At 43.3% G+C, this 144,179-nt stretch overlaps 3 protein-coding genes across 5 annotated transcripts; 2 read left to right on the top strand and 1 right to left on the bottom strand.

Moving 5' to 3' along the window:
• Positions 1-3,035: 3,035 nt before the first annotated feature.
• On the top strand, positions 3,036-74,713 carry LOC120030587 (TBC1 domain family member 14-like). Of its 3 annotated transcripts, XM_038976011.1 has the most exons (14): positions 3,036-3,071; positions 3,436-3,589; positions 9,166-9,958; positions 33,439-33,562; positions 50,868-50,995; positions 61,900-61,982; positions 64,737-64,961; positions 67,167-67,250; positions 67,539-67,633; positions 69,148-69,219; positions 70,543-70,671; positions 70,907-71,016; positions 71,765-72,023; positions 72,409-74,713. In XM_038976011.1, exons 2-14 carry the CDS (start codon positions 3,547-3,549, stop codon positions 72,454-72,456), a joined length of 2,193 nt encoding a protein of 730 aa, XP_038831939.1. In that variant the 5' UTR covers positions 3,036-3,071; positions 3,436-3,546; the 3' UTR covers positions 72,457-74,713. The 3 variants fall into 3 exon arrangements, with proteins under 3 accessions (XP_038831939.1, XP_038831937.1, XP_038831940.1); XM_038976009.1 differs by having other exon boundaries at positions 3,053-3,589; XM_038976012.1 differs by lacking the exons at positions 3,036-3,071; positions 3,436-3,589; positions 9,166-9,958; positions 33,439-33,562 and adding an exon at positions 40,302-40,827.
• Positions 74,714-97,359: 22,646 nt separating this feature from the next.
• On the top strand, positions 97,360-102,838 carry LOC120030336 (transcriptional adapter 2-beta-like). The gene is made up of 2 exons (XM_038975710.1): positions 97,360-97,666; positions 98,206-102,838. Exons 1-2 carry the CDS (start codon positions 97,397-97,399, stop codon positions 99,409-99,411), a joined length of 1,476 nt encoding a protein of 491 aa, XP_038831638.1. The 5' UTR covers positions 97,360-97,396; the 3' UTR covers positions 99,412-102,838.
• A 145-nt stretch (positions 102,839-102,983) lies between these two features.
• LOC120030337 (grpE protein homolog 1, mitochondrial-like) lies at positions 102,984-106,175 on the bottom strand. The gene is made up of 4 exons (XM_038975711.1): positions 106,055-106,175; positions 105,233-105,377; positions 104,530-104,611; positions 102,984-104,315 (listed from the first exon to the last, which is right to left on the bottom strand). The coding sequence occupies exons 1-4, from the start codon at positions 106,120-106,122 to the stop codon at positions 103,963-103,965; spliced, it is 648 nt and encodes a 215-aa protein (XP_038831639.1). The 5' UTR covers positions 106,123-106,175; the 3' UTR covers positions 102,984-103,962.
• Between the last annotated feature and the right edge of the window lie 38,004 nt (positions 106,176-144,179).

A 144,179-nucleotide genomic window follows, 5' to 3' on the forward strand; every position in this document is an offset into this window, starting at 1 on the left:
CTTTGCAAAAAATATTCTCATATCTCTACAGAGGCACCGATTTGGTGCAATCAAAATCAACTCCATAGTACAAACAATTGGTGCTATGAATAACTGTTGCAATTTCGATATTGTGAGCCGTGATCTGTAGATCCTGTAGTTTTGTTTTTTTGAGGCAGAGTGGAAGGATATTTGAGAGAAAAAAATAAGAGCAAAATAATTGACTGCTGATGGTTCTCACTTTATGTGGGCTTGGTTTTTATTTTAAGAACTAGTAAGTTTTTATTTTAACTAGTAAGTTAACTGGCCTGTAATAACAATTGAAGTAAATAGTTACAGGTATTTGATTTAGATATTGTTATCAGGTGGCAACAAATTCAGACGAATACAAGAATATAGTATCACTATGCTCATTGGACTGTAAAGTCTACAGCAGAAGCAGGATATTAAAGGCAATAAATAAAAAATTTATGCTGACACTACTTAACTGAAAAGTGTAATATAAAAGAGGAAAAGGTGATCAACCAAAAATAACATAATTCCACCGAAGTACAAAAATATTTCATTTTTATTTAGAGGTGTGTTTTACTTTCATTTTTGGTTTACAGAAGCCTGTATCCAGAAATGTCTCACTTTTTTATGTGTGCGTACGTGTGTCTGCATTGAACACGTACAGACATTGGTTCAAAATGACATTGTGTGCTAGAACTTTACCAAGAGAAATGCAAAACATATTTGTGCCCCTAACCCTCTAAGTGCACAAACTAAGTTTAAATCGAGGCCCTAAGATGTTGGATCGATTGTTTTTGTGACCTGTGCATTGACTATTAAATCCTGAGTTAACTCACATCTTTAGACTAAATGCATTGTGCGTTGTGCATATCTTTATATCCCTGCAGGGGGTTATTTCAGGTGTTTGTTTCCTTCCTTCCCTTTCAAAATATTAGTCCATATACCGTTTTTTGGGGGGCAAGAACTGGGTGAATGTTTTCGCCCTCAGAAGACTTAGGAATTGAAGCACAGGCAACACATGTTTGTTACCATGCCTCCATGTACTCTTGGGATGCATTCGTTGTGCAGTCCAAAATGTCTGCCAACAACATGTGCACAAACGGGTTTAAATGCACTGTCACAAGGCACAGTGTGTCTCCATTGTGAGCACTGTCATTGATCCTAGGTTTTTACTATTCATAGACCTCTTAATGGACAGTGGTATCTTGAGTTGGTTTGGCAAAGTCAATAGCAAACTGTTTCAATTTGCCAGGGCCTCAGTGTCTGCCCCATAATTTGATGTTTGTTCTTCACTTGTGTTAAATCGATCGAAACGTGAATGAAAGACTGCTCAGAAAACGTCAGGCTGCTTTCAATTCTTTATTTTATTTAGACAGTTGTCAGTCACTCAGGAATACTTAAATACTAAACATTTGTTTTTAAAGTAGGTGCAAAACAATGTGGCAGTGCATCAGAACTTTCATTCAAGCATTAATTTATTACTGAAACTTTATTTGAGCAAAAAATTGACAGGTGTTTATTAATCCCAAGATTTGTACAGAGTTAATTGTACAGCACTTAGTTTTAGAGCTAACTTTTGAAGCTGGCCGAGCAATTTGAGATTGCATAAGTAATGTGAGGATGACCTTTTCATGGCCCTCGGTCATATGCAATATCTTGGCGCATGTAAACTTAAACATTTAAGTGTATGTGGAGGAAATTCACTGTTCATTTAGCATGAAAAGTTATTTTTGAGTGAGGGAGAGCTGAAAAAATAAAGACCCAACCGTTATGGAGTGTCTTTCAAATAAGAGCAGCATGCCAACATCACACGTCATCTCTAAGTGGAATAAATAAAACAAAACCGGTTTTAATTATATAAAATAAGTACAGGTGAGGGTAAAGTGATAATAAAAATAGAAAAATTGTGAGTGTGGATTTGAGACTGAGTCACAATGCACTTAAATAGATGCATTTCCTTCAAACTCCCATGTATTTTCCTTTATGTTCTTCCATGGTAAGGTTTTGTTTATATATTGAGAAGAAAAAAGTTTGGTGAGAAAAATGCATCAAGTGAGAGTATGCATTTGAAACTACATTGAAAAGGTTTAACAAATTGAGTTTTGATTGTACTGTGGTCTGAAGAACATAGCAAATCCAGCACTGAAAACCAGACTTTTCCTTGTCTCTTCATTTCCACTAGATGACACCCTCCCATCCCAGCTCATCCCATACCTTACTCCCTCATCCTTCTCCCAACTGTGGTTGTATTGTTCTAATTTCATGTACACCCCGAGTAAATAATTTTTTTCATTGGAGTTTTTTTAAACATCTAATAAAGGTATAAAGTAAATCACCTCCGGTTCTGTTCATGTCTTATTTGCACCATGTTCGCTGTACTTAAGGATGCATTGCCATGAGTTCAGTGTTATAATTAATGGGCATAATAGTTGTAGAGAATATCAATATAGAGCATTTGATATCAGTGTAAAGATACACTTTCACAAGGAGGCAGTATAATGCAGAAATTAGTCTCCTTCCTGGCTCCACATTGAAACCAGAGGGCAGATACGATCTGCTACATACAGATACAATAGTCCTAATAAATAGTACAGCCTTGTCACCTGTATATGGTCAAATATATTGAAACTACTTTTATTTGCTCTTGAATTGCTGGAATGAAATATACACTTTTTACATTATTTGGTCACAGGAAAGTGATTATGACTTTAAATTCTGCATATGTGGAGATTGAGTGAAAATAATGGAAAACCCCACATTGCATTACAGCAGCTAAGTGTCACAATATAAATGCATAGAACACCATCTGTTTTCATTGTCATCTGGCGTCCTAGTTTAACATCTAACAAGGACTCAATTTACCATAAGGTTCAACTTACCATAAGGTTCCTGGACAAGTTGACCACATTGAAACTCTTGTCCTGTTTGTGATGGGGACATTGGATGGAGACAATGAGACGATTATTCACGCCTTGGCGGCTGACAGGTGAATTCATCGACGCTGTCGTTTTCTTGGCTCGATTACATTGCGCTCAATTCGGTAAGTTTATTTTAAAATGGCTGCGGAAGCACCGAGACAGGTATGTTATTACAAAGACTGGATAAACTTACCTAGTGTCTTTTCATAGAATTTGAACCAATCCAGATTGTGTAGTTATTTAATGCTCTGTTGTAACATTTGAACAACACTATCGGCTTGAATGAAGGAAAGGGGAAGCGTATAGAACTGACGTAGCGTATCATTTGAGACGTTGGCAATCGCGTGAGCGAGTCGTTTGCCAAGTTGACATGATTGGCATTTGTGGCACTTTTAAGCCACCAAAATGACATATTCGTACGGCTTGTACTTTTACCTATCACTGCTGAATGACACGTTGTGTGTGTGTGTCAATGAGTCCTAAAAGCGTACTTAACAGACACTTTCCTCTGTAAACAAACACCAAGCTATGCTTAGAGCGGAGGTGAGGATAAGTAAGTTGCAGCAACGTATCATCATGGACCGATCGAGAAGCCGACAGCAACCGGCCCCGTCGACAGCCCACCTGTAGCATCAACATGGCACATTCCACGGAGGGGACCAAAAATCGGAGAGGAAGTGGTAGGTAGACTGTCGTTTTTGGCATTTGCTTTATGCTAGTAGTGGAGCTGGAGCAACAGGTGGATGATATGTAAATCAGTAGCCTATTTATTCATAATGACATTATTGCCTATGGCACAATGCTGCGCTGGCAATGAAAGTGCAGTTGCAAATGATTAGAAACTCATAGTGATTGCCACTCCTTGACACTCAATGGTGATGTATTGAACTTAATAAATTGTGGTTGGAAGAAGCTAATTGTGTTTCCCTCTAGTGATAGTCTAACTCAACAGTAGCGGTGCGTGGTTAAAATCACTGAGGAAGCCAAGCCAGTGAAGAATCCATATTACAACCTATGTTACGCTAATTGCGTTGTTGGCTCTATAACCCATTCGTTCATATGCCAGCGTGATATAAAATAAGCCGTGACAACAAAAAAGAGAACAGTCACACAATGACGGAATCAATTCAACTACACATATGTTTGTTTCATCACAACTGGAGACCAACATCTGTACGGTGAACTCCACAGAGAAGATATTGCATGTAACAAACAGTTATATGACCTGCAACATGGTCAAGCAAGTTCATGTTTTCAACAGTTTATTAACAACTATTGATTTAGAACCACAGATTTATCACAAGTCAGCACAAAGACAACAGGAGTACTGCACTGCCCCTACTATTTCAGCACCATTTCAACTTAAACATTTTAAACATAATCAAATCAACAAGGCTACACTTAGTTTAATACACTGGAAACAAACTGAAAGATACCGAAAACAATTAAGTCCAATCAATGTTGCCAAATATCATGTGGCTGTACATGGTACTGATTTCTGTGTGTGTGTGCGCATGCATGCACAGAGGTGATTATTTTTTATTTTTTTGACTCGCCCTACTTGTAGACTACTTGAATGCTAATGCCATCCTCTTTTGTGTTGGCAAACTGTCTATGGCGCTGTCATACAGTACGTTTTTAGTTTTTGTTGTCGTAGGCTAGCAAGCATTTTAGCTCGGTAGCCTAACTTCATCGCATGGGCAACAATGAACCAGCTAAGTTAGCTAGCTAGTTAATGTGAGCCTAAAAGGGCTAGGCTACATATTGAACTTCAATCGTCTCAGGCCAATGGCACAACATTCATTAATGGTTAGATCAGAACTGGTGTCATAATCATTGGCCTGTACAGAGAATTAAGTCAAAACCACAAGCCAAATCCCCATCTCCATCCATGGCTTAGGAAAGGCCTGATTTAGCATGCTAGTGTAACGGATGTGAAATGGCTAGCTAGTTAGCGGGTACGCAACCCGCTAGTTAGCGGGTACGCAACCCGGATCACTGGTTGCTGCGGAAAAGGAGGAGGTTGAAAGGGGGGTGAGTGTAACGGATGTGAAATGGCTAGCTAGTTAGCGGGTACGCGCTAATAGCATTTCAATCGGTTACGTCACTTGCTCTGAGACCTGAAGTAGGGTTTCCCCTTGCTCTGCAAGGGCCGCGGCTTTTGTGGAGCGATGGGTAACGATGCCTCGTGGGCGACCGTTGTTGATGTGTGCAGAGGGTCCCTGGTTCGCGCCCGGGTCGGGGCGAGGGGACGTACTAAAGTTATACTGTTACACTAGCTACTGCAGGACATCAACACAAGCAAACCAGAAACAAAAATGACATTTTGCTTAAAATGTGATTTGATTGGTGTGAAGCCAAATCCAAACTAGCCACCCTTGGGGGGGGGGGGGGGGTAGTTTTGCTGAACCAGGACAACCCAAAGTTGAGCTCAGTTCAACGCTGATTGGCAATATTTCTTTACAATTGTTTTATCAAGGGAGGCCAAATGTTTGCTGACATCAATCAATCAAATGCTATGGCAGCAACATGTCATACTATTTCAGTCCAGACAGCATAAGATACATAGGCTACACATATTGCGACAGAGGGGTGCTGTTTCCCTCACTCTGATTATTTATCCACTGAGATTCAGCCAATGGCGAATTTACTGTAAAATATAAAAACACAAAGAGACGAAAGATACATTATTTTATATATACAGTACCAGTCAAACGTTTGGACACACCTACTCATTCCAGGATTGTTTAAAAATGTGTACTATTTTCTACATTGTAGAATAATAGTGAAGACATCAGAACTATGAAATAACACATGGAATCATGTAGAAACCCCAAAAAGTAGCCACACATTGCCTTGAAGACAGCTTTGCACACTCTTGGGCATTCTCTCAACCAGCTTTGAGGAAGTCACCTGGAATGCATTTCAATTAACAGGTGTGCCTTGTTAAAAGTTAATTTGTGGAATTTCTTTCCTTCTAAATGCGTTTGAGCCAATCAGTTGTGTTGTGAGAAGGTAGGGGTGGTATACAGAAAATGGCCCTATTTGGCAAAAGACCAAGTCCAAATTATGACAAGAACAGCTCAAATAAGCAAAGAGAATCAACAGTCCATCTTTACTTTAAGACATGAGGGTCAGTCACTATGGAACATTTCAAGAAGTTTGAAAGTTTCTTCAAAGGCAGTCGCAAAAACCATCAAGCGCTATGATGAAACTGGCTCTCATGAGGACTGCCACAGGAAAGGAAGACCCAGAGTTACCTCTGCTGCAGAGGATACGTTCATTAGAGTTACCAGCCTCAGAAATTTCAGCCCAAATAAATGCTTCCCAGAGTTCAAGTAACAGACGCATCTCATCTACTGTTCAGAGGAGACTGTGTGAATCAGGCCTTCATGGTCGAATTGCTGCAAAGAAACCACTACTAAAGGACACCAATAATAAGAAGAGACTTGCTTGGGCCAAGAAACACGAGCAATGGACATTAGACCTGTGGAAATCTGTCCTTTGGTCTGAATTTGAGATTTTTGGTTCCATCCACTGTGTCTTGTGAGACGCAGAGTAGGTGAACAGATGATCTCTGCATGTGTGGTTCCCACTGTGAAGCATGGAGTAGGAGGTGTGGGGGTGCTTTGCTGGTGACACTGTCAATTATTTATTTAGAATTAAATAATACCACAGCATTCTGCAGTGATACGCCATCCCTTCTGGTTTGCGCTTAGTGGGACTATCATTTGTTTTTCAACAGGACAATAACCCAATACATCTCCAGGCTGTGTAAGGGCTATTTGACCAAGAGCGAGAGTGATGGAGTGCTGCATCAGATGGCCTGGCCTCCACAATCACCCGACCTCAACCCAATTGAGATGGTTTGGGATGAGTTGGACCGTAGAGTGAAGAAAAAGCAGCCAACAAGTGCTCAGCAAATGTGGGAACTCCTTCAAGACTGTTGGAAAAGCATTCCAGGTGAAGCTGGTTGAGAGAATGCCAATGTAAAGCTGTCATCAAGGCAAAGGGTGGCTACTTTGAAGCATCTCAAATATAAAATATATTTTGATTTGTTTACCACTTTTGGTTACTACATGATTCCATATGTGTTATTTCATAGTTTTGATGTCTTCACTATTCTACAATGTAGAAAATAGTACAAATAAAGAAAAACCCCTTGAATGAGTAGGTGTTTACAATCCTTTGACTGGTACTGTATATATTATTTTATTAGTCAAATATTTTGGGATATCCCCTGGCATCCATGAATACACACCACTGTAACGCAACATGAGTTTCTAGTCATTACATCTCCAGCAATAATGAGAACAATGCAATTTTGCACTAGGTATGAGTGTCCAGGGTGTGTTGAGAGGTGTGATGCAGGATTCACACTTGTCAAAGTGAACAGGCCTAGACTCATTCCGCTCCACTCAGTCTTCAGTCTGTGTCCAGCATTGTCATCTTCAGTTCAGTCGCGTTGTCTGTATTATGCGTACACGGAATCCCTTTTACACTGGTACGTTTTGTTATTACACCATTTTGTTCTCTCTCTTTCTCTCTAGTAGAGGTGCTTTGATATATCACAGAGAGGAAGTGTAGTATCTAGTCTTTATTACCTTAAGCATTGTTGTTTGTGTAGCCTAGTCGTTGATAGTGGTCTTCTCTATGCAATGTGAAATGTGTCCATGCCTTTCCCGCGACGCTAAACCAAACACAGGAAACAGACTCGGCTTGTACTACTTTCAGGAACTATGGCAATCATTCACATACCGACCAGGAGTAGAAATTGCCAAACGCATGACATCTTAACAAAAATACTACTATGAGGAGATGAAGACAAAATGCAGTGTCATTTCAGCTTCTTACCAAATACAGATTACGCTTGACATGTTATTTTAATTCCTATAAAAATGTTTTACCACTCGTCCGACTCAGTGGTTTCCAGGCTGGGAGACAAACCATTATCACGATAAATGATAGCATCCGTTGCCATGACAACATTGATTCATTTTCTTTCTGCCAGGTGTGAGGTTTAGATATTAAAAGAAGCATGTGCTTCATTAGCACAGTGACAACCTGTCTGTCGATCTCGCTCTGCTTTCTTCTGTCTCTCCCCGCTCCTTGTTTCCAGCCTGTCTTGGGGCCAAGTCCAACTGAGACTCACATGACAAACTCTTGATCAGGTTAAAGCTGACCGGGGCTTTAGGTCAGTTTAGTCAGTGGGAAACTGCTATTATTAAGGAATTTTATTTAGTTCTCAGTCATATGTACAGTCAGTAGTCTATTGTTTTTGTCAGATAATCTTTATTTTCTCATACTATGTTTTTCCCTTTTTCTTGTAGCGCTTGGTGACAAGTATTGTGCCAGGGGCAGTATATCTATCACCCCCCCACCCGGCGGCAGCATAGTGTCTCTTCCAGTTCTGCTCAGGAGATGTTAAACTTGTGGGAACTGATCTTTTAATCACAGTTTCCTTCAGATCCACACAATGACACTGACTGCACTCTGCCGCTTTACACTGTACTTTTAGTTTTACTGTGGTAGAAAATAGGTTTTTAGAAGCTTGTCAATCCAATCCAATTTTTAAAGCACTTTCAAAGCAATTTCTCCCAATTTAACATAATTTCCCTCATCTTCTAATTCAGATTCCCCTGAATTATAAAATGGGGGGAGTGTCTGACACATCTCTCCGAGGGGTCTTCTCTCCTGGACCTCAACAGTAAGACCCCTTGTAGCCTAGACTCCGATGTACAGTCTTCGCTTATTTGTTGCTGTCCAGGCAGGAACACAGTACAGGAGGTCCGTTCAGATTTCAGGCTGCGTTTTGGGTTTCAGTTTCAGCCTGGTTACTGGCCGGATCCTCTTTCACTTCCCTGTATGTTTCTGCTCCATTGTTACTGTTATTTGATGGCCTGGCCAATGGGGAGGTGGGTTCTGAGTCAGAGTGATTTGTCAGCAGAGAACCTAATCTCCGTCCTAGTCCTACTTTTCCTCAGTAGTTAGGTTCCGGAGCATGACTTTCTTGCTCTGCTGACCTGTCAAACCAAAGTTGGTCCAGTAAATTAAACTGTATGCTAATGTTGTTTGAAAAACGTCACGTCGAAGGACAATATGAATGGAATTTTTAAATGTCTATATGCGAAAACATTTGTGCCTGGCCATTTAGAGGCCATCCAGACAACCATCACTCTACTATATGACATTATCACTAGTAGGAGACTCTCGTCTCCTAACAGCTCTGTTTCAATTAATTCCTTGTTCATTCCAGGTGCGGCTGGAGGAACCATAATGAAGAATGGCATGGTCAGCATAGACCCCGTTTCCACAGCACAACCAAGCCCAGACCTCCACAACCACCATGAGCACAACAACCCCCCCCTCACCCAGCACTCCCTGCCCAGTTATAAGGCCTCCGCCCTGCACTACGGCAGCCCTCAGCGGGGCCATGATGACCAGGACTGCAACAGCCTGGCCTCCCAGGACTCTGGCATCCCCACCCTGGAGATCAACCACCCCGAGCACATCCACGCCCACCCACACCCAGGAGAGAGTGGCCTTACCCTGGGGTTGAACCATCACGACCAGGGCCCCGCTACCCTCTCTCTGGACCAGTTTGGAGACAGCACTGGCCTCCGCAAGTCTTCCACCTTCCCCCGCAGCAGCTACGACTTGGTGCGCCTCTTCAGCCCCGCCCCCAGGTCCAGCGCTGGTGTGGGAGTCGTCGCGATGGGGATGAGTGGCGTGGGAGGCAGAGCCCTGAACCGCAGCGACGACATCTCGGTGTGCAGCGTGTCGAGTCTGAGCACGGAGCTCTCTGCCACGCTGTCGGCGTCCAACGAGGACATCCTGGACTTCATGGTCACCTCCGACTCCAGCGCCATCGTCACCATGGAGACTGACGATGGCGGCAGCGCCCACTTCTCAGACGTGGCGCTGTCGTTGTCGCCAGGCGGTGATATCGGCGGGGGTCTGCGGAGTCCGCGGCGGAGACACATGGATCCGGGGGCAGAGGATGAGGGCAAGCCCAAGATGCTGGGGCCACTGGCTAGCTTCTTCAACAGGTAAGATTAAATCTGTCTACACAGTGAAGGTTATCACTATGTGATCTTGACAGTCTTTTTGGGTCAGTGTGCGTAAACCAATTTTCAACGCAAATCCCGCTTTGACATAGTGCACTGTTTTTAGAAAGAAATTTGAGTTACACATGACAGATGTAGATAGGATTCAGTGCTTACAGTAAACACATGCCCCATATTTTCTGTACAGCTACACCACATTATTGAAAAACATTGCTCAAGCTTACTGTGCAAACTTCAAAAAGCTCACTCACACCTCTCCACACACGCAGAGTCGGGTACCGTCAACTTGCCTGCCCTGTGTCCAGTATAGTCTAGGCCAGGGGTGTCTCACATTTAGCTCCCTGCGCTAGCCTATATCCCCAGTAACCTTATTGGTACCCTTGCACAATCTCGGTACTCAAACAGTCACCAGTTATGTTTGAGTGCGTGTAGTTGCTCGTGTGTGCGGTACGTCTGTCCATCGGTCCACAAACACTCACCAGGGCTTGGATGAACAGTGTGCAGACCTACCAACATGCATGCATTTTGCGTACCTATTACGCAATTCTCTGTCCGTGTACGAGATTCGACTTAAAAGTACGCAGAAATAAATAGGGCCTGATTTTTTTATATATATATTTTTGAATGTATATATATTTTTTTACAACATTTTAATAAAAAATAAATCCACTGAGTAAATCTAACATCCCGACTCTCGAGCTGCAGCAACACACAGACATGTACGGAGTTTGTGTCAACGGACATGGAGATGAATACATCATTATTCGATGTAGCTACCCGGTGTCTGCCCCTCCCGTTTGTTGTGATGCTGAGTTTCCTGACTGTCAGCTGTACGTAAACACATGGACAAATCCCTTTTCGACTCCCAAGTGTTGTGGAAAGGTAAACACCAATTGTTTCAAGATAACGTTAGCCAACATAAGATGGACATTCAGTGGGCTCTAAAGAGCCAGCAGTTCACTCGCATTTACTTTTGAAAGAAATGAAATGCAAATACGAAAAATAACTGGTCGCATTTGTTCGAGTGTATATATTTAAATCTGCGTCCCATTAGTTGTATTTTCCACGTAACATTACGAGGATCACGCAACTTGATAGACTAACAGTAATTATGATCCACGTTACACAAAGCATTACATGTGTATATATAATCAAAAATAAATCTAAACATCTTGGCATTAAATGGAGTCGGGAGTTTAGAAGTCTGCGTGATGAAGAATGAATAAGTGTCCGGTGTTAGCTATAGAGGCAATGCTTCTAAAAATGTCTTTGCACTAGATTTGAGATTGTATGCGCTGCAAAGAAATACAATATGCACCTTTTACATAGACTGAAACACCGGACTCTTCCAGCGAACAGCGTTCAGATTCCCTTTGCGGTAGCCTACTTAAGCGTTATTTTAAATTTTTTTAGTGTTGATTAGGAACCGTGTCAATAAACCAATACTTGTGTGCTGGCGCTAGTGATTGGCCCTGTTTGAGAGGTGACAAGCGTTCCTTTACTATAGAGACTAAACTTGGGGGCATGTGCCAAGAAACACGTTATAGATAATTATCTCCATATCTCCAATTATCTCTGTGCTAATTCCACAAAACATTTATTTTATATGTTCTGTATCAGTATGAATATTTTATTTATGTTTTGTAAATACCATTTTTAGAGGACTGAATTGAACTCGGTGTGATTCATAATGTTTGTCTAATGCATGTGCGCATGAAAAAAGTAAGCGTACAGTAGGTCCCATGCAATAAGAAAATTAGCAGGTAATTTTGCAAATGATTGTTATTGCAGCTAGTCAGTAAAGCTATGTCAGACGGTGAGAGTGAGGAGACTGCGGGAAACAGACAGAGCAGCAGTAACCCCGACCCGCAAAAAAAGCGGAGTACACACGCCTCAGAAGTTCCATTCCTAAATGGAACGCTGTCAGTAAAGTATTCCAACCTTATATAGACTTGATTTGGTACAATTCTATAATTGTGATCCGACTCACAAACTGCGCTCGCACGAGCGTGGGGGGGGGGGGGGACCCCAATTTGGCACATGCTATGCACACGAGTTGAATCTCCAATTTGCCACGTGCGTCTGGTACTCTAAAAAGTTGGACGGGGTTGGCAAGTCTGAGTGTCTATGTTTTGGCTTCGTGTATTTCGGGATCTTAGAGGGGACGTTATAGTTTCCTCTGTAGTAAAACCCACACACCTTCTCACACATCATCCTGTGATACCATCTTTTGACACAGACACACAAAAAGTGCATATACACACCAGGGTTAATGTGATTTTAATTGGACATTTGAGAAATTTACTGGTCATCCATATGCATTGGGTGCGTAACCCATTAGGGTGTCTGCCCACGCAGCCAGCGGCATCAATTAACAAGGGTTATTGACCAAATGAGCCACATTTACAGGCCTTTAACAGCCTATAACAAATTTGAAAGACACTATTCCTGTTTCGATTAGGGTTGAATATTTGCTGGTGTCTTACAAATGTTCCATCCCGAGATTAAATCACTTTTCTGCCTGGTAACACGGTATTTCTCGGCAAAACCGGAAGTGTCATTCAAAGCATAGAAATAGGCCTATGTCTGGATACTAAATGAGCCTGATGAGCCATACATTTAATGCGTTTCATGAGCCCTATATGAAAGACATTTGAATGATTCCAAGCCCAAATGATTGTGCCGCTATCCAGTACATATACACTACAAAAGTATGTGGACACCTGCTCGTCAAACATCTCATTCCAATCATGGGCATTAATATGGAGTTGGTCCCCCCTTTGCTGCTATAATAGCCTCCACTCTTCTGGGAAGGCTTTCCACTAGATGTCAGAACATTGCTGCGGGGACTTGCTTCCATTCAGCCTCGAGCATTAGTGCGGTCCGGCACTGATGTTGGGCGTTTAGGCCTGGCTCGCAGTCGGTGTTCCAATTAATCCCAAAAGTGTTCGATGGGGTTGAGGTCAGGGCTCTGTGCAGGCCAGTCAAGTTCTTCCACACAGATCTCGACAAACCATTTCTGTATGGACACAATAACAGCACTTTACAGTTGACCGGGGCAGCTCTAGCAGGGCAGATATTTGACGAACTGACTTGTTGGAAAGGTTGCATCCTATGACAGTACCATGTTGAAAATCACTGAGTTCTTCAGTATAGGCCATTCTACTTCCAACATTTCTCTATGGAGATGCATGGCTGTGTGCTTGATTTTATAGACCTTTCAGCAACGGGTGTGGCTGAAATAGCCAAATTCCCTACCTTGAATGGTTGTCCACATACTATTGGCCATGTAGTGTATGATATCGGCTACAGCACATTACAGTAGGTAAAACAGAAAAGCCTGTAGATGTAGCTAGCTATATGCTCTCTTGGCTAAATCAATTCAACTAGCTCCAGTAAGCTAATCTTTTTGAGTGTGGACCGTATTATTGTATTATATGGACTGGAATTATGCACATCGTTCAAACCATAAAACCGGGAGAGAAAATGCTGTTCTGGTGCAGTAGGACTGGGCGATATACCGTATTTTACGATATACTGGTATTTATGCGCTGACTGGTTTGGGTTTTTACTTTACCTTCTAGACTGGTATTTAAATGTTCGGTTTGTTAAATGTAATACGCCATGTGTAACCTCCATTTTTATAGTTTACTTCGCTACTTCAGTCTGCTTTCTCTCCCTCTCTCTCCATGCCCCTTTCCACACAGGCCTAGCCCCACCCCCTGTCAATCACTCAAGGAGCACATTTGTTGTTCCTCGACCAAGAGACACTTGCGTACAGTCTGCATGGTCAATGCAGCACATGCAACAATGTTGTTTCCACTTGGCTTCTTAGGATAAATCCACTAGTGGTCTATAATTACACTATTAGTTTGTGTTTCTTACCTCTGCAAACAGCTAGTTTGTATTTTCTTAGCAAGTTTAGCCTAAATCTTGATCGCCTTTTAATGCTAATCACTAGTTAGCTAACTAGCTAATAAATGTACTGAGTCAGAGCAAACGTTATTAGCTATATAGCGTGATAATACCAGTGATGGTGTATACCTAAATCGGCATGTTTGTGCATCAGTATCTTCTAAGTCAAAGAGGAATGCGCTAAGCAAAAATGTTAGCTATGTGAAGTAGCTAAGAGAACATTAAATGTAGCCAAAGATTATAGGGGTCCCCTAGGAAACACATTGGTTCCTACCCGGTCACAATAACTCCCTGGCATTTTCATTCGTTGTCATGTCAAACAACACTATTCAAAGTGGCCACTATTATATTCTAACTATAGAATTTGAATAATCATTACATTTCCATGCAAGTCAAAATCACAATTGTAACATTTGGAGAAAAATAAGGCCTAGATTGTTTGCGCATAATGTGCCGCTCTACGTGGCAGTCTGGAAATGATCGCAAATGAGATATTGAACAATTCAACCAAAAATTATTTAACAGTATTAAACAATAAGAATGGAGAAAGACCCATTTAAAATTACTTAATGTTTGTGTTGCCACCCTAGGTTCACGCACTACTCATACACACCTGGCGCTGACAGAGATCCATCAAATGTATTTATAAAGCCTTTTTTACATCAGCTTATGTCAAAGTGCAATACAGAAATGCAGCCTAAAACCCCAAACATCAAGCAACGTAGAAGCACGGTGGCTAGGAAAAACTCCCTAGAAAGGCAGGAACCTAGAGATGAACCAGGCTCTGAGGAGTGGCGGCCTCTTCTGGTTGTGCCGGGTGGAGATTATAACAGTACATGGCCAAGATGTTCAAACGTTCACAGATGACCAGCAGTGTCAAATAATAATAATCACAGTACTTGTAGATGGTGCAACAGGTCAGCACCTCAGGAGTAAATGCCAGTTGGCTTTTCATAGCCGATCATTCAGAGTTTGAAACAGCAGGTGCGGTAGCGAGTCGAAAACAGCAGGTACAGGACAAGGTAGCACGTCCGGTGAACAGGTCAGGGTTCCATAGCCGCATGCAGAACAGTTGAAACTGGAGAAGAGCTTTGTTTCTTGGGACCTAGAACTAGCATCTCTGTTTTGTCCGAGTTTAAAAGTAAAACATTTGCCGCCATCCACTTCCTTATGTCTTCCAGGGAGGGCAATTTTGGGGCTTCACCATGTTTCATTGAAATGTACAGCTGTGTATTGTCCGCGTAGCAGTGAAAGTTAACGTTATATTTCGAATTAATATATAGTGAAAACAATAGAGGTCCTAAAACTGAACTTTGAGGAACACCGAAACTTTACAGTTGATTTGTCAGTGGACAAACCATCCACTGAGACAAACTGATATTTTTCCGACAGATAAGATCTAAACCAGGCCAGAACTTTTCCGTGTAGACCAATTTGGGTTTCCAATCTCTCCAAAAGAATGTGGTGATCGATGGTATCAAAGCAGCACTAAGGTCTAGGAGCACGAGGACAGATGCAGTGCCTTGATCTGACACCATTTAAAAGGTAATTTACCACCTTCACGAGTGAGGTCTCAGTACTATGACGGGGTCTAAAGCCACACTGAAGCGTTTCGTATACGGTGTTTGACTTCAGGAAGGCGTTGAGTTGCTTTTTCAATTTCTTTGAGAGGAATGGGAGATTTGATATAGCCTGTTTTTTTTATTTATTGTTTTAAAAAAAATGTTTCTCTGTCAAGGTTTGGCTTTTTCAAAAGAGGCTTTATTACTGCCACTTTTAGTGAGTTTGGTACACATCCGGAGGATAGGAAGGCATTTATTATGTCCAACATAGGAGTGCCAAGCACAGGAAGCAGCTCTTTCAGTAGTTTAGTTGGAATAGGGTCCAGTATGCAGCTTGGAGGTTTAGAGGCCATTACTATTTTCATCAATGTGTCGAGATATAGTATATAAAAAAAATTGGTTGCCTCGTTTCGAGTCCTTAGGAAAGTATGCAGTGTATTTATTTTTTAATGTATTATTTCTTACAAGAATTTCGCTACACTCACATTAACATCTGCTAACTATGTGTATGTGACCAATAAAATGTTGATTTGAAGCAAATTTAGAACTTTTATGATTCAAAAACATAAAGTACTGTCAAATAACATCATACCGTCTCAAAACATTTTTTATACTGTGATATGATATTTTGGCCATATTGCCCAGCCCTAACATGCGGCCTACAAAGTTACAAGTATAGCCTAGCGAATTAGCCTCTCTTCACGAAGATTGAATGGTTTTGGGTCTGCATAAATAACTGCATTAGCCTACCGCCATCACACGTTTGCTCTGCTTTCAAACTACCCTTTGAGTTATCAGCAAACAAGAGCTTGCGTCCCTCTTTGAATAGTCTATTGGTATAAGAAATGTTATAAAAAAAAATGTTTTTACGTCCAGCAAGCTTTTGTAGTATAGCTTTTCCTACATGGGACTCCAAGAGCTAAGGAGCGTTTTCAAGGAGGCCAGCGGAGCACAGGTGTGTGTTAGAAGCTTATTATGCATAACCAATCATTAATTAGTTAAGTTTAAGTCTAATACTGCATTGCATTTATTGTCTGAAAGGGGTAGGGGTACATCTCTCATGTATTCAGACACCTTCACTTTTTCCACATTTTGTTACATTACAGCCTTATTCTAAAATGGATTACATTTTTTCTTCATCAATCTACACACAATACCCACTAATGACAAAGCGAGAACAGGTTTTTCAACGTTCTTGCAAATGTATTACAAATAAGAAAACATACCTTATTTACTTAAGTATTCAGACCCATTGCTATGAGACTCGAAATTGAGCTCAGGTGCATCCTGTTTCCATTGATCATCCTTGATGTTTTTACAGCTTGATTGGAGTCCACCTGTGGTAAATTCAATTGATTGGACATCATTTTGTAAGGCACACATCTGTCTATATTAGGTCTCACAGAGTAAAAACCAAGCCATGAGGTCGAAGGAATTGTCCTTCGCGCTCCAAGACAGGATTGATCTGGGGGAGGGTACCAATTGTTTTTTGCAGCATTGAAGGTCCCCAAGAACACACTGGCCTCCATCATTCTTAAATGGAGAATTTTGGAATCACCAAGACTTCTTAGAACTGAAGCCCCCTCCATCTGTGCAGAGGTAATTTAAAATACCGTACCCCCTGGGTCTCTATTTTTAACTGCTATACAGCCAGGACACTTCAATTGTAAATGACCTCAATCAGAAACAATATTGTTGCTTTGATCACATCAGAAGATATCCTCCTCAGAATCTCCAAAATACAACAGCCACAGATCGACTTTATTTGGACGTCGTAAAGGACCATTCACCGAAATTGAAAAGATATATGGCTATCTAACATCCTCCTTTTCCACGTGGACAGACACTTGCTAGTTAGCTGGGATTTTATACAAGGAATCTGCTTCCTGAAAAAAGCTTCTCTCAAGTGGGTGACACCTACTTTTGTTGCACTGCTGCTTGGATTCCACCTGGCGATCTGTAAACCGTCTGCCCTGGCCTGTCTCCCCCTGTCTGGTGCAGGTACCCTCGCCACACTCCCCACCAGCATACACGCACTGTTGGGGCGAGTGGCTCTGAACTTACAATGGCTAGCCCCAAGTTGTTATATTTTTTTGCTTGTGCTTTATGCTATTTGCCTCATGACTCCTGCGTGCTTTGTTGACTATGAACTTGCTTGTTTACCCAACTGTTGGAAAGACTGTTTGTTCCCACATTCGGGACTCTGACTCTCTATATTCATGTTACCTGATGAAATTGGTTGAAGTCCTAGTTTGTAATGGTTAGTGCCAGTAGATTGCAGAAGGGTTCACATACAGTTCAGGGCGCTGTTTCGCTCTGATGCTTTCTCCTGTGAGATACATAATGGCGGACGGAAGACAGGGTGGTGCGGCAGATGCCCGCTTCTCATACGAATGCCAGCGATACTCACCGGAGTGGAAAGCAGTTGATGGCCTCGTCCACTGATCGTCGCCGCCGTGGAAGTGGGTGAGTGCTGGTTTCTCTCGACTCACCCGGCTCCAGGATAGATTTTGACTCTTCAAACATACCCAAGTCGCTATATGCGATCCCTGACTCTACTTCTGGTACGTAAGCTGTTTTAATTAGTTCCCCGCATCCAGTGCAGGCGGGAGGGATTGTTAATTGCGCTACCGAACTGCCCCTAATCAAAACGAAACAAAACGGCCTAAACCCAGCCGTCAGAAAACACAGAAAATGTAACTTTCTTCAATGTGTCAATCACTCTCGAGTCATCTGGGACCCATGAGCTAAGCTCAAGGGACTACTAGGGGGGCACTTGAACATTCGTAGTGTCATTCCAAAAAGTGATCAAATTCAACATCTACTCAGACTCCAACCAAGAGACATGGCTCCATAAAAACTCCATATGCTGCTTTGATTGTGCCTGGCTACAATGTTTTCAGGAGAGACAGGATTGATGTAAACAAATTGAGTGGTCATGTGATAATTAACTAGAATGTAGTGGCCTGAACGTTACACTGTCTCCCCAAATGTCTTTTACCCTTATTGGAATGTATAGACCACCTTCCACCAAAAGTGTGTTTTGATCAGTTTAATAACATGCTTAGGGAATGTGATTTTGGGAAAGAGGTCATCTTAATGGGAGATTTTAATATTAATTATGAAGACAAGTCTTGTAGGAAAACCCTCAAACTGATCACTAATACCTTTGACCTTACACAGCTAGTTAAAGGGCCAACCATGGTGACTTGTTGCTCTAAAACACAGATTGATTTGGTGTTCAGTAATAAACCAGAGAGAGTGACTAAATCATTCAATATGGTTACTGGGCTATCTGATCATAATCTGACACTTATAGCCAGAAAGCTGTCTAAGAGCAGGTTTAACCTCTCTACTGTTAGAAAGCCGGATCAACTAAGAATACCTAAGAGTGAATAAAACTATTTTGAAAACGCAATTTTACCTTTCTCTCCCAGGGGGTTCCGCTTGCGGAACACCCACAACATTCCGCTGAAAAGGCAGCGTGCGAAATTCAAAAATATTTTTTCGAAATATGTAACTTTCACACATTAACAAGTCCATTACAGCAAGTGAAAGATAAACATCTTGTTAATCTACCCATCGTGTCCGATTTTTAAAATGTTTTACAGCGAAAACACAACATATATTTGTTAGATCACCACCAAATCCAAAAAACACAGCCATTTTTCCCAGCCAAAGATAGTCACAAAAGCAGAAATAGAGATAAAATTAATCACTAACCTTTGATAATCTTCATCAGATGACACTCATAGGACATCATGTTACACAATACATTTATGTTTTGTTCGATAATGTGCATATTTATATCCACAAATCTCGGTTTACATTGGCGCCATGTTCAGAAATGCTTCCAAAATATCCGGAGTAATTACAGAGAGCCACGTCAAATAACAGAAATACTCATCATAAACTTTGATGAAAGATACATGTTTTACATGTAATTAAAGATACACGTGTTCTTAATGCAACTGCTGTGTCAGATTTTTTTATTTTTTGGGGGGAAAAAGCACACCATGCAATAATCTGAGACGGCGCTCAGAAATACACAACATTTCTCCACCATGTTGGAGTCAACAGAAATACGAAATTGCATCATAAATATTCCCTTACCTTTGATGATCTTTCATCAGAATGCAGTGCCAGGAATCCTAGTTCCACAATAAATCGTTGTTTTGTTCGATAATGTCCATTAGTAGTGTCCAATTAGCTACTTTTGCGAGCACGTTTAGTTCACATGTCCAAACGCTGGCACCGGTCCAGGCGAACTCGGACGAAAACTTCAAAAAGTTATATTCCAGGTCGAATAAACTGGTCAAATTAAGTAGAGAATCAATCTTCAGGATGTTGTTATCATATATATCCAAAAACGTTCCAACCGGAGCATTCGTTTTTGTCTACAGAGTAATGGAACACATGGCCATATCATGACTAGCGCGCGTGACCAGGAACTAGCATTCTGCCAGACCACTGACTCAAATAGCTGCCATCCGGCCCCACATCACACTAGAGGCTTCATTCCATGTTCTACTGACTGTTGACATCTTGTGGAAGGAGTAGGAAGTGCGAACAGATCCATATCTTACTGGGATGTGAATACACGATGAGTTTAACATCAACCAGCCCCAGAATTTCCACTTCCTGTTTGGAAGTTTGCCTGCCATATGAGTTCTGTTATACTTCAGAAACTTCAGAGTGTTTTCTATCCAATAGTAATAATAATATGCATATATTAGCATCTGGGACAGAGTAGGAGGCACTCCACAGAAACGGCCAACTGCTTTCTTCCGGAAAATGTGAAGTCCAAGATGGACAAAGGGGGTGTTGTTGGGGCTGTGTTTCTGGACCTAATGAAGGCTTTTGATACTGTTAACCATGAGATTCTCATCACAAAATTGTCCAAGTTCAACTTTTCCCCCGATACCTTGAGATGGATGAAATCATACCTTGAAGGCAGAACTCTGTGTGTCAGAGTGAGCAATGAGCTGTCGCCCACTCTTAGCTATGATGTGGGCGTGCCCCAAGGGTCAATACTGGGGCCCCTCCTGTTCAGCCTGTACATTAATGATCTGCCTTCTGTCTGTACTGGGTCTGAAGTTCAAATGTATGCCGATAATACAGTGATATATGTGCATGCAAAGAGCAAACAACAAGCTGCACAAGAACTCACTACTGTAATGGTCCAGGTTACAAAGTGGCTCAATGACTCGTGTTTGCATCTCAATGTGAAAAAAACTGTTCGCATGTTCTTCACAAAGAGGGCAACAGATGCTACTGAGCCAGATGTCTAGGTGTCAGGGGAGAAGCTCCAGGTGGTATCTGATTTTAAGTACCTTGGCATCATACTTGATTCCAACCTCTCTTTTAAAAAGCATGTGAAACAGGTCATTCAGATAACCAAATTCAACCTAGCTAATTTCCGATTTATACGAAATTGTTTGACTACAGAGGTAGCAAAACTGTACTTCAAATCTATGATACTCCCCCACTTAACATACTACTTGACTAGTTGGGCCCAAGCTTGCTGTACAACATTATTAAAACCCATTCAGTCTGTCTACAAACAGACTCTCAAAGTGCTTGATAGGAAGCCCAATAGCCATCATCACAGTTACATCCTCAGAAAGCATGAGCTCCTGAGTTGGGGAAATCTTGTGCAATACACCGACGCATGTCTTGTATTCAAGATCCTAAATGGCCTGGCTCCCCGTCCACTCAGTATTTTTGTTAAACAGAAAACCCAAACATATGGCAGCAGATCCACAAGGTCTGCCATGAGAGGTGACTGTATAGTTCCCTTAATAAGGAAAAGTACCTTTAGTAAATCCGGTTTCTCTGTGAGAGCTTCCCATGTCTGGAATACACTGCCATCAGACACACATAACTGCACCACATATCACACTTTCACAAAATGCATGAAGACATGGCTAAAGGTCAATCAGATTTGGGAACATAATCCCTAGCTGTGTATTGCCGCTTTCCATGTTGTCTGTAGCTTGTGAGGTGTGGAAACACTTTGTTGCTTTTTTTTGTCTTGCTGCTTTTTGTTCTATGTTGCTCTGTCTGTATGCTACGTCTTGCTTGTCCTATGTTGCTCTGCGTGTGCTCACTGCTCAATGATTGTCTATATTGTAATTGTTTTTAATAACCTGCCCAGGGACTGCGGTTGAAAATTAGCCGGCTGGCTAAAACCGTCACTTTTACGGAAACATTAATTAATGTGCACTGTCCCTGTAAAAATAAAATAAACTCAAACTCAAATTGAGGGACAATAGGATCTTGTTGCCATCTAATGGACATTCAAATGTTATAAATCAACACTGCACAGCTCTCCCTGTCCTCTGCTGTGCCCTGATTGTATTACTGCTGATTATATCTGGAAATGTTTATGTTCACCCTGGCCCGTCTACTGTTGCTAGCCCCAATTCTGATTTGTGCTCTGATATCTGCTTCACTGATTTCTGCCCTCGTAAAAGCCTGGGTTTTCTGCATGTTAACACTAGAAGCTAGACCCTTTTATTATTTAAGGTTGCAGCCCCTATCATCGCCATGCCTATCTCAGACCTTTTTTAACCTGTCTCCTCTCTGGGGAGGTTCGCATTTGCATGGAAGGCACACACTGTGCATTCTTTATTTAAAGGGGGAGATCAAGCCGATCCTAACTGTTATAGGCCGATTTCTATTTTGTTGGAAAAATTTGTCAATAATCAACTGACTGGCTTTCTTGAGGTCAATAGTATTCTCTTGGGTAACCAATCTGGTTTCAGCTCAGGTTATGGATGTGTCACTGCAATCTTAAAAGGTCCTCAATGATGTCACCATTGCCCTTGATTCTAAGCAATGTTGTGATGCTATTTTTATTGACTTGGCCAAAGCTTTTGATACGGTAGACCATTCCATTCTTGTGAGCTGGCTAAGGAGTAATGGTGTCGGAGGAGTCTTTGGCCTGGTTTGCTAACTACCTCTCTCAAAGAGTGCAGTGTATAAAGTCAGAACATCTGCGGTCTCAGCCACTGCCTGTCACCAAGGGAGTACCCCAAGGCTCGATCCTAGGTCCCACTCTCTTCTCAATTTACATCAACAACATAGCTCAAGCAGTAGGAAGCTCTCTCATCCATTTATATGCAGATGATTGTCTTATACTCAGCTGGCCTCTCCCTGCATTCTGTGTTAAAAGCTCTTCAACAAAGCTTTCTTAGTGTCCAAGCTTTCTCTACCCTTAACCTTATTCTGAACACCTCCAAAACAAAGGTGATGTCGTTTGGTAAGAAGAATGACCTTCTTCCCATCGGTGTGATTACTATCTCTTTGAGGGTTAGATTCAGATGACCATGCTAGACTACGGAGACGTATTTTATAGATTGGCAGGTAAGGGTGCTCTCGAGCGGCTAGTGTTCTTTACCATTCAGCCATCACTGCACTCTATACCCGTCGCAACACCCACTGGTTGATGCTTATTTATAAAGCCCTCTTAGGCCTCACTCCCCCCTATCTGAGATATCTACTGCAGCCCTCATCCTCCACATACAACACCCGTTCTGCCAGTCACATTGTGTTAAAGGTCCCCAAAGCACACACATCCCTGGGTCGCTCCTCTTTTCAGTTCGCTGCAGCTAGCGACTGGAACGAGCTGCAACAAACACTCAAACTGGACAGTTATCTACATTTCTTCATGCAAAGACTCAATCATGGACACTCTTACTGACAGTTGTGGCTGTTTCACGTGATGTATTGTTGTCTCTACCTTCTTGCCCTTTGTGCTGTTGTCTGTGCCCATTTAATATTTGTACCATGTTTTGTGCTGCTGCCATGTTGTTGTCATGCTGTGTTGTCTTATTTCTCTCTTTTATGTATTGTTGTGGTGTGTCTCTTGTCGTGATGTATGTTTTGTCAAATTTTAATCCCAGCCCACGCAGGAGACCTTTTGGTAGGCCGTCATTGAATATAAGAATTTGTTCTTAACTGACTTGCCTAGTTAAACTAAATAAACTGAGCAATTGGGGGAGAAGGGCCTTGGTCAGGGAGGTGACCAAGAAACCAATGTTCACTCTGACAGAGCTCCAGAGTTCCTCTGTGAAGATGGGAGAACCTGCCAGAAGGACAACCATCTCTGCAGCACTCCACCAATCAGGCCTTTATGGTGTTGTTGCCAAATGGAAGCCCCTCAGTAAAAGGCACATGACAGCCCACTTGGAGTTTGCCAAAACGCACCTAAAGGGCTCTGACCATGGGAAACAAGTTTTTCTGGTCTGATGAAACCAAGATTGATCTCTTTGGATGGAATGCCAAGCTTCACGTTTGGAGGAAACCAGGCACCGCTCATCACATGGCCAATACCATCCCTAGGGTGAAGCATGGTGGTGGCAGCATCATGCTGTGGGGAAGTTTTTCAGCGGCAGGGACAGGGAGACTGGTCAGGATCAGGGGAAACATGAACGGAGCAAAGTACCGAGATATCCATGATGAAAACAACATGCTCCAGAGCGCTCAGGATGTCGGACTGGGGTGAAGGTTCACCTTTCAACAGGACAACAACCCTAAGCACACAGCCAAGACAACGCATTGGCTTTGGGGAAGTTTTTATTTTTACTTTATTTTATTCCGGTAAAACGCCTTACAACAGCCCATAGATAACAATAACCTAGCAAATTACATAGTTTGTCACTCAACTAATAAAGCCTGATATATATATCTCAAGCCATTTTAGCATTTGAATGCTGAAGGTGCTGCACAGATGTGCAGGACCAGGCTGCCTACCTCGCCTTGGGCACAGTGCACAGTTTGACTAGGCTACTGATATTGCCTGGGGTTGTTTGGCATGCAAAATGACTTGTACACTTGCATTTTAAACATTTTAATCCGGGGGGGAGGGGGGGGGGCGATGCGTAGCGGTGAATCGTTAAATCCCTATCTACTACAATATTAAAATTTGTCCATACGGAGGACATTCCCCTTGTATACTTTTCGCTATAGGCATACTTTCTAACTTTCGTTTTACTTAAATGAAAAAAGACCTCTATCCTTGCAATCAACAGTAACCTAGGCCAAGGCTCCTCGCTCCCGCGCTCTCTCTCCTCAGCAGCAGGCGCATTATGGATGATGACCATTGTAAAAAAAAATTTCTTCTGTCGAACGAACAGCTGACTGACCACCACACATATAATATAATGAGGGGGTGTGATTTGATGGGCGTGTTTCTCGGGTGTGTCCTAGCCACCACCAAGACGCACAGATCTGTCAGTACCTTGGCTGCAGCTGTCCGTCCCCCCCCCCCCCCCCCCCCCCCCCCCCCACACACACTCAAACACAACAAACAAACCTCTTGCAGGTTGAGTTCAATAACTACAGGCAGATGTTTGGTGAGATGTATACAGACGTTCATTTTATGTTATGATTAAACCAGTACAGTTAGCTCTGACACCTGTGGTGACTTCTAACCTTCAAACGTAACATTTGTTGACTAAGATGGCTGAATTTTCCCTGCCACCACCCTCCCTCTGTTCCTCGCTCTGCCTGGTGAGTCCCATGTTCCATGGACTCGATGGATTCAATCTTTTCAAACACACTACCGGTCCAAAGGTTTAGAACACCTACTCATTCAAGGGTTTTTCTTTATTTTGACTATTTTCTACATTGTAGAATAATAGTGAAGACATCAAAACTATGAAATAACACATGGAATCATGTAGTAACCAAAAAAGTGTTAAACAAATCAAAATATATTTAAGATTCTTCAAATAGCCACCCTTTGCCTTGATGACAGCTTTGCACACTCTTGGTATTTTCTCAACCAGCTTCACCTTAAATGCTTTTCCAACTGTCTTGAAGGAGTTCCCACATTTGCTGAGCACTTGTTGGCTGCTTTTCCTTCACTCTGCGGCCCGACTCATCCCAAACCATTTCAATTTAACACTTTTTTTTTTGTTGCTTACTACATGATTGAACTCAAATGTTTTGACCTTTTTGACCAGGTCCAATGTCACCAACCTGATTTTAAAGTGTCCTTCCTGTTCCATTTATAGGAATGCTCACAGCGAGGGTATGTCTGCGTGATGAATGCTGCCTTGCTGGTCTTCTCTATGGTGAATGTTCGGCTGCAAAGTGGACATCCTCTAGAACACATATGTCAGAGTCAAGGGCCACATCCGGCCCGCGAGAAGGTTTTTTACGGCCCCTGGGATGATCTTGATTTATTATTAGAACCGGCCCGCAGACCGCAGCAAGCCGGCAGCCCGCAGATCTTTTACACGCACCAATACTACATTTCCCACAATGCAACGGTGACGCACCGAGCAGTAGGCTGCTTCACACAGAAAATTTGAGCCACTTTCCCAGCTGCCAGACCATGAAAGAGAAGCTCTCTACCAGTGCGTTCCCGAGCGCACAGTTGGCTGATAAAATAGGTATGCTTGCCGCTGACTTTCGACGCCGATTTGCTGACTTTGAAGCACAAAAAAGCAGGTTGGAACTGCTCGGTAACCCATTTGCTGTTGACGTGGAAAGCTCACCACCAAACCTCCAAATGGAGTTGATTGACCTCCAATGCAATGATGCACTGAGGGCAAAATATGCGGCAGTGGGTGCTGCGGAGTTCGCCCGTTTCCTCCCCGACACAATGCCCCAGCTGCGCATCCAGGCTGCTCAAACGTTGTCTATGTTTGGCAGCACATACCTGTGTGAACAACTGTTTTCTTTGATGAACCTGAACAAAACATCACACAGAAGTCGACTTACTGCTGAACACCTCCACTCAATTCTGAGGATTTCCTCAGCTCAGAGCCTTACCCCGAACATTGATGAACTTGTGGAAAAGATGGGACACCACCAAGTATCACCCTCAACCTCAAACAAGTGAACATTACTGTGCAATCACATATTTAGAGTTTTTACTCAGTTCAAGTTTAAAAGTTAAAGTTTAATATTTGTTTTCACTGCATGTTACTTCTCCTTAAACAAAGTGTTGTTTTTGATTAATAGATTTTTGCACTTTATTTTATTGTATTTCAATCCAATTATATTTTAAAAATATTTCAGTTGAGTGGATGATAGAAAATTGCTATTATTGTTTTTTTCTTTGAAGTAAATTTAGCCCACTTTTGCTAAAATAGAAAATATAGGCTACTGATGGTGCCTTGAATACCGGTTTCTTTCATTTAATGTTCATGTTATGGGGATTTTTATATAAAGGAAATTTGTCTTTTGTGTCTGTTGAAAATTAAAGATTACTGACAGAGCCATAAGAAAATATTGCTTTATTTATCTGATCATATTGGAATATATTTGTTAGGTTTTCAGTAGGTTCAATTAGGTTCACTAGACTATATGCGTCATTTAAAAATTTTTCAATGAACATTCGAACAGTCCGGCCCTCGGCTTGTAGCTAAATTTTTTATTTGGCCCTCCGTCCATTTGACTTTGACACCCCTGCTATAGAACAACTGCAGCAGGCAATCCTCATAAACAATGTACTTCCTCATCTTATGAGGTGGTGTTGACTGGAAGGGCCTGTGACAGGGTGAAATAATAGACAGCCAAGTGGTAAATTGCATTTTGTTATAAAGAACGGACAAATCTTTTTGATAATGTACTGCACAACCAAATTGACTCTGGTGCTTGGTTTGGTAATTAACCTACTAGTTTATCACACTGGGTGTTTTTTCAATGCAACTTCTCATCACACACATTACCGTTGATGAAGCCATTCGTGTCATCAGGGCAGAAACGCTGGTCAAGCTCATTTTAGGTTGTCACTAGTTACCAAGTCATCAACCTGCCTATTTCTACAAATTATCTTCTTAAAATGTGATTTTAAACCTAACTGGTCATTTTGACTAACCTTAAATTAAGATCAAAAAGCATTTTTTTTTTTTTCATTAATGTTTATGATATAGCCAGACTGTGGGCTGTGGTAACTAGTGAAAACCCTAATTCTATGCTTTACAGATGTAGACTAACTTTAGCTCCAGATTGGATTAGATTGGCTTGCTTGCCTTGCTGGCGTTATCAAATGATAGTCACATAACCAACAGTATCTAGACCAGTGGTCACCAACATTTTCCAAATCAAAATCACTTTTGCAGTCAAAAAGCAAGCTGAGACCTGTGTCAGATTTCAAAAAAACTTTACGTAAAAAGGGCACCATGCAATAATCTGAGACGGCGCTCAAAAATAACAATTTCTCCTCTATGTTGGAGTCAACAGAAATACGAAATTACATCATAAATATTCCCTTACCTTTGATCATCTTCTTCAGAATGCACTCCCAGGAATCCTAGTTGTTTTTTTTCGATAATGTCCATTACTTATGTCTAAGTAGCTACTTTTGCTAGCATGTTTAGTGCACATGCCCAAACGCTCGCGCAGATGCAGGCGAACTCGGACGAGATCTTCAAAAAGTTATATAACAGGTCGAATAAACTGGTCAAACTAAGTAGAGACTCAATCTTCAGGATGTTGTTATCATATATATCCAATAACGTTCCAACCGGAGCATTCCTTCATGTCTGTAGAAGTTATGGAACGCAAGGCGATATCATGAGGAAAGCGCATGACCAGGAACTGGCATTCTGCCAGACCAATGACTGAAACACCTCCCATCCGGCCCCACATCACACTAGATGCTTCATTCCACGTTCTACAGACTGTTGACATCTAGTGAAAGGCGTAGGAAGTGCAAACAGATCCATATCTTACAGGGAATTGAATAGGCGATGAGTTGAATATTGACAGTCTCAGAATTCTCACTTCCTGTTTGGATTTTTTCTCAGGTTTTTGCCTGCCATATGAGTTCTGTTATACTCACAGACATCATTCAAACAGTTTTAGAAACTTCAGAGTGTTTTCTATCCAATAGTAATAATAATATGCATATATTAGCATCTGGGACAGAGTAGGAGGCAGTTCACTATGGGCACGCAATTCATCCAAAAGTGAAAATGCTGCCCCCTATCATAAAGAAGTTAAGTGACACAAAATCGCAATTTTAATGAATTTTAAAATGTGTGTTACAGTAAAGGGATGTGAATACTTTCTGAAGACACTATAATGTTAGCTAAACGGTTAGCATCACCATTTGCCAGTTAGCACAACATGGCTAGCCTGTAGCTGGCTAGCTTGCCTCGCTAGCATTATCAAATGGTAATGTTACATAACCAGCAGTATATAGACAATACACAATACACACGTATGAGGTACGACCTAAGTACATTTTAATGAGGTAGCTACGCTAATGTTAGCTAGCCTGCCTCACTTTATCAAAAGACTGACTATGATGTCAATCGCCACATTCTTATCGGCAGACTCGACAGCCTTGGTTTCCCTAACTGCCTGTGTATATTTGTTCCTAACTTCCCTGAAAAGTTGCATATCACGGGGGCTGTTCGATGCTAATGCAGAACGCCACAGGATGTTTTTGTGCTGGTCAAGGGCAGACAGGTCTGGAGTGAACCAATGACTATATCTCCTAGTTTCATTTTTTAAAAATTGGGCATGCTTATTTAAGATGGTGAGGAAGGCACTTTTAAAGAATAACCAGGCATCATCTACTGACGGGATGAGGTCAATGTCATTCCAGGATACCCCGGCCAGGTCGATTAGAAAGGCCTGCTCACAGAAGTGTGTTAGGGAGTGTTTGACAGTGATGAGGGGTGGTTGTTTGGTCGCAGACCCATTACGGATGCAGGCAATGAGGCAGTGATCGCTGAGATCTTGATTGAAAAGAGCAGAGCTGTATTTGGAGGGCGAGTTAGTTAGGATGACATCTATGAGGGTGCCCGTGTTTACAGATTTGTACCTGGTAGGTTCATTGATCATTTGTGTGATATTGAGGGCATCAAGCTTGGATTGTAGGATGGCCGGGGTGTTAAGCATGTCCCAGTTTAGGTCATCTAGTAGCACGAGCTCTGAAGATAGATGGGGGGGGGGGCCAATCAATTCACATATGGTATCGAGGGCACAGCTGGGGGCAACAGTGAGAGACTTGTTTCTGGAAAGGTGAATTTTTAGAAGTAGAAGCTCGAATTGTTTGGGTACAGACTTGGATAGTAATACAGAACTCTGCAGGCTATCTTTGCAGTAGATTGTAACACCACCCCCTTTGGCAGTTCTATCTTGGCGGAAAATGTTATAGTTAGCGATGGAGATTTCAGGGTTTTTGGTGGTTTTCCTAAACCAGGATTCAGACACGGCTAAGACATCCAGGCTAGCAGAGTGTGCTAAAGCAGTGAGTAAGACAAACTTAAAGCGTAGGATTCTAATGTTAACATGCATGAAACCAAGGCTTTTACGGTTACAGAAGTCAACAAATGAGAGCACCTGGGGAGTGGAGCTAGGCACTGCAGGACCTGGATTAACCTAAACATCACCAGAGGAGAAGTAGGATAAGGGTACGGCTGAATGCTATTAGAACTGGCCGTCTAGCACGTTCGGAACAGAGAGTAAAAGGAGCAGGTTTCTGGGCACGATAGCATAGATTCAAGGCATAGTGTACAGACAAAGGTAATGTAGGATGTAAGTACATTGGAGGTAAACCTAGGCATTGAGTAATGATGAGAGAGATATAGTCTCGAGAGACGTTTAAACCAGGTGATGTCATCGCATATGTAGGAGGTGGGACAACATGGTTGGTTAAGGCATATTGAGCAGGGCTAGAGGCTCTACAGTGAAATAAGACAGTAATCACTAACCAGGACAGTAATGGACGAGGCATATTGATATTTGAGAGAGGCATGCGTAGCCAACTGAACATATGGGTCCAGTGAGTGGTTGGGCTGACTGGGGGACATGCTGGTGCAGGTTACACAGTGTCATAACATGCCATGTTACCACAGCGTCCAATATTGCAACTGGGTGGGCTCACTGGACCCAGAATGGTCATCAGAAAAGGTCAGGCAGATCACAGAAAATGATCATGGACCTTTACTGGGACTACTGGAGTTTGACCTATTTCTCGAAGGCGGAGAATGTTCAGGTTCAGACACTGCCTGGAGCTTCTATATAGCCTGGCTACCTAACTAGACAGTGAGGTCAAACAATGGCGACTGGCAACTGCAGTGGTCGATCTGGTTAACAAGGCTAGCTTTTATAGACACACTTTCAGAAATTCCCCCTTTCTCATTGTAGATTTGTTTCTGAGATTTAGCCTAATAGTTTTGAGACTCAAAATGACTGGTGCCAATGGTAATCTCTGTCTATGCCTCTTTTCCTCTGAGTTTTTCCTCACATCATCCACTTCAATGCTTTTTCCCCCCCTCCTGCCTTCTGAGAAATAGCAGGTCACTTATTTTATTTCCCATTAAGGAGATCTGAATGTCATTGTCGGTTACTTTGAACTGGCTTTCAGGCTTTGAGTTCTGTTTTCAGGCTTTGAGTTCTGTTTGTATCGTGCAGTATCTTGACAGTGTGCTTTGAAGCAGAGCCCGTAGAAACCCAGACTAACAAGTCATTGGCCAGTTTCTGGTCTCGGTCTTTTTGGTCCTAGCAACCATTAGACAGGCACAAGTGTACACACACCTAGACACTTGGATAGACTGTAGAAGTCGGGCCACATTTTTCAATGGGAAGATGCAAGCCTCGGCCCTGTATCTCAGTCAATCTACTATCTGTGTTTTTGAAGGAATTCGAGATGGGTTCCATGGGGGTGAGTGGGTCAAGGGATATGGGTCATAATGGTCATGTCAAACAGCAGTCCCTCTCTGACCACTGACCTGTATCCTCCAGAGTCTCTCTGTTGAGATTCGGGTGTAACTCACTCTGTGGTTTTAATTCAATAATACGTACACTACAGTTGGCAGCTGTGTGTCTCTTTGTTGCTCTGTGTGAGTGACAGGGAGCAGGTATTAACGATCTGTTGGTCAAAAGGCAGGCCGTAGACTGTTTTCATGATGCGGTCAATGGGGTTCCAAAAAGCCATATGCTTTGTGTTACAGTACATTTTAAGGTGGCCTGACATTACTTTTCCACAGTAAAGATGCTTCATACTGTATAGCTAGTGAATTTAGGATTCTGTAATCCAGTGAGATTGTTACATTTTACCCTTTGCCGTGGCCGTTTATGCTCATAGTACCTTTCCAAATATTCACACATTTTCCCTTTTTTAAAAGGAATTGTGTCAACAAAAAAGTCATTGGATAAGCCAATATCCTGTGCCATAGTGTCTTATCCCGAATTGCTTTGCACTCTGTAAATCCAGTGATTCGAAAGGTTCCGCTTCCCTAACGATAGTAACCTTATGGATTGCGTAGCACTTAGGCTAGTAGTAGAAATAGAAGCTTACTCCGCTGGAAAGCAGGAAATGAGCTGGCTAGCGTCATTAAATGTATCCGCCTGTTACGTCACCTCTATTAACGATGAGGAAGTTGGCCCGTTTATCAGATGGTGTTTATTCATGCTTTTTCACTCTCTCTTCAAGTTTTTAATTGAAGCCATCCATTGTCTCTTTGTGAATCCTGCACCATAGCCTGTCTTGATGGAGAAATGAATACAGTATCCCCATCTGAAAGGGAATGCAGACCATGTGAAAGAGATGGCCACGTTCATTATTATACCCATTTCGCATTCGGTTCTAAACATCATCCGCCCAAGCTAAACATACTGTTCCGACTGTCTTTGTGTTAGCCTATTAGAGCAGCGTCTAGTTGGTACCACAAACTGTTGTCCAATGGAACATGTGAAAACGTTTCCTCTGTTGAATAAGACACATTTTCGGTAAATGGTTAACCAGTAATGTTGATCCCTGTTTCACGTACAGAGATCAAATCCCATTTTATTTGTATCTTGCGCCGAATACAACAGTACAGTTGTTGGGTTCTAAATTTGAGTAATTAACTCATGGACACTAGAGAAGCTTAACCAAGTTTACTTCTTCCCGAAGGGTCTATACAGCTGTAATTCAGACACACACATGGTTTCCCCCGTTGTAGTATTCATACCCCACCTTGGGTGGAGTCTCCTCCTTATCGCTAAACATGGCATCATTATTGCTGGGCAGTGTGCTATGTGACATGATCCTTCAACGGTTTCTCCCCTTATCAGTACTGCCACATGTGATCGTGTTCCCTGCACTCAGCCCCTCCCAAGCTTCATTATGGCACCCCTCATGTCTCTTTTGGTACTAATGTTCCTATACTTCTGAGTATAACAATGTTCAAAGTTTATCCTAGAATCCAACACCGTGAAACGCTTACTTACAAGCCCTTAACCAACAATGGAGTTAAGAACATTTTTACTAAATACACAAAAAAATGTAATAACACAATAGTGATAACAATAACCGAGTCGATGGCGGTACAGTTTGCTTTAAAGCTGAACTCGATGGTGAAACTGCCACGTCCATTGGGATGTTACAACAACAAATAAGTTACTCCAAACAACAAACACGTTTTTTTTTTCTTCCCTTCAGACGTCATTGCACGCGCGATAGAACAGCAGAATATAATAAGAGGATATCATTTTATATCATTTTTTTTGTAACCATGCTGCTTGACGCACCTCGCCTCTGTTCTGTCTACAAAATAATAACAGTAACAAAGGTGCTGGAGCGGACAGTGGCGCTGCTTCCCCTAATGCAGATTCCATCTTTAATGCCAAACCCATTGATTATTACATTCTTCGCTGTGCTCTTTCTAGCCTACTTTATTCCGAGGTGGTATTTTAAATTGAAGTGTAGCCCAGCGCTCTGTCCCTGGCCTGTACTGCTCCACTTTTCACATGATTGGGTCTTTAACTGCCAACCGGCTCGTGGTGTGGCTTTGTGTTTAAATCTGTGAATTCCGCTTGTGCGCTTATCTCATGGACACACGCCGGCCAGCGTTTGTATTGTTGCTGTTCTCCGCCTCGGGTGACTTAGTGAAGGGAGCCAGTGTGTGTTCAGCTTTGGCTCTGGGTTTTAAATGTCTTAATTTACATGTTCTCACTCACTCACACTATCTTTCTCTGTCCCTCACTATTCTCTCTCTCTCCCCTTCCCTCTCTTGCTCCCTCTCTCAGGAGTCTGTTTGTCAAGAAAGTGAAGGACACTCGGCCGGTGGAGCAGAAAGACCCGGGCTGGAAGCTGTTTGGGAAAGTCCTCCCTAGAGACTGCTCAGTGAAACACCCCCAGAAAATACAGAAGGTACGCACGAGCACACACACACACACACACACACTCACACAGATAGAGAAAACAGACCACGCTGCTCGACGTTAACGCTTGTCCTCTAGTCCGGGACAAGTAAAAAAAGAATTGGCGGACAAGAAGATTATAGATTTAAGTTGTCCAAATGGACAAGTAAAAAAAAATCACATCACAATATCAAACAATTACTTCGATCATAATTGGATCAGAGAGGCCAACATTGGAATAATATTCAAATGAATGACATACTTATAAGCAAAACTCCGGTCATGTTTTTTTAATTTGTATTTGATAGGATCCCCATTAGCCGGCGCCAATGGCGACAGCTAGTCTTACTGGGGTCCGACACATAACGAAAAATACATTACAGACAAAAGAGTTTACATACATTTAAACATTAACATGTAGTGTGTGTTTGCATCTATCATTTACACACACGTCAGTACATCCTTTAAAAGTTACGAGCTTATGCTGCTACCGTTTGTGGTAGATGGTGGCATTCTGTCATTGCACCACACTATCACAACGGGGAGTTGATCTATTGGTAGTTGGTAGTCTAAACTCTAGCATTTAATGGAGGCGTTTTTAATCTGAGAGTCTCTCCTCTGGCACTAGAGTCGTGCATCAGGCAACAACAACAACAACTGTCAGTGGTCCTGGAGTTAAGAGAGAACATGGGTAAATACAGTGGGGGAATTTCACTTGACATGTGGACTGACGATTTTAGAAAAATAGGCACGGTGGGCTTTTGATTTCTCTCACACTAAAAACAGAAATAAATTATTCTAAATAACAAACTGGCTTTATTAACAAATTAGTAAGAATGTCTCACCCCATGTTCAAGAATGGCCTTTTCCCCTTTCAGATTACAATCGCTCACTTTCGGTTATTTGAAACGAAATCATCTCCAAAATATATACACTGCTCAAAAAAATAAAGGGAACACTTAAACAACACAATGTAACTCCAAGTCAATCACACTTCTGTGAAATCAAACTGTCCACTTAGGAAGCAACACTGATTGACAATAAATTTCACATGCTGTTGTGCAAATGGAATAGACAAAAGGTGGAAATTATAGGCAATTAGCAAGACACCCCCAATAAAGGAGTGATTCTGCAGGTGGTGACCACAGACCACTTCTCAGTTCCTATGCTTCCTGGCTGATGTTTTGGTCACTTTTGAATGCTGGCGGTGCTCTCACTCTAGTGGTAGCATGAGACGGAGTCTACAACCCACACAAGTGGCTCAGGTAGTGCAGCTCATCCAGGATGGCACATCAATGCGAGCTGTGGCAAGAAGGTTTGCTGTGTCTGTCAGCGTAGTGTCCAGAGCATGGAGGCGCTACCAGGAGACAGGCCAGTACATCAGGAGACGTGGAGGAGGCCGTAGGAGGGCAACAACCCAGCAACAGGACCGCTACCTCCGCCTTTGAGCAGGAGGAGCACTGCCAGAGCCCTGCAAAATGACCTCCAGCAGGCCACAAATGTGCAACAAATGAGGCAAGTGGAAGGGGGGAAAAGTAAGGAACTTCTTTGTTGGCCCTGGAGGCCTTTTGAAAACATGTTTTCACAAACGCTATTAGCAGGACAATAGACATGATGTGGTCCAAAAAACACCTCCCTGACATAGGGTCCAGCATATCTCTTGATGATATCATTGAATGTCTTGCCAGCTTTGATCCATGCCTGGGCCTGCATAGCGTGAAGTTCATATTGAATAACAAGATGAGTGTTATAAGCTTTATTTTTCCATATCTAGCTAACAGTGGTTGGCTAGCTCAAAGTATTTTAGTGGTGTGTGCATTGTATCTGTACCATTCCATAGCCTACATTGCATATGAAGTGTGACTGGCTCGTCTGTGGATGTTACTGAGAAAATGCCCTCCTTTTTATTTATTTTTGTTGCCTCTGCTCTCGCGCATTCTGATTGGCCTAAAGTTAAGTTTTTGGCTACTGATGAGCTTTGCTATTCTACATGTAGAAACGGTAGGTTCGAACCGCTTTTGTTCTTGCAAGAGAAGGAACGGCCTCCCACTGTGATAAGTACCTTTTCAGCAGTCTATGGGCAGTGAGATTCTTGGTGTGTTTCACGGTTCAAAGCACTGTGGGGTGAACGGTGAAAAGAAACCACAAGCTGCTTTTGGTTCTAATCATGCGAGGGTGATGGAGGACACTGAAATATGACTTGTCATATTACAGTAGTAGCCAGTCTCTTGACCCAATGTCAAAGGTTGTATCTCGCTCTCTCTCTCTGTAATCTCTCCTTTGCTTCTTCTAGGGTTGAATACTGTATTTGTACGTGTGTCTGTGTGTGGGTGGTTGACGTTTTAAGCATGAAAAATAGATTTTTGTGGTATGATACTGAAGTCTGAATATTTGAAATGTATGTTATCATTAAAACAAATGCCACATTTTATGAACTGTTTCATACAGTTGAGCATTGAATTTGACAAACCTTTTCTAAATCCACAAAACTACTAGTGGGGCATGCGGAGATCACTTGCCACATGTTCCATTATGATTTTTATGTTTTCCCGTGGTGAAAAACATTTCATTCTCCAATTTCAATTGTCACACCAAAGGACATGTCACACCATAGGATGAAAGAAGTAGTCAGTTAAAAATAGATGGCAAATAGGGGGGGGAGTATGTTATATTTGAGGTTCTTCAAAGTAGCCACCCTTTGCCTTGATGGCAGCTTTGCACACTCTTGGTATTCTTTCAACCAGCTTCATGAGGAATGCTTTTCCAACAGTCTTGAAGGAGTTCCCACGTATGCTGAGCACTTGTTGGCTGCTTTTTCTTCACTCTATGGTCCAACTCATCCCAAACCATCTCAACTGGGTTGAGGTCGGGTGATTGTGGAGGCTAGGTCATCTGATACAGCACCATCACTCTCCTTGGTCAAATAGCCCTTACACAGCCTGGAGGTGTGTTGGGTCATTGTCCTGTTGAAAAACAAATGTTAGTCCCACTAAGCGCAAACCAGATGGGTTGGTGTACCGCTGCAGAATGCTGTGGTAGCCATGCTGGTTAAGTGTGCCTTAAATTCTAAATAAATCACAGACCGTGTCACCAGAATAGCACCCCCCCACTATCACACCTCCTCCTCCATGCTTCACAGTGGGAACCACACATGCAGAGATCATCCGTTCACCTACTCTGCGTCTCACAAAGACCCGGTGGTTGAAACCAAAAATGTCAAATTTGGAGTCATCAGACCAAAAGACATATTTCCACCGGTCTAATGTCCATTGCTCGTGTTTCTTGGTCCAAGCAAGTCTCTTCTTATTGGTGTCCTTTAGTAGTGGTTTCTTTGCAGCAATTTGACCATGAAGGCCTGATTTTATGCAGTCTCCACTGAACAGTTGATGTTGAGATGTGTCTGTTACTTGAACTCTGTGAAGCATTTATTTGGGCTACAATCTGAGGTGCAGGTAACTCTAATGAACTTATCCTCTGCAGCAGAGGTAAGTCTGGGTCTTCCTTTCCTGTGGCGGTCCTCATGAGAGCCAGTTTCATCATAGCGCTTTTTGCGACTGCACTTGAAGAAACTTTAAAAGTTCTTGAAATTTTCCGGATTGACTGACCATGTCTTAAAGTAATGATGGACTGTCGTTTCTCTTTGCTTATTTGAGCTGTTCTTGCCATAATATTGACTTATCCCTATTTGGTAAAATACCATCTTCTGTATTTCACCCCTACCTTCTCACAACACAACTGATTGGCTCAAACACATTAAGAAGGAAAGAAAAATCCACAAATGAACTTTTAACAAGGCACACCTGTTAATTTAAATGAATTCCAGGTGAATTCCTCATGAAGCTGGTTGAGAGAATGCCAAGAGTGTGCAAAGCTGTCATCAAGGCAAAGGGTGGCTACTTTGAAGAATCTCAAAATATATTGTTTAACACTTTTTTGGGTTACTATATGATTCCATAGTTTTGATGTCTTCACTGTTATTCTACAATGTAGAAATTAGTGAGTAGGTGTGTCCAAACTTTTGACTTTTCAAAAATTTGGGGTCACTTAGAATGTTCCTTGTTTTTTAAAGAAAATCACTTTTGTTTTGTCCATTAAAATAACATCAAATTGATCAGAAATACAGTATAGATATTTTTAATGTTGTAAATGACTATTGTAGCTGGAAACGGTTGATTTTATAATGGAATATCTACATAGGCGTAGAGGCCCATTATCAGTAACCACCACTCCTATGTTCCAATGGCACATTGTGTTAGCTAATCCAAGTTTATCCTTTTAAAAGGCTAATTGATCATTAGAAAACCCTTTTGCAATTATGTTAGCACAGCTAAAAACTGTTGTGCTCATTAAAGAAGCAATAAAACTGTCCTTTAGATTAGTTGAGTATCTGGAGCATCAGCATTTGTGGGTTCCATTACAGGCTCAAAATGTCCAGAAACAAAGACCTTTTTTCTGAAACTCATCAGTCTATTCTTGTTCTGAGAAATGAAGGCTATTCAATGTGAGAAATTGCCAAGAAACTGAAGATATCGTACAACACTGTGTACTACTCCCTTAACTTCTCGGATAGGGGGCAGCATTTTCACGTTTGGATGAAAAGCGTGCCCAGAGTAAACTGCCTCCTACTCAGTCCCAGATGCTAATATATGCATATTATTATTAGTATTGGATAGAAAACACTCTGAAGTATCTAAAACTGTTTGAATCATGTCTGACTATAACAGAACTTATTTGGCAGGCAAAACCCAGAGGACAAACCATTCAGATTTTTTTTTTTTTTTGAAGTCACTCTCTTTTCAATGGGTTTCATTGGGAATCCAGATTTCTAAGGGACCTTCCTGCAGTTCCTATCGCTTCCACTGGATGTCAACAGTCTTTAGAAATTGGTTGAGGTTTTTCCTTTGAGAAATGAAGAAGTAGCCATGTTCAGAATGAGGCTCCAGTGAAATGTACTGTTTGTTAGAGGCCCGTGACCAGAAAGCATGCTACACATTGTTTTCCTCCGGTATTGAACACAGATCATCCCGTCTTCAATTTGATGAATTATTTACGTTAAAAAATACCTAAAGTTGTATTACAAAAGTAGTTTGAAATGTTTGGACAAAGCTTACAGGTAACTTTTGAGATATTTTGTAGTCACGTCGTGCAAGTTGGAACCGGTGTTTTTCTGGATCAAACGCGCCAAATAAATGGACATTTTGGATATATATCGATGGAATTAATCGAACAAAAGGACCATTTGTGATGTTTATGGGACATATTGGAGTGCCAACAGAAGAAGCTCGTCAAAGGTAAGGCATGAATTATATCTTTATTTCTGCGTTTTGTGTCGCGCTGGGAGTGCTGAAATATGATGGTCTGTGATTGTTAGCTGGGGTGCTATCCTCAGATAATAGCATTGTTTGCTTTCGCCGTAAAGCATTTTTGAAATCTGACACGTTGGCTGGATTCACAAGTGTAGCTTTAATTTGGTATATTGAATGTGTGATTTCATGAAAGTTAAATTTTTATAGTAATTTATTTGAATTTGGCGCTCTGCATTTTCACTGGATGTTGGCCACACGCTACCGTCCCACATTTCCCAGAGAGGTTAACAGAACAGCGCAAACGGGCTCTAACCAGAATAGAAAGAGGGGTGGGAGGCCCCAGTGCACAACTGAGCAAGAGGACAAGTACATTAGTGTCTAGTTTGAGAACAAAAACTTCTCGGGTTGACTGTTTGCCTTTAGGAACAAAGCTTTACTATTAGCTGGTGGGTCTGAGTTGACCCAGGTTTGAAATTGTACCACTTTCCTGCTTTAAGTTTGACCATAATTTGCCATCATTGTATCCAACTCCTGTGATAGTGTGAACTATGAGGTGACATCATTACCTGGGGTCCTCCAATTTAAAGAGGCCAAAGAGTCACTTGACTACAACTATAGGCCACTATCCACCATTCGATCCTTTCAGTGGGTGTGGACAGAAATTGGAGTCCTCCTGCTAGCCAGGTGAGCTCTGTATATCTACCCCAGACAGCCTCTCCCCCGTTAACCCAATCTAGCCTTAGGCATTCTCATCTCCTGCGGTGGTAACCTTATCCCTGGTGCCTGGTCTCAGATGGCTATATTTTCAGCACCTGCCTGGAAGCCATTGTCTCGCCATGGCAAGCCCTGCCTGGTGACAGGGGGTGGGCGAGGACTCCGTGGACAAGGACTAATGAGTTTCTGTTTTATTAGTCTACTGCTGTATTTATTCTGCTTTATTGCGCTGTCACACTATAGGCTGTAATTCAACTCTCGAGCTTTACTTTTCTAATTCTCAGCGTTCCGGTGTTGTAAGTCAGGATATTTCTCTTGGTAATATGTCTGAGGGGCGGTGAAGCCTACGTGTTCATTTTCATCCCCCAGACACAGTCACTGGTTGCCTGCAGGAAAGGTTATTTATTCACAACCAGCAGTGGTTGATACAAATTTAAACACGCATGAACATTCTTGGTTAATTCAGACTGATGTAGTTCACTCTGTAAACAATATTCCCAGATGGAGTGTTCTGTATTGTCCTGGATTTCCTGTATGTTTCATAGCCCTCCTTGTCCCACCGGTACCTAGCTGTCAATCACCTGGGAGTCAGCCAATCCCTGTTCCCCCTTTATCTCTGGGCCGCCCTCCTCTGAGGCTAGACAGAGTTGCTGGACACGGGAGAACTGGCTATAATTTGAGAGGGAGAGAGCGAGGAGGAATGAAATGGAGAGGGGGAGAAGAGCGAGAGGGAAAAAAAAGCTCCACACAGCACATGACCCAAGGCATCGCTGTTAGAGCGCCGAGAAGATGGATTGTTATAGCAGAGAGGAGGATTGGATGAGAAATGGATCCTGTATCAATTAATCTGGGATTAATTAGAGTGCCTGGCTGGGCACAGGAGATTAGTGTGCTCCTTTTCAGCGCAGCGACGGGGAACAATAGAGCACACGGCAGTGCTGATTTGCCGACACACACACACACACACTGAAAAGAGAGATCGGATCCTCTGTGTTCTGCACTGACGCGTGGCCTCTCAGTGTAGCGTCATTGTGCGTGCTGGGAAGGAGAGAAGCAAGGAGGGAGGGGAGTGAGAGAGAGCGGTAATCATGCTGCCGCTGACGGGGTGTGTCCCATCGCTGTCCCCCTGACCTCTTCATCCTCGTCCTCTGTGTGGGCTGTAGCCGGGCCAACGGGAGCAGCCATGACGGTTTGTGAAGTTTAGCCCCCCCCCCCGGGTTGGTCTGGGTGTCTTTACGGAACTGCAGCGCTCATGGTGAGTGCGCCGGCGTGTGTGTGTGTGTGTGTCAGCTCGAGGGTGAGGGGGCGAGCGCAGCAGTCTACCGTCTCTCAACTCTCTCTCTTCGTCTCTTTCCCCGTCTGACAGTAGGATAAATTATGGAGTAGAAAGAGACCTCGTCTCTCTTAGGTGAAGAAGTATGTGTGTCGTTTATTTTTAAAGCTTCTGCTGACCGATCTTCCTGTATTAGACATGTCCAGCGGTGTGTTCATTGAAATACGACCTGTCTGTGAAATGCAACAGCATTGTCTTTTTTCTGCAAACTCATGTTTTCCCTGTAGGAAGTGTCTGGTGTTTGTCTATTCGCCCTCTCTGTGGTCCGTGGGAAGGCATGACACGTGAAAAGTGCTGAAATATTCAGCTCCAGTGCGGCTCAGGAATGCCAAGCTGGGAGCGTGGTCTCTGCGTTCCCTGCTAAAAAGTGTGTCGAGGGGTTTCCTTGTTATTTGTCTCTCCCCAACTGAAGAGAAATAAAGCAGATTAATTTCAGAGGAAGGTTGGGCGTGTTTTTTTCAGTCAGTGTTTGACGACTCTGCAGTACCTTTATCATGTTCATAGCTCTCAATTTTAGCTCTCAGCTGACACAATTCTGCATGCAGCTCTGTGGGTTGTAGACAGTGATTGCTGGTCAAAATATTGTCAGCCCTTTTGTCAGTCCATTACATCATTGACACAAAGGGTCTTTTGTTGTTTTTCTCTCTCGACTCTGTTTATAAAGAGGGAAGACTGTCATTTCATGATGTCCTCTTTTAAACAGTAGCTATAGCTCACCGATAGGTGTGTTTTAGGTTGTGATTTGATAGGATGATTATTGTCTTGCTGTTTACTGTCTGTGTGTTGACTGTCACTGTCTCGGCTCAGACTGGCCATGCCTACCTCTTGGGTGTCGGTCTGGATTGATGTTCTGCTCCTTTGGGAGAGGCCGAGTGCTCTCTTCGGTTTTCACAAATGGCAAACAGCCCACAGACAGAGACCACTCTGACACACACGCACACCCTCTGGGTCTCTCTAACCTCTCTCTTCATGGGAGTAGGAAGGAAAATGTAGAGTGCTCAAGCCTGACCCAGTGCAGTAAATGGCCTGCATGTGCACTAGACTAGGGGATGTTGAACTCAATGAAAAGTAGTGGATTGGAAGGAAGTTCTGCTGCTGTAGTCTTTTTCATGGTTGCACAAAAACCCTTAATTTGTATTACTCTGTCCTGTGTAGTAGTAGACTATTACAATAACTTTATTGATCTCCTTTTTTTGCTAGATAACGTTAGTCAGCGCTAGTTGGTTGTACCTCCTTTTTCTCAATTTTAGCTAACATGTTTTCGACACTTACTTCCATGATTGATCAAAACTCATGTTATGTTGTCTCTCTGCAGCAGACGTATAGTGAGCAATATGTTTGGAACATCAAATTGCAAATAAAACTGCAGTATCGAATCACAATACCTATAGAATCATGAGAATTGCAATACATATCGTATCGGAACCTACGTCTTTTGATAGTATCGTATCGTGAGGCCCCTATCAATTTCCAGCCCTAGTAACCACTAGACCCTGTACTGTCTGTTTTGCTTATTGCTAGTGATGCACCGATATGACATTTTTGGCCGTTACCGATATCCAATATTTTCCTTTCTAAAAAAAAAAAAAAAACAATACCAATAACCGATATAAAACAATTGCGGCCTTTTAGGCATTCTAGTACAGTTAAATAGTTAACACACACACATGGATGCAGCGGTCTAAGGCACGGCATCTCAGTGTAAGAGGCGTCACTACAGTCCCTGGTTCGAATCCAGGCTTTATCACATCCTGCCGTGATTGGGAGTCCCATACGGCAGCACACAATTGGCCCAGCGTCGTGCTGGCCGTTATTGTAAATAAGAATTGAACTGACTTGCCTAGTTAAATAAAGGTTACACACACACCACTGACCAAAACGTTATTTTGTTGGCATTTACCTATGTCCCCATTACCAGTAAAACATAATCCAAATCTATTTCTTTCACTTACTTGCTGTGCTGTTTCGTTCAGTTTCATTCTCAACCAGGATTTCTATGGAACGCCATTTGGGTTTTTGCTATGGAATGCCGTTTGGGTCTTTGCGTGTCATAAAATAAACAATGACCAGTAGATAACACTATTTGACGTGTCAAATAAGCTTGTTGACCAATCAGGACCTGCACGTCACATAATCATGTAACACGTTCATACATTTTCTACATAGTGTAATCAATGTGTAATAACTATCACTTGTATTTCATGTCACAACGATTCATCGATACGTATGCTATGATGCCGGTAAAGTTGTCTCGCACACCTACAGTGCTGGTCATAAAAATAAAAAGCTAGCTAGCTCATGGATGCAATCAATGTTCTTCCCAAAAAAGCATATCAAAACATCTGTTTCAGTAGCAATAGTTAGTTAGGTCGCTAACTAATATATAACTAGGTGTCATCTAAAATAACCCTAATTCATAAGACAGTTCTTATTTGATTAATGGTGGTCGGACCCATCTATGTGAAGCTAGCCACAATAAGGATTAGCCGCAATAGTGGACTTGGCGGTTAGCCTTCAAAATAAAAGTATGGCATAATTCTACTGTTTGTATTAATTTGCATCACTGTCAATTGCATACTTTTAATTTGAAGGCAAACCGCAAATTCTACTATTGTGGCTATCTTCACAACACATAACCAAGTTCGGTTGAACCTCACTAGCCAGATGAAGCTAGCTGGCTGCTTATAACGTTAGTTTTGGGCAACAGGGTTAATTAGCTGGCTAGCTATTTATTGTCATGAACTGAAGCTCAATTTCAATAGGCGAACAACAAGTGGATTCCTAGCTAATACTTACTCACAAGGATTCCTAAATCATTGCTAAGAATAATGAAAATGACTGCAGTTTCTACTGGTCATTGTTTCCAGGCTGGTTGTTTTGGAGCTAGCTAGGTACCAAGCTAAAGCTAGCTACCCCAGATGTTGCGGTTGAACAAATTATGCTTTATTACCAACGCGGTATTGTAAACACATCGTTTGTGGCCGACGTTTGCTTGTTTGCAGACTTTTTTTGTACAGCTTTGACAGTGCTACTGTATCTTTTTTTTATACACAGACTCAAACGGCGTTCCATAGTATGTATGTATGTCGTGAAGCTAATAGCATTGAAGCTATTACTGTGTAACTCCGGTAGGGCAACATCTTAAAAATAGCTCACTTTGTAGTGTGTACCGGTGCTCGACCAGTCGGCGAAAGCCAACATCACCCACGACATAGAACGGTTGACTGCCAAGGGCAATGAATTCCATTATTTTTACTTTAAAGGATTTTGCCTTTTTGAGTTGTCTCGCTGAAATTTTCTTACTCTTTCAAATGACTGCTCGACTTGTTGACTGCTCGCTCCACACAGCAGACATTGTGGGCTAGGTTAGGAATGCTGTGTTGCGCAAAGTTTTACGGGATGTCATTATATCCTGTACCTACGTTTATATAGGTATGCACGTCAGCTTTGACATCGGTTTTGCACATTTAAACTAGACATCGGCTAATACCAATGTTGGCATTTTTAGCTAATATCGTCCGATACCGATATGTTCACCGGTATATCGTGCATCCCTACTTATTGCTTAGTTTCTCCTTGTCTAATTGCCATCACTCAGAACACTGAGCCATGGAACCAGGCAGACTGGCCAGGCATGCAAACAGACACAGAGAGCCACCTACATCATCAGGAAATGAGAGAAAGTTAATAACCATAGATCTGAAACCTTGGCGTAATGATGCATGTTCCCTGGAGACAGGTAACCCGGGGATACCGTTGCCACCTGAGCCTCTAAAAGTGCTAAAGCCAGTCTCCCTATAGGATTTCATGATTACCGTTATGACATCCTAGCTGTAGCAGTGAAATGCTAGACCAGGCTAATTCAACAGCACAAAGAGCAGAGCTTGTTAGTTCATTGTGATTGTGTTAGCTGAAACGCTAAGCTAGGCTATTCCAGTAGAGAGCAGAACAATATGTTTGGTAAATGTGTTGTTGTTTACTATGGTCCTAATCAGAGATAATGTGCTTAGCTTTTCTCTCAGCCTGTGAGTGGTGAGAGAGCAGAAGTGGAAGGAATTCATTTTTTATATTTTTATTTACAATGAAGACCTACCCCGGCCAAACCCGGACGACGCTGGGCCAATAGTGCGCCACTCTACGGGACTCCCAATCACAACAGGATGTGATCTTCCCTCTTTCTCTCACTCACGGCTTGAATTTCATTTCACCTTGCTAGTGGCACCTGCAATGCCGCTGAAGAGGTGTCAGATTTCAACCCCCCCCCTTCTCCCTCTTCTGCTCTCCTCCTCCCATTCTCTCAGTAGTGCAGGCTCACGGCTTCTCCCCCATCCCCTGGCTAGCAGGCAAGGCTTCCTCCCTAGTTGCCGACAGAACTCAAGGAGAGATGGAGAGAGATTTGTGACTCCCTTTTCTCAGTGGTCCCTTTTCTCCCCCCCCCCTTTCTCTGTCTCCTCTCTCTCCTTTCAATCAGTCACCACTGTGTAGTACCAACTGTCTCTTCTGAGCAGCCCTGTGCTCTGAGCAGCCCTACCTCTCTGCAGCCACAGACTTAGTGCTGTGAAAAAGTATTTGCCCCCTTTCAAATGTTCTCTACTTTTGCATATTTTGATACTGAATGTTATGAGATCTTAAACCTAATATTAAAGGGAACCTGAGTGAACAAATAACACAACAATGACATACATATTTCATAAACAAAGTTATTCAACACCCAATGCCCCTGTGTGAAAAAGTATTTGCCCCCTTACACTCAATAACTGGTTGTGCCACCTTTAGCTGCAATGACTCCAACCAAATGCTTCCTGAAGTTTTGGATCAGTCTCTCACATTGCTGTGGAGGAATTTTGGCCCACTCATCCATGCAGAACTGCTTTTACTCAGCAACATTTGTTGGTTTTCAAGTATGAACTGCTCATTTCAAGTCCTGCCACAACATCTCAATTGGGATTAGGTCTGGACTTTGACTAGGCTGTTCCAGAACTTCAATTTTGTTGCTTTTTAGACATTTTCATGTAGACTTGATTTTGTGTTTTGGATCATTGCCTTGCTGCACGACCCAGCTGCACCTCAGCTTCAGCTCACAGATAGAAGGCCTGACATTTAGAATTCTCAGAGCAGAATTCATGGCAAGTCGTCCAGGTCCTGAGACAGCAAAGCATCCCCAAACCATCACACTACCACCATCAAGCTTGACCATTGGAATAGTGTAAGGTTTTTACTGTGGAATGCAGTGTTTGGTTTTCACCAGGCATAATGGGACCCATGTCGTTCATTTTGGTTGCTGTCATTGCAGCTGAAGGTGGCACAACCAGTTATTGAGTGTACTGGGGCAATTACTTTTTCACATAGGGGACTTGGATGTTGCGTAACTTTGTTAATTAAATAAAATAAGTGTATATTTCTGTGGTTATTTGTAAACTCAGGTTCTCTTTGTCTAATAATTAGGTTTTGGTTGAACATCTGATAACATTCAGTATCACAAATATGCAAAAATAGAGAAAATCAGAAAGTGGGCAAATACTTTTTCACGGCACTGTATCTCTGAATCACAAGCTAAACTCCTGTCTAGCATACAGCACATGGACTTGGGTGGGCCAGGATTTTCCATCACTCAATTGTGTATCTTTCCTCATCCATCCACCAATCCATCTCACTTTTGCCATCCGTTGCGCACTCCTTTTCTCTTTTTATTTCTACCGCTCTCTGTGTCACCACCTCTATCTCTATCTATATATATATCTATATCTATCTATCTATAGGACACAGCACTCCGAGAACTCCGCCTCCCCATTTCCCACCAGTGCAGTGGCCCTCCTTTGTCGGTAGTGATAAGGGGAACTAAATCAGTGGGCTCTGGCCCTCATTCACGCCTGGCATCCTCCTTTAAGACCATTTAGATTAGGCTACCCCACTTTGCACATTACCCAGTGTGGGGTGGGCCACTCTGAAGAAAAGCCCTTTACAATCACACTTCAAACATTGGAATCTGTTGCTCCCCAAACAGATGTATACTAGAATTGGTTTTTTCTTATTCATTAAGAATTCATAGACTTGTAGCTGGCCTGAGTGTGACAAGGCGTATAGCCAACAACATAATGAATGCCTGACCAACATCCTGAACAAGCACACAACACCTTTTAGTACAGATGAAGTGTCCCTTCTCAATATGGCAAACATACTGGTTATGATAAACCAACTCAGTGGCCTTGAAGTTAGTGTCTGTCCAGAGGTTGGGAGTTCGCGCTCCGGCCGAGTCATACCAAAGACTGTAAAAATGGGACCCGATGTATCTCTACTTGGCACTCATCATTAGGGAGATGGATTGTGGGTAAGGCCCCGTGATAGACTAGCGTCCAGGGGGTGTGCTTGTACATCAAGCTGCCTCACGCTACAGAAACAGGATGACTGGGCTAATCAATGTTATGTCTATATAAGCACCAACACAGAGCTAACTGGATCCTGTTGACTCAGGCTGCAGTCTTTTGTGCTATATGGCCACACACACCAGGGTTTCCATTAGTCATGCTACGTCAACAGGCTGTCATTAAATGTGAAGACTGCTCACTATCAATTCTCTGTGTAATTATTCCGTGATTAAACAAATCATGGAATAGTAATTAACTAGGAAGTCGGGGCACCACGGGAAAATATTGTTTATAGTTGCAATTTCCTGAATTTAACTCTTCAGATATCTTATCGATTAGTCTAATGGATTATTACCTCATCAGTCATTCCTGAACGTTGCAAACCATTGGATATTTGCACTAACCCTAGCATCAAGAATCAGCGATTAAACAAATTGGGTTAATTGGTTATTTACTAACTAATCAATCACAGAATTACATAAACACACTGACATGATACACTGAAAAGTCCCTAGTGTGCTAAGCCGATATGACGGCTTGGTAGACAAAGGAAAGGGGTGGGGCCAGCTCAAGAGCGAGAAACTCAGTGGACCCACGTTGACTACACTACACTCATGGAAATGTTCATACTTTGAACATGAACAACCACTCATTCGAAAAGAAATTGCTATTTACATATTTATGAGTGTATGCCTTTGTTGTCCATCTGCGCTCGCCGGTCCGTCTGCTGGATAGTCAATCAACAGAAAGTCTCTGGTTTGTCCACCAGAGCTCGAAGTCTGTCGTAGTTGTAGTTTGTTATAATGGATACGTCAGAGTACCATTCAGTCGTTCGAGAGAATGGATGCGTTTACCAGACTAAAGTATTTGAACAGCTGCAGTCTGAATAATTCGTTTTTAGTTTGTAGATTTCTTAACCATTTCCGCGTGTGGATGATCTCCACTTTCTCTGGTCTTTTCAACATGTAGCGACAGCTTCCATGTTTTCTGCTCTAATGTAAATTTTGTAGGAAGTGGGTTTTATACTGGAGTAGAAAAGGGGGCGTTCCATGACGCCTTATAATGTCTGTGCTCACAGGGCGTGGACACTGACTGATCCTAAGTTACTATGAAAAACAATTCTAATTTAGAAGACTAAGATCACATTATCTTTCCAAAAGTATTCCTATACTCAATCATTTATTGTATACAACATTCAGATACAAACCCCATCATTGAGAAGTGTATACCAACAAAGAAACAGTGATGTGTGTCTCCTGTCCTTCATGAGGTCACCAAATGAAGCAAACTCGACATGACTGTTCCTTAAGTGTCCACGGACCACTCCAACTGCTTAGAATTCTCCAACTGCTCGCCACTCAAGTGCATAGGCAACTATGCAGGCTTCAGGGCATCACACGCCACTTTGCAATGAGCTGGAGGCAGTATGCATTTTGAAAACATATACTTAATTGTTTGAAACCTGAACGTTTTACTACATATTATATTATTTCTTACCTTCAAAGTAGCCCAGCCAAAATCTAACCAAAACGTGCAGGCAATTATTTTACAAAGACGTTTTGTAAAGTTTTCAAATCAACTTTCTCATTGTACAGTAGCCAAATGCACAATCCTAGTCATATATTAGCGACCCATGCTAGTTGTTGCATATTTAGAGCTTCCGTCTTTCTAAATTTCGAACAGATATATTAATCTGTCACAAATAGTTTTGCCGCTAATTGCATTATAAACAAACATTTGTGCGTAGGCTACTGCCTCGTGCTCATTGCTGCGCTTATAATGTGACGAAGTAATAGTGTATCAATATTGTATGCTGAATGTTCTGATCTGTTGCATGAGCCTCATTGCTTACAAAAATAATTATGGATTTAGCCTTGGCTTACTGGTTGAATGAATTTGGGATCTATTGACCAACAACTGTCCCAGAGTCAGTTTGGAATAGGCTATTTTTTTTTCGCACAGAAAGACAAGCTGACCAACAGAATAGGTCAGCTTTTCTACTATGGGGGATAGTAGATTGACATTTTGCTGTTCTTTACTTGTCTGGTTGGCTGAGGAAAAGTCGATGTGGGCAGTTATTCTAACATAGGCGGCACATGGGTTTCAAGTTTAGGGAAGCTAATTTTCACCATAGAAATGCACCTTTTATAATAAAGCATTCCATCCTTTGTATTTGCAGACTTATGTAACATAACCTTCTATTTCTAAAGTGATAATTAGATTGGATAGTCATAATTTAGGCAAAAAAGATAACTCAATCACTGTTTGCAAAAAAGTGTTGAATGCAGCGCGTAGTGGCTTCGAGTAGGCTATAGGCCTACGTTTCTTCTCCTTTGCACGGGAAAATGTTGGCATATTAAACACACGTCCGTCAATTCTACTACACTTTATATGACTGGAGACATTAGCGGAATCTTTTTTTAATATGACAAAAATGACAAGGAAGCCTACTCTGTTGACACTGGCAAACAGATCAATTAAAATTATGTCTGATCAGGCCTGGTATTTCGGGGTTTTAGGGGCAGGGCCATTTGGCCTTCAAGAGGTGCCCAAATCTGCTAGTCAAATTGATTTGAAAACTGAAAAACGCTAGCTGTTGTGTTAAGACAAACAATGTATGTAAATACATCATTAATTAGCCTACATGTCAAAGTGTAGGTGATACGCATAGGGTATTGGCTACAGTCTGTCATGTCCAGACCAATGCTGACAGGAGGGAGGCGCCAGGAAATGTAGCAGGCTAAACTCATTGTTCGTCGTAATTCAATACGAATGGAGCACGCCGTTGTAGCCGAGCTGCATTTTCTGTTAAGATGAATTGCCATAAACAAAATGTGATTTCTGTCATTCTGTGAACCGTGGGTGGACGCCCTAATCATGTTACACAACCAATGCAAATGGGTCCGGTACATTTCTTAAATGTCCGGTCAATTCAAATTTTCCTAACGAAAACCCTGGCGACCCACTCTGAGCCACACAGGAGACGTGACAGGGACACACTCATCAGATAGGTGCCGCTAAGGGCCAAAGGGCTGTAGTCAGGCTTCTAGCAGGGGTGTGTGGGGAAAAAAAGTGTGTGTGTGAATGGACCGTGGGACAAAATAAATGTCTTTAGAGGAAATGAAATGTCAGACACCTAGCTTTTTTCCTTTACCAGACTCTACTCTGCTCTATATTGGTTTTAATAAGATGCTTCTAGTTTTGAATTGGTTTTGAGGCCCCCAGGTCTCAGACATATCATTTTACCAGACCACGGATCTGCATACCAATCCCATTGAGGTTGAACTTGATTATGACTTATAAAATGTAATATAAAATGTAATATGAAACAACTGAACAACTACTGGGCCATTAGATTTCAATTAGACTTTCCTGTTTGTTCAATCGGGTGAATAAACCCAAGCGTCTGATTTGATATTTCTTTGTACCTATTGAATATTTGTGTTTTTTTGTGAGCGCGCATGCGGTTTTTGTCTGAAGGAATATGAAACTAAAAGTGGCAGATACGACCTTGGCAAATGAAATCAGTTTATCTCGTGACACATGATATTCCACTGTACGTGTGTGTTAAGTGTGCGTGTGTTCTGTCTGTTCTAGGAATATGAAACTAACAGTAGCAGAGATGGACCTGGCCACAGTCCCCCGTCTCCCAGACAGAGTGTGAGGAAGAATCTGGACTTTGAACCCCTCTCCACCACAGCACTTATACTGGAGGACCGCCCTGCGTATGTACCACACAGACACACACACACGCACGTATACACTGGAGGACCACCCTGCGTCTGTACCTCCCACCTAGACACACACATACACACCCACCCACGTGTATGCACAGAAACACACTTATACACTGGAGGACTGCGCTGCGTAAGTACCACACACACACACACACACACACCAAGAACAGAGCAGCTTCTCACTGAGGCAGGAAGGAGTTAGTGGCGTTTCTTCTGAGTTATGGATCCGAATGGCTTTTCCCTTTTTGTTGTACGGAGTACATCTGGGATTGACTGTCTAGCCAGGATCAATATGAGACCAGCCCAGCTCTCTCCCTGCTCTCTGCCATGCTGCCCTCAGGGTGGATGACTTGGATGGGTCGCTCTCTTTCCATTTTTCTCATACACACAGTATACAAAACCATTGCCCTTTCCATGATATACACTGACCAGGTGAGTCAAGGTGAAGCTATGATCCCTTATTAATGTAATTTATTAAATCCACTTCAATCAGTGTAGATGAGGAGGAAACAGGTTCAATTAGTATTTTTAAGCCTTGAGACAATTGAGACATGGATTGTTTATGTGTGGCATTCAGAGGGTGAAAGGGCAAGACAAAATATTTAAGTGTCTTTGAACGGGGTTTGGGAATAGGTGCAAGGCGTACCGGTTTGTGTCAGGAATTGCAACGCTGCTGGGTTTTTCACGCTCAACAGTTTCCTGTGTGTTCGCCGGTTTTTAAACCACCCGATACAATTGCAATCAGTCGATATAATCGACAACTAGCATCAGACATCAAGCGATATGAATCAGACAGTGGGGTGCCGCAGAAGGTTCAAATCAACGTTTCATATCGTGGTGTAGATCGAATTGCAACCAAGAAATGTTCTTCCCTACCATGGGTCATATTAGCGAGCCACCCCTGGGTAAAAACACTTTTAAAAATCCGTTACGTACTTTTGGCGAAGGGAAAGGATATCAGAAGATCTTCTAGTTTCAGTTAAAGCACAATAAAACATGTCATTATAGCGCCTACTCCGAAATTCCGATATGATAGGTTGATTTGAACCTGACCAACTAGTCTGATTCATATCGTGTGATTTCTGGCGATTGTTCTCTATTATATCGACTGATTTGGTTCTGTATGGGGTGTTTAAACAACTAGTTGACCTACATCCTTTCAATTATTTAAATTCCATTTTGTTAGTTTTTTTTTCTGTGCTCTCAAAGTGTACTTTCTCTAGATGGAAATCAGACCAAGCCCGAACTGTGCGATGTAGTAGGGAGTTGTAGTTTCCAACAGGCCAATTGTCTACATAGTTTAGTGCATAAAATGAGGTAAATGACTACATCGCCTATAATCTATTGCACGCCTACTTGTCTGGAGAGGGAGAGAAGAGACAAAAGAATGCACAATCTAGGGGATATAGAGCAGTTGCTTCTCGAGGCGTCTCTACATGATCTACAGTGGCTTGCGAAAGTATTCACCGCCCTTGGCATTTTTCCTATTTTTTTGCCTTACAACCTGGAATTAAAATAGATTTTTGGGGGGAGGGTTGTATCATTTGAGTTACACAACATTCTTACCACTTTGAAGGTCATATGTTTTATTGTGAAACAAGCAAGAAATAAGACAAAAAAACGGAAAACTTGCGTGTGCTATTCACCCCCCCGAAGTCAATACTTTGTAGAGCCACCTTTTGCAGAAATTACAGCTGCAAGTCTCTTGAGGTATGTCTCTATTAGCTTGGCACAACTAGCCACTGGGATTTTTGCCCATTCTTCAAGGCAAAACTGCTCCAGCTCCTTCAAGTTGGATGGGTTCCGCTGGTGTACAGCAATCTTTGAGTCATACCACAGATTCTCAATTGGATTGAGGTCTGGGCTTTGACTAGGCAATTCCAAGACATTTAAATGTTTCCCCTTAAACCACTCGAGTGTTGCTTTAGCAGTATGCTTAGGGTCATTGTCCTGCTGGAAGGTTGAACCTCTGTCCCGGTCTCAAATCTCTGGAAGACTGAAACAGGTTTCCCTCAAGAATTTCCCTGTATTAGGCACCATCCATCATTCCTTCATTTCTGACCAGTTTCCCAGTCCTTGCCGATGGAAAAACATCCCCACAGCATGATGCTGCCACCACCATGCTTCACTGTGGGGATGTTGTTCTCAGGGTGATGAGAGGTGTTGGGTTTGCGCCAGACGTAGCGTTTTCCTTGATGGCCAAAAAGCTCAATTTTTGTCTTACCCTACCAGAGTACTTACTTCCATATGTTTGGGGAGTCTCCCACATGCCTTTTGGCGAACACCAAATGTGTTTGCTTATTTTTTTCTTTAAGCAATGGCTTTTTTCTGTCCACTTTTCCATAAAGCCCAGCTCGGTGGAGTGTATGGCTTAAAGTGGTCCTATGGACAGATACGCCAATCTCTACTGTGGAGCTTTGCAGCTCCTTCAGGGTTATCATTGTTCTATTTTCTTACCTCTCTGATTAATGCCTTCTTTGCCTGGTCTGTGAATTTTGGAAGGCGGCCCTCTCTTGGCAGGTTTGTTGTGGTGCCATATTCTTTCCATTTTTTAATAATGAATTTAATGGTGCTCTGTGGGATGTTCAAAGTTTCTGATATTTTTTTATATCCCAACCCTGATCTATACTTCCACAACTTTGTCCCTGACTTGTTTGGAGAGCTCCTTGGTCTTCGCGGTGCCCCTTGCTTAGTGGTGTTGCAGACTCTGGGGCCTTTCAGAACAGGTGTATGTGACCGATCATGTGACACTTAGATTGCACACAGGTGGACTTTATTTAATTAATTATGTGACTTCTTAAGGTAATTGGTTGCACTAGATCTTTTTATGGACTTCATAGCAAAGGGGGTGAATACATATGCACCCACCACTTTTCCTTTTCTATTTCACTTCATCAATTTGGACTATTTTGTATGGCCATTCTATGAAATCCAAATAAAAATCCATTTAAATTACAGGTTGTAATGCAACAAAATAGGAAAACCGCTTTTGCAAGGCACTGTAAGTGATTGATGGTTAGTATTCAGTTGTCAAAGTATGCCTTATTTACTTTGAAGAACTACTGAAAAAGTGATTTTGTCAGACAGCATAAGCAGCAGCTCAATAGATATGAGATGATGACTTGGAATGAAATTATAAAGTTGTCAAATAAATAAATAAAATATACACAACTTAAATATTTTATTAAAATAAAGTAACGTGAATACGTTATGGTTAATATGTGATAAACAATAATGGGCAGTCACTACCATCATGGGACTTTTATTAATTGTTTTATTAATTGTTACAGCATTCAACCCACATAATGCATAGTCCATTTTATGTTTAAAGGTCCCGTACAGTCTTTTATTTTTACAATTGTTTTTATTAATTCGACCATTAAAAAAAAAAAGCACACATAAAACTTGAAAAAGCCATACATGAGTAAAATCATCGAGGATAACACACAAAGTCTGGGACTTATTTCCGTTGTGATCATCTTGAGACGAGATGGCTAGGCAAGATCCAACACAGTTAAACACAGTATGGCATTGAGATAATAAAACAAAAACAGAGAAGAAGAACATCTATCTAATCATTGCAGTTTCGTCGTAGGGGTCATTCACATACATAGTCGTCCTATTTCCCAAGTATAAAATAGCCTTTGAATGACAAACATCACCCATAATATTTGTACACTATTAAAATGCTCAAAATTGAAGAAATTGTACCTTTTCGTTCGTCTCTAACTATCAGGAAGTTTTGAAGAACAGGTCGAGTGGGGCGGTGGGAGCTTATATTCATGAGCTTCCCTTGACTGACTGCTCTTTGAAACACCCTTGTGGTTGTTGCCAGGTATCAAGTTACACAATCGGCCAGATGTCATTCCGAGCCTAAATAGTGTACCTCGCCCCATTTCTCTCAGCAAAACGCTCTCGTGGTCAACAGAGCTGATCATGCCCGTTGGATATCAGACAAACCGCAGCAATAAACAATTGCATTTCTATTGTTTTGTAACTAATTACAGAACACTGTTCACTGATACACTTCTTCACAAGAATTAGTGAAGCCAGAGTCACCTTAGAAGTTTACACATAAGGGAATGTACATGAAAACAGCATACAATAAGTGCACTGGACAATTTATTGGTGCCTCTGTGTTAGCATTATAAATGACTATGTTCAGAATTGTATGTATTGATCAAACGTTTATTTGATCATGTAAATAGGCTAGCATAGCCAAAATATTGATCAACCTGAACGAACACTCATGAGAAATAAAAGTGAGAAATAATGGTGAGATGTCATTCCAAAAATTATTAGAGCCATGAGCCTAATATAGGCACCCCATTGATTCGTACAATTTGTAACACTCATCTCCCGTCCGAATGCTTGAAAAAAAATAGACCAAGTAACAAAATGTGATATCATATCACATAAAACTGAATTACTTGGGCTTTAGGAAATGCAACCAACTGCAGAGATTGATGGGGAGGGGAGCGGGAGAGGAGGGGCACCCATGTACCCCGCTTCAATCAAGCAGGCTTCAGTCTCCCACTTAGCTTCAGGCATCCCCAAGATTGAAGCGAGAGACAAATCCAGCTATGGCCTCGTCAGGCCTCTCACACTGGGCATACAGGGGTTCTGGGATGGACAGCTCACAAACCCAAATCAAATGTATTTATATAGCCCTTTGTACATCAGCTGATATCTCAAAGTGCTGTACAGAAACCCAGCCTAAAACCCCAAACAGCAAGCAATGCAGGTGTAGAAGCACGCTTCCCCACATACGGCGCTGGATCAAGGGTAACCTAGTTGAAGAGGAGATCCAGGAGCCTGTCTATGTAGCCTGTAATGTTTTGAAAAGGGAAATGTTTGTTAAATGGGTAGTGAATTTAATGTCCTTTTATTTACTGTCCTGAGTTAAGCTATCAATTAGTTTATGTAGTGATCTACTCATTCTATGTCTAATGTTTTTTCTGGTATTTTTGAAGTACTCAATTTGAAATGTGCAATATTTGGTTGTGCACTTTTTAGTGAAACTTTTCAGTGTTTGTATTTGGAATATGTGTGCCTGAAATGCTCAGTTGATTTGAAATGAATAACTATGACTGACAGTATGTTGAGTCTGTCTTCAAAGGCTTCACACAGGGTTCGCACAAGGGGCATGAGGTGCTTAAAGTACTTGAATTTGGCACTCTGAAATTCAGGTACTGGAACACCTTAAAAATGTTCTCAAGTTGGTACTTGAAAAGAACTTGAATTAAAATGAGAAGAGAACAGAAAATGATCAAATATGTTAATATGAAAAATATTACAAAAATGCAAATTAATTGAGGCAGACTACCAAGTTTTATTTCCTCACGTGTTTCGTGCTCTGATTGCCAGGCGAGCTCGCTCATTCCACCCACACTGCCACTCAGCCAGGCAGGTATGGAAGTGACTGATTAGGCGCCGCCAAACGTCACATCAATAGCTAAAATGCCTGGGCAAATTTAGATTTATTTAGTTAATGATCGTTTACCCACTTGCATTCCCAGCGTTAATCAACTCTCCAAAGGCTTCTTGATCTGTGTTCTAATCGTGCCTACCTTTGAGATCGAGTGGAATCGTGAATGATTCATGTATGCTTGTTACGTTCGCCTGCTCCCTCAGATTTGCCTTGTTAGCAGCCCATTCATTCACCACTCTGTCCAATGGAAAACTCCGCCCACGACACAGGCCGAGAGGTGAAACAAACTACCCAGACCTACATTGGCCAGTGGCAGAGAGACGCCGTTGACAGTGGAAATTGTTTTAAAATGGGGTCCCCTGAGAGAATCTGTAATCTCATCAAACACATTAACTTGTTTCTCTTCAAATGGGAATAGAATTAAACATTTTAGAGTCAACGAAGGGCATTTTACACTGTCAGAATTAACTGTCATGTCAATGTGTTAGGGCAGCTTGTGGGACCTGACATTTAGTGAAATATAAAGACAATTTCATATTATTATCATGTACCCTGAACAAAAATATAAACGCAACATGCAACAATTTCAAAGATTTGACTCAGTTACAGTTCATATAAGTACATAAGTCAAGATCATCAGTACTTACCACTCCAGTATGTAGTAAATACAGTGGTTGCTCCACTAAAAGATTTGCGATTATGCTGCGCGACTTAGAGGTAATTTATGGTTTAGTACGGTACCCTGCATCACCACTTCATTACTCCAGACCAGCACAAGGGGGAGTTGGAGCACTGATTATGCTTTTGGGTCCTACTGTGTCTCTAACTGACAATGAATGGGCGACATAAACCTAAATAGAAACGGATAATTGTGCACAACTTCAGTATTACTTAGTAAAACTGTTGTTACACTAAGGTTTTTATTATTACACTCCCGACCGGTCATGTTGTACAACGTTTGAGTGGCACAACAGTCTAAGGCACAGCATAGCAGTGCAAGCTGTGTTGCTACAGATGCTGGTTCAATACCTGTGCTGTCCCCGACTGGGAGACCCATGAGATGACTGTAGGTTTTTGGTTTCTGTCCCTCTAAAAACAGAAATAAATCATTCTAAATAACAAACTGGCTTTATTTACAAATTAGTAGCAATGTCTCAACCCACGTTCAAGAATGGCCTTTTTCTCGCTCATTTTACGTTGTTTGAGAACAAAATAAACAAAGCGATTATTATTATTAATTTAGAATTATATAAAAGCCCCTTGAATATTCTCACAGATATATTATTAACCCTGTTATTAGCAGGACAATATATATTGGTCATGGCTCCCGAGTGGCACACAATGGGATTGCCTTGCAGTTCTCCAGCTGTATCAACTGAAAGCGGTGCGAGGTTCAAGGCATGAGGGCAGGGGGCACGGGATGTGCCGCAGAACCACATTCAGAAGACGGACCTAGCCCATGGGGAAGGGAGGAAGAGGAAAGGGGGGTGTCCGCCACACCCACCCCGCCACACTGGGTAGCACAGAGCAACACTTTAAGGGGGGGCATTGTACTAATAATGGCGCTGACTAGGGAAACGTTCCTGCTGCTCTTAGTGCCAGTCTGCACGTTCAAACTATAACAATGTAACTAATAATGGCATCTTTATGCTTTCTTTAATAAAATAATGGCTTTTAGCAGGTAGCTGGTCAATCAACTTGCCTAGAAGGAAGGTAGGGGGAGAATTCTAAGTTAGGTTGGCTGTATCACAACCGGCCATGATTGGTTGCAATTTCTTTACAAATATTATTTTGGCCTTTATTCAGATTACAATCGCTCACTTTCATTTTTATGAAAACGAAGTAACCTCCAAAATATAATTTTATATATTATCAAGTTGATAGCACAGCCATATAGCCCGGCACCTACATAAAGCTGAGTGACTCACTCATTCATGGCTTTGATTCAAAATAAATAAGTACCAACATTCTTTCTGATAGTCTTTAATAAAGAAATGTTTTGGTTATGCTGACCTGGACACCAGTATGGGCTATTAGCAAGACAATATACCTTTACCAACACCTTTCTGTATTTTGAGACTTTGGATGGAGCCTCCCTAGTGGTGTAGTTGTCTAAGTCACCGCAACGTAATGCAAAATACGTTGCTACAAATACCCTTGCCGCCCTCCACCGGGAGACCCATGAGAGGAGGCTTTTGGTTTTAATTTAGAATCCTCTAATCCTCTATATGTAATTATTGGCGGAGAGTCACGTCATATTTCTCGATATACTGTAGGCCTACCGTTGGCGACATGAGTCTCACTAGTGTTGAGTAATGTGCTGTTAAAAGTGATGTAGATCTTATTTATTTAAAGAACATATTGAAGTTAGAAGCAATAGCCTACAACTATTTCAGCATCGTTTCCTGCTGCTCTGAGACAAGCATGGGGACTGGTCTTGATAAATCAATTCGTTTTTTATTTTGACTGAATCTCCGTTTTGGGTATTGGTTAGACTACAATTAGGGTGTAGAAATGTTATGCTCTTAGTGTGACCTTTATTTAACTAGGCAAGTCAGTTTAGAACAAATTCTTATTAACTAGGTCAGCCTACTCATTCCTCCCCGTCGGGGAATTGAACCCCAGTCTTCCGCGTGCCCGCACAACTTGGGGATTCTACTCCCGACCGTCACGTTGTACAGCGCCATATTTTCCGTTCCATCCTAACGGAAACCCAGAGTTTTTCTTGGAATAGAAACACCATACTATTAATCAAATTAATCCCAAACTCTAAAAGTAATTGGAAATGTAGATTACAAATTATTTGTGACATTGTGGTTACAATAAACAATGTAAACAAGATGCTGTGTTTTTATTTACAATATTGATGGACAGCTGGTGGCATTTTTAAAACAGGTTTTCAAACACTTGTAGTCCAATTAGGAGGACAATATACCTTTACCAACACCTCTCTGTATTTTGATAGTTTGTGGATGGGGGCTCCGGAGTGGATGTGGGATCCCGCGTTGCTACAGATGCAGGTTCGATACCTGTGACTGCTGCCACCGGGAGACCCATGAGGCGGCTTTTGGTTTTAATTTCTAATCCTCTATATGTAATTATTGGCGGAGTGTCACGTCATATTTTTCGATATACTGTGGGCTTACCGTAGGCGACATGAGTATCACTAGTGTTGAGTAATGTGCTGTTAAAAGTGGTGTAGGTCTTATTTTTTTAAAGAGCGTACTGAAGTTAGAAGCAATAGGATTTGAAGAAATAGCCTACAACTATTTTAGCACTGTTTCGCATTGCTCTGAGACAAGCATGGGGACTGGTCTGATAAATCAATGAGATTTTTATTTTCACTGAATCTCCATTTGGATATTGATTAGACTACAATTACACAATTAGGGTGTAGAAATGTTATGCTCTTAGTGTAATCTTTTATTTAACTAGGCGCGGTAGTTAAGAACAAATTCTTATTTACAAGGACAGCCTACTCATTCCTTCTCAACGGGGAGGAACCCCCGACGGGGTGGTTCAACTTAGAATAGAAACACAATATTAACAATAATAACACAATATTCTACTTAGAATAGAAACACAATAAAATTAATTCAGCAAAATTTCTTAAAATCAGTCCCATATACTATGTTCGTACAAAAAAAGGTTTTAAATTCTCTAGTACAGCCGCTATTGAAGGCTATCTCAAAGATGCCCTCTGGTGGTCAAACTAGCACTAACTAGCATTAATGGTACCAGTGGTTGGCATAGAGTTCTGCGGCACCACGCAAGCTGTGCTGCAGTACGCTGCAACTTTTAAAGGACGAACCACTAAGTAGTTAAACTCGTATTATTGAGTAGAAGTTGTAAGGAATAGATTTTTTTGGGGGGGGGGGGGGGGGGGGGGTTGTGGTGATATACCACCATCTGATGGCAACTAGAAACAATTGCATAATAGGAACTAATATAAATTGATGGTCTTTGAAAATAAATGTTAATGCTTGAAAAAGTACTTGAAAGTACTTGAATTTGACTTGACACTGTCTGTAAGAACCTTTTTCACAGCATATCCCCCACAGCATATTCTTTGCCTTCCTGCTGTTGTGGTTTCCTGGGAACCTGTGCAGACAGAGTAGATGTTGTGTGCTGGCAGTCCTCAGACTCAATATAGAGGGTTTCGGGATGGAAGAACAAAAACCATATAGTGACTATCAAGTGTGTTACAGAAAATATTTCGTTCACAAGTCAAAACAGTTACAGCCACCGTGTCAGACTCATCAAACTCTGATACTTACATTATGGTCAGCGCTTGCAAGATCCCCTGATCCTCTGTTAATGACACTATGACATCCAGTTCCCTGCACAGTGTGCTTTTTCCGGTATGCTGGTAAGTAGCTTGCTTGCTTTAAGTCACAAGACAGATGAAAAAGGGTTAGTTACCAGCCATGTTCTGCTGGAGCAATCTTACTGTTTGTAAGCAAAGCCCTGTGACGTGCCCATGTGATGACAGTTTTAAGGCGTTACCACCGCTTGACTTGAGTACCGGCACCTAAAATGTTCTACTGCTTGAGCTCCTGTTCCTCTTTTATAGAGTATTAGGTCAAAAGTATTGTGGCGCTCCTGCACCTAAATATGAACTCTACCGGCACCCAAAATGAGTACCGGTACCTATTTCAGTCTGAGTCGAGCACTGGGCGTTACATATTTTAATGAGTTAAAATTATATGACGTTATAACGGGGGGGGGGGGACCAGTGACTTTATGATCAGCTTTGTCAATTTACCAGCAACAGTCATTTCTAATACTTGGGTCAATCTACTATGAATTGGTTTAATCTAAATATCATCCAATTTGATGAAAAACATGATTTTCACTCTTCAGGTCCATTTTAAGAAAAATTATCGGAACTTAAATTGTAAACCGTGATTATTTTGTAATAATCAAACCAAAACCAAACCGACCTCAAGAAGCTCTAGTCGCTCAGCACTATTCCTTTACTTACTCCCCCCCCCCCCCCCACCTCTCTCTCGAAATGCACTGCAGCAGGACCATGTAGAGAGAACCTATTAGCAGCACTCTCTCTCTCTGTTTTCTGTCTCCCCTGCATCATTCTCTTGTTTATACCAGCCTAGCCCATATGGTTTCCTAACTCTTATATGAGAGGTGGGCTAGGTACAGTTGACGGTAGAGAGAGAGAGGCTACTGAACGTTTAATGCCCCTCTCTTTCTTTACGCCACAGTAAAGAAGGTGTTTGTGGCTGTAATCCTGTAGAATATTTAGAGGTGAAAGTGTAAGGTGGTGTCTGTGCCAAAATGGTGATAGAAGTGTGTTCTCTCGCTCCCTTTGCAACCCTCCCTCACTCATTTTCATTGCCTTTCTTCTCCTCTAATACCCCACCATGAATAATGCGAGGGACCAAGTTTAAACTTAACACACTCACTCACCCACATTCACTCTCTGGGATGTGTTGTGTTGCAGTAATCTGCCAGCCAAGCCTGCAGAGGAGGCACAGAAACACCGACAACAGTATGAGGAGATGGTGGCCCAGGCGAAGAAGAGAGGTGTGTATTCATTTGGATCATATCCGGCCATTTTTTTTTTGTTGATATTCCCTCACACCCATTGCTCTCAAAAATCCTCCTTTCTGTCTTGACCACTCATAGTCAAAATAAATGGAATGCATTTCCAACTTTCCAGCTTTTTAGTTTACATTTACTGATATTTTGCCCAATTACTGGTAAAATTAGCTGATCTGATTTGTGGAAAATGATCAGAATTGGGCTGCTTGTGTAAACGCAGCCTTAGATATTTTTATAATGGCTACTGTCTATCGTGAAAACTGACTGGATGGGTTCCCACTATACTGCTTTCAACCATGACATCCTTACAGATCAGCGGTCTTAAAAGGATACTACAGTATATAATGGTGACATACAGTGCATTCGGAAAGTATTCAGACCCCTTGACTTTTTCCACATTTTGTTACGTTACAGCCTTATTCTAAAAAGGATGAAATCGTTTTTATCCCTCATCAATCTACACACAATAATGACAAAGCAAAAACTGGGCCACTCAAAGACATTCAGAGACTTGTCCCGAAGCCACTGCTGCGTTGTCTTGGCTGTGTGCTTAGAGTCGTTGTCCTGTAGGAAGGTGAACCCTTCGCTCCAGTCTGAGGTCCTGAGCGCTCTGGAGCATGTTTTCCTCAAGGATCTCTCTGACTAGTCTCCCAGTCCCTGCCGCTGAAAAACATCCCCACAGCATGATGTTGCCACCACCATGCTTCACCATAGGGATGGTGCCAAGTTTCCTCCAGACATGACGCTTGGCATTCAAGCCAAAGAGTTGAATCTTGGTTTCATCAGACCAGAGAATCTTGTTTCTCATGGTCTGAGAGTCCTTTAGGTTCCTTCGGCAAACTCCAAGCGGGCAGTCGTGCCTTTTTACTGAGGAGTGGCTTCCGTCTGGCCACTACCATAAAGGCCAGATTGGTGGAGTGCTGCAGAGATGGTTGTCCTTCTGGAAAGTTCTCCCATTTCCACAGAGGAGCTCTGGAGCTCTTTCAGAGTGACCATCGGGTTCTTAGTCACCTCCCTGACCAAGGTCCTTCTCCCCCGATTGCTCAGTTTTGCCAGGCGGCCAGCTCTAGGGAGAGTCTTGGTGGTTCCAAACGTCTTCCATTTAAAAATGGAGGCTACTGTGTTATTGGGGACCTTCAATGCTGCCGAAATGTTTTGGTACCTTTCCCAGAAAATGTTGAAAAACCTTTTTTGGCTATGTTATTAAGGGGTGTTGTGTGTAGATTGATGAGGGGGGAAAATCAATTTTAGAAAAGGCTGTAATGTAACAAAATGTGGGAAAAGGAAGGGGTCTGAATACTTTCCGAATGCACTCTAGTACTTACAGTTGAAGTCAGAAGTTTACATACACTTAGGTTGGAGTCATTAAAACTCGTTTTTCAACCACTCCACAAATTTCTTGTTATCAAACTATAGTTTTGGCAAGTCGATTAGGACATCTACTTTATGCATGACACAAGTCATTTTTCCAACAATTGTTTACAGACAGATTATTATTCATTCACTGTATCACAATTCCAGTGGGTCAGAAGTTTACATACACTAAGTTGACTGTGCCTTTAAACAGCTTGGAAAATTCCAGAAAATTATGTCATGGCTTTAGAAGCTTCTGATAGGCTAATTGACATCATTTGAGTCAATTGGGGGTGTACCTGTGGATGTATTTCAAGGCCTACCTTCAAACTCAGTGCCTCTTTGCTTGACATCATGGGAAAATCAAAAGAAATCAGCCAAGACCTCAGAAACAAATTGTAGACCTCCACAAGTCTGGCTCATCCTTGTGAGCAATTTCCAAAGCCTGAAGGTACCACGGTCAACTGTACAAACAATAGTACGCAAGTATAAACACCATGGGACCACACAGCCGTCATACCGCTCAGGAAGGAGACGCGTTCTGTCACCTAGAGATGAACGTACTTTGGTGCGAAAAGTGCAAATCAATCCCAGAACAACCGCAAAGGACCTTGTGAAGATGCTGGAGGAAATGGGTACAAAAGTATCTATATCCACAGTAAAACGAGTCCTATATCGACATAACCTGGAAGGCCGCTCAGCAAGAAAGAAGCCACTTTTCCAAAACCGCCATAAAAAATCCAGACTACGGTTTGCAACTGCACATGGGGACAAAGATTGTAATTTTTGGAGAAATGTCCTCTGGTCTGATGAAACAAAAATAGAACTGTTTGGCCATAAAGACCATCATTGTGTTTGGAGGAAAAAGGGGGAGGCTTGCAAGCCGAAGACACCATCCCAACCGTGAAGCACGGGGGTGGCAGCATCATGTTGTGGGGGTGCTTTGCTGCAGGAGGGACTAGTGCACTTCACAAAATAGATGGCATCATGAGGAAAGGAAATTATGTGGATATATTGAAGCAACATCTCAAGACATCAGTCAGGAAGTTAAAGCTTGGTCACAAATGGGTCTTCCAAATAGACAATGACCCCAAGCATACTTCCAAAGTTGTAGCAAAATTTGCGTAATGTAAACTTCCGACTTCAACTGTATATGGTAATATTATAATTAGAATGTCTAATATAATGCCATTTAGCTGATGTACTTATCCAAAGCGACTTACTGTCATGCGTGCATTTTTTTTTTAAACATATGGACATTCCCGGGAATCAGACCAATTATCCTGCCGTTGCAAACACCATGCTATACCAATTGAGCTACAGAGGACCACATATTTCTATTATATTGTTGTCTAACACTCTCTCCCTTCCCTCCCTCTGTAGAGCTCAAGGAGGCCCAGAAGAGGAGGAAGCAACTGGAGGACAGGTGCAAGCTGGAGGAGAGCATCGGCAACGCCGCCCAGACCTGGAACCTGGAGATTCTGCCCAACTGGAGTGCCATGTGTACGTCTCGGCGGGTCAGGGAGCTCTGGTGGCAGGGCGTGCCCCCAAGCGTCAGGGGCAAGGTCTGGAGCCTGGCGGTGGGCAACGAGCTCAACATCACCCACGGTACGACACACCTCACTGTAGGCCTGAGAGAGACTGTACTGAATTATACACACCTCACATCACATATCACACCTGGGGGGGGGCATGCGTGAGTGAAGTAAAGAGAGGACTTATAATACTGTAAATATCTAAGGGTGAGATGCAGGTCTAAGGCACTGCATCTCAGTGCTAGAGGTGTCACAACAGACACCCTGGTTCGAATCCAGGCTGTTTCACAAACCGGTCCTTGATTGGGAGTCCCATAGGGCGGCTCACAATTGGCCCAGCGTTGTCCAGGTTTGGCCGGTGTAGGCCGTCAAGAACAAATTCTTATTTACAATAACTGACTTGCTTAGTTAAATAAAGGCAACAAAAAAAAATAATAATACCGGAGGTCTTCGTTTCAGCATGAGTCATTGGAAAAACCACCCCCTCTGGTGGCCCATTTTGGTTGTGACAAGCCGAACCTAATGGGATCATGTATCGGTGTGACACACACAGGGGTCTTAGAAATGTACAATTTGTCTTTGGTATTCAATTACAATGCCAAAGATAGATTGAAGAGCGAAGGTACACGGCTGAATGCTCTCCTGATACGAGAACGAACTGCATCCCAATGAGTTCACTGACTCAACTGGACACGCACACACACACACACGCAAATACGTGGCCTTCACTTTCACTGGGATCTTCATATTAATACCTCCACACAGACTTGCTGTGTGTGTGTGTGTGTGTGTGTGTGTGTGTGTGTGTGCAGTCTTCCTCACACATTTTCACTACTGAGGTGAAAGCCCTCAGAGGCACTTGCAGATAAGCCCACCTAAGTCCTGAGCTGAGCTACACGGCATACTAATCAACCTATATCTCTCCCTCTTATGTCTACTCACATGGATTTTTCAGTTTTTAAAATACTTGGGCGGTCCGTCTAAGCGTTATTTATGTCCAAACAGTGTTTTTGGAATGAATTTTCGGGATGGAAAAACAATGTAAACAAGTGTAAACATAAATGACTTAAACCCGATTTTAAAAGTATGTATAAAACATAATGTATATATATATATATATATCTCTCTATCTATATATCTATATCCATAGATATATATATATATCATTTTTTTACATTTTTATAATATATTCTTTGAGAACTAACAATTTACCAAAATAAAAGGTAGACAATCAAGGAGAATTGACAATTCCAAAAACAAGGAATTTAGCAGTATTGATTTTGCTGTTATGTTTGAGCAAAAAAACACATCATTAGCCATGCATGGCAAAATGCATAGAATTGCAGGAAATGAACTTGAAAACTGCAACTTTTTCTCTCAGCTCCAAGGCAAAATGTGTAGAATTGTAGGAAATTGGCCTTTAAAAATGCAAACATTTCTCTACACCGCCAAGATGGGGGGCCTCTAAAATATTTTCTAAAATTCAGCGCAGAGCTAAACCAAGAGCCATTGATCTACATACATACCTCAATATGAATGCATTCTTCCATTGCTCTGGCAAATAATCAGAGCTGTAGTACAGGTTCAGATACTCTCAGAGGACAATGGAAGTTAGTAGGAAAGCTTATTTATTGTGTACAAACCAACAAGTTTCGACTCTTTGCCTTCACCAGAGTTTTACAGAAAGAGAAAATAATGAGGATTTCAATTGGAAGTGTCCATCTGAGTTTCTCGCCGCTGTTCCACAGTCTCTTTATCTATACATGGTCGTGTGGGCGACGCATAGCTTGTTAGGGTTCATAATGCAGAGACAATATTGGCCTGTAAAGTCTCCTGTTCTTCCATAAAGAGCCGAATACCAGTATACCAACTTTGCTAACTTCCTCACAAGGTGATTCAGGGTTGCAAATGAGGCATGGGCTGTGTCCAAAATGGCACCCAATTCCCTATATGGTGCCATAGTCTATTATGTAGAAATATCTCATTACACAGATTCAATTACTCCTCACTAGAGGGCAACGCCAGGTCTAGGAGAAGGCCAGTAGATAAGCACAGCACCATTGAGACACTGCAAAGGTCTTTGATAATGGAGAGAAGACCTTGAGAATGTATTCAGCCTTGATGTGCTGCAGCAGAAGGCTTTTGATAGGATTACTAGCGTAGTCCCTGTCTGTGATTTTACTCCCATGTTAATTGGCTCAAGGGCAGGTTTTATTTTGTGTGTGTGTGTATGCGCAATAACAGGCGTAAAGTTGTGATGTATTCTATTTGTCCACAGAGCTGTTTAACATCTGTCTGGCCAGGGCAAGGGAGAAGTGGAAATCTATGCCTACTGCACCACCCACTGAACCAGAGACTGAAGGTAGTGATTGATAGATTGATTGGGAGTACACGGTAGAGACAGAAAAATATGCTACTTTCATTTCTTTATCCCCTTTTTTCTAAAGTGCAATTGGAAATGTTTGACCTGTCTTACAAATGGTGGAGGATTTCAATCTGACTCACATTTGATTCTAAATATAGCCTACAGAAGGTTACAGAACACGAGAGTTGGCTACAAGAAATGTGAGATTGTTGAATCATTCAATGTGTTTCTAACATGTTCTTCTATCCTCCATGTCTGTCTGTGTGTGTCTGTGCGCGTGTGTAGATGCAGGTTTGTCCCTGGCGGACAGAGAGGCCAGTCTGGAGCTGATTACACTGGACATCTCCAGAACCTTCCCACACCTCTGTATCTTCCAACAGGTCAGTGGCAGAACAACAACCACAACTGTTTATTTAATAATACTATATCAACTCTATAGATGATCACTTTATTCAGTAGATTAAATTAAATGAATTGGTGTGTATGTGTTGTTGGTATGTGTGCGTGTATATAGTGGGAGTGTGTGTATATAATGTGTATATATAGTATTGTGAGTGTGCAGAGAGTCGGTGCAAGATGGGGTCAGTGCAGATAGTCCGGGTAACCATTAATTAACTATTTAGCTCGGGGGTAGAAGCTGTCTTGAAGCCTGTTGGTCAGAGAGCTGATGCTCATGTACTGTTTGCCAGACGGAAGCAGATTGAACAGTATGGGTTGGGGTGGCTGGAGTCTTTGGCAATTTTTCGTCCCTTTCATTGAAACCACCTGATGTAGAGGTCCTGGATGGCAGGGAGCTCGGCTCCAGTGATGAACTGGGCCGTCCGCATCACCCTCTGTAGTGCTTTGCGGTCATTGGTGGTGCATTTGCCATACCAAGCGATGATGCAGCCAGTCAAGCTGCTCACAAATGGTGCAGCTGCCTAACCTTTTCAGCCACCTGAGGGGGAGGAGACACTAGTGCGCTCTTCACGACTGTGCGGGTGTGTGTGGACCATAATTCCTTAGTGATGTGGACGCCAAGGAACTTCAAGCTTTCGACCCGCTCCACTACAGCCCCGTCGATGTGGATCGGGGCATGCTCTGCCCTCTTTATCCTGTCTTACGGGTCTTACTGACGTTGAGAGAGAGAGCGAGAGAGGTTGTTGTCATGGAACCACACTGCCATATCTCTGACCAACTCCCTGTAGGTTTTCTCATCGCTGTCTGTGATCAGTCCAACCACCGTTGTCGTCAGAACTTGTTGGCGTCGTGCGTGGCCACGCTGTCGTGGGTGAACAGGGAGTACAGGAGGGGACTAAGCACACACCCCTGAGGGGCCTCTGTGTTGATGGTCAGCGTAGCAGAGGTGTTGTTGCCTACCCTCACCACCTTGGGTCGTCCAGTCAGGCGAGTCCATGATGCAGTTACAGAGGGAGGTGTTCAGTCCTCAGCTTAGTGATGAGTTTAGAGGGGACTATGGTGTTGAACGCTGTGCTGTAGTCTATGAACAGCATTCTCAGTTATTTCCCCACTTGTCCAGGTGGGAGAGTGCCGTGTGAAGTGCAATTGAAATAGCATCACGTGTGGGTCTGTTGGGGCTCTATGTGAATTGGGATGAGCCCAGGGTGTCTGGGATGATGGTGTCGATGTGTGTCATGACCAGCCTTTCAAAGGAATTCATATTTACAGATGTGGGTGATACAAGGTGATAGTCATTTAGACAGGTTACCTTGGAGCTCTTGGGAACAGGGACGATGGTGGTCCGCTTGAAACGTGTTGGGATTACAAACTGGGACAAGGCGAGATTGAAAATGTCAGCGAAGACAACCTAGTATTCCTTCTGTCGTTTTCAATGGTAATTAGCAGGTAGTCTAAAATAATTTACGGTGTTAAAATTCCTCCTGTGTTTGGACAGGGAGGTCCATACTACGACATGCTGCACAGCATCCTGGGAGCATACACCTGCTATAGGCCAGACGTTGGCTACGTAAGTACACACACACACTTTATGAGTTCCTCATTGGTCTAAGACTGTGCCTTTGTGTGTATGCGAAGTGTCTCAGTATTTAATGCCTTTTCGTCGGAAGCACAAGCGCCCCCACACAATAACAGCTTAATCAGAAACCATTCCTTCTATCTCAGCCCTATTGTGTAATGTCATAGACGAGCACTGTATCTTAGGGTATGAATAAAGTGGCAGTGAGTCATACGTTAGCCTAGGGGTTTGTCCCAAATGGTACCTTATTCCCTATATAGTGCACTACTTTTAACTGGAGCCCTATGGGCCCTGGTCAAAGGTAGTGCACTATATAGGGAGCAGGTTGTTATTTTGGGGGACAGCCTCGCTCTGCTCTACGTAACAGCCAGTATATGTAGTCTGAGAGACAAGCAGCAGGCCTCCATCGCGCCAACAAGATTAGTCAAACTTTTCTGAGGTATTTGCCCACGCCACCTGGCCCTTTCTCTCTGTGTGTATGTTTATGTGCTTACATCTGTGTATTCCAATGCAGCACTGACCTAACCGTTTTGATCTCTTTTGGTTGCGTTCCTCATCATGCTCCCGGAACCTTCCACACATCAGATTAACTAAGCCCACTTTTCAGCCCGTTTGCTATTGCCTTTGAGTCTAATGAAATGAGTTGGACTGTGTGTGGTAAAAGCCTCTAAGTCAGTATACTCTACTAGACATGTTTACTGTGGCTGCACCACACCCATGCTGCGAAACAGCACACAGTGTGTTTACAGAGAAATGTATCTCAGCTTCTGGAGGAGTATTATATAATGCAAGATCAATGAGTTCGCCACTGGCCTAAGTATTCTGAAATGACCTTGACATGGTCTAATTGACTCAACAACCAAAAACGTATACGTTTACTTTTCTTAATGAACCAGATAATCAGTTATTTCTGGTTCTTTCTGAAAGTTAGCTGGCTAACTCATTGATCCTGCTTTGTACTATACAGCCCTGGACTGACCCCATATGTCAGGCCTTAGGATAGATTGAAGGCCTCTGGATAGATGGAGAGTTCAGGTTAAGTGTTATATAATCTCCTTTCCCCCTTCTCATTATGACTAGTCCTCGTAGTAAGGCGCCTAACACCAGTCATGAACACCACCATTAACACTTAACATCAACACTAACACCACCCCACTACTATAACCGTGCACATCACTAACACACTATCTCGTGTGTTCATTTTTGAGTGCACAGTACTGAGATGCAGTATATATCAACATAGCTACAGCAGTGTAGCACTGCTAACATACACTTAACATAGTCACGAGCACCTGTTCCTCCCTGGGGGTTCAGGTGCAGGGCATGTCGTTCATCGCGGCGGTGCTGATCCTCAACCTGGACACGCCGGACGCCTTCATAGCTTTCGCCAACCTGCTGAACAAGCCCTGTCAGATGGCCTTCTTCAGAGTGGACCACAGCCTTGTGAGTACAGTTTAGTCAGACACACGCACACACACGCTACAGTTAGTTGAATTTAGTGATTTGTGCTGGGCTGGAACAAAAGCCTGCACACCCTGTTAGCACTGATTTGTCATAGCACTTAGCACCCTGTTGGCAACTGTAGCGACGTTATTACATTTGTCTGAGTCACGGCTCCGAGAGCCGGGCTATGTGGTCTATCTGACTCGGTTGTTTCTTCCTGCTTCTACCTCCTCAGATGTTGAAGTACTTTGCAGCATTTGAGGTGTTCTTTGAAGAAAACCTACCAAAGCTGTTTGTACATTTCAAGGAAAACAACATGACCCCCGATATTTATTTAATTGACTGGTAAGTCAGACCACCATCTCTTTCTCCCCTCTCTTTTTCTCTCTTAATCCTTTTGCTCATGTCAAATGTGTGTATAATCTGTATTTTTGTGCCACATAAATGAAATGAAAGATCACCTACCATTTACGAATATGAAAAAAGATCAGATTAAAAGATTGACACGTTTTGTCGGTACTTTTTTTTTTTCTCTGTAATTTTTGCCCTTCAGAATGTGTTCTTGTGTACTGAAAAGACCGGACGTGTGAGTGGCTTTACCGGTGGTCTCCTCTCCCACCCCGTGCTCTCACCACACAGCTGCCAGTTTTCACATCAGTTACTTATACACTGATTAAGAGATGAGGGTGAGGTGGAAGTCAAGAGAGGAAGCCCTGCACATAAGCTATTGGACCATGTCAATAAATCCCATTCAAACCAAAAGTGTCCCAAGAAAATACATTTAATCTGTAGATAGTTTGGGAATTTGCTGATTTACAGAGCCGTATCTGTTCAAATGCCATTGTCCTTATCTGCATTCTCTTTCTCACTCTCTCTTGCTCATTGTTATATTTTTTGTGCATTGGACTGTGTGTGGTTTTGTGCTCGTTAGTGTATGCCTGGTGTGTTTGCGTCCATGTCTCGATGGACTACTCACGCCTGTGAATGTGTTTGTGTGTGAAAATAACGGCAGGCCTCTGTCTGTATGATACCTTTTGTACCTCAATGCTTCAATATGGAAAGGTGTAACCAAATAAAGTCTATCTATCTATAGGATCTTCACCCTGTACAGTAAGTCGCTGCCGTTGGACCTAGCGTGTCGGGTGTGGGACGTGTTCTGTCGCGACGGTGACGAGTTCCTGTTCCGGGTGGCCCTGGGCATCCTGCGCCTGTACGAGGACGTGTTGACCCGCATGGACTTCATCCACAACGCTCAGTTCCTCACCCGCCTGCCCGACCACATCTCCCCCGACCAGCTCTTCTCACACATCCACGCCGTCCACATGACGAGCAAGAACAGGAAATGGGGGCAGGTGAGATGACACACACAGACGTGGACATCTCTGGTTTTCCTCGGTTTTTGTTTTTACGAGGGATGTGCTAAGAAGCCTTCTGAGGCAGCTGACTTCAAAATAGTATCTTGAAAATAGACGTTCTTTCAGGTGCGGCGCAACAGAGTTAGGAAGGTGGGGGAAGGGACACTTATGTCAGCTCTAGGTTTGTGCTTTGTTGGTTAGCACCACTGTCTGTGTACAGCATTCTAAAGAATGAGGCTTGATGGAATTTCCTGGAAGCCCTTTCATATGTGATTGAATACATGAGATCACACCATGCCTCTTCCTTTGAGTATGGTATGAACTCCATGCTCCCTGTTTAACATGACTGATATTTCCTTGTTTCTCCTTTTGGCGTCCTCAGGTTCTTCAGGCCTTGCAGGAGCGGAACAGTCCAGTCCTAAAGCGCTGAGTCCAGTTATCCAGGAGCAAAACAACACAGACACACGCTCATTCTCCGACCCAGTACTCCACCTGACCGTATGAAACACTAGACTAGCCCAGGCCAGGCTGTGTGTGAGAGCTGCCCTCTGGGACCCAGATAGGGGCATGGACATACCCAGGCTCGGAGTGCTCACGGATGGGGAAAACCAGCCATTGTGTTCCCCCTGGACCTGGTTCATGGAGCAGAGACACTGGAGGTCTGGAAAAGACTGGGGTAAGGGGGTATGAGGACTTATTATGACCCCCCTCAACACATGTTGTGTCCCCCTTCCCCATATCGAACCGGGCAGACGAAGGATGCTCTCGAATGTACTGTACACTCCCATATGTCTATAGCAGGGATGCTAGTTCCTCTTTCTCACTTTCTCCTCCCTTTCTACCTCTACTCCCAGCCTCCGTTGCCGTTGGTCATTCCTACAAATCAGCTGCGATTTTTACTGTTAGCCTTTGTTTTTTTTTGTTTGGTCTGATGTGGTTTCAATGTGTTTTTAATTTGTTTGCCGTTCATTCGTTTGTTTTTATTTGTTTCCGTACCATTCTATGACCTAAAGACTCCCAAGGAGAAGCCGTGGGTGTTTGATTTGGGGACAATTGTTCATCGGCTTGAAAAGAGTGGATAGTGAATTGATTTTTATTCTTATGAAGATTCATTGGAAATACAACAAATAGCATTTTTTTTTGTATGTAGTATTGTTTGAGGCACCACAATGTTACGGTTAACTTGTTAAAGAAACATTTTACCAACCCTCTTCAATGAGGAAATAAGCTGCCTGGGTAAAATAAATGGAAGTGATATTTAATGATGTCCTATACGTACACTAAAGTGGTTTTAAACTGGAACGGCTAACTTAGATGACGAGAATCTTCTGTGTCGTTGTGTATGTCGGTTGCATTTTTTTCAGTTATTTTTATTTTTTGCACATTTCATTTGTCATCAATGAATTATTCTGATTTCTTTGTTTCTATTTGAAGTGTCATATCTTAATATATGTAACGGTTTGATTTTGAAGCTGCTGCACCAAATGTGTTTTGCTACCGATGCCGGTGTGCAATAGACGACTCAGAAAAGGAAAAGAGATTGCAGAGGATCTTCTGTGTCGAAATGCTGGTATCCCTATTTGGCCTCAGTATGCCCTTCCTCTATTGGATGTTCTCACTCGGTATGTGCTGTAACCCAATCAGAAGCGGTCTTACTCCATGGTGAGGAGCAGTGTGGCTCAGATCTATTGCACGCTGTATGTTCCCTGTTCCCGTAATGCCTTTGCTAATGTAGCTGAAAGACCTGCGTCGTGTTAGGAGCTCTGATTTTACCCCGTTTCAAGGTGGGAGCTCAATGGGAGAGAGTTGTTCAACAAGACGCTTTGGTGTGGTGTTCAGTTCACAGATCGTACTACTGCTTTCATGTCTGCCGCCGCCACCACCACCACCTGCCAAAAAGATAACTCCTCTGTAGATGATTCTGAATGTATTGGAGGCTAGGTCCGAATGCAGGTACCGTACAGAACGCGCCATATTCCAGAGCCCCCCAAGCATTTAGTGATCCCCTTTGGCTGTTGTGGATCACTCCTCACCCCCCTGTGCACGTAGACATTCAGATCACTGTATGAAGACGGATGCACTCCCTTTTTGCAGTGAACGCTGCAATACTGCAATAAAAAAGAACAATCATTCTTGTCACCTCGTGCAGTTTCACCCCTGTAGTTTTCACACTGTCGTTTGGACAATTTATCCAATGTTTTTAGGATTTTTATTTTGTCTTGTTGAGTACTTCCTGTCATACTGTATCAGTGTCCCTCACACGTGACCATCGAGGATCCTTGTGTGTGTTGTGTGTATGTGCTTTTGAAGAGCTTCCGGTAACTCTGATAGCATGTGAACACGCCTTATATCACAGAAGTGCAACCCGGTAAGTATAAATGGCCCGTTTTACATTATTGAATACATTTTTTACAAATCTGACCTTGCCATGAAATAGAATAATAGGGGCATCATGATGAGTTCTGGCCATTTAGATTTGTAGTAAATCTGCTTTTCTTTATGCTTCGTTTTGATTTGTCAGTTTGACTATGCCCTCTTGTTTTAATGTGTGACATTTCCAATGGACCCTTTTCTGTTGAGTTGGACATGGGTGGGAGGTTAGCAAGGTCAAAACTGGAACTGTATCTCACTTGAAGTGTATATAAACTACTGTTTTATGAAATAAATGATCTATTCATACCGGTTAACTTGATTGACCATGTTATTACCTTTTATCTCTACTACTTATGTGTGTGTTGTCATTGTTTTTCCATAGTTGCAGAGCAAGTGATCGCCAGGAAACCGCTTCATAGCCAAAGACGGTGTAGAGCAGGGGTATTCAACTCTAACCCTACAAGGTCCGGAGCATGCTGGTTTTCTGTTTTTATCTGATAATTCATTGCACCCACCTGGTGTTCCAGGTCTAAATCGGTCCCCCTGAGTAGAGGGGAACATTTAAAACGCAGTGGATCTGGTTTATAATTTTTTTATCAAACAACAACCATATATGAACAAAAGACAATAATCAGATGCACACACATTACAACAAACATCAATGACATCATACCTGCTCAGACCCACATGTTCCCACCACAACCATATATGTCTCGACCACACTCATTCTTCATCCCCTGGAACGTTCCAGTGCTTGTAGCACTCTGCCATATGGCCTCAAATTGCACTGTTTTTTCTCCGTAGCACACACCTTTTCGATATTTAAATAATAGTACATTTGATTCATCCACTGTTGTAGTGATGGCGATGATTTTGAAAAAAATATTGGTCCACCCCATTGGGTATCCCACAGCACCCTCATATGCCATGTCTTGAAATATGCACACAGACGGATTAATGGCGCCGGAGCAGAAGGCAGATGTTTTACGTGCCCCCAACCGATTGTGTTTTTTAATTATTTTTTATCTGCGTTGTTTGTAACTTATTATTTTACTAATTTTGTACATAATGTTGCCCCTACCGTCTCTTATGACCGAAAATAACTTCTAGACATCAGGACTGCGATTACTCACCACGGACTAGCAGAATCCTTTTTCTTCTTTCATGACTCTGACGAGCCCGAGGCGGAGGATATACGGCTCCCTCGGGAACAGGCCCCGTCCCCCGTGATCTGAGTAAAGAGGAGGTGGAGAAAGAGAGGCCGGAGAGTGGGCTGCCTTCTGAGAATTCGGGGGCTATCGAATAAACCCCCACTTCCCTCAATTCTACTAGCAAACATGCAATCTTTGGACAATAAAATCTACGAGTTACGGGGAAGATTAAACTACCAACGGGACATTTAAAAACGAACATCTTATGCTTCAGGGAGTCGTGGCTGAACGACGACAATATCAACATACAGGTGGCTGGTTATACGATGTACCGGCAGGATGGAATAGTGGCGTCTGGTAAGACAAGGGGTGGCGGACTATGTATTTTTGTAAATAACAGCTGGTGCGCTATATCTAAGGAAGTCTCGAGCTATTGCTCGCCTGAGGTAGAGTATCCCATGATAAGCTGAAGACCACACTACCTACCGAGAGAGTTCTCATCTGTATTCTTCGTAGCTGTTTACATACCACCTCAGTCAGAGGTTGGCACTAAGATAGCGTTGAATGAGCTGTATTCCGTCATAAGAAAACGCTCACCCAGAGGCGGCGCTCCTAGTAGCCGGGGACTTTAATGCAAGGAAACTTAAATCAGTTTCACCAAATTTCTATCAGCATGTTAAATGTGCAACCAGAGGGAAAATAACGCATACAGACGCATACAAAGCTCTCTCTCGCCCTCCATTTGGCAAATCTGACCATAATTCCATCCTTCTGATTCCTGCTTACAAGCAAAAAATTAAAGCAGGAAGCACCAGTGACTAGATCAATAAAAAAGTGGTCAGATGAAGCAGATGCTAAGCTACAGGACTGTTTTGCTAGCACAGACTGGAATATGTTCCGGGACTCCATCACTGGCATTGAGGAGTACACCACATCTGTCATTGGCTTCATCAATAAGTGCATCGATGATGTCGTCCCCACAGTGACCGTACGTACATACCTCAACCAGAAGCCATGGATTACAGGCAGCATCGGTACTGAGCTAAAGGCTAGAGCTGCCGCTTTCAAGGAGCGGGACTCTAACCCGGAAGCTTCTAAGAAATCCCGCTATGCCCTCTGACGAACCATTAAACAGGCAAAGCGTTAATACAGGATTAAGATCGAGTCATACTACACCGGCTCTGACGCTCATCGGATGTGGCAGGGCTAGCAAACCATTACGGACTACAAAGGGAAGCACAGCCGAGAGTTGCCCAGTGACACGAGTCTACCAGATGAGCGAAACTACTTTTATGCTCGCTTTGAGGCAAATAACACTGAAACATGCATGAGAGCACCAGCTGTACCGGAAGACTGTGTGATCACGCTCTCTCCGATGTGAGTAAGACCTTTAGACAGGTCAACATTCACAAGGCCGCAGGGCCAGACGGATTACCAGAACGTGTACTGCGAGCATGTGCTGACCAACTAGCAAGTGTCTTCACTGACATTTTCAACCTCTCCCTGTCCGAGTCTGTAATACCAACATGTTTTAAGCAGACCGCCATAGCCTATATCAGTTATTTTTTCTAAGAGATAGGCTATCTAATTGACAATCTGCAAGGCTTTGTATATCAAATAGGATTCCCTCAACATTGCTCTGATGTCCAAAAGCTTTCAGGTTGAAATTTCGTGATATTAAACTTTTAAGTTGCATATATTTGAACATGTCTACATCGGTCAATTCAAAATTGCTTTTTTTTTGTTTTGGGAAATTGTTGCATTATGAGCTGAAGTGAACGATTCCATGTTGACTTATAGTATGTCAGAAAAAGTATAGGAAACTGACGGATTGTCTTTTTATACAGATGGAAATGTTCCTGATGAATGCTGTTTCCAGTATTACCAAAGAAGGATCCCCCAAACAATTAATTGTGGCATATGAAATGACCAGATCTGACTGCACTCATAAGGGGGTTATGTATGTCTAAAATAAGTTTCCTTGTCATACATATTTTACATACACTACACCTACAGTAGTGATATTTATTTTGATATTGTCTCTTTTCCAGGTTGATCACGGAAAAAAACTACCCCATTTGTGCCAATCCAGATGAGCCTTTGATTGACAGGATCATGAAGGCCATCTTCACTGGAAGAAGGCTCAAATCTGAGCATCTATAAACTCCGGCTCCTACTTCATTGTCAGCTCTGCTTAGAATAACTGTTTTACTTTGACATGTAGTGACAAAAAGTTTTAAATGATATGCTAGCAATCATGATAATCACTTAGATGAATAACACATGTAATGAACATGTTATGAACATGAAATACGTTGTATAACTCAAAAGGGCTTACCAAGAGAAACTTCAAAAAAGGACTAATTCGAGGCAGAAAATAGTTGCCGCTCTGAACAAAAAAGTCAGGATGAGTACATTGTTCAGGATGAGTACAGGTGACTGACGTTTTGACATCAAGCTGACATCGTCCTCAAGGCGACCTGACAATTGCTCTAGTGGCCATCTGAGACGCAACAATGTAAAAATACAAATATCATGACTCAGGGTAAATAAATTGCAATTTAGCACACAATAAGAAGACGACAAATCAGGTGTCTAGTTGATTTAAAAATATATATATGTCACCTTTATTTAACCAGATAGGCTAGTTGAGGACAAGTTCTTATTTGCAACTGCGACCTGGCCAAGATAAAGCAAAGCAGTTTGACACATACAACCACACAGTAACACATGGAATAAACAAACATACAATCAAATAATACAGTAGAAAAATCTATATACAGCATGTGCAAATGAGGTAGGATAAGAGAGGTAAGGCAATAAATAGGCTATGGTGGCAAATTAATTACAATATAGCAATTAAACACTGGAATGGTAGGATGTGCAGAAGATGAATGTGCAAGTTGAGATACTGGGGTGCAAAGGAAGATAAATAACTAAATACAGTATGGGGATGAGGTAGATTGGATGGGCTATTTACAGATTAACTATGTACAGGTGCAGTGATCTGTGAGCTGGTCTGAGAGCTGGTGCTTAAAGCTAGTGAGAGAGGTAAGTCTCCAGCTTCAGAGATTTTTGCTGTTCGTTCCAGTCATTGGTAGCAGAGAACTGGAGGCGGCCAAAGGAAGAATTGGCTTTGGGGGTGACCAGTGAGATATACCTGCTGGAGCGCGTGCTACGGGTGGGTGCTGCTATGGTGACCAGTGAGCTGAGATAAGGCGGGGCTTTACCTAGCAGAGACTTGTAGATGACCTGGAGCCAGTGGGTTTGGCGACGAGTATGAAGCGAGGGCCAGCCAACGAGAGCATACAGGTCGCAGTGGTGGGTAGTATATGGGGCTTTGGTGACAAAACGGATGGCACTGTGATAGACTGCATCCAATTTGTTGAGTAGAGTGTTGGAGGCTATTTTGTAAATGTCGAAGGATCGGTAGGATGGTCAGTTTTACGAGGGTATGTTTGGCAGCATGAGTGAAGGATGCTTTGTTGCGAAATAGGAAGCCAATTCTAGATTTCATTTTGGATTGGAGATGCTTAATGTGATTCTGGAAGGAGAGTTTACAGTCTAACCAGACACCTAGGTATTTGTAGTTGTCCACATATTCTAGGTCAGAACCGTCCAGAGTAGTGATGCTGGACGGGCGGGCAGGTGCGGGCAGCGATCGGTTGAAGAGCATGCATTTGGCATGCATTTAGTTTTACTTGCATTTAAGAGCAGTTGGAGGCCACGGAAGGAGAGTTGTATGGCATTGAAGCTCGTCTGGAGGTTAGTTAACAGTTTCCAACGAAGGGCCAGAGGTATACAGAATGGTGTCGTCTGCGTAGAGGTGGATCAAAGAATCACCAGCAGCGAGAGCAACATCATTGATGTATACAGAGAAGAGAGTCGGCCCAAACATTAAACCCTGTGGCACCCCCATAGAGGCTGCCAGAGGTCCGGACAACAGGCCCTCCGATTTGACATACTGAACTCTATCGGAGAAGTAGTTGGTGAACCAAGCGAGGCAATCATTTGAGAAACCAAGGCTGTTGAGTCTGCCAATAAGAATGTTGTGATTGACAGAGTCGAAAGCCTTAGCCAGGTCGATGAATACGGCTGCACAGTAATGTCTCTTATCGATGGCGGTTATGATATTGTTTAGGACCTTGAGCGTGGCTGAGGTGCACCCATGACCAGCTCTGAAACCAGATTGCGTAACGGAGAAGGTACGGTGAGATTCGAAATGTTCGGTAATCTGTTTGTTAACTTGGCTATCAAAGACCTTAGAAAGACAGGGTAGAATAGATATAGGTCTGTAGCAGTTTGGGTCTAGAGTGTCTCCCCCTTTGAAGAGGGGGATGACCGCGGCAGCTTTCCAATCTTTGGGAATCTCAGACGATACGAAAGAGAGGTTGAACAGGCTAGTAATAGGGGTTGCAATGAATTTCGGCAGATAATTTCAGAAAGAGAGGGTCCAGATTGTCTAGCCCGGCTGATTTGTAGGGGTCCAGATTTTGCCACTCTTTCAGAACATCAGCTATCTGGATTTGGGAGAAGGAGAAATGGGGGAGGCTTGGGCGGGTGCGGGGGTACAGGGTTGTTGGCCGGGGTAGGGGTAGCCAGGTGGAAAGCATGGCCAGCCTTAGAAAAGTGCTTAATGAAATTCTCAATTATTGTGGATTTATCGGTAGTGACCGTGTTTCCTAGCCTCAGTGCAGTGGGCAGCTGGGAGGAGGTGCTCTTATTCTCCATGGACTTTACAGTGTCCCAGAACTTTTTTGAGTTTGTACTACAGATTGCAAATTTCTGTTTGAAAAAGCTAACCTTAGCTTTCCTAACTGCCTGTGTATATTGGTTCCTAACTTCCCTGAAAACTTGCATATCACGGGGGCTATTCGATGCTAATGCAGAACGCCAGGATGTTTTTGTGCTGGTCAAGGGCAGACAGGTCTGAAGTGAACCAAGGGCTATATCTATTCCTAGTTCTACATTTTTTGAATGGGGCATGCATATTTAAGATGGTGAGGAAGGCACTTTTAAAGAATAACCAGGCATCCTCTACTGACGGGATGAGGTCAATGTCATTCCAGGATACCCCGGCCAGGTCGATTAGAAAGGCCTGTTCGCTGAAGTGTTTTAGGGAGCGTTTGACAGTGATGAGGGGTGGTCGTTTGACCGCAGTTCCATTACGGACGCAGGCAATTAGGCAGTGATCGCTGAGATCTTGGTTGAAAACAGCAGAGGTGTATTTGGAGGGCGAGTTAGTTAGGATGATATCTATGAGGGTGCCCATGTTCACGGATTTGGGGTTGTACCTGATAGGTTCATCGATAATTTGTGTGAGATTGAGGGCTTCAAGCTTAGATTGTAGGATGGCCGGGGTGTTAAGCATATCCCAGTTTAGGTCACCTAGCAGCACGAGCTCAGAAGATAGATGGGGGGCAATCAATTCACATATGGTGTCCAGGGCACAGCTGGGGGCAGAGGGTGGTCTATAGCAAGCGGCAACGGTGAGAGACTTGTTTCTGGAAAGGTGAATTCTTAGAAGTAGAAGCTCTAATTGTTTTGGTACCGACCTGAATAGTAAGACAGAACTCTGCAGGCTATCTCTGCAGTAGATTGCAATACCGCCCCCTTTGGCAGTTCTATCTTTGTGGAAAAATTCTGGGGTTTTGGTGGTTTTCCTAAGCCAGGATTCAGACACGGCTAAGACATCCGGGTTGGCAGAATGTGCTAAAGCAGTGAATAAAGCAAACTTAGGGAGTAGGCTTCTAATGTTAACATGCATGAAACCAAGGCTTTCACGGTTACAGAAGTCAACAAATGAGAGCACCTGGGGAGTAGGAGTGGAGCTAGGCATTGCAGGTCCTGGATTAACCTCTACATCACCAGAGGAGAAGTAGGATAAGGGTACGGCTAAAGGCTATTAGAACTGGCCGTCTAGCACGTAAAGGGAGCAGGTTTCTGGGCACGATAGCATAGATTCAAGGCATAATGTACAGACAAAGGTATGGTAGGAAGAGAGTACATTGGAGGTAAACCTAGGCATTGAGTAATGATGGGAGAGATATAGTCTCGAGAGACGTTTAAACCAGGTGATGTCATCGCATATGTGGGAGATGGAACAACATGGTTGGTTAAGGCATATTGAGCAGGGCTAGAGGCTCTACAGTGAAATATGACAGTAATCACTAACCAGGACAGTAATGGACAAGGCATATTGATATTAGGGAGAGGCATGCGTAGCCAAGTGATCGTATGGGTCCAGTGAGTGGTTGGGCTGGCTGGGGACTCAGCCAGCGATTCAGACAGTTAGCAGGGCCGGGCTAGCAAGCTAGCATAAGGGCCTTAGAGGGACGTCGCAATGGGAGAAAGTCTGTTTTTGCCTCCTCGTGCGGTGACGTCGATAGACCAGTCATGGAATTAGTAGGGTTCAAAGTAGCAGAGGGGTCCAAGTTCAATTGGCAAAATGGGTATAGTGGTCCAAGAAACTGGCCAATGGATCAGCTAACAGTCCAGTTAGCAGGCCGCGGTTAGCAGAATGGGCCTGAGGGGCCTGTTGGGATCCTCGGGCAGATTGTCGGTATTCCAGTCGTGAAGGATCGGCAGGGTTCCGGATATTGTAGCCGAGGAGTGGGCTTCAGGAGTAGCCCTTTTGTTTGATTTTCATAATTGAACTCTTATCTATACATTGTATCACTTTTCTTTATAAGCTTTGACTTTTTCTTCTCTCACAAACATTTAGCATGTATGAACAATACTGAGCCAACAGGCCATCTCTTAATCAATCTTACCATTTGTATGGCTTGTTTTTCAGACAGTATGTTGGGTGTTATTTTAGTTTATGTTTTTCTTGTTATATCCATCATGGTATGTAACCTCATATCTATGAAATCCTGCAATGTTTATTTAGGGTGAAGCCCACATTTGTGGGCACAGGGCTGACAATGGCATAGCCATATAAGCTGGTTTCTATTCTTATTAACTCAAATAGATCTTTGATCATCAGTGTCATTTTAGCTATAGAGTCAATCACAGAGACTAAACGATGGGTCTGTGTTTACTGGCCACAGGGATCCTCATATCTCTCTTGCCTCAGCCTTCGAAAGGTCAAAGTAAGTCTACCTGATCTATCCTAAATAGTCTTGGTATTACAGTTTTATTGCAGTTTTTTTCAATCACTTTGTTGCCATTTTCACCACTGTTGTGCTGCGCCATTATTTGCCTGTTTGTGGCCCGCCTGCTAGCTTGCACAATTCTTGTTGTTCTCCTTCGACATCTCAACAACAAACTGTTTTCCGCCACAAAACTGCCACTGACTGGATGTTTTTCTGTTTGTCGCACCATTCTCGGTAAATCCTACTGTTGTGCGTGAAAAGCTCAGAAGGTCGGCCGTTTCTGAGATAGGGACTGGTTAAGCCCATTTTAACATTCAATCGAACAGTAACTGAATGCCTCGATGCCTCGATGCCTGTCTGCCTGCCTTACTCACTGTCTGTAGGAGCTAACCATTTTTGTGAACAGGGTGGTGTATCTAATTAACTGGCCAAAGAGTGTATAGTTTGATAACTGCCACAATAAAACCGATATGATGATTTTTTCTACGTACAGTATGCACTGTATAAGGATACTGAAATTGTAAGACACATTTTTTCAACATGCTCCAAACTTTTTTATTATTTGTATTTTTTAAATATTATTTTACCTCCTTTTTTCACCCCAATTTTGTGGTATCCAATTGGTAGTAGTTACAGTCTTGTCTCATCGCTGCAACTCCCGTACGGACTCGGGAGAGGCGAAGGTCGAGAGCCATGCGTCCTCCGAAACACAACCCAACAAAGCCGCACTGCTTCTTGACACAACGCACATCCAACCCGGAAGCCAGCCGCACCAACGTGTCGGAGGAAACACTGGCTACCTGGTCAGCGTGCACTGCGCCCCGCCCGCCACAGGAGTCACTAGTGCGCGATGAGACAAGGATATCCCTGCCGGCCAAACCCTCCCTAACCCGGACGACACTGGGCCAATTGTGCTTCGCCCCATGGCCGTCCCGTTCGCGGCCGGCCTCGACAGAGCCTGGTGGCACACTCAGAATCTCTGGTGGCACAGCTAGCACTGCGATGTTGTGCCTTAGACCACTGCGCCACCGGGGAGGCCCCATGCTCCAAACTATACATTGGATACAAAACATACAATTGGTTTACAGTAAACTTGAAAAAATGTGTTATTTTTCAAGTTTTTTTTATTACATTTATAGCAGTCAATACAAACTGAAAACCATTAGCATATAAAATATGAATGGATAAGAGCAACAAAATACAAAAAATAAGAGTACAAGCCTTTAAATCTAGAATGTCCTGCTGTCCTAAATGAACTCATGGGTTTTGGTGACCTAATGTACCGTTCAGTTCTAGACTTAAGAGTCGAGTCATTTTGTTATGGCTGCGGGTGTTCCTGCCTGTCACTGTGAATTGGGCAGGGGGTAGCTAGTCTGAATCTAGATTTTAGGAGGCGAAGTCAGTGCAGAGTTGTCTGTCTTGAAGCCGTGTTAGGGACAGGGTCTTAAGGGCCTCAGTATAACTGAAGGATCCTCCTAGGATGGTGGGGTAGATTACCTGTGAAGGTCACTGATAGGACCTTGCACTTGTCAGGGTTCAGTGTCGTGCTGTGGTGTGCTGATGTTTGCTGTTGTACAAGTGTGGACCAGATTTAGTTCTTCAACATATTTCCACCTACTGTCAACATCCCGAGAGCGCCCAGAAGACTTCCTTGAGCCACACCCCGATCAGCTCCTGCCAGTCTGAGGAGCTGTCTTGGTAGAGTTCATACTGGTACATAGCTAAATACTATGAAAATGGTATTTACCCTCTATTATTCCTTCTATCAGCACTTCAAAAAGATCCGTTTTGAGTAGTATATCATATTTTTTTGCTATTGGATTAAATGTTAGTTAAAATTACTAAATGGTGACCCTATCATTATCTGATGTATTGGTGACTAAATTAAATGTTCTCATTGTATTTTGCAAAAAAACGTTTGTATGAATGACTCAGGGGTTAAAGATGTGTTCTACTCCAATGAATGCTCAATCAAAGGTCCTAAACATAAGACAGAGGGCATTACAAGTGTTATCAGTTTAGACTTTGGTACTAAGTTTTAGAAAATACACCACTTACACCTGAAATGTGCCAAAGTGATATTTGGCAAACCGTAGTCTGGCATTTTTATGGCGGTTTTTGGAGAAGTGGCTTCTTCCTTGCTGAGCTGCCTTTGGACTCGTTTTACTGTGGACTTTTGTACCTGTTTCCTCCAGCATCTTCACAAGGTCCTTTGCTGTTGTTCTGGGATTGATTTGCACTTTTCACACCAAAGTACGTTCATCTCTAGGAGACAGAACGCGTCTCCTTCCTGAGCGGTATGACGGCTGCGTGGTCCCATGGTGTTTATACTTGCGTACTATTGTTTGTACAGATGAACGTGGTACCTTCAGGCGTTTGGAAATTGCTCCCAAGGATGAACCAGACTTGTGGAGGTCTACGACTTTTTTTCTGAGGTCTTGGCTGATTTCTTTTGATTTTCCCATGATGTCAAGCAAAGAGGCACTGAGTTTGAAGGTAGGTCTTGAAATACATCCACAGGTACACCTCCAATTGACTCAAATGATGTCAATTAGCCTATCAGAAGCCATGACATAATTTTCTGGAATTTCCCAAGCTGTTTAAAGGCACAGTCAACTTAGTGTATGTAAACTTCTGACCCACTGGAATTGTGATAGAGTGAATTATAAGTGAAATAATCTGTAAACAATTGTTGGAAAAATTACTTGTGTCATGCACAAAGTAGATGTCCTAACCGACTTGCCAAAACTATAGTTTGTTAACAAGAAATTTGTGGAGTGGTTGAAAAACAAGTTTCAATGACTCCAACCTAAGTGTATGTAAACTGTAGCTGTTACCCAAACAAGCCATTCTACACCTACCTACACTACTGATAACATGGGCTAGAATAACTAAGTTACATAATGCCAATCTAAATGTATAAATGGACATTTTATCAATTGCATCTCTTTGTTTCTGTCTCATGCGGGGATTGTCTGCGCTGCATGTGTGTCAAGAATGAGTAGGGAAGAATAGCTAAATTAATCTCTGTTGTTGTAGTGTACACATCTCCAACCTGCAGCTTCCTGGAGGTTATGTACGCTTCATTGATGTGCTTAATTACTGTATTGTTGTGAATAATTTACTCACCGCACACTTTGTTTTACCGCACCGTTACAGGAGTTTTGTTTTACACATTCTTCCTTTTGTGAATGTTTGACTTTAACATAACTGTTTCTTATTACTCTCCAATGTGGTCCTGTGCACAGCGCAACTCTGAAGACGACGGGCCAGACGATTTGTGCGGACCCCACCCAACCCTGGGCCAAAAGAACTCTGAAGAGATTGCAGTTATCGTCAGACTCCACTTTAGTAAACGTATGTTCAATGCATCCTCCTGAATGCATCCTCCTCAATGATGCTATGCTGAAAGAGTTGTACTTTATGACAGTATTTACACAGCAGACAGTTGTAAGTAAATGGTGCTGCTTATCAAAGAGCTAAATGTGTCAGCCTTTTGACATTTCATGACTGATTCTTTCCACCCTGGATTTTTTTTACAATTTTATTTTAAATTATTTTTGGTATCTGATTGCTGCTAACTGGCAACTAAACCACTAAGTGAAATCAAAAATGTTCCATTTTGATGACAGCTTAAAGTGACTGCAAATAAACTGCTCAGTGCGCTCTCTACCGCCAATCTTGAGTATGGTAGTTTCCTTTATGACAACTGTAATATAACCTGGTGTTGTAAATACAACTAAAAACACATGCCAGCAAAGAAAGTAACAGATTACTTATTGTAATACATATGGTTTTCCTCTGGACAGTTAGTGATTTATGACTGATCAGAGACCTTTGCAGAATGCTCACTCATAGGGTGAGAATAGTTTCCTTTACAATGTCGCCATCTACTGAACATCAGAGAGGATAGTAGATTCTCTTATAATTAAAAAAAAAAAAGTTTCTCACAAGTGTAGCATAGGTTGTGAGTTTTGCAAAACACATGTCCAAGTCAACAATGAGAACAGTAAATAACTAATAATAATATTTTGAATGCATTCACCAAACAAACTCTTGTGTAACGTGTACGCTGGGAGTTGGGAATCAAGTACAGGACTGCAAATGAAATCAATAGAACAAAACAAGAAAAGCGTACAGACATGAAACAGAGTCAATAACACCTGAGGAAAGAACCAAAGGGAGTGACAAATATAGGGGAGGTAAGAACCTGTCGAGCCAGCTGAGGCATCGCCGAGAGCTTAGGCAATGGAAGACTGACGAGCCGACTGAGGCTTGAGAACCTGTCGAGCCAGCTGAGGCATCCCCGGTTGCTTTGGCAGCCGCTCTTGGACCCCGACGTCACCAGTAAAAATAAATCCCTGTTGCTTCCCTTTGGTGAGGCATTATTCTGTAACATGTACACTGGGAGTCAGAAAGTACGGCGCCATGAACCACAAAACACATACAGACATGATACAGAAACTGAGTTATTAACACCTGGGGAAAGAACCAAAGGGAGTGACAGATATAAGGGAGGTGATGGAGTCCAGGTGAGTGTCATGAGGCGCAGGTGTGCATAACGATGGTGGCAGCTGTGCGTAATGATGGTGGCAGGTGTGCGTAATGATGAGACAACTGGCGACAACGAGCACCAGAGAGGAGGAGCGGAAGTAGACATGACAATTGGAGATTAGAAATGATAGGAATTACAGACAAATGTAGGCTACTACTGGTGATATATGTAATGGGGAATTGATAGACACAGGAAAAAATACACACAATAAAGGGAAACAATGAATACCCACGAAATGGCGGGAGGGAACGCATTCTGGAGAGAAAAGTGCCTTGTGCATCTGAGCCACAATCCCCATATTCTTGGATCATGCCATGACAGTGGCCTCCTCAATGGAGTAGTCCACTGAGACAGGTGTCTCATGTGCCATTAATGTTTTTTAATCTATTTGCGACCGCTGAACTAAAAAAATCTCATGTTTTCAATACATACAGTGTTCCATATAAGGCACCCAGACCGTATACCCTTAATCTTGTAATAAATCAAATCTAGTGATATGTAACTTGACATTTCTGCTATCCATTGTGGCATTGTGGGAAGATAACCAACGTTCCAATTAACGGCAACGCATTTATTAGCCGTTATGAATACTAGGTTACATAGTTTCTTCTGATAACATTCTCCAGTATCAACATTTCCAAGCAAACAAAAACAGGGAAAAGGGAGAATCTGTAGACATGCTGAGATAAAAGAAGACACTGACAGAATTCAGCCCGCCTTCACAAGATCATAACATGCAAATATGTCCCCTTTTGTGTTTTACATGATATTCAGTTTCACTGGCATAATAGTATGCTCTATGGATGGTCTTAAACTGCAGTAATTTACGTCTGAGATGATATGAACATGACTGGGTATTCAAACACATCTGTATCCATTCATCATCATCATCAATACTGTCTCCCAGGTCTTCCTCACATTTTTGTTTTGTGTCATTAGGAAAAGCCTATATCAACTTTTGATACAGTTTGGAAATCAACTTGAGGTTTGTCAAACTGCCTTAAAATAGTTTAAATATTTGAAGCTTCTGGCTTGTCCAGTGATTACTGCACAGAGAGAATAAGGTGTTGTATCTGCAAAAGTTCACCGCAGCAATGTCACAGACTTGACTTCCATGCTTGCCTGACCCTGCTGAGACCCCTGTCACAATCTGATCCTGCTCAGATGAGGCATGACAAAGACTTACCTTGGTGTACATTTACAGTGCATTCAGAAAGAATTCAGACCCCTTGACTTTTTCCACATTTTGTTACAGTCTTATTCTAAAATGTATTACATTTCTTTTTTTCCTCATCAATCTACACACAATACCCCATAATGACAAAGCAAACTTTTATTTTTGATGTATAAGAACAATAACAAAAAAAAACATTATTTACATAAGTATTCAGACCCTTTGCTATGACACTCAAAATTGAGCTCAGGTGTGTCCTGTTTAGGGTTGCACATTTTGGGGAATATTCAGAGGTGGAAACTTTGTGGGAATTAACAGAAATATATGATAATTAACAGGAGTATATGGGAATTAACGGAAATATATGCAAATTAATATTAATACCATTTAAATGTAGATGTTTTTTCCATTGGATATATTTACCATATCATATGGAGACAGAAACATAAACATTTTACCTTATCATAAGTAGACATAATTGCAAATGATTAAATCCTTCCAATATAAATTTTTATTAACTAAACAATTTAGTTACGACTTGCATTTTAATTAAATTAGTTGACTCTTCACATGGGATGATTTCACTGAACAAAATAAAGGGAATATTGAATGATCCCCAATGATCTATCGCATCTCCCAAAAACATTTTCAACATATATCTGTAAACTGATAGTCTAGAAACTAAAGCTTTGGTTGTCTTCCTCTCAGGCTTCCATGTCTTCTCCCTGGACCCTCTGTGTCCACCTCTTGAACATCAGACTCTGAGGCCTCATCTTCACTGTCCTCATCTTCACTTCATCTTTCCAGCCTTGTTGAGAATGGCTCATTGTCAGGCTCAAAATGCCTCAAATTTTCCCGGATGGCCACCAATTTTTCAACCCGTGTATTGGTTAGCCTGTTGTGTGTTTTGGTGTGTGTGTTCCAAAACAAGGACCAGTTGCGCTCTGAGCCGGCTAATGTTGGTGGGATTTCGAGGATGATGGAGGCCACAGGGGAAAGAGCCTCAGATCCACAAAGTCCCTTCGAGCAGGTGGCTGATGAGATATGTTGGCACGACTGCCATATTGCATCTCCATCCCAGAGCCCTTGCTTGGTAGTGTACTTTGCCAGACTGCCAAGAACCTTGCCCTCATCCAGGCCAAGGTGGCGAGAGACGGTAGTGATGACACCATAGGCCTTGTTGATCTCTGCACCAGACAGGATGCTCTTGCCAGCATACCTGGGGTCCAACATGTACGCTGCGGCGTGTATGGGCTTCAGGCAGAAGTCTTCTTTTTGATGTATTTCAAAACTGCAGTTTCCTCTGCTTGGAGCAACAGTGAAGTGGGCAGGGCAGTACGGATTTCTTCTCTTACATCTGCAAGCAGAGTCTGAACATCAGACAGGATGGCATTGTCTCAATCCGTGCAATGGCTACTGCTATAGGTTTCAGGCTGCTTACCACTCTCTCCCAAAATTCATAATCCAGGAGGATCCTCTTGATGGAGCTGTCCATATCGCCACACTGTGATATGGCCATTTCTTGGAGTGAATCCTTCTCCTCCAGGAGAATCTCAAACATGATGACAACACCACCCCAACGTGTGTTGCTGGGCAGCTTCAATGTGGTGCTCTTATTCTTCTCACTTTGCTTGGTGAGGTAGATTGCTGCTATAACTTCATGACCCTTCACATACCTAACCATTTCTTTGGCTCTCTTGTAGAGTGTATCCATTGTTTTCAGTGCCATGATGTCCTTGAGGAGCAGATTCAATGCATGAGCAGCACAGCCAAGGGGTGTGATGTGAGGGTAGGACTCCTCCACTTTAGACCAAGCAGCCTTCATGTTCGCAACATTGTCTGTCACAGTGCAAATACCTTCTGTGGTCCAAGGTCATTGATGACTGCCTTCAGCTCATCTGCAATGCAGTGTGTCTGTTGTCCCTTGTGTCTGTGCTCTTGTAGAATACTGGTTGAGATGATGTAGTTAATTATTCCTTGCCCACGAACATTCGACCACCCACCAGAGATGATTGCAATACAGTCTCTTCCCCAGGTCCCACACAATCCTGTCTCTGAGCTCTACGGACAATTCCTTTGACCTCATGGCTTGGGTTTTGCTCTGACATGCACTGTCAACTGTGGGACCTTATATAGACAGCTGTGTGTTTTTCCAAATCATCTCCAATCAATTGAATTTACCACAGGTGGACTCCAATCAAGTTGTAGAAACATCTCAAGGATGATCAATGGAAACAGGACTAGGGTTGCAAAGGATCAGAAACTTTCCGGTAAATTTCTGGTATTTTTCTGGAAATCTTCCATGGGAAGTTAAGCCCGGGAATTTTGGGAATTTTGCTTAACTTCTTTGCGACTGGGGGGCAGTATTGAGTAGCTTGGATAAAAAGGTGCCCAGAGTAAACTGCCTGCTACTCAGTCCTAAAAGCTAGAACATGCATATAATTAGTGGATTTGGATAGAAAACACTCTGAAGTTTCTAAAACTGTTTGAATGATGTCTGTGAGTATAACAGAACTCATATGGCAGGCAAAAACCTGAGAAAGAATCCAACCAGGAAGTGGGAAATCTGAGGTTTGTAGTTTTTCAAGTCATTGCCTATTGAATATACAGTGTCTATGGGGTCATATTGCACTTCCTAAGGCTTCCACTAGATGTCAACAGTCTTTAGAACCTTGTTTGATGCTTCTACTGTGAAGGATGGGGGAATAAGAGCTGATTGAGTCAGGGGTCTGGCAGAGTGCCACGAGCTCAGTCTCGTGCACTCCCGTGAGAGTTAGCTGTGTTCCATTGCATTTCTACAGACAAAGGAACTCTCCGGTTGAAACATTATTGATGATTTATGATAAAAACATCTTAAAGATTGATTCTATACTTTGTTTGACATGTTTCTACGAACTGTAAAATGACTTTTCGTCTGACTTTCGCCTGGACTTGCCCGCGCCTCCTGAGTTTGGATTTGTGTACTAAACGCACAGACAAAAAGGAGGTATTTGGACATAAATTATGGACTTTATCGAACAAAACAAACATTTATTGTGGAACTGGGATTCCTGGGAGTGCATTCTGATGAAGATCATCAAAGGTAAGTGAATATTTATAATGCTATTTCTGACTTCTGTTGACTCCACAACATGACGGGTATCTGTATGGCTTGTTTTTGTGTCTGAGCGCCGTACTCAGATTATTGCATGGTGTGCTTTTTCCAAAAAGTGTTTTTGAAATCTGACACAGCGGTTGCATTAAGGAGAAGTCTATCTATAATTCCATGCATAACAATTGTATCTTTTAGCAATGTTTATTATGAGTATTTCTGTAAATTGATGTGGCTCTCTGCAAAATCACCGGATGTTTTGGAGGCAAAACATTACTGAACATAACGCGCCAATGTAAACTAAGATTTTTGGATATAAATATGAACTTTATCGAACAAAACATACATGTATTGTGTAACATGAAGTCCTATGAGTGTCATCTGATGAAGATCATCAAAGGTTAGTGATTCATTTTATCTCTATTTCTGCTTTTTGTGACTCCTCTCTTTGGCTGGAAAAATGGCTGTGTTTTTCTGTGACTAGGTGCTGACCTAACATAATCATTTGGTGTGCTTTCGTCGTAAAGCCTTTTTGAAATCGGACACTGTGGCTGGATTTACAACAAGTGTATCTTTAAAATGGTGTATAAATACTTGTATGTTTGAGGAATTTTAATTATGGGATTTCTGTTTTGAATTTGGCGCCCTGCAATTTCACTGGCTGTTGTTGAGGTGGGACGCTAGCATCCCGAATATCCCAGAGAGGTTAAATTCATCAAAAAAGTTAGCTTATAACAGTGAACCTTTTTTTGTGGGATACACATAAGGCAATTTTAGGTCTTGTGGCATATTTTGGTTAAACTATCCCCAATTCAATGGAATTGCAACCCTCTGCATGCACAGTGCACTCTTCCATCATGTGTTCAGCTGATTCTCAAAATCTTGCAAACTAATGAGATGCTATTGAGCCCACACTACTACACTGTCTGAGCCAAGGACTACATGCTTTCTGGTAAGTTTTGAATACAATACTGGGTGGGGTGAATATATTTTTATAGGACATACATTATTTTTTGTTAACTAGTAAATAGTAGCCTACAGCAAAGTGTGTTTAAATCATTTCTAACTTGTTAACAATTTCTGCTAGTTAGTTTTTGCTACCATGTGGGTTTTAGCTTGCTTGAGCCTGCTAACTGATGAGTGTTAATTCACCTGTTTCCATACATGTTTCATTTTAAAACATTTATCTTACAAAGGAGTTGTTTAAGCTAACTGCTTAACTATTTATCTGTACATGGAATTGTATTTGTTGTTTTTTTACATTTGTTTTCTAATCTTTACAGGAAAATGCCACAGGCACTATCTGATGTGTGGAGACATTTCACTGCAGCTAATGTAGAAGGAAAAGCTGTGTACATTTTCAAATACTGTGCCAAATCATATGTAAAGAATGCAACAAAGATACAGAATCATCTGGCCAAGTGCATAACGTTCCTTCAGCGCTGACAACAAGCAACCTCTCTCAAAACTCCCTCTACTTCTATTCGAGGTGAAAATTATGAATCAGACACCTTATCGATAGCAACAGCTCATGGTCCTCCTGGAATCAGAAGTTTTATTGACTCAATGGAGGAACGTAGTCAGAGAAATGCTGATGAATGTCTTGCTCGAGCTGTGTATGCAACTGGTTCACCTCTGATGCTCACAGGCAATGTGTATTGGAAGAGATTTCTGAATGTTCTTCGCCCAGCATACACCCCTCCAACCAGACATGCTTTATCTACTCATTTGCTGGATGCAGAGTTCAACAGTGTTCAAGTGAAGGTCAAGCAGATCATAGAGAAACCGGGAAGGGTACTAAAATATTTATGCAGCATTGATGGACCACAAGAACACATTGTCCTCCATCATTCTTAAATGGAAAAAGATTGGAACCACCAAGACTCTTCCTAGAGCTGGCCGCCTGGCCAAACTGAGCAATCGGGGGAAAAGGACCTTGGTCAGGGAGTTGACCAAGTACCCGATGGTCACTCTGAAAGAGCTCCATAGCTCTGTTGAGATAGGAGAACCTTCCAGAAGGACACCAATCTCTGCAGCACTCCACCAATCAGGCCTTTATGGTAGAGTGGCCAGATGGAAACCACTCCTTAGTAAAAGGCAAATGACACCCCGCTTGGAGTTTGCCAGAAGTAACCTAAAGGACTCTCAGACCATGAGAAACAAGTTTCTCTGGTCTGAAGAAACCAAGATTGAACTCTTTGGCCTGAATGCCAAGCGTCACATCTGGAGGAAACCTGGCACTATCTTTACGGTGAAGCATAGTTGTGGCAGAATCATGCTGTGTGGATGTTTTTCAGTGCCAGGGATTGGGAGACTAGTCAGGGTTGAGGGAAAGATGAACAGAGCAAAGTACAGAGAGATCCTTGATGAAAACCTGCTCCAGAGTGCTCGGGACCTCAGACTGGGGCGAAGGTTCATCTTCCAACAGGACAACGACCCTAAGCACACTGCCAAGACAATGCAGGAGTGGCTTTGGGACAAGTCTCTGAATGTCCTTGAGTGGCCCAGCCAGAGTCCGGACTTGAACCCAAACAAACATCTCTTGAGACCTGAAAATAGCTATGCAGCGACGATCCACATCCAACCTGACAGAGTTTCAGAGGATCTACAGAGAAGAATGGGAGAAACTCCCCAAATACAGTTGTGCCAAGCTTGTAGCATCATACCCAAGAAGACTCGAGGCTGTAATTGCTGCCAAATGTGCTTCAACAAAGTACTGAGTAAATAGGATATTTCCATTTTTTTTATTTTAATACAATTGCAAAAATGTATTAAAACCTGTTTTCCTTTGTCATTATGGGGCATTGTGTGAAGATTGATGAGCGGAAAAAACGACTGCAAATTAATTACTTAAAAATCATACAATGTGATTTTCTGGAAATTTGTTTTAGATTCCGCCTCTCACAGTTGAAGTGTACCTATGATAAAAATTACAGACCTCTACATGCTTTGTAAGTAACAAAACCTGCAAAATCGGCAGTGTATCAAATACTTGTTCTCCCCACTGTAAGTGTGAAAAATAGAGAATTAGCTAAGGAAACTGACAGATCAATAATGTTACATTACTATACTGACTCTAATAAAAACTCACATTGTGCTGTCAAAAAACGTCCAAATATCAGTCTTCAATCGTTTGGCAGCTGGTTTCATCGTTTGATTCAGGTCTAGCGTGATTGAGGCAAAAATAATAGCTAAAGTTAGTGAGCTAGCTAGCTGACGTTAGCCAACTTTTGGCTAGCTCTAATGGTACATCAACTGATGACAACTAGCCAAGTGAATTTACTTCTGTTGAAATGGGACAAAAAGGCTACAAAACATATCCATACACACAACAGCTGTTAAGACACAGCTACCTGACAGATAGAGAGACTTAAGATGAACTGGCTGTGGTAGCTACTAGCTAGCTAGCTCATTCTCTTCAGACAGAACTTCAGCCGAGAGGGGATGAAACATTCCTGTAACTAACGTTACATGTCAGTTACACTACTAGCTCAGCACTGGGAATAAATATGTTTTTTTCTGTGTAGTCAAACAGCAGTTACCTTGCCAGCTACATCAGTCAAATAGTAGATTGTTTCTGTCCAGCTTGGTTTTACAACTCAGAGAAAAAGCTCAACATACACAGAGACAGCAGCTGCAGACAACAGCACTGTACCTTTCAGACTTCACACACCCTGTCCGCACGCTCTGTCGTGTCCAAGTGGTCCTAAATTCAGCCATCTGAAACCGCCAAACAGCCTACCTGAGGGCTCTGAGGCGTCTGCATGGTCCTAAAGCTCACCCGCCGCTTTTAGTATCACAGTGCAATAATAAAACTGGGGGGGGGACAAAAATGCCATTTTAGAATGTGGGGGTGGGGGTCATGTCCCCCCCCCGTCCCCAATAAAAGTTCCGCCCCTGGATGCAATGGTGTCTTTCACTAATTAGGTGACTGAAAGCATTTCATAATCAGAATCATTAAGCTTCACTACTCACACTGTACATATCAAAGCTGAGGTTGTAGCCTATTATGGTCTTTTGAGAAATAATAGAATAAGGACATGTAGAATAAACTGAATATTTAATATAAATGTGAAAACATAACTCATAAATGTATTTATGCATTTATGAACATGTAAGTAATTTTGCATGACAATTATTCCCTTATCACAACAAATGTGTTTGATCACATTCTTTCAGTCCTGTGTGTGTCAGTGTGTGTGTGTGTGCGCTTATTCGTTAGCGTGTCTTCCCGTATATCCTCTCCTCTCCTCTCCCTCACTGCGCCGTGGGTTTGGTGTGCTCCAGTTTCTCCGTAACACCCCGGAACACTCTGCATGCCTCTCCTCCAGGCCGTCTGAGGCATTCACCTTCTCCTCAAAGTCCCTCAGGAGGGTATCGTTGCCCAGCAGGCCAGGTTGTCCATGCGGAGGCCGTCCCTGGCCTACTTGGTCTTGGTCAGCATGTCCTGGCCACCACCGCCTCCACCTTGGCCAGCTGGGCCTGCTTGGCCTGGTTCTCCATCTGCACAAACTGGAACTTCTCCTTCACGTGGGCCAGTACCTGGACAGTGCTGGTGATCTTCTTGCACAGTTTGAGGAATTCCTCGTTGCGCTCCTCTATCTTCTCGTTCTTGTATGTCTGGTTCTCGATCTTCATCTGCTCGAAGTTGATAAGGTGCAGGTCCTCGACAAACTCCTTGCAATTCACCTTCTCCTGGCTCTGCTGCCGCAGCTCCTCGGCCTGCTGCTTGGTCGCCTCCAAGTCACGCTGGTGCTACCAGCGCTACTTCTGGTAGCGCTACTTCTGGTAGCGCTGCTCCTGGTCAGACATGGCCTTCTACTTAGGACGTGCGTCGTAACCCGTCTTCTTGCGGAAATACTCCACCAGCTTGATCTGGAGCTGACCTCTGACCTGGCTCTTTTTCTCCTTCTCCACCTGCAGCTCTATGAAGAAGTTAATGTAGTCTTCGTAGTCGATGCTGGGGCCTTACTCGTCTTCAACCTGCACAGGACTGTAGCACTCCCTCTCGGGGGTCCCTGGGTCTAGTTTGGGCGGTCCGTCTTCATCATCGTCGTTATCGTCGCCATTTTCGAGTGTAAAATTCCACTCGCGGGAGACAGGCTCCCCTATTAGAGGCTTCATCTCCGGGCCCTCTCCCTCTTCAAATGTCTAGCTCGTGGGTAGGTTTGCTTATGTGGGCAACTCATCTCCAGCGCCTGGCTCAAATGCGGCCGAGTTCCCTCCCTCTGTCCCAGTGTACGCTGGTAACGTGTCAGTCAGTGACGTTCAATTGGTGCCCTGCAAGGGCAGCGGCTTTTGTGGGGCGATAGGTAACGATGCTTTGCGAGTGACTGTTGTCGATGTGTGCAGAGGTTCCCTGGTTCAAGCCCAGGTTGGGGCGAGGAGAGCGATGGGAGCAACATCAGTTGAGGTGCAATCTGTTGCCTGTTCTGAGGCCTTTTCAGACTCCACTAACCCGCCCTCCTCATCCTCATCTGCAGGGGTATCAGCTTTATTCTTACTGTCATCAACATTAGGGGATTTGCCCTCCTCCGAGGGCTCTACAGCTTGTGTCTTCTGGAGTTGTTCATTGTTCTTCAGCTCTGTGTTTTCAGGGCTATGATTGGACCCAGGGTCGTTGTCTTGTTGCTCTGCCTCCGCATCCATGGGAATGTAGAATTCCTGACAAAAAAATTCTATAAAATCACATAAGTATGTCAATGAAGTCCCAATGTGTAAGGCAACATTCAAATATATCAACAGAAGTCAATGTTTGTCAATTAACCTATTGCTGTTTTGAGTTGTCCTGGAAACTGAGCATGTAAGCCAATCACAGGCGTTTGCGCCAAGCTTATTAATATTAATGAGACGCAGTTGTGAGACTCCAGTACGCATGCCCTCCCCCCGCGACACTGCTGCTTCCAACAACAAGCAAGAAGCCAGCAACATGGCCGACCTAGGAAAGAAGTACTGCGTGAACTGCCTTGCAGACGTTACAAATCTGAGACTTCGCTGTACTGACTGCCCAGATATCGAACTGTGTCCGGAATGCTTCTCCGCGGGTGCAGAAATCGGTAATCATCGTCGATGGCACGGTTATCAGCAAGTCGACGGCGGGCGCTTCACACTCTGGGGTCCCGAAGCGGAGGGAGGATGGACTAGCAGGGAAGAGCAGTCGCTACTCGATGCGATAGAGCAATATGGCTTTGGAAACTGGGTATTTCAATGTATAGCCTACTTGTCTCATAGCTATCTAGCTAGAATACAAACAAGTGCATAAAATGTTATAGGTTAAATGTGAATGAGTAAACGTACACTGTATTTTTCATGAGTATCTCCGAATACATTAGACAACTTCAGACTGACAGCCATGTCCTGTCGAGAGTTGGCAATATCGATGCAACTCTGCAAGCCTTGAAATCCACCTGGTTTTAGTCCTGATTACAGCTAGCTGGCTAAATTGTTATAATGCATATTTTTGTTGATGCAAATGTACATTGCAATCCAGGTTGCAAACCTGCACTGCATTTATGAAAACGTTTAGTTTAATGTAGGCTAGTCATCTGTTAAAATGGATCTGTTGTATGTATCGCCTATCAACGGATTTCAACACACGTAATAGTGTATAGCAATGCATGCAGTGTCTGGCTAGATGCTTGCAGTGATGTTTCCCTATATGTGTAACTATCTGCATTTTATGAGGTAAAAAACAACATCCCCCCCAAGTAACACTCTGCCCTGTGTGTTGTCTTTCAGGAGGACATGGCCACTCACGTGGGGGCGTCTCGGACCCCCCAGGAAGTCATGGACCACTACGTCAGAATGTACATTCACGGCAACCTGGGCAAGGCCTGCGTCCCCGAAAGTATCCCCAACCGGGTAACGGACCACACCTGCCCCAGCGGTGCCCCCCTGTCCCCCAGCCTCACCACCCCCCTGCCCCCGCTGGACGTGACCCTGGGCGAGCAGCAGCAGCTGGGCTATATGCCCCTTCGCGACGACTACGAAATTGAGTATGACCAGGAGGCAGAGAAGCTCATCAGCGGCCTATCGGTCAACTACGACGATGAAGACGTGGAGATTGAAATGAAGCGGGCGCACGTGGACATGTACGTGCGCAAGCTGCGGGAGCGTCAGCGCCGCAAGAATGTGGCCCGCGACTACAACCTGGTGCCCGTCTTCCTTGGGCGAGATAAGAAGGACAAGGAGAAGCCAGGCACGCTGGGAGTTGTAGGTGGCGTGGGTAGTGGTGGCGCCGTCGGAGTTGGAGGAGGAGTAGTGGGGACCCTTCTGATGCTGACCAATCCCATTGTGACGCCGGGAGCTGCAGCCGTTCCTACAGTGCCAAAGCGTAAGATCACCAAGGAGGAGAAGGAGCAGCGGGTCAAGTTACGGGGGATGTGCCAGTTCATGGCTCTGCGGGAGTTTGAGGACTTCTTTGACAACATGCACAAGGAGCGCATGCTGCGTGTCAAGGTACGAGAGCTGCAACGATACCGCCGCAACGGCATCGCACGACTGGACGAGTCGGCCGAGTACGAGTCGGCGCGGCACAAACGGGAGAAACGCAAGGAGAACAAGAGCGTGGCTACCTCCAAAACAGGCCGAGGCGGCGGGCTCGGCACCGGGGGAGGAGGGGGAGGGCTTGGAGGAGGGGCGGTAGGTGGAGGAGTGGGCGGTGGCGTCATCAAAGAGGAGGGCAAGGAAGGCGAGTTTACGGCCATTGAGAACCTGTCCGGCTTTGAACTGCTGTCGGACCGGGAGAAGATGCTGTGTAACACGCTCAACCTCAGCCCCACGCGCTACCTGACCGTCAAGACCATCATCATCAAGGACCACCTTCAGAAGCGCCAGGGCATCACCTCCAAGAGCCGCCTGCCAGGCTACCTGGACAAGGTGCTCAAGAAACGCATCCTCAGCTTCCTCACAGAGAGCGGCTGGATATCCCGAGACATATCCTAACAGTCCATCGGGTTTGTAGGAACTGGACTGGGAAGTGTCCTAACAATGTGTGTATGGAGTTTGTGGGGACTGAGGATCATAGAAGGATCATGACTCTGTTCTCCATTGGATTGATGCGTCTCGGTGTGTCTTGTTAGATGTGAGATTTTGCACTCGTAAGCTCCACATAGACCAAACTATTGGATTTTACCACCTTTTATCTCATTTTGTCCAACGTCGTCGACCACAGGACTGTTTGTGAATATGTACATTGCAAAGAATAAGGATTTCCCCTTTCTTAAAAAAAATGAAAGTTTGGATACCATTTACAGGAGAGTGATGAACAGATATATATTTTTGCATTTGAATCCATATGAATGATAATGTATTCGTATGGGTAGATGATACAGGGTCTCTGTATTGAAACTCCAGTGAAGGATCACCTAATGCTGCTGGGCAAACCAGACAACACTGTTTTCAAAGCTATTCTCAAAGTATAAATTGTTACGTATAGTTTGCCTCCAGCTTCCTTTTAGCCTGGTCCCAAATTAGTTGGTGCTGTCTAGCCAACTCCTATGGTCATTGACCAGACAACACCAACAAATCTGGGACCAGGCTAGCTTCCTTTAGGTCAGGATGTCGTTTTTGGAGAGCACAAGTTAGTGCCTATTCAAACAGCAATACAGTCACACTGTGCTGGAACGCAGGGGGCATATCATCCTATTCTTCCCATGAAGAGATGAAGGCCGGCAAAAGCATACAGGAGTCAGTATTTGGCAGCCAACGCTCTCGTAGAGTACCGCAGTAATCTCCATTTTGACTCTTGTAGCGGTCTACCTTAGTATGTCAGGCTCAGAATTTGGCACTATGAGAGGAATAGCCTAACCTCTCACTATTCTGTTCCATCCCCCTGCACGATTTCTGATTCTAGTAGGCTATTCACTAAGAAAGATATAAACTTTTAAACGTTTAAATATGGGCATTAACCAATGACATACGTACAATCCTTAAGCACAAATCAAAAATCTCTTGTTTGCCAAATGAGCATATAGGCTATCACTAGTTTTTTTTACTACCCTGTTCCATCACAGGTAACGTTTGCCAGCCCCTTGGTTTGGATGTTGTGTTAACTGTGTGATGGCCTGTCAGACTGAATATGTGGTGCATGATTATTGTCTTATCACCGGTTGCTTGCTGTTTTTGTTTGCCAGTGTTTCACTTATCCAAAGGGAGTAAAGTCAAATTTAAATGTTTTGAAGACCTGCTACATTTGCTCAATCTAACTTCCTGGTTCATATTTTTGTTTTGTTTTACAGTCACAGCATTCATATAGGCTACATCACATGGCCTTGCAAGTACAATATCAAAGGGCAGGAATAATCTGGTAGAGTAAAGGGACGAATGCCTCAGAAAAGCTTGGTTGCTATTAGACATTGATGTTTTCCATTGACATCAAATGTGTCTGTTCCCAGCACAGGTACTTTGAAGTGTCCACTGGCACTTTATCTTTCTGATGTCCAGTTAGCCTGTTTAAAATGGAAAAGGTGAACTACTGCAGGGATATAGAGGTGGTGTGGGTGTATAGAAACAGTGTTGAGGAGTATCAAGTTTGACGCTGGGAAGTAGATGTAATGATCGCATACCAATGGAGGCTGGTCGGAGGAGCCTGTCCTCCTATAGCTCCTCCCACCAGGCTCCTCTGTCACACGTATAGGCCTTGGTGGCATCCCCATCATAGTATATTTATCATACCACAGAAGTAATAAAAGCAATATATTTTATTTATGCTTCCCCATAAGCTTGAAAGTATCCATACACTGACAAGTCCCCTGGGTTCTCGCATCTACAAGGCCACCTGGGTTCTCGCATCGCCTACCTGAAGATTTCTATTTGTCGCAACAACCGGCACGGTTTACAATCAAAGACTAGATATCTCCTTATCTGGTTTAAAGAGAAAACAACTGTTTTTGAACCATAACGGCATCATCTATGATTTCTTTTCAATTTCCTCTGCGGTGCCGAGGGCTTTTGTGCGTGTCGATCAGAGAGGTGGCAGGAGAGCGTCATTTAAATGTAAATTGAGTTTTGAATGGGCATCGGTTGACGGGGAGAGTTGGAATACAAAAGTGGGGCTGAGGCTGGGAGAGCGAGGGGTGGGCGTAAGAAGTAGTGAAGTGTTCAAGCTCGATCTCTGTCAAAGCATTACGATTTCGTTTTGTGCTGCTTCTTGTTCTATTTTCCTCCCTCCGCCTCTCCTTCTTCTCCCTGTCCATGTACTGGCTCTTGGATCTTGGTGCTTTTTTACTGATAGGGATTTTGCCATAAAACTAAAGCTCCATTCCTCACTGCTGTTTCTGCTGCAGGGAGCCAGTTGCCCTGCGTTCAGAGGTGGAGCAGGCTGGTCAGCCCAGTGTTATGTTTATTAGAGAACATAAAATAATAATTTCTTATTGGACAAGGCCAGGTAGTCCCTCCCTGTTTCACCCTATTGTCTTCCGTTTGGTGCCTACTGAATGAGACCCAGGCTGTGGTAAGAAGTCAGCATGAGAGGTCAGAGTTCAGTCTAGGCTAGAACCTCTAAAGTTGACAGTGCCTATTATCAGTCTCTCATTTCATTTCCTGTCAAAGCTAGTAGCGAACTACTTCAACCATTGTCATTGTAAAAAATTCAAAGACATGAATACACACAGCCTGCTTCCCATAGCCTTGTTTAATAATCAGGGTGTGACATTGCTGTGCCAAACCATTTTACCTATGGCACAGATTTTATGACCAAGGGAAACACTCAGTTAAGCTAAAGCTTCCCATCAGTAGATGGCATTCTGAATTGTTTCAGCCTCTTTTTCATGTTCAAAAGCTAACATATTTTATAGGTGGTTGAAATTACACTTTTGTTGTTCTATGAAACATCATTACCATTTGATACGAGCATACGGGAGTGTTTTGCCTGTTTTTGCATGTGAAGCCAAGTGTTTTAAATGATGTAAACAGTACATTATGGTTAAATGGCTTGATTGAAAATGATTTCCATTTGAATTGTTTCTAAACATCAAGACTTTTCTATGAAGGCGAGGAGAAAGGTTTTATTTTGTTTCTGTGGAATTTTTAGCAAAAATATTTTACCAAATGTACATGATTTTTTTGTAAGAAATTGAAAATGAACATATTAATACTGACCTGTGAAATGTACAGTATTTTATTTCAGGAACTTTTTTATAACTTTAAAAGATAAAACAAATCTTAAACATGCGAGTGAGAACCATTCGAAGCCTTTTGCGTGTGTTGTCGTAGCATGCTGTTAAACTGTTCATGTGTATCAGTAGTATGCTTAGGAAGTCAAAGCGTTTGTTGACAACTCAGTGGTTGAAAATGTTGAGGGGGAATTTTTGAAGGCCCATTCTTTGTGGTTGCACAGGATGTTTTGTATTAAAAGTGCAAATACTTTATACTTCTATGGCTTCCTTGGTTAATTTTTACAGCATCGGGTGAGTATGTGGTGATATCGCTGATAGTTTGAGTGTTCTACATTTAGGGAGCCTTCTACCTACAGGGTAATAGTCAAATCGAAAGCAATAAAATCAGGGGACTTCTGATTCAAAGTAAATCTGTTTATTTAAATGCTGCTGTGACACTCACTATAATGTTCAGTTCAAATAGTTATTGGATAAACTCAATCGGTATTATGCTGTCGACATCTGCCAAAACAGTGAAGTCCGGAATTATTACATCAGAGGTTCAACATCATGTTGCTTATCTCAGGTGAATCTGTAATCAATTTGACCAGAGCATTTCTGTCTCGTTTTGACAACCATAGTCAGTGTCCTACTGTACTATTGTAGCTGAACAATAATCAATTTGTCTAGACATTATTTATGAAAATGAAGTATATAGTACATGTAAAAGTGTTCCTGGAAGCAATACTAAAACAGCAATATACAGGGTTAAGTTGTGCCTAAGACAACTCATCTTACAGGAAAAATGTCATTATTTTAAATTCAATTGTATGAGAGTTATGATAGTTCTCCAATGATAGTGAAGACAACAGTTTGGTCTATAATCAATGAGATCCATTACATTCTCCCATCCATAACACAATAATTACAATGACTGGACAAAGAGAAGAATGGAATCTGACCCCGATGACTGAAATAACTTGCATGAAACTGGTTCTGTGCTCTACATGCCATTACATGTGTTATTTCTGTTAAAACATATTTGCTCCTGGCATATACATGGGTTCTGTCCCAATTATCTGCACTTGCACACTCCCTGTCATGGATTTAAAGATTACGTAAACTCCCTCCAGCCAATGCTTATACCAACAATGCTTTTCAATTCATGACGGGGAGTGAGCAAGTGCACACTTCCGGAGAAGGGTGGAGAATCGATATGCACAGTCAAAAACAGGCTGTGTGATGATGTCGTCCATGGTAACGATATCAGTTCGAGTTGGATTCCTGCCTCTGAGGCAACGTTAGGTGGTTGGGGGAGGGGGCTCTGACCAGCCTGCTGTACCCAAGGCGATCCGTCGCCCAGGCAACAACATCACGGTCGCAATGAATCTCTTTTTTTTTAAGGGGCTTTGGCCACGCCCACCAGCGCCGGCCGGAGGGTGCGCCCATGGAGCTTGTAGCCCACCTTGGTTACTATGGCGACCGTGCCGGGCTCTTTACCCTCCACGGGGGCGTGAAAGAGAGCCTCATGCTCATAGGGGTCAAACTTCTGCCCTCTGTCGGGGTTGAGCTTGAACAGGCCATGCTTGGCGAAGACCTTCTGGACCTGCGTCTCCGTCATCACCAGGCCGTCGTACAGGTTCTTCAGGTGGGGGTTCTTCTGAGAGGTCACCTCCTCCTTGGGCACGCTCTCCGTCGCCTTCTCCAAGATGTCCGCCACCTCCAGCAGGTCTTTGCAGAAGCCTTGGATTCCTGATAGGTGTGGGAAGAAAAGAGAGATGCATTCTGTATTCTGAAAACAGACTGAACACCACAACATCATGCAACATGCCTACATATTAACTTTATACTGTGTTCCTTGCTGTCAATGAACCAAAATGACAGTTTTAAATACCACCTATAAGTATGTCTGTCTGCTCTGTCCAATGCACTGGTGAGACAAATAAATATGCAAACATTAAGTCACCATATTTCTTTGCGTCTTCCACCATCTTCTGACTCCTCGTCCTGAGGTTCTCCATGTCTGCCAGAGACCGCGTGTACTTGTCCTGTAGACCGAGACAACCACACTAATTCTGAGACCATACAGAGACCCCATGAGCAGATATTTTTCTCAAAGCTCTTCTGACTTAAGAATTCAGCCAGGACGACATCACAGCAACAGTGTAAATACGAGTCTATGTATACCTTCCAATGTCCATACTAGTATACCAGTAGGAATGTAAGCAGGCTTCATTCTAGGGGAGCATTTTGTTTTTATTTTATTATTTAACTAGGCAAGTCAGTCAATAACTAATTCGTATTTACAATGACAGCCTACCCTGGCCAAACCCAGATGACGCTGCGCCCATTGTGCGCCGCCCTATGGGACTCCCAATCACAGCCTGTTGTGATACAGTCTGGAATCGAACCAGGGTCTGTAGTGACGCTTCTAGCACTGAGATGCAGTGCCTTAGACCGCTGTACCAGTCGGAAGCTAGCGTGGATGTTGGAACCGAGTCTATGTAGTGGCTGGTGTAGTGACCCAGGAGTAGAGTGAAGATCCCCCTCCTAGACACTGATCTTGGGTCAGTGTTGTGTTTCCCCCTAATGCTTAAGGTTGGATTGGAGGAGGGGAAGCTTATCCTAGATCTGTACCTAGGGAAACTTCACCCTGGAGCCAGACTCACCGTGACCTCTTTAAGCTGCTCCTCCAGCTGACCCTTCTCCTCGGCCAAGGCCTTCTCTGCAGGGCTCTGCTCAGCCTTCTGGTCCTCCTCCGACCCCTGGCCACTCTTCTGATGAGCTGCTGTGCATAGGAGCCGCGGGGATGCCCTAACAGAACAGAGGGAAATGGGTTAGATACACAACAGAACTTCAGCTGTTTATGCAGTGGTCACTTTAGTTCACTGGTATTCTTGTAAATTAATGTAAGTGTGTAGCAATGGTTGCAACTACTTTATGTGTATGCGTCATCGGGCAAATCGTTAATTGGTGGCACGTGCCTTAAATGTTTCCTCCCCATGGTCATGGCTTCTTTCAACTTGTCAATCTCCCATTTGGTGAATCTCTCTGATTGCATGTGCTCTACTTTGCCAATACATGGGCGAAGTATATTGTGGCGTTTTAGTAGGTAAGCCATCTGACTTGGCAGCATTGTGACTAGCTGAGCATAACGTTAAACCTGCTAACGTTAGTTCATGAAAGCAAGGTTGTTTAACTAGCTAACGTTAGCTAGCCAGCTACGTTAGTAGATTGAGTTAGCTATACTAGTTAATTCTTTTAACAGCCTCATAGAATTCAACTATTTTTTTATGTTCAACATTTCATTCAGTTTGCTTTCCTATAAGAAATGTGCTCCCATTATGAAAGCAGCATATGACATGTTGAAACGTTACTTAGCTAGCAAGCACCAAGGGTGATAGCAAATGGCACAAGCTAGCTAGTTACTTTACACACGACAACGTTACAATGATCTGAACAAACATATTATAAAGCACACAATGTATTACCTTATTAATGAAGGCGATGCCGCAACATAGTAACTCTGTCTTACAGCTCGTACACACCAACTCGCCATTTTTAGTGATAACACAAACTGAAGGAGCCGAGTAACCCAGCGGCAAGACCGTGAGGTTGAGCCAATCACAAATCAGAAAGATCTGCAAGTAATAGTCGCGTCCAATCAATGGTGGTATATAGAATGACGTTTTCCTGTAGTTTGGTTGAAGTGACGTTAAAGGTCGAACACTTTGCACGTGACCAAGGACAGAAATAGTTTGTTTTGTAAACTGAAGGTTATCCCTATTTTGTAACTTTTGGCAGCGATGTATCATCACCAAACCCCTGTCATTACAATGTTGGATGGATAGGGCAATGATGATGATTACTGTGGTGATGCTGATGATGATCAATAAGTTGGCCTGATGCTATAATCACATATGCATATGAACATTGCTTTTAATTCCTAATAAAAATATGACTCCACCCAGCGTTCCTCTTGAATTTAAATTTGGATGGCAAGTCTGTCCGTTTAACAATATTTTATATCCAAGGAGCCGTGAGAGTTTACATTAAACACGACTACAGTGCTGTGACAAAGTATTTGCCCCATTTTAGATTTTCTCTATTTTTGATAGTGAATGTTATCAGATCTTCAAACAACATCTAATATTACATAAAGGGAACCTGAGTTTACAAATATTTATTAAACAAAGTTATGAAACACCCAATTGCCCTGTGTGGAAAAGTAATTTCCCCCTTACACTAAGTAACTGGTTGTGCCACCTTCAGCGGCAATGACTGCAACCAAATGCTTCCTGTAGTTGTTAATCAGTATCTCACATCGCTGTGGATGAATTTTGGCCCACTCTTGCATGCAGAACTGCTTTAACTCAGCAACATTTGTCAGTTTTCAAGCATTAAATGCTCGTTTCAAGTCTTAATTGGGATTAAGTCTGGACTTTGACTAGGCCATTCCAAAATATGTAGGTTTTTAGCCGTTTTCACGTAGACTTGATTGTGTGTTTTGGATAATTGTCTTGCTCCAGACATAATGGGACCCATCTTGTTCAAAAAGTGTGCTCAAGTTTGCCAAAAAGCACCTGGAAGCACCTGGATGATCATCAAGACTCTAGGAAGAATTTTCTATGGACAGATGAGTCAAAAGTATAACTTTTTTGACGACAAGGGTCCCATTACGTAAAAATAGAGAAAATCAGAAAGGGGTGAAATACTTTTTCACGGCACTGCATATGTCTCGTTACAGTTAAAAAACCATGGAGACTCGCCATCCCACATTTTATACAACTAGTCTGAAACTCCTCCAGGCAATGTTAATCTTAACTGGCAAACCTCAAAGCCCTTCCTTTGCTTCACAGGAGCAGCTCAGAATGAAAAAAAAACAACAGAAGAATGGTTGTAAAAAATCTCTGCAGCAGGTTTTGTCTGTCGGATGCAAAACGTTAGCACAAAAATCAGAGTCATTTTATGGCAATGACAAGTGGCCTTCAGAGTGCGTCTGACTGTCAAGATGGGGCATTGTATTGTACATCAGAAGTCAGCATGTGGGAGCTCTGGATGATAGACAAGTTTCCCACAGTTGGAGGGCTGATCAAGTGGATTTTCCCAATCGTATGTATAAATTCCCACTTCCCACTTGGTTACGAACACAGCATTATTGCAGTTTGTCGCCTCGTGTTCCCAGTTTATAACTGCCCCTGGTGGGTCAAACAGGCATGAGGACTTTTATCCCACAGCTCAATAGGGATGGACCTGAAAGAAGAAGAAACATCACAGCATTTGTGCCACATTTGAGGGAACAGATCAGCCTCAGATCATGCACAGTAGTCTTTCTATCTGACCCTTTTGGGTCATATCTGAAGAGGCGGAGCCAATTGATTTCCAGCCCTCCTCGCTGTGCCACCTGTGCGGATGTTTTGATAAGTGTTTGATAACCACCAAATTATTCATTTGCAGAAAGCGGAGCAGAAAGTGAAGCAGACAGAATCGGCGAGCGGCGGTGTGTGCCCCTTACGGATTCCTCATTATTTGACACAGGCCCTGTGAGATGGAGCTTGACTCTGTGTTGTCGTTTGATGATCCCAGGATGGTGTCCTGTCACAGGTCTTTGAACATAATTAAGATGTACTGTGTACCCAGCCAGTGGCGATTTTAGCATGTAGCCTAAATCTTGTTGAGGCCCAACAATTTTGTTTAGATGCATGCCAGCAAAGCCACTACACAACCCAACCCTAAACAATCCTTTTATTGCACTAAAATGGTAACAAACGGTGCCCACAAACTGTTAGGGCCTACATAAAGCTTTCCCAACAGCAGAGCTTTATTTTCAGCACTATAGAGTGAATACTTACCACTACTACACCTGGCTATCAGTGGAACCTTGTCTGGCAGCGAAGAGTTCATTCAGCCTCATTTACTACTTTTAAACAAAACCATAGCTGATATGGCTGACTTGCTTAAACAAATGTGGTTTCTACTGACAATTGAGATGTACAAACTATGGCATAAGGGAATGATGAGCGGATATTCAGACATTAATGAGTGAGTCAATATAATTATTGGTTCAGCACTTTTGAAATGGACAGTGACAGAATTCAGAAAATGGGCCGTTCTTACAGTATTCTCCCTGTACACCAAGTCAGAACCGTAGAATAAATAAAGGGGACATATAAGCAGACAATGAGATCTCTTACAATATTCGATGATGATATTTCTCTAAAACAGGCTATAGGCTACATATGCACCACCAAGTCAGAACAGTTGGTTAAGTTATGAGGGGGAAAGAGACCAAATTATTAGGGTGAGGCACATGGGCTACTAACAGTAGTATTTAGTATTACTTTCTTATCTACAGTATACATATCTCCCTGGCATATTATATAATGTATGCAGCAGCATAGAATACATTTTTGGACTCACCTTGTTGTGCTCACTTGAATAGGGAAAGGGGGATACCTAGTGAGTTGTACAACTGAATGCATCTTCCACATTTAACCCAACCCCTCTGGATCAGAGAGCTGCAGGGGGCTGCCATAATCAACATCCACAGCAGTTAACTGCCTTGCTGAGGGGCTGAATGACAGATTTTTACCTTGTCAGCTCAGGGATTCGATCCTGCAACCTTTCGGTTACTGTCCCAACGCTCTAACCACAAGGCTTCTTGCCAGTCAGTGGAGTTCCCAGTTGTCTTGAACTCACTGAAGTCTGAGATTTCCCAGTTCCGAGTTTCCAGTTGTTATGAACGCTGCAGAAGTCATGCTGGATTGACAGCATGGCCAATGTATTCAACCTTTTCTTGCCCATGGTGTTGCATGTGAATGTTTATCCTTTAAAGCTTGGAAAAGAGATCCTTAAACCCAGACTTGGACCACCTTCTCTGAATAGCAGGCTAGATGATTGCTTTTCAATGGTTGCAGTTAGCCACTGATTCTTTCCAAACCACGCATTGTTGAATTTGCAATTCCCAACTTGTTATGGCCGATGAGCACCGATACGTTTTTATCTATACTTTCTCTTCATATGACAAGGATTGAAAAGGATTTGCCAGTAGATTGTCGACTTGATTCTTGATGATGACTGCTTGTCTAGCTTGCTAAGTAAGATTTTGAAAGTATGATGTTGACATGATCAGTCCAATCAAAGCTACGGTAGATATAGTGCCCCACCTGCCCTAAATGACGGGTCGCCACTGTACCCAGCGAACATGCCCACATTGGCACGAAGTGGGCCTGTCATGCCAAATAGTGTCCCCCTGCCAAAAAGTGTCCACCTCCCTGCGTCACAATGGGATTCGATGAGTTCTAGCTTTCGTTGATGGGGCTGTTGCTAGAGCTTGCAAAATTCTGACCGGCCTAAGTAATGAATCAAAGGGTCCGTTGCTATGCTGGTTGCTTGGCTCTATTTTACCTCGTTGTGGTCGCGGAGGACGCAGGCAGTTCTAATTCCATTTCACCTCATGTTGATGGAATTTATATGTTTAAATGAATGATTAGAATATTCCACCCTGAAACTATATAATTGTATGTAATTGATTAGAATCATCAGTGAAATACATTAGAATCATCAACTTATTATTAATGATGTGTGTAGTCTTAGTCAGTAAAATTATAATAAAGGATGTGTGTAGTTTTAGTCAGAATTAGGGTAAAACAATATATCTGTACAATATGTCTCTATAGTATCTTAAACACAGACTGTCTGAGCAAGATTCGGTGCCGACCTTGGCTAGGGGCCGCTGAGAGATTTGGGAAAGGACAGGGGGTGCTTCTCACGGTCCCTAATCTTTGTCGGCTGGGTATTGATACAGTATGTGCTTAGGATACCTACTGTTCATGTGTATGTACAGTATGTGCGTATGATATCTACTGTTTGTGTGCAAAAGTATGTGTGTAAGGAGCTAGTATAAAATGAATGGTTTTGTACAACGAAGGAGCGCGCCCGTGAATAAACATTTTGACTATCATAGCTGGGGCCTCCGTCTGTTTCATTCGACCAGTATCTTACAAAATCTGGGTTGCAGACGGAGTAGTTAATTGAATTGGGTTTTGAACATTGAGAACATAATTCTCGTGACACCTCACAAGCATTCGCTCAGTCCACACAAAAGTATTACATCAGAATCGCTCTCCAGGAACGGTGTTTTTGACTGTGACGACCAGCTGACTACCTACTGCTTCAGAAGACCGAAAAGACTGGAAATAGAACACTTTCTTTACTATATATTTGTCTTTATATAAGAAAATGTTGTTAAATAGGAATAAATGATTTAAGCTGTTTTTAGATTGACATTGCTAGCTACTGTACTTATTTACCTCAGCCTGTTTTATTTAGCTTAATGCGGGCTAAAATATTGGCCCCATGTAAGCTGCCAACATTGGGCTAATATGCCTTTGCTCATCAGCTCCATGTTGGCCCCTAAGGCATTTGCCCAGTGTGGGCAGCCCATATCTAGTGAGGGTAGCCTTTACTCTGCGTGAAATAACCCCATCTTTTCCCAGTAAACATGCCAACATTGGCTCGATGTGGGCTAATGCGGGCAAAAATATTGGCCCCGTGTAGGCTGCCCACATCCATCCCTGTGACCATGATTCTGCCACCCACGTTCGATGCTACCAAAAAAGATGCTTCAGCTTACATGCCGACTTCCTGACAATTGCTTCGGTAACCGTTCTGGCTTCCTGATTTAGTTTTTGTTTACTTGTATGTTCTTTATAAGTATGTGTAGGCCTATTGAATGAATATTTTGTATGCTCATGGATTTCAGTTTGTATTGACAATGTGATACCTTGTCTATAAAGACAACCAAGTTGGTACTATCATACATATATTTTTACAAGAGAAACTGTCTCATGTCACATGCACTTATTTGTCTTTTAAAAGTCTTCATCATTGGCAGTGTACAGGAGATTTAAAAAAAAAAAATTGGGCATCACACAACAGAATACTAAACTGGAGCTGTCACGCCCTGGCCATAGAGAGGGTTTTAGTCTCTATTTTGGTTAGGCCAGGGTGTGATTAGGGTGGGCATTCTATGTGTTATATTTCTTTGTTTTTGGCCGAGTCTGGTTCCCAATCAGAGGCAGCTGTTTATCGTTGTCTCTGATTGGGAATCATACTTAGGCAGCCTTTTCCCACCTGTGATTTGCGGGTAGTTGTTTTCTGTGTTTCAGTGTTCAGTTTGAATAAATCATCATGAACACGTACCACGCTGTGCTTTGGTCCTCTTCTTCAGACGAGTGTTACAGGAGCCCCCTCCTCAAGCTGGGTTTGGTGTGAGCTAGCCTGTGCTGGGCTTGGTGTGTCAATAGCGTGCAACTGCAGCCTGTAATTCAGGGCGTTCCTGCACCGTTAGCCGTGGTTTATTGGCCATATACCACAAACCCCCAGTATGCCTTTTTTGCTATTATAAACTTGTAATTTTTTGTCATACCCATGGTATATGGTCTGATATACCACGGCTTTCAGTCAATCAGCGTTCAGGGCTTGAACTCAGTTTATAATTAACAATAAGGCACGTGGGGATGTGGTATATGGTCAATATACCACGGCTAAGGGCTGTTCTTATGCACGACACATCGTGGAGTGCCTGGACACAGCATATTGGCCATATACCACTAACCCCTGAGGTGCCTTATTGCTATTAGAAACTGGATACCAACGTAACAGAGCAGTAAAAATACATGTTTTGTCATACCCGTGGTATACGGTCTGATATACAACGGCTGTCAGCCAATCAGCATTCAGGGCTCGAACCACCCAGTTTATAATTGTAAATAAATCTCTTTTGTACATGTGCATAACTATATATAAATCCAACAGGAGAGTTTGAGTGATGAAAGTTGGACAGAGGATCTCAATCTCTGAGCGAGAAACACTTGGGCGAACTTAAAAAACAAATGTCAGGCTATTTTCTGGCAATTGTGCCATTATTATGTGCCAGATGTTGACTACAAACAGTTACAGTGTAAATGGCACATTTGCAAGTTTGACTTGTCATTTCAATAGGCATAGGCTAAAGACTAAAATCTGGGTTTATTATTGTAATAAAATTTTGCCCTAGTTTGCTTAGATGTGGGCAGCCTAAAGCCCCCGATAGTCTACAGTAGCCTAGGCAAAATGTAGGCAAGATGTAAACTGAACGATTTAGTATCTTGCTTAGTTCAACTTAACAGACTAATTTTGTATTGATGTGGTTCTGAGTGATGGTTTACGACACATGTGGTACATGTGGCAATGCGGAATAACATTAAAACTAGTTAACTATGGTTGATGGTGATCGTTGTCTTTGCTCGCTGTAACTAACAAAGTAATACATAGTACCAGGTGTGGAAATCGTGTTTTTTTCTGTGAATGTTGGAGTACATGGAAGAGCAATGTATGTTATTATGCCACCAGAGGCTTTGAGCCTGGATGGGAATATGGGCGCGAATTGGGAAACATTTCGGCAGTGTTTTTTGCCGTACATGTCTGCCATTTGAGTTACAAAGGAGCCGGATGAACGTAAAGTTGCTCTCTTTCTTACTATAGCGGGACCACAGGCGATCAGTATATTCAATACCTTCACATTTGCAAATAAGGAGGATAAACACGAGTTCGCGGAGGTACTGGATCAGTCTGATGCATATTGTTCACCTAAGAAGAATGAGAACATTGTCTGTTTCTCTGTCGTATACCACAGCGAGGTGAAAAGTATGACGTCTATCTTACAGATTTGAAATTAAAAGCACAGACGTGTATTTTTTGTAGACCTAACCTCATCTATGCGTCAAGATCAGATTGTGTTTGTTATAAATGACTCCAGAGTTCGAGAAAGATTGTGAGTTACATCTGGACAGTGCAGTAAAAATATGCCAGGCGAATGAGCTGGCACAATTGCATATTAAAACCTTTAGCTCCACACAAGCAAACACTGCTATGGTTGTAGAAAGCGCAGCAGTGGATTTTGTAGATAAGTACACAAGGGGGCGCTATGAGCAAAGGATTCACAAGCAATATGATTGTAACAGGTGTGGCACCAGGCACCAGGCCAGGAAGTGTCCTGCCTTTGGAAAAATTTGCTAGGAATGCAAGGGAAAAAATCATTTTGGAATTATGTGTTTTGCAAAGGAGAAGTATGGGAGACCAAATGTTCACACCATTGAAAAGGAGAAGAATGAACAAAGTGATTTGTTTGTGGGCACTGTGGATTGGATGGAGGATGGGCAAGAACCATCACAGGTCCATACTGTAGCTAGTGACCACTGGGTTGTACCACTCGTGGTCAATGGTACAATTTTGACCTTAAAAGCTGGATACAGGAGCTAAAGCCAACCTAATCAATAAGGGATTTTTATGAGTTAAAGCACAAACCAGTCATCATGCAAAAGGCTGTAGCTCGCTAAGCGTACAATGGCCAAGCAATTGAGACTAAAGGTTCATGTCGGCTAACTGTAAAGGGGAGAACAAGAAACCACACACTTATGTTTGTGATAGTACTAGAGGGTCATGATTCTCTTTTGGGGGATACAGCATGTGAGTTGTTGGGACTTGTTATGCGAATGTACACAACTAATGACTGACTGGCTGCACAGTGTTCAATGGGTGACAAGTAATCAAAATGGTGAGGAAATTGCTCAAAGATATTCGGATGAGTTCACAGGATTTGGAGCATTGCCTCTCATTCACTCTATTACTCTCACAGAGAACGCCAAGCCAGTGATTCATGCACCACTCATAGTTCCCATGCCACTGCGGACGGATCTAAAGAAGCATTTGGGAAGAATGGTGAAACTCAATGTGCTCATGAAAATGTGCTCATGTTCGGAAAAAGAATGGAGATCTGAGAGTCGGTATGGACCCCAAGGACCTTAATAAATGTATCAAAAGGGAGCATTTTTAGATTCCTAAGAGGGAGGAGATAGTGTGTGAACTGGCTGGCACACATTCGTTCTCCAAGTTGGATGCTTCCAATGGATTCTGGCAGGTGAGGTTGGATGCAGCCAGCACCAAGCTTTGTACTGTCAATACCCCCTTTGGAAGATATTCCTTTAAGTGGTTACCTTTTGGCATAAGATCTGCCCCTGAGCTCTTTCACTAGGCCATGGAAAGTGTTAGAGGGAGTTTGAGAGATTAGACGGAGTTCGAGTGAATGTGGAGGATTTTGAGGTCTGGGGGTCAACTATTCAGGAACACAATGAGCAGCTGGAAAATACTCTGCAGAGGGTTCAGAAGCATGGTTTGAAGCTTACTCGGGCTAAATGTCAGTTCAGTGTGAAGGAAATCACATTTCTTGGGGATAAGCTGTCCTCGGAGGTTGTGCAGCCTGATCATGCTAAGGTCAAAGCGATGAGGGAGATGGCTAATCCCACAGATATGAAAGTTATTCAGCGTGTTTTGGATATGGACAATTTGTCTTGGTTCCACCGGTCACCAGAGGGCAGCAGACACCAACCTAGAGACAAATCAAATCAAAAATCAAATCAGATTTATTTATATAGCCCTTCTTACATCAGCTGATATCTCAAAGTGCTGTACAGAAACCCAGCCTAAAACCCCAAACAGCAAGCAATGCAGGTGTAGAAGCACGGTGGCTAGGAAAAACTCCCTAGAAAGGCCAAAACCTAGGAAGAAACCTAGAGAGGAACCAGGCTATGAGGGGTGGCCAGTCCTCTTCTGGCTGTGCCGGGTGGAGATTATAACAGAACATGGCCAAGATGTTCAAATGTTCATAAATGACCAGCATGGTCAAATAATAATAATCACAGTAGTTGTCGAGGGTGCAGCAAGTCAGCACCTCAGGAGTAAATGTCAGTTGGCTTTTCATAGCCGATCATTAAGAATATCTCTACCGCTCCTGCTGTCTCTAGAGAGTTGAAAACAGCAGGTCTGGGACAGGTAGCACGTCCGGTGAACAGGTCAGGGTTCCATAGCCGCAGGCAGAACAATTGAAACTGGAGCAGCAGCACGGCCAGGTGGACTGGGGACAGCAAGGAATCATCATGCCAGGTAGTCCTGAGGCATGGGCCTAGGTCTCAGGTCCTCCGAGAGAGAGAAAGAAAGAGAGAAAGAGAGAATTAGAGAGAGCATACTTAAATTCACACAGGACACAGGATAAGACAGGAGAAGTACTCCAGATATAACAAACTGACCCTAGCTTCCCGACACATAAACTACTGCAGCATAAATACTGGAGGCTGAGACAGGAGGGGTCAGGAGACACTGTGGCCCCATCCGATGATACCCCCGGACAGGGCCAAACAGGAAGGATATAACCCCGCCCACTTTGCCAAAGCACAGCCCCCACACCACTAGAGAGATATCTTCAACCACCAACTTACCATCCTGAGACAAGGCCGAGTATAGCCCACAAAGATCTCTGCCACGGCACAACCCAAGGGGGGGGGCGCCAACCCAGACAGGAAGATCACGTCAGTGACTCAACCCACTCAAGTGACGCACCCCTCCTAGGGACGGCATGGAAGAGCACCAGTAAGCCAGTGACTCAGCCCCTGTAATAGGGTTAGAGGCAGAGAATCCCAGTGGAGAGAGGGGAACCGGCCAGGCAGAGACAGCAAGGGCGGTTCGTTGCTCCAGAGCCTTTCCGTTCACCTTCACACTCCTGGGCCAGACTACACTCAATCATATGACCCACTGAAGAGATGAGTCTTCAGTAAAGACTTAAAGGTTGAGACCGAGTCTGCGTCTCTCACATGGTCTATTACAACTATGATTTCCCCTTCAAAAGAGGTGTGTTTGCAGAAACTTGATTTTGGTTGCCATGTGTGTTTGTCACCTGAGTAAGTTTTGTATTTTTTTTCTCAGTATTACGGTGATCCTTCTGTTACCTTATTTTTAGTAAAGTATTTACATTTATCCTAAATCATTGATTCCTCTTCTGGTCCATTCTCTGCATCTGGGACCAACCTCACCACGTCACAGCAAGCTTCTGCCCAAAATATGGACCCAGCAGAGATCACTCAGATCAGGAACATCATAACCCATCAAGGAGCACTGTTGGAACGGCAGCAAGAACAACTCTCCCAAATCTCAGAGACCCTCTGGGCACTTACCGATTCCTTTCAGCCACGGCACGCCCCCAACCCAGGAGGAGCCAATGCCCAAGTCTCATCGCCGAGTGCTACAGGTGTTGCCGTAGTTCCTCCAGGGAACCTATACCGGGAACCCAAGACCCCAGCCCCCAAGCGGTATGACGGCCACCCGGGAGGATGTATGGGTTTCCTCACTCGGTGCTCGAGCTACAGTCCTCCTCGTTCCACACCAATCGGGCCATGATCGCCTACATCATCTCTCTACTCTCGGGCAAGGCCCTGGTGTGGGCAATGGCTGTGTTACGCACACCTCTTGGAGGAGGGAACGCAACACCCTTCTACACTCAACTCCCCGTGGAGTGAAAGAGGTATGTGACTGTATGTGCGGGTAAGGATGGCAGAGAATTTTACAGTTAACAGGGAATTTATTTCCTTCACACGGTAAAGTGGGGAAAAGGGTCTGGACGGAACCAAAGAAAGTAAAAGTTAAAGAGCCCCCTCTCCTACCTACCCACTACTTACTTATTCTTAACGCCACCTGGCGCGCTTACCAAAATACAGGGGGTGGTCCATACTACGGGTATATGTATGCCCGCAGGCTTCTTGCCTAAACACTCCCAAGGTGCCTTCCCCTTTCCCCCTGGGAACAAAAACAGAATGATTACTAACTTAAAACGAACAGTTTCAATAATCCAAAAAAGTCCTTTTGACATACACATACCTCTGCAGGACCAGCTACAAAATATTTTACAACAAATTATACAGACCCACAACGAACACAGCACATACATAGAATCTCTCCCTCCTAACAAAGGAACACCAGCTTTGATCCAGCTGGAGAAGGAGTTTGTAATTGCCGACAGCTGTATCCCCTAACGAGAGGGCGGGATCAGACCTCCAATCTGCAATGGGGCCAACCAATCAGCTGCTTGGAATCCAGGAAGCCATCCTGAAACATATACACATACAAACCAAAAACAACAAAGAAACTGGGGAACGTAACACCCCAACCCCAAAACCTGCAAACTTCCAAAACCAACACGCATCCCCAGTTACTAAACCTGTGATACAGCGTTGGCAACCACATTTGCCGAACGCTTCACATAGTTAATCTGTATATTGTATCCCTGTACAATCAGAGCCCACCGCATAAGGCGGTGGTTCTGATTGTACATTTGCCTAAGAAACACTAAATGATTATGGTCCGTGAAGACCAGTACAGGCAAGGCACTGGAGCCCACATATACCTCAAACTTTAAAGCTAGCAATAAAGCCAGCATCTCTTGTTCAATGGTGGAGTACCTTGACTGACACGAGCTGAACTTACGGGAGAAGAAACTGACGGGCCGATCCATTCCCTCTTCATCTTCCTGCAAGAGAACCGCACCCACCCCCACTATACTAGCGTCTACCTTCAACTTAGAAGGTTTGTCAAAGTTGGGGGCTGCAAGCACTGGGGCATTACAAAGTAGTGCTTTGGCGGATTCAAAAGCATAGTTACAGTCCTGGGACCACTTAAATGGTACTTTGGGACTGAGCAGAGATGTAAGGGGAGCAACTACCATCAAAAAATTCTTACAGAAGGTACGATAGTACCCGAACATTCCCAGGAATCTGCGCAACTGGCGGCGAGTCGTGGGAGCAGGAAAAGCAACAATTGCTTCCACATTGCAGACACCATCCTGCAGCTCCATATTAGCCTTCACTGCCAAGTTGCTTCGAGTCTTCGACCACCCAGTTGGCGGACGAGAAGCAGCCAGCCGACTGTTCAGACTTTGCCAGGGGGCCAGACCAGTGGTTGATTTCGCCATTGAGTTCCGCACCCTTGCCGCCGAGAGTGGGTGGAATACTGAGGCACTCGTAACTGGTTTCAACCAAGGACTGTCTAACTCCAAGGATGAACTGGCCGCTCAGAAACTGGGAGAGGACTTCGAGTCCCTGATAACGCTAGCAATCAGGATTGACAACCGCATCCGGGATTGTGTGAGACAGCACCCTTTTGACACCACTCCAGCATCCTGGTTTCCTGAGCACCCCAAGCCCCCCGAGCACAGCATGGAGGAGCCCATGCAGTTTTGATGCAAATGTCTGAGCCCACAGGAACCCAAACTATGTGCGAAAGCTGCTGCCTCTACTGCGACAGTCTTGGCCAGTTCCGTGCTGCATGCCCAGAGCTGACGGGAAAACGCCAGGGCTTGCCAGGGCAAGGGGAGACCCTGACGAGCTGGCTACCCAGTCACCATCTGTCACTATCTGCAACCCTCCACTGGGACAACCGTCAGCAACAGATTCAAGCCTTCATGGACTGCGGGGCCGCGGATAATTTCATTGATCAAGACGCCGCCAGAGAATTACAAATCCCTTGCGTGAAATGTCCCATCCCTCTGTAGATTCAAGCCCTTAATGGATGGCCCATCGGCTCCGGTCAGGTGGAATATCAGACCAAGCCCATTCTACTGCAGGTAGGGGTGAATCACTCAGACTCTTAGTTTTCTTTTGATCACTGCTCCCGAGAACCCCCTTATCCTAGGGTGCCCCTGGCTAGCGCTACATAACCCACTATTCTCCTGGTCAACGGGACACCTACTTGACAGGGGTAAGGACTGCCAGACTAAATGTCTAAGACCCCCACAAAGAGCCTCGCCACATCCTCCTGCATCCATTGAAGTCCAAGACTTCTCTGCTCTCCCTGCCGAATACTTCAACCTCTGGGAGGCCTTCAATAAGAGGCAAGCAGCCACCCTTCTCCCTCATTGTCCATACGACTGTGCCATAGAACCCCTACCTGGCTCTACACCTCCCCGGGGCCATCTGTACTCCTTCTCGACCCCTGAAGCAGTAGTCATGGACAATTACACTGGGAGTCGCTGGAGGCAGGTTTCATTCATCCCTCTACATCCCCAGCTGGTGCAGGCTTCTTCGTGGGTAAGAAGGATGGAGGCCTGTGTCCTTGCATCGATTACAGAGGGCTGAACCGAATTACAATCAAGAATCGTTACCCCCTACTCCTGATGTCCGCTGCCTTAGAGTTGGCCCAAGGGGCCCAATTCTTGACCAAACTGGACCTCCACAACACTTACAATCTGGTGAGAATCAGGGAAGGAGATGAGTGGAAAACTACTTTAAACACCCCTAGTGGCCACTATGAGTATTTAGTCATGGATTATCAAACTCACCAGCAGTCTTTCAAACATTGGTCAATGACACTCTTAGGGTTATGTTGAATCGTTTCATCTTTGTTTATCTCGATGACATCTTGATCTTCTCCAAAACCCTTCTGGAACACACACTGCATGTCCGCCAAGTCCTGAGACGCCTCTTGCAGAGTCCACTATATGTCAAGATAGAGAAGTGTGTGTGTTCCATGTATCCCAAGTTTCCTTCCTGGGTCACATTATCTCTACCGCAGGCATCCAAATGGATCCCGTGAGGCTTAAAGCGGTCACCGGCTGGCCCTGTCCCAACTCACTCAAACCGGTCCAGGGGTTCCTCGGGTTTGCCAATATACACAGTGTTTTATACGCAACTTTGGTGCGGTGGCAGCGCTTCTCACGGTCCTAACCTGCAAGTCCCCAGACCCATTTTTGCGGGTCCCCAAGGCTGACAGGGCATTCATGGCGCTCAAGGGACATTTCACCTCCGGACACATCCTCGTTCATCCTGATCCTACTCGTCCCTTTGTGGTAGAGGTGGACGCACCGGGGCAGGGGCGGTCCTTTCACAATGGAACGAAGAGGACAAGAAACTGCAACTATGCGCATTCCTCTCCAAGCTGTTCACACCTGCGGAAAGCAACTACGATGTAGGCAACTGGGAGCTCTTGGCAGTTAAGTGGGCCCTTGAGGGGTGGAGACACTGGTTGGAGGGGGTACCTCATCATTTCGTGATCTGAACGGACCATAAGAACTTGGTCTCCAAGAAGCCAAGATGTTAAACGCTCGCTAGGCTAGGTGGGCTCTGTTTTTTAACAGGTTCTACACAAGCCTATTGCCCAGGATCCAAGAAGCAGATGTCTCTAACTAGGAGAGGGACAGCGAGCCTATCACCCCCAGCTCCTGCATTGTGGCCCCTGTGATATGGAGTATTGAGACCACGGTCCGACAAGCCCAGACCCGAGAACCTGACCCTGGTGGGGGACCCACTAACAGACTTTACGTTCTGCAATCAGCCCGTTCCCGAGTACTACAATGGGGACACTCCTCTAAATTAACTGGGCATCCAGGGGTTAATCGGACACTGGTATTCCTGAGGCGGAAATTCCGGTGGCCCAACATGATTGAGGATGAGATCCTTTGTTGTGGCTTGTTCTACCTGTGCCCGAAACAAGTCTTCATGACAGCGACTGGCTGGATTGCTCCAACCTCTGCCCGTCCCCAGCCGGCCCTGGTCCCACCTGTCCGTAGACTATCACAGGGTTACCTCCATCCCAAGGGCTTACCACTATCCTTGTGGTCGTCGATCGGTTCTCCAAGGCAGCCCATTTCATCGCCTTACCCATGTTGCCCTCGGCGAAGGAGACTTCTCCAGGATATTGTCTTGGATCGTGGGCCCCAGTTTGTCACACGGTATTGGAAATCCTTCTGCTCCCTGTTGTCGGTGTCTCTCTCCTCGGGGTTCCACCCACAAGTTCCTCGTCTGGGCAGAGTATGCTCACAACACACTGCTGGACTATCGCCATTCGAGTGTCACTTCGGGCTCACCCCCCTGGATCAGAGCGCAATCTTCTTTGCTCTGCTCCTCTGCCTGACACCAACACCAGGCAAAACTGCACCGAAGGCCTCTTCGTCTCCTCCGACTGGGTCAACGGGTGTGGCTGTCCACCTGTGATCTTCCCTTAAAGTAGACTCGCGGAAGCTTGCTACATAGGACCATTCCAGATCCTGAGTTTCATCAACCTGGTCACCTATCATCTCCTTCTTCCCAGGTATGAGGGTCTGCACATCCTTCCATTTCTCCCGTCTCATCCACATTGCCTTGCATGTGGATATGGTCATGGAGTCACTTCCTGTTTCTGAGCAGCAACTAAGGAGAATAGCTGAAGAGACTCATTCTTTGCAAGGTGATCCATAATCTGGAAAATGACTGGCAAAAAGGCTCTTGTAAGCAGTACTTCCCACTAAGTGCAGAGCTGTCGGTGGTCAATGGTGTGCTGTTGAAGAACAGAATGGTTTACACCACTGCTACTCTCTGTCATCTATGCATAGTGACTTTAATAACTCTACGTAAATGTATATACTACCTCAAATAACCGGTGCCCCTGCACATTGACCCTGTATCGGTACCTCCCTGTATATAGTCTTGCTATTGTTTGTTATGCTGGTGAATGAGGACCCAAAAGCGACGTAATAGTAACAGAGTCTTTATTCCAGTATTAAACAAATAATGATTCTCCTGGATATTATCAATGGTCAATCCAAAACAGGAAACTGAAATCCTCTCGTCAATAGAGAGGAACGACTGGAGACGCGACCACAGACTGCAGGTCGCTTCAGGAAGGCACTGGCCGTAGCTGACATAGACACCTGCTCACACGCAGCATCTGAAGAAGGCAAAGAACACGACAGGGCGGAACAAGGACACAGGAACAGCAAACATCAAACAAGAATCCGACAAGGACAGAAGCGGAAAACAGAGGGAGAAATAGGGACTCTAATCAGAGGGCAAAATAGGGGACAGGTGTGAAAGAGTAAATGAGGTCGTTAGGAGAATGAGAAACAGCTGGGAGCAGGAACGGAACGATAGAGAGAGAGAGCGGGAGAGGGAGAGAGGGAGGAGGAGAGAGAGAGAGAGAAAGAGGGAAAGAACCTAATAAGACCAGCAGAGGGAAGCACAGGGACAAGACATGATCAAAGACAAAACATGACAGTACCCCCCCACTCACCGAGCGCCTCCTGGCGCACTCGAGGAGGAACCCTGGCGGCAACGAAGGAAATCATCAATCAACGAACGGTCCAGCACGTCCCGAGATGGAACCCAACTCCTCTCCTCAGGACCGTAACCCTCCCAATCCACTAAGTACTGGTGACCACGTCCCCGAGAACGCATGTCCATGATCTTCCGTACCTTGTAAATAGGAGCGCCCTCGACAAGGACGGGGGGGGGGGAGGGAAGACGAACGGGGGCGCGAAGAAAAGGCTTGACACAAGAGACATGGAAGACAGGGTGGACGCGACGAAGATGTTGCGGAAGAAGCAGTCGCACAGCGACAGGATTGACGACCTGAGAGACACGGAACGGACCAATGAACCGCGGAGTCAACTTGCGAGAAGCTGTCGTAAGGGGAAGGTTACGAGTGGAAAGCCACACTCTCTGACCGCGACAATACCTAGGACTCTTAATCCTACGTTTATTGGCGGCTCTCACAGTCTGCGCCCTGTAACGGCAAAGTGCAGACCTGACCCTCCTCCAGGTGCGCTCACAACGTTGGACAAAAGCCTGAGCGGAGGGAACGCTGGACTCGGCGAGCTGGGACGAGAACAGAGGAGGCTGGTACCCAAGACTACTCTGAAACGGAGATAGACCGGTAGCAGACGAAGGAAGCGAGTTGTGAGCGTACTCAGCCCAGGGGAGCTGTTCTGCCCAAGACGCAGGGTTTCGAAACGAAAGGCTGCGTAATATGCGACCAATCGACTGATTGGCCCTTTCTGCTTGACCGTTAGACTGGGGATGAAACCCGGAAGAGAGACTGACGGAAGCACCAATCAAACGACAGAACTCCCTCCAAAACTGTGACGTGAATTGCGGACCTCTGTCTGAAACGGCGTCTAACGGGAGGCCATGAATTCTGAACACATTCTCAATGATGATTTGTGCCGTCTCCTTAGCGGAAGGAAGCTTAGCGAGGGGAATGAAATGTGCCGCCTTAGAGAACCTATCGATAACCGTAAGAATCACAGTCTTCCCCGCAGACGAAGGCAGACCGGTAATAAAGTCTAAGGCGATGTGAGACCATGGTCGAGAAGGAATGGGAAGCGGTCTGAGACGACCGGCAGGAGGAGAGTTACCTGACTTAGTCTGCGCGCAGTCCGAACAAGCAGCCACGAAACGACGCGTGTCCCGCTCCTGAGTAGGCCACCAAAACCGCTGGCGAATAGAAGCAAGCGTACCCCGAACGCCGGGGTGGCCAGCTAACTTGGCAGAGTGAGCCCACTGAAGAACAGCCAGACGAGTAGAGACAGGAACGAACAGAAGGTTACTAGGACAAGCGCGCGGCGACGCAGTGTGAGTGAGTGCTTGCTTTACCTGTCTCTCAATTCCCCAGACAGTCAACCCGACAACACGCCCTTCAGGGAGAATCCCCTCGGGGTCGGTAGAAGCCACAGAAGAACTAAAGAGACGGGATAAGGCATCAGGCTTGGTGTTCTTATTTCCCGGGCGATAGGAAATCACGAACTCGAAACGAGCGAAAAACAACGCCCAACGAGCTTGACGTGCATTAAGTCGTTTGGCCGAACGGATGTACTCAAGGTTCTTATGGTCAGTCCAAACGACAAAAGGGACGGTCGCCCCCTCCAACCACTGTCGCCATTCGCCTATGGCTAAGCGGATGGCGAGCAGTTCGCGGTTACCCACATCATAGTTGCGCTCCGATGGCGACAGGCGATGAGAAAAGTAAGCGCAAGGATGGACCTTATCGTCAGAGTGGAAGCGCTGAGACAGAATGGCTCCCACGCCCACCTCTGAAGCGTCAACCTCGACAATGAATTGTTTAGTGACGTCAGGAGTAACAAGGATAGGGGCGGATGTAAAACGCTTCTTGAGGAGATCAAAAGCTCCCTGGGCGGAACCGGACCACTTAAAGCAAGTCTTGACAGAAGTCAGAGCTGTGAGAGGGGCAGCCACTTGACCGAAATTACGAATGAAACGCCGATAGAAATTAGCGAAACCGAGAAAGCGCTGCAACTCGACACGTGACTTAGGGACGGGCCAATCGCTGACAGCCTGGACCTTAGCGGGATCCATCTGAATGCCTTCAGCGGAAATAACAGAACCGAGAAATGTGACAGAGGAGACATGAAAGGCGCACTTCTCAGCCTTCACGTAGAGACAATTCTCTAAAAGGCGCTGGAGTACACGTCGAACGTGCTGAACATGAATCTCGAGTGACGGTGAAAAAATCAGGATATCGTCAAGGTAAACGAAAACAAAAATGTTCAGCATGTCTCTCAGTACATCATTAACTAATGCCTGAAAGACAGCTGGAGCATTAGCGAGACCGAACGGCAGAACCCGGTATTCAAAATGCCCTAACGGAGTGTTAAACGCCGTTTTCCACTCGTCCCCCTCTCTGATGCGTACGAGATGGTAAGCGTTACGAAGGTCCAACTTAGTAAAGCACCTGGCTCCCTGCAAAATCTCGAAGGCTGACGACATAAGGGGAAGCGGATAACGATTCTTAACCGTTATGTCATTCAGCCCTCGATAATCCACGCAGGGGCGCAGAGTACCGTCCTTCTTCTTAACAAAGAAAAATCCCACTCCGGCGGGAGAGGAAGAAGGCACCACGGTACCGGCGTCGAGAGAAACAGACAGATAATCCTCGAGAGCCTTACGTTCGGGAGCCGACAGAGAGTATAGTCTACCCCGAGGGGGAGTGGTCCCCGGAAGAAGATCAATACAACAATCATACGACCGGTGAGGAGGAAGGGAGCTGGCTCTGGACCGACTGAAGACCGTGCGCAGATCATGATATTCCTCCGGCACTCCTGTCAAATCACCAGGTTCCTCCTGAGTAGAGGGGACAGAAGACACAGGAGGGATAGCAGACATTAAACACTTCACATGACAAGAAACGTTCCAGGATAGGATAGAATTACTAGACCAATTAATAGAAGGATTATGACATACTAGCCAGGGATGACCCAAAACAACAGGTGTAAAAGGTGAACGAAAAATCAAAAAGGAAATGGTCTCACTGTGGTTACCAGATACTGTGAGGGTTAAAGGTAGTGTCTCACATCTGATACTGGGGAGAAGACTACCATCTAAGGCGAACATGGGCGTGGGCTTCCCTAACTGTCTGAGAGGAATGTCATGTTTCCGAGCCCATGCTTCGTCCATAAAACAACCCTCAGCCCCAGAGTCTATCAAGGCACTGCAGGAAGCAGCCGAACCGGTCCAGCGTAGATGGACCGACAAGGTAGTACAGGATCTTGATGGAGAGACCTGAGTAGTAGCGCTCACCAGTAGCCCTCCGCTTACTGATGAGCTCTGGCTTTTACTGGACATGACATGACAAAATGTCCAGCAGAACCGCAATAGAGGCAAAGGCGGTTGGTGATTCTCCGTTCCCTCTCCTTTGTCGAGATGCGAATACCTCCCAGCTGCATGGGCTCAGTCTCTGAGCCGGTGGGAGGAGATGGTTGAGATGCGGAGAGGGGAAACACCGTTAACGTGAGCTCTCTTCCACGAGCTCGGTGACGAAGATCTACCCGTCGTTCTATGCGGATGGCGAGTGCAATCAAAGAGTCCACGCTGGAAGGAACCTCCCGGGAGAGAATCTCATCCTTAACCTCAGCGTGGAGTCCCTCCAGAAAACGAGCGAGCAACGCCGGCTCGTTCCAGTCACTGGATGCAGCAAGAGTGCGAAACTCTATAGAGTAATCCGTTATGGATCGATCACCTTGACATAGGGAAGCCAGGGCCCTGGAAGCCTCCTTCCCAAAAACTGAACGATCAAAAACCCGTATCATCTCCTCTTTAAAGTTCTGATAATCGTTAGAACACTCAGCCCTTGCCTCCCAGATAGCTGTGCCCCACTCCCGAGCCCGACCAGTAAGGAGTGATATGACGTAAGCGATCCGAGCTCTCTCACTAGAGTACGTGTTGGGCTGGAGAGAGAACACAATATCACACTGGGTGAGAAAAGAGCGACACTCAGTGGGCTGCCCAGAGTAACATGGTGGGTTATTAACCCTAGGTTCCGGAGACTCGGAAGACCAGGAAGTAGCTGGTGGCACGAGACGAAGACTCTGAAACTGTCCAGAGAGATCGGAGACCTGAGCGGCCAGGGTCTCAACGGCATGACGAGCAGCAAACAATTCCTGCTCGTGTCTGCCGAGCATTGCTCCCTGGAACTCGACGGCAGTGTTGAGAGAATCCATAGTCGCTGGGTCCATCTGGGTCGGATTCTTCTGTTATGCTGGTGAATGAGGACCCAAAAGCGACGTAATAGTAACAGAGTCTTTATTCCAGTATTAAACAAATAATGATTCTCCTGGATATTATCAATGGTCAATCCAAAACAGGAAACTGAAATCCTCTCGTCAATAGAGAGGAACGACTGGAGACGCGACCACAGACTGCAGGTCGCTTCAGGAAGGCACTGGCCGTAGCTGACATAGACACCTGCTCACACGCAGCATCTGAAGAAGGCAAAGAACACGACAGGGCGGAACAAGGACACAGGAACAGCAAACATCAAACAAGAATCCGACAAGGACAGAAGCGGAAAACAGAGGGAGAAATAGGGACTCTAATCAGAGGGCAAAATAGGGGACAGGTGTGAAAGAGTAAATGAGGTCGTTAGGAGAATGAGAAACAGCTGGGAGCAGGAACGGACGATAGAGAGAGAGAGCGGGAGAGGGAGAGAGGGAGGAGGAGAGAGAGAGAGAGAAAGAGGGAAAGAACCTAATAAGACCAGCAGAGGGAAGCACAGGGACAAGACATGATCAAAGACAAAACATGACATTGTTATTTCACTGCTGCTTTAATGACTTGTTACTTTTATCTCTTATTCTTTTTAGAATTTTTTTAAACTACATTGTTGGTTAGGGGCTCGTAAGTAAGCATTTGTAAGGTCTACACTGTTGTATTCGACGGATGTGACTAATAGAATTTTATTTCATACCTACTTCAATGCGTCAGAAGATGCTACAGAGAGTGCATGAAGGACATCTGGGAGCTGAGAAATGTAAGAGAAGGGCCAGAGTCCCTTTATTGGCCAAATATAAATTCTGACATTGAGCAAATGGTGGGATATTGTGACACATCTCAATTTTCATTATAGAGAGCCCATGGTTATGGGAGAGGTACCCACCAAAGCCTGGGAGAAGGTTGGAAATGACTTCACTGCAATGGTAAGAACTATTTGACTATCGACTACTTGTCAGATTACCCTGAAATTGCACTTTTGTACAGCACAATAGCAAAGACTGTCATTTTGCACTTTAATTTTTTTGGGGCTATGTATTGGATTCCTCTAGGGAGAATCCCATGATTCACAGGGAGAATGGAGAATCTGAAGACATGCTGGGATAAAAGTAGATATTCTTTGCCAGAATTCAGCCAGCCTTCACAAGACCATAACATATGCAAATATGTCCCATTTTGTGTTTTACACCTCCACTTGAGGAATGACGTTTCTAAGTGTATGGAGGAGGGAACTGGGCCGGTTTGACAGCTCACACCCTGTCGTAAATTACAGGAGAAAAGGACTCTCTTTTCCCCTTCAGTATCAACCCAAGGGATGTGCATTGTTAACAGACTTTTTCCTGACGAAACTCTAACATGTTCAAAAGAAACTCTAACACGTTCAAAAGTGATTACTGGAACAATATTTCTAACATAAGAACGTGGGGAATGGTCGGAGATGATCTATAGAAAACTAGAGCGTGTCAGACTGACGGAACCGTCCCCTTCGGCCAGAGTGCATAAAAGGCTTGGTAACGAAATGAACATTAGACCAGGAAAACGTGAGGCGGTATCTACACGTTTGAAATGGTTGGAACGTTGAACCTCAACACAACGTGAAGGAAATCAACTCATCTCACAGACTAGACCAGAACGTCGCCAGGCTACAGCTGTGCGTGTAAAGTGGTTAAAACTCTGACTATTAACACGAGGTGGAGAGAAGAGAACTCCCTTCTCGGACAATCACTGGTATGGCTGATTAGCGGTCTTAAGTCAAATATCTAGAAAAGCGAACTCTTCAAATCATCCTACTATACTACTCTTCTCAAATCACTGTATCTTACTACGCTCATCACCAATGGGAACCGTCGACACGGTTGGCTAGCTATCTTCCAGAGTGAACAACAGTAGAAGACGAGAAAAGGGAGACCCCTTTCGGACAATCAGAGCCATACAAGCTTACCGCTGAAAGGCCAACATCCTTCCTAAAGAGGGCTGGTTTCGACAGAGATAAACACATAAATACATTCATGATTTCTGATTCCAATCGGGCGGTGGTTCATGTGCAAAGCATATGATTACTGTGAGAATAGTTTAGAAAATGCATCGACGATAAGTGTATTTCTCTCTCTCTCTCTCCCTCTCCATGTCGTTGTGTAAAAAGCCACCATATTGTGTCAGTCCTCTAGGGACCTTTGTCTCATGTATTAAGGGTGTATGTTTATTCTATTTTATTATATAGTTAGCTAGTAAATAAACAATTAAACCCATTTGTGTAGTACGGAATCATGAGTAAGGCTGGGGTTTTTGCAGATCCAAGAAGGTTACGACTGTTCAGAATGATGATATGATACGAGGTAATGATTAATAAGATGACTGTTTATCGATGTAATAGATATATACCTTCTAGAGTTTAATTCGGGAGATGGTAACTCTTTAAACAACCTCTTCGCGATTTCCCCAAATCCTAATGAGTTAATTGTTACATGATTCATTTAATTGGGTAACATTTAAACAGAGTTAGTTGATTAAATTAATAACAGTCATCAGATTAATGAAAGTAAAGTCACGACAAAATCAAGTTCGGAGGTTTGTCAGACTGCCTTAAAATAAGCATCTGTCTGGTCCGGTGTTTGCTCCACAGAGAATCAACTCAGCTCTGTCACATACTGGCCTTCCCTTCCTGCCTGACCCTGCTGAGACCTTTCGTGTTATTCACTGCTTCAACTTCAGTAGCCTACGTCTCCTAGTTGGGCGTGAGAGTTAAAGTGCGCCTAGTATGTGTGATCTCATTGAAATAGCGTAGGCTACCTACATGGCCGGAGAATCACGTGGCAGTTAATTTACAGTGCATTCTGAAAGTTTTCTGACCCCTTGACTTTTTCCACATTTTGTTACGTTACAGCCTTATTGTAAAATTGATTAAATAAATAAAAAATCCTCTTGAATCTACACACAATACCCCATAATGACAAAGTGAAAACAGGTTGTAATTTTTTTTGCAAATGTATTAAATATTTAATAACAGAAATAAATGTTAACATAATTATTTGATTGGAGTCTACCTGTGGTAAAATCAATTGATTGGACATGATTTGGAAAGGCACACACTTGTCTATATAAGGTCCCACAGTTGACAGTGCATGTCAGAGCAAAAACCAAGCCATGAGGTCGAAGGAATTGTCCGTAGAGCTCTGAGACAAGATTGTGTCGAGGCACAGATCTGGGGAAGGATATCCAAAAATGTCTGCAGCATTGAATGTCCCCAAGAACACAGTGGCCTCCATCATTCTTAAATGGTAGACGTTTGGAACCACCGAGACTCTTCCTAGAGCTGGCCACCCGGTCAAACTGAGCAATCGGGGGAGAAGGGCCTTGGTCTGGGAGGTGACCAAGAACCCAATGGTCACTCTGACAGAGCTCCATAGTTCCTCTGTGGAGATGGGAGTAACTTCCAAAAGGACACCCATCTCTGCAGCACTCCACCAATCAGGCATTTATGGTAGAGGGGCCAGATGGAAGACAATCCTCAGTAAAAGGCACATGACACTTGGAGTTTGCTAAATGGCACCTAAAGGACTCTCACACCATGAGAAACAAGATTCTCTGGCCTGATGAAACCAAGATTGAACTCTTTGGCCTGGATGCCAAGTGTCACGTCTGGAGGAAACCTGGCATCATCCCTTCGGTGAAGCATTGTGGTGGCAGTATCATGCTGTGGGGCTGTTTTTCAAAGGTAAGGAACTGGGAGACCAGTCAGGATAGAGGGAAAGATGAGCGGAGCAAAGTACAGAGAGATCCTTGATAAAAACCTGCTCCTGAGCGCTCAGGCCCTCAGACTGGTGCGAAGGTTCACCTTTCAACAGGACAACGACCCTAAGCACACAGCCAAGACAACACAAGAGTGGCTTCGGGACAAGTCTCTGAATGTCCTTGAGTGGCCCAGCCAGGACTTGAACCCGATTGAACATCTCTGGAGAGACCTGAAAATAGCTGTGCAGCGAAGCTCCTCATCCAACCTGACAGAGCTTGAGAGGATCTGCAGAGAACAATGGGAGAAACTCCCCAAATACAGGTGTGCCAAGCTTGTAGCGTCATACCCAAGAACACTGAAGGCTGTAATCGCTTCCAAAGGTGCTTCAACAAAGTACTGAGTAAAGGGTCTGAATACTTATGTAAATGTGATATTTCCGTTTTTATTTAATTTCTTTAATAAAAAAAAGACAAAATAACAGTTTTTGCTTTTTCATTATGGGGCATTGTGAGTAGATTGATGAGGACAACAAAATGTGGAAAAAGTCAAGGGGTCTGAATACTTTCCGAATGCACTGTACTTCCTAAATAGGCCTATGATTAGGCTATAGTTTACTACATTGCCAAGAAATAAATATTGGTCACCTATATTTCTCCGTCTCAAAATCACTCCTAAAAAGTAGGCTATAAAATTAGCTCTAGAGAAGGTGCAAGTCTCTCCTACTTTGCTTTCTTCAAACTACATCTAGCATATTGGCTGATATAGCCCAGTAATGTGAGAATCTCTGGTAATTTAACCTATTTCGTAAGTTATTTTTGTGCATTTGATATTGCCTATAGGGAGCAAAGATTGCTGGGATCACGGCTGGCAAGTAAGCTGCATCACATATGTCTAAAATAACATTGTGGGACTGCGGATAGGTTTGATACCAGTTCTGGCGGTAGCGAGTCGGACAGAAAGCCAGTGGGTGCTGACCTGGTGTGGAATGAAGAAATTGGTCCCAGACATCTACTGTGCCCCATGATAGTGAAGCCTGTAAATTTAGAGCTGTTTATTACTGTGTCAGTGGGAAAAATAGGGAATTAGCTAGGGAAACTGACAGATCAATAACGTTACGTTGACATACTGACTAATAAAAACTCACATTGCACTGAAAAAACATCTGAAAATCGGTCTTCAATCTTTTGGCAGATGTTTGATTCAGGTCTAGTGTGATTGAGGCAACAAAAAAAACGTTAGACAACTTTTGGTCAGCTCTCTAACGGTACATCAACTGACAAAAGCTATCCAAGTTAATTTACTTGTCACGGCCGTCGTAAGGAGGAGACCAACGCTCAGCGTTGTAAGCGTACATTCTTCTTTATTAAAAGAACGAACACTGAACAAAACGAACAAAATAACAAAACGAACCGTGAAGCTAATATGTATAGTGCAGACAGGCAACTAAACATAGATCAAGAACCCACAAAACCAAAAGGGAAAATGGCAACCTAAATATGATCCCCAATCAGAGACAACGATAAACAGCTGCCTCTGATTGGGAACCAATTCAGGCCACCATAGACATACATATGCCTAGACTCACCAACACCCCTAGACATACAAAAAACCTGAGACAATACAAAACAAGCAAACCACCCTCGTCACACCCTGACCTAACCAAAATAATAAAGAAAACATAGATAACTAAGGTCAGGGCGTGACATTATATCTGTTGAAAGGGGACAAAACAAAGGCTACAAAACATTTCCATACAATCAACAGCTGTTAATAACAATAGCCACCTCATATTCTATCTATCTGACAGATAGCTAGCTAGAGGCTAGAGCTGACCTGGCTGTGGTAGCTACTAGCTAGTGTAGTTAATTCATTCACCTCAGTTGAGAGGGCATGAAACATTAGCTAACGTTACTGTACATGTCAGTTACAATACTAGCTCAGCACTGCGAATAAACACTAGTTTAGTTTTTTTTTCTGTTAAGTTAAACAGCAGCTACCTTGCCAGCTACATGAGTAAACTAAAGAGTAGCCAGTTTCTGCTCTCCTGCTCTTTGCCTTCACACAGCCGCTCTGAGGCGTCTTGCATGGTCCTAAAGCACACTGATGCCGCTTTTTGAAACACATTGCAGTGATAAAACAGGGGGGAAAAATGCAATTTCAGAATGTGGGGGGACACCCCCCACCCCTCTTTCCATGACATAGACTGACCAGGTGAATCCAGGTGAAAACTATGATCCCTTATTGATATCACCAGATAAATCTAGTTCAGTCAGTGTACATGAATGGGAGGAGATAGGTTAAAGAATGATTTTTAAGCCTTGAGACAATTGAGACATGTATTTTGTATGTGTGCCATTCAGAGGGTGAATGGGCAAGAAAAATATGTATGTGTCTTTGAACTGGGTATGGTAGTATGTGCCAGGTGCACCGGTTTTAGTGTGTCAAGAACTGCAACACTGCTGGGTTTTTCATGCTCAACAGTTTTCCTTGTGTATCAAGAATAGTCCACCACCCAAAGGACATTCAGCCAACTTGACACAAGGGTTAGCCCATGCTGGGCTAGTGTAGGCTAGCCTTTGTTGGGCTGATGTGGGAATGTTGTGGGCTAGCCTGTGTTGGTCTTGTTGTGGGCTAGCCTGTGTTGGTCTTGTTGTGGGCTAGCCCATGTTGGGGTGGTGTGGGTTAGCCAATTTTGGGCTTGCACTGATGTAGGATTGCAACCTGGTCTCAGAGCATTTAGTATTATTCTGTATGTAAATCTGTGACACTCCATTTAGTATGATATGTTATGTTTGGTATGGTTACATAAGACAGATGGTTACTTAAAGATGCACTATGCAGAAATCGTTCCTCCATTTCCTGGTTGCTCAAATTCTATTAGTTTGCCTAATTTTATGTGACAAAACAAGCAAGTATAGTGTAGAGAATCATTGTACCATCTAAACTGCTATGGAATATCTTTTCCATCACCAAAATACAGTATTTTCAGCTGGTGTACAAAACCGAAAGTTAAAGATACAAAAACGAGCACGAGAAGCATAGAAATAGTGAACATAGAACAGATCTACTCCTTCTTAGACTTTCTTTCAATGACAATGACAAATCTGTAACTCAAATTTCTATGTGAATTTGGTCTGGTTGCCCAAAAAGTTACATATTGCAGCTTTAAAGCAAAAACAAAAAGGAGGGTGGTTGGTCGGGGTGAATCGGTATCCGTATAACGTGAACATCTAGCAACCCGAATATTGCAAGAAAGAAATCTCCTTAAAAACAACTTTAGCATTTTAGCTAATTAGCAACTTTCCAACTACTTATTACTTTTTAATCTACTTTTTGCAACTACTTAGCGTGTTAGCTAACCCTTCACCTGCCCTAACCTTAACCCTTTAGCTAACCTTAATCTTAACCTTAACCCTTTAACCTAACTCCTAAATTTAACCTTAACCTTAAACCCTAACCTCTATCCTATCCTACGTTAGCGAGCTAGCTAACATTAGCCACTTAGCTAGAATTGGTAACATATCAAATGTTTGCAAATTCGTAACATATTGTACATTTTGCACATTTTTAACACATAATATGATTTTTAATTCATAACATATCATACAGGGTGATGGGACATCCTGAAATTAATACATACCTTAAACAATGTAATATATCATACTAAATGGAGTGTCTTCTATTTACGCACAGAATAATACAACGTGCTCTGAGATCAGGTTGGGGATTGCTGTGGGCCAGTCCGTGTTGGGCTGGTGTAGACTTTATGTAGGCTTGGTGTGGGCTTGCCCGTCCCCACCTTGCCCATCTAATACCCACATGGGGATAATGGGGTCATGTTTGCTGGGTAAGGGTTTGTGTAGAGCTGTTGGGTTTCTATACCAGTCTATGGCTTTAGAGCAGCATGTATTTTTAGTATGAATTAATTAGAATTAGAAGAGAAAGATGCAAACTGACATGCAGTGATCTGGTATTTTGCATAACTATGTATTAGCAATGAGTTAAAGGAGAATTCCAAATGCATTGACCAAGATAATCACTAGATTATTTTTTAATTGCCTGAGAAGGTTATATGAATCATCACTAACCAGAGAGTGCAAACCTTAGTGGCTCATATAATTCAGGATCCATTTCTACACTTTCTTTTTACTGGGACCAAGTAGAAAGATCATCTTTCTCTGTAAAATATAGATTTAGGTTCCTCTCATTAAAATGTCTTCACCAATGTACTTTTGTGTTTGTGTGCTCTTTGAACACCAACATGATCTGAGCAAGAAAGTTTAGCAGTGGGGACGCCCACCCGCATCCTCGTTACAAAGACAAAATAGGAAGACAAAATGATCATCCTGTCTTATCTTTTCATGTCTGTGGTAAAAATTTCATTCTACGGGCTCTATTTTAACAAGCCTAACGCGATGTTATATCTAAGCGCTGGCAGTAGAGCTATAGGTTCTGGGGTGGGTCAGAAATAGGTTTGTTGTATTCACAACCACAATTATTGGCTCAGTTGCTGGCGTTGGCGCGAAACGGCTGGGTTTTGATGAATTAACAAGTTGCGGGTGTCTCGAAGCTTGGACCCTCACTGGCCAATCAGAAAGTGCTTCATGGCTAAATATGTGGTGGCTTCAAGTTGTGTATTTACGGTCTTTTACGTATTGCCTTGGAATCAACTCCAATCCAATTTTAGTCTGTTATAAAGCGCATTAGGACTGAGCATGGACATGCCAAACATTGTCAATAAGCACGATTAAATTCATTATTGATAAGGCCTAAAAAGATAATGAATAATTATAATTAAATTCTAACCAAAATGAAACAACAATGTATTTTAAATAGAGAATGTCTAAATACAGTTAGAGGCACCATATTTGCTTTCCGTGGGCATATAATATTAAAACAACGCAGACTATGGAGGGTTTTACGCACATCCAAACTTTTCACAGTAGCAATCTTTTTTTTTTTTCAACAACAGTAAATACATGTAAAATGTAATCATATCATAAAATCAGTATAAAAAAAACACGCCGGATTGCTGTTGAACCAGCCTTCATTATAGTAGGCCTAGGGTAAGGGTAGCCTATGGAGGGCTTGGGTTTTACACAAGTAAATTGCCGAACCTGGCGTTCGGGCTGGAAAAGGCCAGTGCGCCGGTTTTTACGTGTGGATATTGCAAACTAATGTGTGTTTGACTCTAGTGCCACCAGACCGAAAATAGATGCCGCCATCTGAAATAAATGGGGGCTTATTGAAACATTTATGCAGGATCAAAGACAGTTTTAGATCAGCACAGATCATTTTAACTGTTGCAATATATCACATTGTGTGACAGGGTAGGAGCCCTAGTTTTGGTCCGTATTTCCATAGGGGACCCTAACTGGTGGGTAAAATGTGAAATGTATAAAAGCACCCTTTAACACCTGCTCAGATGTCCTTCAAGATCATGTGTAGTTTGTGCTGTGTTTTTGTCTATTTCTAAGGGCAACCGTTTTGTGACCATGCTGTTTTGAAGACCTAATGTAATGTATGCCATTTAGCAGGCGCTTTAATCCAAAGCAACTTGTGTGCGTACATTTTTTTACATATGGGTGGTCCCGGGAATTGAACTCACTATCCCACTATCAGTGACCTCATCCCTGCTTGTCTGTCTGTGTTTTCCGACCTCTGATACCTCCCTGACTTCATTACCCGTTACTCTATTTCCAGACAACTCTCCAAAGTTGATGTGGGTAGACAGACAAGTGTTTGTTTTTCTCCACTCTGGTGCTTTTCTAGGTTAAGGGCCTAGTCCTTATGAATAGTCATTGTGACTGTACCACCCCGGGGGCCTGAGGACGCTCTTTACTGCTGCTCCTATACTGTTAGTGAGGGTGACAGAAGAGATGCCCCCGAAATAGCAGACTGATGTCATGCAGAAAGAGGGGGAGGGGGAGAGTGAGAGAGGAGGAGAGAGATAGCAAAGAGGCAGGTAGAGAGAGGAGAGCGGTTTAGAGCAGCCTGAAAGGGAGGGTAAGAGAGAGAGCGGGTTTGTTAAGTTAACTCTTCATCGAGATCTTAATGAATTCTAATGCAAACAGATAAAATGCGAGACAAGTTTCATATTGGTCTCGTTGTTTATTAGCAATTAACAGGAATCTTTCATAACCCCTCGTTCTCCTGACTAACAAGGTTGTCACAACACTGCACTGCAGCTGTCACTTGTCTTTATACATATCAAATCGCTACTGTTGCTTGGTGTGAGTCCTCTGTTTGATACAAAAAACACATTTCTGTTGTGATTGACAGACAACTCCACACACTCTATCATGAATGGTCAATAGAGGGCACTGAAGCATAGTCTACCTGCCTGGCCTGGTCCCACAGAACGATAAAATGTGCAGGCTATAGTTCTACTGTAGTCCAGCATTGAAACACCCAAATCTCTTGTCAAGGGCCCAGAAGGAGAGAATATATTTTATACATTAGGAAGACAGAGCATATTTCCATCAAGTCTGGATGAATGTTCATGACAGACAGAAAGACATTCATCCATCTCTACTTTTGTTGACTGAATTCTTTGCCACACAAAGCGAAAGAGAAAGAGAGCTGTTCCTTTGAGAGAGGCAGTGGCGACCCATCATTCAGGGCAGGTGGGGCTTGCCTGTTTTCCATGTTATTTTGGCATTCATATGTGTCACATATCAGTTTGCAAACAATGTAAAAAAATATATATATATCATTGAGTTAATAAATTTGCATACAAACATGGTCTCTTTTTTGTTTTCTTGAGTAAGGCAGCTCCAAAATGCAGGTGTTTTCAGGCTAGCTCAGTGCTTTCTGTGGTGGTGGGGCAAGACAGCAGAAAATACGGGGCGTTGCGCCATGATTGGCTCAGTGTTCTGTCACTCATGGGGACACTACGTCACCGCCAAGGTTAGAGCTTGAAAATTCTAGCCCCTTGGGTGCTGCCATAGAGTTACATTAGAAGTGCCCATCCAAGAAGGTCCTTGGCCACAGATAAAATGACGTCAAATCACATTATATGTACAGTAGCTTTGGATTGGACTGATCATGTCAACATCATACTTTCAAAATCTTAGCTAGCAGTCATCATCTTGAATCAAGTTGACAATCTACTGGCAAATCATTTTTGATCCTTGTCATATGAAGAGAAATAATGAAGAGAAATTATAGATCAAACGTATCGGTGCTCATCGGCCATTGGACATAAACATTACACAACAAGTTGGAAATCGCTAATTCAACAATGAGTGGTTTGGAAGGAATCAGTGACAGTGGCTAACTGCAAGCATTGCAAAGCAATCATTAGCCTGCTATTCAGTGGAGTGGCTGTGTGGTCCCAAATCTGGGATTAAGGGGCTCTTTTCCAAGTTTAAAATGCCTCACTCAAAACAACTGTTAACTCAGATCTGCGAAAACTCGACTTCAGTGAGTTCAAGATGACTGGGAAGTCGGGAATAAACGAGCTCCGACTGGGAAAATACGTTTTGAACGGTCATCCAACTCGAAATTGTAAATCCGGCCTTTTTCTAGAGCTACGACCTGAAGATCAATGACGTCATCATGATTCGGCCTTGTTATTTTCCTGAGTTCCCAGTTGTTTTGAAAGCACCATAAATCCAAAGAATGCCAGACTTTGATGACAAAATTTGCCCACGAAGGACCGCCGCGCCACCTTCCTGTTCAAGTGAGCACAACAAGGTATATTGTATGCTGCTGCATAAATGATGTAATATGCCAGGGACTGTTGCTAAGAAAGTAATACCAAGTGTGTGTTATGTAGTAAGATGTTAGTAGCCCATGTGCCTCACCCTAATAATTTGGTATATTTACCCCTCTTAATTTCGCCTACTGTTCTGACTTGGTGTACAGGGAGAACACTGTAAGAACGGCCCATGTTCTGAATTCTGTCGCTGTATATTTCAAAAGTGCTAAACAAACAGTTTATTACTTTCGTCCTAGCTCCCTCATTAATGTCTTAATCGAAATTACGGATTGCCTCTTATCCGCTTGTCGTCCCCTTATGCCATAGTTTGTACATCTCAATTGATATTAGAAACCACAGTTGTTTAAGCAAGTCAGCCATATCAGCTATGTTTTTTTTAAAGGCTGAATTAACTGTTTCGCTCGGCTCTGCTGACAGCCAAGTGTAGCAGTGGAAAGATGTTGGGACTGCTGTTGGGACAACTTGATGTAGGCCCTAACAGTTTGTTGGCACTGTTTGTCACCGTTATAGTGCAATTCATGTATTGTTTAGTGTTTTTTTTGTGTGTTGCGGCTTTGCTGGCATGCATCCCAGTTTATTTATTTTTTGCCCCACCAAGATTTACATGGTAAAATCACCACTGGAGAGAGGCATCTGTCATCACTGCTGTCTTCAGAGCTCATCAATGTGTGTGCACACGTGCATGTGCGCGTGATCTGGGCGTTTTGGCCCACTGCAGTGTACGTTTGTAAGGGGAAAGATGCCTTTTCCGTCTCCATTTGGGACCGTAAGAGTTTTGTTTTGCTTTCCGAGCTGCGGCACCATTAAATGTTAATCCGTCTCTGAATCTCCCCAGTGGTGTGGATAAAGATGGATTCCCTCTCATTAAATCCTTCATAAATGTTATATTATTTGGCTTTCATTCACATTTTGGGCCTCTCGGGCTCTCATAGGCACAGAACATTTTCACCTTGTGCATTGTGTTTACTGCAAAGTGCATTAATCAGTTTTAGACATTCTCAAAGTACCACATTTCCCCCTATCTCCCTCAACCTCAACCACATCATCCCAATAATTTAGTCTCTGAGCAATGCACTTGAACTCGTTGGTAAGAAAACTTCCTTGGCATTATTTTCCTCACAGGAGTTTTGGCTCTTATCAGGCGACCTACATCCAACCTTGTGTGTGGAATAACTTTGCGGCTTAATTCACTGGTAAATGTGTCAGTGTGATCGCGTCATTTCCTCCAGTCTCCCTAAGCACAGAGAAAAGCATGAAATCCACCCTCCCTCCCTCCTATCCCCCTCCCTCCCCCTTGATTATGATTAAGATGTTGTTTGCCTAGCTGGGTGTAAACAGATCTGTCACAATTAGTGGCGTTAGAGAAGGATGGCGTTCCTACTTCCCCTTGGCGTGGACCAATGGCACAGAACACCAGGGGTGTGATAGTGGGAGGGTCCTATAGCGAACAGGAGATTGGTAGTATCGTTAGGGAAGAGCTGGATTGAGTGGGAGTTCTGGATGGGAAGGTGTGGGAAATATCCCACTTGAGAATAGATGCATAGGAGTTGGCCCACCCTACTCCAGCTATAACTCTCTAAATTTCCATAGCGTCATTACTACACATACGGTGTTTGCATTCCATTGCTCTAGATCAGTGGTTCCCAAACTTTTTATAGTCCTGTACCCCTTCAAACATTCAACCTCCAGCTGCGTACCCCCTCTAGCACCAGGGTCAGCGCACTCTTAAATGTTGTTTTTTGCCATCATTGTAAGCCTTCCACACACTATATGATACATTTATTAAAAATAAGAATGAGTGTGAGTTTTTGTCACAACCCGGCTCGTGGGAAGTGACAAAGAGCTCTTATAGGACTAGGGCACAAATAATAATATAATAATGATCAATAATTTTACTCTTTATTTAACCATCTTACATATAAAACCTTATTTGTCCATCGAAAATTGTGAATAACTCACCACAGGTTAATGAGAAGAGTGTGCTTGAAAGGATGTAAATAACTCTGCAAAGTTGGGTTGTATTGGAGAGTCATTTCCAATCATTTTCCACACACAGTTTGTGCCTGTATTTAGTTTTCATGCTAGTGAGAGCTGAGAATTCACTCTCACATAGGTATGTGGTTGCAAAGGGCATCAGTGTCTTAACAGCGTGATTTGCCAAGGCAGGATACTCTGAGCGCAGCCTAATCCAGAAATCTGGCATTGGCTTCTGATAAAATTTTCACAGAACCGCTTGTTGCAATTTCGATGAGGCTCTCTTGTTCAGATATCAGTAAGTGGACTGTAGGCAGGGCATGAAAGAGATAACGAATCCAGTTGTTTGTGTCATCCGTTTCGGGAAAGTACCGGCGTAATTGCGCACCCAACTCACTCAGGTGCTTCGCTATATCACATTTGACATTGTCCGTGAGCTTGAGTTCATTTGCACACAAAAAATAATACAATAATGGAAAGACCTGTGTGTTGTCCTTGTTAATGCAGGCAGAGAAGAGCTCCAACTTCTTAAAACTTCTTATGGATCAAATCCCGTTAGCGGGATCGATTTGACAACATCAGGTGAAATTGCAGAGCGTGAAATTCATTTTTTAAATTCGAAATATTTAACTTTCATACATTCACAAGTGCAATACACCAAATTAAAGCTTAATTTCTTGTTAATCTAGCCACCGTGTCAGATTTCAAAAAGGCTTTACGGCGAAAGCAAACCATGCGATTATCTGAGGACAGCACCCCATCAAACACACACATGACAATCATATTTCAACCCGCCAGGCGCGACACAAAACTCAGAAATAACTATATAATTCATGCCTTACCTTTGAAGAGCTTCTTCTGTTGGCACTCCAATATGTCAATATGTCAAACATCACAAATGGTCCTTTTGTTCGATTAATTCCGTCATTATATCTCCAAAATGTCCATTTATTTGGCGCGTTTGATTCAGAAAAACACTGGTTCCAACTCGCGCAACACGACTACAAAATATCTAATAAGTTACCTGTAATCTTTGGCCAAACATTTCAAACAACTTTCCTAAAAAGTTATACTCACAGACATTATTCAAACAGTTGTAGAAACTTCAGAGTGTTTTCTATCCAAATCTACTAATAATATGCATATCCTAGCTTCTGGGCCTGAGTAGCAGGCAGTTTACTTTGGGCACGCTTTTCATCCAGACGTGAAAATACCGCCCCCTATCCCAGAGAGGTTTTAATCATAGCCTCAATTTTGTTCCACACATTGAATATAGTTGCGGAGAGTCCCTGTAATCCTAGATTCAGATCATTCAGGCAAGATAAAACATCACCCAGATAGGCCAGTCATGTGAGAAACTCATCATCATGCAAGCGGTCAGACAAGTAAAAATGATGGTCAGTAAAGAAAACTTTAAGCTTGTCTCTCACTTCAAAAAAACGTGTCAATACTTTGCCCCTTGATAACCAGCGCACTTCTGTATGTTGTAAAAGCGTTACATGGTCATTGTCCATATCATTGCAAAGTGCAGAAAATACACGAGAGTTCAGGGGCCTTGCTTTAACTAAGTTAACCATTTTCACTGTAGTGTCCAAAACGTTTTTCAAGCTGTCAGGCATTCCCTTGGCAGCAAGAGCCTCTCGGTGGATGCTGCAGTGTACCCAAGTGGCGTCGGGAGCATCTGCTTGCACGCACCTTACCACTCCACTATGTCTCCCTGTCATGGCTTTTGTGCCAACAGTACAGATACCAACGTGAGCATTAGATACGGCTACATATGGGCCGTTAGTGGAATTCCCATTTAAAATGTGAATCACATTTTTATTTGGCGTACCCCCGACGGCAGTATGCGTACCCCAGTTTGGAAATACCTACTCTAGATGATGCCCATACAGTGGTGAGACATTGTGAACGATCCATGTACTGAATGGTGTGGAAGGTCCTACCCTTTTCAAACATGGTTATGAGACGTATCCATCACATTGTGTCGTGTGGGGTTTCTTAGCTCCCAAGAAGGTTAATTGACATGCTATTGTAACTGAAGTTAGATAATGTTGTTGACTATATTCACATTCTTAGTTGCAGTTAAATGGTTGCTTTGTGTGAAGCGAAGGCTACTAATGGTTTCCAGTCAGTGCCTTTACAGCTACAGGGAACATGCCAAAGGTAGCTCAAGGTGCACTTTTTCTTTATTCACTGTATGCTGCCATGTCTCTCAGGTCTTTTGTATGCCCAGGGTGAGCATAGCACTTACCAAGGTCCTTCACTCATTTGCACCTATTATTGTGTGTGTGTGTGTGTGTGTGTGTGTGTGTGTGTGTGTGTGTGTGTGTGTGTGTGTGTGTGTGTGTGTGTGTGTGTGTGTGTGTGTGTGTGTGTGTGTGTGTGTGTGTGTGTGTGTGTGTGTGTGTGTGTGTGTGTGTGAAGTAGGAGAGAGTTTGATGTGTGTTTGTGTGTGTGACTGTTCGCATACCCAAGTTGTCACACCCTGAACTGTTTCACCTGTCTTTGTGCTTGTCTCCACCCACCCCCAGCTGTCGCCCATCTTCCCCATTATCCCCAGTGTATTTATACCTGTGTTCTCTGTTTGTCTGTTGCCAGTTCATTTTGGACTCTGATCTGGATTACTGACCTATGCCTGCCCTAGACCTGTCGTTTTGTCTGCCCCCTGTTTGAGTAGTACACGTTCATTACTTTGACACTGTCTGCATCTGGGTCTTTCCTAAAACGTGATACCAAGTACTTTATATCCACATCCAGCACATCTACATTACATCCACAGACGACACTAATCAGATACTCTGCGTCTTAAGCAAACATATTAATTCCTATGACTGGGTCTACGGGTGGTTGTGTGTGTGTGTGTGTGTGTGTGTGGGGGGGGGGGGTTAGTTATCAGACTAGTGGTGTTTAATCTCAGACGACAGAGCGTGACAGTGGCGGTGTGGAGCCCCACTGAGGGAGGCCGGGGTAGAACGACCCACCACTTAATGGACGGTTATGGTCCTCACAGACACACACACACACACACACACACACACACACACACACACACACACACACACACACACACACACACACACACACACACACACACACACACACACACACACACACACACACACACACACACACACACACACACTGACTACCCACCACACAGAACGAGTGTGTGCTGCTTAATGGAAGATTGAGGCCCTTGATGAGACACCCGCCGCATGGCGTAGATGAGACCCAGTGAGCGTTGGGAAGGGGGGTGATTGGTTTTAGACTAGCCTACTGAGGTAATTACTCCTCAGGTTACACGGGGTCAATCGCTGGCGGCCTCACTACTTCACTGGAACATCCCATTAAAATGTGTTTGAAATACTATTAGCACCCGATAAAGGTGTATGGGTCATGCTAGGGAATGGGAATGTATGACTATGTTATGACTGAAGTATTATATGGTGACATTCCAGGATTGACGATATTGTCCTCTGTAGGTCAGTTGGTACAGCATGGCACTTGCAAAGGAAGGATAGTGGATTCAATTCCTGGGACCATCCATACGTAAAATGTATGCACGCATGACTGTAAGTGGCTTTGGATAAAAGCGTCTGCTAAATGTCATTATAATATTATTATGACATTTTAATTTAAGATGACGTGGTAGGCGCTGACTTCAATGTCAATTTGGTTTCTTGGTTTTAGTCTTGAATATGCCATCAATGAAATACATACATTATACAGTTAAGTATCATACACACATAGGATCAGAAGAAACACAGATGTAGGATCCTAATTTGATATAGTTTGCTACAGCAGGAAAATGATCCTGCAGCAACAGGAAATATGAATTATTACACTAGGTGGATTATAATTAATGGACATTTTTGTAGGCGTTGATACACTAAATCAAGTCCGACACATCTAAGTGGAAATGATCAATTTAAACCTCAAATACAATACAAGTTTTAAATGACCTAACACTCAGAAAGCTTGCATCCAAACTGTTTGGCATGGCA

The sequence above is a fragment of the Salvelinus namaycush genome, chromosome 36 (assembly GCF_016432855.1).
Source record: "Salvelinus namaycush isolate Seneca chromosome 36, SaNama_1.0, whole genome shotgun sequence".
In the NCBI taxonomy this organism is placed as follows: domain Eukaryota; kingdom Metazoa; phylum Chordata; class Actinopteri; order Salmoniformes; family Salmonidae; genus Salvelinus; species Salvelinus namaycush.

What these genes read in the sequence shown, in the direction of transcription:
- LOC120030587 (XM_038976011.1), top strand. Translation starts at nt 3,547, where the DNA reads ATGGCACATTCCACGGAGGGGACCAAAAATCGGAGAGGAAGTG. An exon ending in ACCCCCAGAAAATACAGAAG is followed by an intron (nt 33,563 to 50,867) that starts GTACGCACGAGC and finishes TGTCTGTTCTAG; the next exon opens with GAATATGAAACTAACAGTAG. An exon ending in TCAGAGTGGACCACAGCCTT is followed by an intron (nt 70,672 to 70,906) that starts GTGAGTACAGTT and finishes CTACCTCCTCAG; the next exon opens with ATGTTGAAGTACTTTGCAGC.
- LOC120030336 (XM_038975710.1), top strand. Translation starts at nt 97,397, where the DNA reads ATGGCCGACCTAGGAAAGAAGTACTGCGTGAACTGCCTTGCAGACGTT. An exon ending in AATATGGCTTTGGAAACTGG is followed by an intron (nt 97,667 to 98,205) that starts GTATTTCAATGT and finishes GTTGTCTTTCAG; the next exon opens with GAGGACATGGCCACTCACGT.
- LOC120030337 (XM_038975711.1), bottom strand. Translation starts at nt 106,122, where the DNA reads ATGGCGAGTTGGTGTGTACGAGCTGTAAGACAGAGTTACTATGTTGCG. An exon ending in GCATCGCCTTCATTAATAAG is followed by an intron (nt 105,378 to 106,054) that starts GTAATACATTGT and finishes CTGTTCTGTTAG; the next exon opens with GGCATCCCCGCGGCTCCTAT. An exon ending in AGCAGCTTAAAGAGGTCACG is followed by an intron (nt 104,612 to 105,232) that starts GTGAGTCTGGCT and finishes CTCGGTCTACAG; the next exon opens with GACAAGTACACGCGGTCTCT.